Source organism: Elgaria multicarinata, chromosome 4 (assembly GCF_023053635.1).
Source record: "Elgaria multicarinata webbii isolate HBS135686 ecotype San Diego chromosome 4, rElgMul1.1.pri, whole genome shotgun sequence".
Taxonomy (NCBI): Eukaryota; Metazoa; Chordata; class Lepidosauria; order Squamata; family Anguidae; genus Elgaria; species Elgaria multicarinata.
In genome coordinates this window covers 49,723,944-49,845,152 of record NC_086174.1, presented here as the reverse complement: position 1 = coordinate 49,845,152, position 121,209 = coordinate 49,723,944, and the positions used below count along the sequence as shown (strand labels likewise).

Here is a 121,209-nt window from a genome sequence, read left to right as displayed (position 1 = left end):
AGTTCTTCATGTCCAAGGCATTTGTTTGGGTTAGCATTCCTCAAACAGCAGCAGCTCCCTGAGCCATGCAACAAATGGCTTTTGAAACAGAGGTGTTTCAAAGTGGTTTGTAATAGGGCAGTCGTTCTCTCATTCAAGGCGGAAAAGTAAGAACAGCAACAAAACAGTTCATTGGGCAAGCACAAGCGCTTGGCTGCACCTCAGAGTAGCTCTTTGGATCCCAGCCAATGAATTTCAGCTGATAGCAAAGAACTGTTTGGTTTCTTAATTCGAGATGTATATCTTGTCTTGTGCCTAACTAGGAGGCAGTCTTATGACTTGAAAGATGGAATTGCAAAGGCAGCTAAACAATACAAAGAGTCAGGGCCACCCTCAAACTATGACTAGTGTTATGGGAGGTGTGCCATTCCTGGCCGAATCATTTGACGAACATGGTTATGCTAACAGACTGGACGATGCCGTTTTGTACCCTGATTTATTCGTGAGTCACCGATGCTTTGTTTGGCATTGTTGGTCTGTTGCAATATACACCTGATTGCAAAGGAAGAAACATGCAGGCACTGCCTGACCCATCCTAGTGGAGCATAGGCATGTTTAGTCTGCTGTTAGAAAGGCAGCACAATGGGCTACATCTGAGTGTTTGTACTTTTGGCAGTGAAATGCTGTCGTAGGTAGGGTCACCTGTGGGGGGACTGTGCTGCTGCTTAAGGCCTGCTCTTGTGAGGCACCATGAATGCAACAAAGTTTGAGGCAGCCTATCGCTTGTCCTTTTGGGATGACCAGCGCCCACGTTTGCCTTCTGAGGCAATCTTAGGTTGAAAGGCTTATCATGAAATCATGAAGATTGAACAGGTGAGTAAGGGGAGACTTGATAGAGGTGTACAACATTATGTATGGTGTAGAAAAAGTAGATAAGGAGATGTTCTTCTCCCTCTTTCACAATATTAGAACCTGGAGTCATCCCATGAAGCTGATTGGTGGGAGATTCAGGACAGATAAAAGGAAGGACTTCTTCACACAGCTCATAGTTAAACTATGGTATTTGCTACCACAAGATGTAGTGATGACCACCAATTTGGATGGCCTGGAGGAGAAGGCTATCAATGGCTACTAGTCCTGATAGCCATGTGCTATGTCCAGTATCAGAGGCAGTAAGCCGATGTACACCAGTTGCTGGGGCACATTGGTGGAACGTGCTGTTGCACTCATGTCCTGCTTGTGGATTCCTGGTCGACAATTGGTTGGTCACTGTGTGAACAGAATGCTAGACTAGATGGACCCTTGGTCTGATCCAGCTTGGTTCTTCTTATGTTCTTATCCAGGATGCAGTGTCTTCTGAAAGGGAAAGGTACATGTGGCATTGCCAGAACAGCAGGGCAGGTGTTTTGACAGTAGATTAACCATCCACAGGGGGCAGATATAGTGTCTATCATGACACCAGCTCAATAGTAGGAGCGCCTTTATCTGTTGCATAATTGTCTGTCACGGATTGTGTAAGAGTGCTGAAGCTTTCCTGGAAAAAGTAGGACAGCAATCCCATAGAGTATTAGCTGGGATCATCCTGGTCGCTACTGCTGGTCACAGGGTGGGCCTCTCTCTTGATCTGCATGGAACAGGCATGGCATAGATCCTGCATCTGTGGGAGATGAGCCTGTGTAGAGCAAGAGGAGAGAGAGAGAGAGAGAGAGAGAGTGTGTGTGTGTGTGTGTGTGTGTGTGTGTGAGAGAGAGAGAGAGAGAGAGAGAGAGAGAGAGAGAGAGAGAGAGAGAGAGAGAGAGAGAGCAAATGACACACAGGGGATCCCGGGACCTGGTGCCCTCCCCTTTGGGCCCGCTTTTTACCGTGGAACGTGTGGCCTGTTGCTGTGGTTTGACCCAGCTCTGTGTGATTCCTCGCTGGGAGCCACACATGGGGCGCAGCGCTCCTGAGGAGCGCTGCGCCCATCATGGGTAGGGTGAGCAGAGCAGGGAAATTACGTTAAATTAAAAAATAAGACCTACCTTAAGCGCACAAGCATTCATGCACTGCTTCTCCTTTAAAAATAAAAAATGGGCGCAACAACTCTCTTCCTGAGGTCGTCGCGCCTCACGTGTAAACAGAGGAGGGATCTCGCATTAATCCTCCATCCTGGATTATCAGGTAGGTCTAGCTAAGGCCAGAGAAATAAGCAATAGGCATAGTTCTGCTGATCAGATCAAAGGTCTGTCTAGTCTAGTATCCTGTTCCTCACACCAGACATCTCTGGAATAGTTCTCCTCTCTATTGTTGCTCCCCGGTGGCTGGGATCCACTTGTATGCTGCCGCCAAAACTAGATGTTGCATAGCCACTGTGACAAGTAGCCATTGATATCAGCATCCTCCACGAATTTGTCAAATCCCCCTTTGAAGCTGAATTAGCAAGTAATTATCACCATGTCTTGTAGCAATGACTTCCATTCATTAGCTACAGCAATCTTCTCTGACCTGGTGCCCTCCAGATGTGTTGGACTACAACTCCCAGCATTCTGCAGCCAGCCCTGCTGGAGAGCTGGATGGGGAATGCACCTTTCTGCACTTTCCCCCAAGGTTGCATAAAACAGAATTACTTGCTGTACGAAAAACATCCTGTCTTTTGCCTTTCCTACCAATGAGTTTAATTGGATTAACCCCACGGCATATGTTACGCCAGGTACAGCTAGTAATTTTATAAAAAAATATTCTTAGTTGCTTTTATTCTAGAACACCAAACGAAACATTGCAGCTTTCTACATGAAGCATATATTGCACATTCATGGTAGTTTGTGGGTTCTTTATGTGACATCTTCCTCCAAGGCCTTTCCCTTGCTTTGCAACCGTTATCATGAGGTTTTTTTTCTTTTAGTGAGGAAAGTCTGGCATATCTTGAATGGTGCCGAAACCTTCCATGTAATTGTGCAATTCTGCTGTACCACAACACCATTTAGTAGCTGTATAAAAAAAAATATAGAAAGACAACCCCCAGAAAAAAGCACATCGTAAAGGACCCATTCTTAATCCCACAAAGAAGCTTCAGATAAAAGCCTCATGTAGAAATGTCCATTGTAACTTTTCCTCATAGGGAGGATGTTCAGTCCCTGGATCATAGTGTGGTTGTATCCCATGTTAGTCCTACTTAACAGCAGTCTGGGACTTAAGTCAGACTAATAATGGATACAAGTCTTTGGATACAGCCCTTTACGCAGAATCCACACCCCCACCCACGGCAAGCCTTGATTAAATTTTGAATACGTTTGTGTGCTTTTGCAGTATTAAAGCATTTTAGCTATTTTACATATTTGTGTTTGTTTGTTGATTAAAGGGGGGGAGTCCTCAGGTAGCCTTCCCAGACGAGTCTAAAAGCTTTTCTACATTGTAGCTGCTTCCAGTTTTGTTGCAGAATTAAGACCCAAGCACTATGTGACAAACATTTCCTTTATTGCTTTTGCACTATATAACCTGTAGATGGCACTATGGTATAGCAGAATAGCATAAATATGCAAGTGTAAAAAAAGCATTTTCTTTCGGTTTTACACTAAATGCTGCATTTTCCTTGATCTAAAAAAAGTTGCCGAAAGTGTTTTTTAGACACAGCAGCGAAACTGAAGGGTCACAACGTCATGAGTAGGGAATGACAAGGGCATAATAAATGCCTCATTTAGAAATGCCCTAAATCAGACCTGCTTACTTTCAACAATGCTGCAGCATTATGTGCTCTTGGGTCATTTTCTCAGAATGTGCTGCATGCCAGCACTGGTATATGACACAACACTAATGGGGGTAGAGAAGAAACAAAGCCTCCTTCTGCCTGCGTGCAAAGTCCAATCTTCCATTCTGAGTGATGGGAGGCCAAGATGTGCCAGACTTGCTTCATAGTATGGGGTTGGGAAGGATTTGGAGCCTACTAGTAAGGAGGGCTTTGATGAGCAGGCAAAGAGAACCATGCTGTAGCTGAAGAGTGCAAAGCGCTGCTGCTAATCCATAGCCACTCTGGATGCAGAAGGTGTTTTTATGCTGCAGCTGGCAATGGTAGTCTAACGATTAACACGTCAAAATGGCAAAAGGGCTTGCTATGAAAGGTCACAATATTCTTCTCTTCCAGAGTGGTGGAAAAGATTTCTCAGTGACTTCCATACATAAATGTCTTATGATGCTAGGTTACGGGTCGGAATGGGAATAATAGGAGGGACGTGGGAATAAAAGGGCCTTTCTTCTAAGTTTCTGACATTATTTATGTGGTATTTTAATCACGTTGCACTTGATGAACTGTGGGAGCCACCTGACTTAGGAGACGACACAAGCTCTTTTTCCATGTTAACTGGGCAGTCTGGTAATATATTAAACCTCTTTTCCACTTAAAACCAAGCCCTTACACTATGTGGTATTGCTTAGAAAATCCTTCAGAATGAGGATTAAATCAGATGGGAGCAAGTCACAAGACTACGGGGGTCGGGGCGGTATGTGTTTTGTATGTGTCTTTGTGATGCTGAACGCTTCTCATATGTGACCCAGTAGGGATGCCATTCCAAGCCGGAGGGCCTGTGTGTGCTTTGTATTACCCAATCACAGCTTGAAATGTTTATGGATAGCACAGAGACAAGCCATAGGGTAGTAGGGGAGGCAGAGGCTTCATTTGAGATTTCATGGGGGCAGGCGGACAAAGAGATTTCAACCAGATTGGTCAGATGCTTGAAAAGTGCATCTCTTCCCTTAATGTTTGGAGATCTCTCTCTCTCTCTCTCTCTCTCTCTCTCTCTCTCTCTGTGTGTGTGTGTGTGTGTATGTGTGGAGAGAGAGAGAGAGATTATTCAACATTAAATTGCAAAAAGCAGAGTACTTTAAGAATGTGTTGTTGTAGTTACTGTTTTCATATCTTGCAGTAACCAGATATAAATGTTCCTGAGGAACACTTCCATGGAGCCTGAAACATCAAGGTGAATGGAGGGAGGGAGCATCCCCCATCCTCCACAAATGGCATATAAGAAGCTGGTTCACATGAAACAAGTTGCCATGCAGAGATCCTTTTGTGTTTTAATGGTTTTAAATAGATTTAATTGTATTTTATGATTGTATTTAATGTAGGTAAGCCTCTTGAAGGTGCCTTTTTGCATCAGAGAGGGGGATAAATAAATAAATAATCCATGCACAAGCAGCTTTCTCAGGGTAACCCCATCACAAGCAGCAATCTTAAATAATGCCGAATCTTGGCCTATACTGTGTTCACCCTAACTGATTCTGCATGAGTTCATTTCAGAATCACTAGCTTTTCATTTCTGCTTGTTGGTTTGTTTTTTTCTCTAGCCACACTGTAGAATATACTGGATTGTATCTCAGTAGTGGAATCTTCCCAGGTAGAAGAGAATTATGGAACACTGAATCCTCGTGGCTCTGATATCAGTGGGGTGGTGAATCTGCTCCGGGTTTCAATCAGAATTAGAACCCTAAAAGACCTGTCTAAGGTGCAAAGCTTCTTTAGAGTTCTGACTGAAACCTGGAGCACATTCACTGCCCTATTGGCATTAGAGACACCAGCCTCTACAGAGTTGGAGGGCAACTCAGAGACAATCTAGTCCAACCCCCTGCTCAATCCAAGCTCTGTACTGCAGGGTTCAGCTGCAGCATCACTGATGCTGTAGAGTGGTAAAGACCTCTGCTTAAGAGACCCTGATGAGTCCATCAAAGTTGACATTACCTGAATGAAACCCTAAGATCCACAATCAACCTGTGCACAAATTGGTCTCTCTCCATTCGTCCCCTCCCCCCACACCCTTTCTTATGTCTCTGATAACTCTTTGCTTATGCCGAACAAGTTATCCAGCACATTTGTATGAGCATATACTGAAACTTGCCAGATTACTGCATCTGTCTCCAAAGACTGGATTCGCACAACACACTAACCCACACTCACTGGTTGACTGTGGGTTGTTGAACTGTGGGGTAGCGTATTGTTTGAACTGGAGGTAACAGCATTGTCTGAAGAATCTGTTAACAACACTGAGAATGAAGAGCACAGAATAAATACCTCGTGTAGGACATTGGTGAATGCAGTAGTTCTACTAGCATAGGCTTCCTAGAGCTAAAGCAATCTGGGAGGGAACAAACTCCTACTGGAGCTTTCAGGACATTAGAATACTTACAATATTACAACATTGGACATGCTGTAGTAGGACCAAGGACATTCCCAAGTCTGAACAGAGCACTGAAAGCAATCTAGGATCTTCTTCATTTAATAGACGAAAAGTGGTCAGTGGATTGAGCAATTTAGCCAGCCTGTCAAATGGCCTGTCAAGTGGCCTGTCTTCCAAAAGAGATTTTCAATTTTAATTTCAAAATCTGATATTCTTTATGGACCAATATGACTTCATCACATCAAGTTGTTGTTCTGCTATTTATGTACGGTTTACTGCACATCACACTACCATCATGTTAAAAATGCTCACTATCCATTGCTGCACTAATGTGCGAGAGCCAGTTTCCCAGTTTCTGCTGTACAAAACTTCTGGAGGGCCCCAGGTTAGGGAAGGATGCCTTAGAGTAAATGCCTTTGTTTTGTAGAGTTCACACTTGATCATCACACACAGCATTCAATGCTACTAGACATTCCATGGTGACTGAGCTGACTGCCCCAGGCTGCCATATCTGTAGACAGTTCTACTTTCCATCATGCCCTCCAGATGCCTTTAAGCTCAGCCACTTAATGTGAGAGCTGCTGGTTTATTTATAGCTGGCATTTTAATCACGCTTGGATATTTTTAAAACGTCCTGCCTGGTGATACTGGAGTTGCTTTCACTAACTCCATAGCATTATGGCCTTTTGCTTGTTCAATAATATCAGGGCTGGAGAGGTAGAACAGCAAATCTGGGTGCAGCTTTTCCACATGAGGCATTTATTGTATGCTTCTGTTTTTAAGAGTGCTTTCCTGGGGGTGGGGAAGGTTTAGAGTGGGGAAATGGGGTGTTATTTGTGAAAGTGAAAGAAAATGTATTTTCACGTAATTTTTGATGTTCTGCTACAACACAGCACCACCTAGAGGTTGTGTTTCAGAAAAGCAGAGACAGAAAAGTTCATTGTGTAAAGCTCAGGTCTCAGTTCTACAACTAAACCAAAAGCAGATACAGCAGATTCTCAGCCTCGTGCAGAAAAGTTCTTAGAACCAATATACTATGAAAACAGTAAAACCCAACGGGATGAGAGTAGAGTACAGGAGTTCCAAAAAGACAGCCTTCTCCAACCCAGTGCCCTTCAGATGTGTTGGAGTACAGCTCCCACCATTCGAGGCCAGCAAGGCCCGATCCATAGGGGCATTCTCTGGTGCAAGCTGCACTGATATGGATAAATAGTTGTGCTTTTGCACAGTTTCCATTCTTTTCAGAGGATGTCCCAGTGGACTCTGTTCAAAAACACTGAAGTTTTTGCTTGGCTTCTTTCTTCAGTCAAAGAAGAATAAGTAAGTCAACGATAAACCCTTGAACACAAGACACAGGAAACATCCACAACAAGTGGCCCTCTTTGGTGGAATGGAAGTTACACAAGTTCACCAAAATGCACCATCATTCTGATGATGTTGGACAAGGAGCTGTCTTCATGAAATTATCACACTTTTGTCATGAAATTCTCATTTATTTCAAGGGTTTGGACAAGAAAAATTGCTGGACGATCATGTCCCTTAACTCCCTGGTACATATGAATAAGTATGAATAAATATGTCATGTTGTAGATACAGTATTTTAAAACTTTTAAGAAAATAACCTATTTCTATTGATTTAAAAGATTGGTGGGTTATTTGTATCTCTTCGATGAACAAGTGGCATGAAAAATTATTTTAATTGCTTTGGCCAACCAGCAGTTTGGATGCACAACTCTGGCACAAGGGTATAGGCCCACTCAGAAGACACCTTAAACCACAGCTTTAACCACGGTGAATAAGGCTTTTTGCTTAAATCCATGGTTTAAGGTGTCTTCTGAACAGGGCCTTTGTGTAGAATTGCCCCCTCTGTTGAAATAAATGGGAAAGACAACTTAAGCCTGATGCGTCATAGGCTTCATGTCAAAGCATTCGCAGAGCTCTGAATTAAGAGCTTTGAATGTGGGACTCATAGTGAGTAATGGCACGGATCCTATGTAGGTGGAGGCTGGTGACACCGATGTCAGTGGGGCAGTGAATCTGCTGGAGTTTCAGTCACAGCCTGTCAGAACTCTAGAAGAGCTATCCAAAGCGATGGACCTTATGGTTCAGCACTTTGGATAGTTCCTTTAGAGATTCTGATTGGTACTGACTGAAACCCAGAGAGGATGCACTGCCCCACTGACATCGGAACCACCAGCCTCCACTGATCCTACATTACAGTAACCTAAAGGAAGTTGACTAAAGAAAAGTTCCCTGTTCCATCCTCTGCCCTGCAGCTCCCTGTGCCCCCAAAGAAGCCTGGGTCCAGAGGCCCTTCAGAACAATGTAGGATGTGGTGAGGGGGGTCCTGGGAAGGAGGGAATTACCCTAAATGACCAGCTGTGATTTTATTGCATTTTGTTTCTTTTAAAAATGTATTTTTAATTGTGTTTTTATTCAGGTTTTTATTCTTTTGTTCAATTTGTCCACTGCTCCAAAATTCTTGAATGGGGAAAGAAGGAAAGGAACCTCTTGTGCAAGCACTGAATCATCACCGACTCTTGGAGGGATGCCAGCTTCCACTGATGTTTTCTTAGTCAGTGGTTTGCCGTTGCCTTCCCCAGCCGTTATTACCTTTCCCCCAGCTAACTGGGTACTCATTTTACCAACCTCGGGAGGATGGAAGGCTGAGTCGACCCGAGCCGGCTGCCTGAAACCAGCTTCCGCTGGGATTGAACTCAGGCCGTGGGGAGAGTTTCAGCTGCAGAAACTGCTGCTTTACCACTCTGTGCCACACGAGGCTCTTTATTTATAAATATTGCAAATAAATACAATAAATAAATAAATAAATAGGGCTTGGATCCTAAGGTAAACTGCCCAGACCCCATCCCTCATTGATCAGAAGGATCCTCTAACCTTCTGGAGAGGACTTTTGGCTACAGGGCGGAGAAGGGGAATATTTCCTTCGATAAACATCCATAAATTAGCATCTTAGGATCTCAGCCCACATCTATATAGTGCTCTTTAAGTATACTGTTATAACTGTAGTCCCTATACAGGACTTTTAAAAATAAAAGTCAAATAGAGCCATTTGCTCTAGAGACTTTCTGAGACATTCCAGCTCAAACCACTTCAACTAAAGGTGCTAAAAGGTTAGTGAGACTGCTTCAAGCACTTTAAAAGGGCACTATTTCAGATATCTGGGGATATTATGGGTGTGGGGAGGGGTGCCATTTCAAGAAAGGCAAGGTTCAACAAGGTCCAAGATGCACTCACATACAGTCAAGGTTAAATTGCAAAACAAGACAAAACGCCAGACTTTCTTACCTCGTATAGTAATTCTTTCAACACAGAACAGTTGACCCATGTCCCCTCTCCCATTTAAAGGCAAAGAAAGTTTGCATTTGGCTTGTATAACTTGTATATAACCCCATTCATATTTTTTAAATAGCAGTCACTGTCCATGTTTTCACATCATGCTGATACCATAATTTAGTGTCACATGGACAAACTGCGGTGAGCTTCTGGCTCACACACTCTCCCCTCCCGTCTCCTCCTCCTGCACAGCTACAGGAAGGAATTTGGAAGTTTCCGTTTCCATTTAACCACAGCTTTGTCATGTTGTCTGGATCAACAAACTGTGGTTAACATTAGCTGTGGATTGTTTAAAGCAAGCCAAATTTAAACTGTGGTTTATGATGTTCTGTTTACACTGACTATGGTTAAGATTAACCACAGTTCCATGTCTGGACCACCCGACAGGCTGTGGTTAATTAAAAGCAAAGCAAAAACTCCTGAACTTCTCCTCTTGGCTTTGTGGGAGGAGTAAGTCCAAGGCTCACTGTGGCTCAGACACATTGCATTACACCATAGTGTAGTGTGACGTTTGAATGCAGCCAGTCAGTGTATGGGACTAATAGGCTAAACAGAAGATTGAGTGCCCCTGAGAAATAATCACAATGTCTAAAATAGAGGGATGAAGTAATTGTCCCTCCCCAAATGGCCTGACTGGACTCTACTGGAAATCTGACTCTGGTGGAAAGCAGTTTGGTTAGACTCTACTGAAAGTCTCTGTCTCTAAAGATGGGGATGTTTCATACTTGCAGGGATCTATTTGCATGGCGTAGTGTGCTGAAAGTACTTTCTGTGCCCTTTTTGAACAGAGATTTTGCACGCCATTCTGCCACGCAAACCTTTATAGCATTATAATTGGAGGTGCTACAAAAACTGACAGTCACATTAACGTTTTGGCTTGCCTCATTATAAAAGGAAACTCTTTGGGGTTCAAAATATGCAATGATGTTTACCTGATGCCATTCCTGAAATCAAATGGTATAGGTAGAAGAACTTTAACTATCCAAAACTCCTGATTATCTAAAGTCATTATGCTTCTTTAGTACACTGCCATGTCAGTATCACTCTGTGTAAATGCCTCACCCATCATTCTGAACTGTTGTTTGTTCAAACATTCGCCATTAACTCCAACAACCCAATTCAAATAATAGGTGCCTCACTGTATATATTTGGATATTGGCTATTTTTGAATGAAAACAATGATGCAAAGAAGTCTCATTGCAACGGTCTCTTTTCAACAACATAGTTTCATTGTGTGAGCTTGAGTAGACTTAGGCTTGTAAGGAATGTGTACTTATAATCTTTATCAGGTGACATCTAGCCTAAACAGATATCTTCAAGAAATAGGCAGCTAGAGAAGGGTACAATATTAGAGAAACAGGTGATAAGAACATAGATCAGAGACATTCCAATTTGGGGTTCATTCAGACAGCTGCTTCTCATGCACCAGAGAGCACAACTGAGACCACTGTGGCAATGCCCCAGGGATGCAATTCCTATTTTGCTAACCCTGGCTCAGAAAGCCTTTCTTCCAGCCTTTTGGCAAACCTAATGAGACTGTGCTGCCCTCTGCAGCTTGAGTGAGTCCAGGGGCCAATCTACACAGGTGATTTAGTGTGGAGTGAGAGCACACCAGGGTCATTCATGACACATGACGTTGTCACCACTCTACGGCAACCATGCGGCTTTCCTCTCAAAATGCACATTTTCACAAAGTCATTTTAGTGCATCTTTTTTCCTTAAATGCAGCTCCCACACAATTCCACTGCAGTGTGCCCAGTCCCCCCCGAATTAAATGCTATGTATTGGCCGTTCCTAGGTCTGTGTCTGTGACCTGGCTGTGACCTACTCAAAGGGTGTTTTCCTGGTGCATCATCATCATGTGTGGGCTGTCCTTTTCCCCCCCTCTCCATTCCCCCCCCCCCCCATTTGGAGTACTGTGCTATGGACACAGGGTTCCTTTCCCATTTCACTTAGCACTATTTTGCAGTAGTGTAGTTTTGCTCTTTAGTATAGTTTTGCTCTTTATGCCAACTGCACCCCTTCCTAGAGTTGGAAGACCTAAAGACGGTAGTGCATGCAAAAACTTTGAGGCTCAACTTCTGCAATGCGCTGTACATAGGGCTACCTTTGTGCCTAGTCCAGAAACTTCAACTAGTTCAAAATATGGCAGTCAGGTTGGTCACCAGTACATCTAGGAGTGAGCATATTACCCCAACATTAAAATCACTCCCCTGGCTGCCAATTAGTTTCCAGGCAAAGTACAAAGTGTTGGTCATTACCTTTAAAGCCCTACATGGTTTGGGTCCAGGTTACCTGTGGGATCGCCTTCTCCCATACAATCCCCCCCGCACACTCAGGTCCTCTGGGAAGGGTTTACTCCAGTCAGCCACAACTAGGCTGGCAACTGTTACCCAGAGGACCTTTTCTTCTGCCACCCCCAGACTGGAATGGCCTGCCGGAGGAGATCCATCAGCTTAAAGCATTCTCTGAGTTTAAGACAGCCGTAAAGACTAGTCTCTAACGGCAGGCCTACCCAGATGAATTTTAAACCTAAGAATTTTAAGAGGCTGTGATTGTTATTTTAATATTGTATTGGTTTTATATGCTCTTTTAACTAATTTTATGTATTATATTGTGTTTGGTGTTGTTCCCCGCCTCAATCCAGAGGGAGAGGCGGATAATAAATATATTATTATTATGGTTGTTGTTGTTGCACAATTTCGCAGTTGTACAATTGTGCAGTTATGCAACTGTACAGTTGTCTCAGGGAGGTTAGAGCATTCCCCATTCACCAAGTTGTGTACTTTTAGTTTAGGGGCTTAAGAAGTTTTTGTGCCACACATTTGCAGCTACTTCACTGCTACTTACAATGGCAGTAGCAGAGTCACTCAGCAACTGACTTGGGATCCATTTTAGAGGGATAAGTGCACACATAACCCTGATCTCAGCAGAGTTCTGCGCATGTGCACCTCGGGGAATTTGGTTCACCTGGGGAGGGTTACTTTACTAAAGTAACTGATACTTGATTTACACCAGCTCTTTGATCACGGTTTTTGCCAGGTTTTTTTTTCTTACCGCATTTTCAGTGATTTTCAAAATGGCAGAACAAACCTAAAAAATGACCAGAGGCACTCGAAGTTGACAACATCCTGAAAAGGTCCCACGAACTTCCATGAGTGAACAATCACATGTATGATAAATGTAAAAATGTCCTAGGTGACATCCAAGAACAAGACTTTTTCCAGCTTTACATGTGGCTGACATTAATTAAATTTTCAAATTGCAAATTTATATGTTTACTTAAATCTTTTAGTTGTGTATCCACAGAAGGCACAAAGCCTGGAGAGTCTGTGTACTTTGTGCTTGGCCTGACCTTGCAAATATTTATTTCTGCTCTAGGCTGTGAACTCCAAGGCAGTCAAGGTAGTCCCCAAGGTAAAATGTACCATAAAGTTACCCATGCACGGTAGCAATTAAACTCAAAATGTAGTGGACCTTCTGAAATGGTAACCTTAGGAGCTGCCTGCCTGGAAGCACCCTTAGAACCATTCTTTGGGGTTCTTTCGTATATCTGGGTCTCAGCTATAACTAGTATAGTTTTGGATGAAAAGTTGATGATATCGTAAGGGGGCAGCCAAGAGCCCACCCCAAAATTGAGTGGCGTTTCTAGTAGTGAAAATGAAAAAAAAACCTCTGCCCCTTTTTCAACTCTTATTTGTATTATTATATATATTGAAAGTTTGAAATAATGATATCTTCATTATTCCATTCCCTATTACAGTAACCAGAACCAAAATAGTACTCAAAACGGTGACTTGCTGACCTCTCCCCCAATTAAAGTTTGTCTGTTTCTACATGAGCCATTTTTCATGTACTAGTGATTGTTCACTCAAAGAAGTTTGTGGGTCCTTTATTTATTTATTTATTTTATTTATTTATCATACTTATACCCCGCTCCTCAGCCAAAAAAGGCTCTCGGAGTGGCTTACACTTAGCAAAAAAGACAGTCCCTGCCCTCAGGCTTACAGTCTAATAAAGACATGACACACAAGGAAAAGGAATCCAGGAGGGAGGGAGGGAGGAGAGAGAGAGAGAGAGAGAGAGAGAGAGAGAGAGAGAGAGAGTCCAAGAGGAGCAGGCCCCGATGTTACTTCTGCCTGCTCCTGTCCCTCGGTCTTTCTTCTTCCCCACAGGGCCTTTACATGATGTCGTCAACCTGTGGTGCATCTCCCATCGTTTTTAAGCTTTATTCCACCATTTTATAAATCGCCAAAAATGAAGTAATAAATATAAATCACCATCAAAGAGATTGTGTACTACCAGACTTGTGCAATATTGCAGCACCATCTACTGGCTGTATAAATGAAACATATGGAACTTGATCACAAAGAAAATAGGATGGAAAGTGGGGAAGCAGCACATGTATTAGCCTTGCTACAGTTGTCCATGCTCTTATACCCTCTCGTTCGGATTACTGCAATGCGTTATACGTGGGGCTGCCTTTGAAAATGGTCCAGAAACTTCAACTGGTACAAAACAGGGCAGCACGTTTACTAACAGGGACTGGCCAACAAGACCACATCACGCCAGTCCTCTTCCAGCTTCATTGGCTGCCAGTCCAGGTCCGGGCCTGATTCAAAGTGCTGGTATTAACATTTAAAGCCCTAAATGGCTTGGGGACAGACTATCTGAAGGAATGCCTCCTCCCATATGTACATGCCCAGACCCTAAGGTCATACTCAGGGGTCCTTCTCCGTGAGCCCCTGCCAAATGAAGTGAGGCAGGTGGCTACCAGGAGGAGGGTCTTCTCTGCTGTGGCCCCGGCTGTGGAATGAGCTCCCTAAGGAGGTTCACCTGGCACCTACAATATATTCTTTCAGCTGCCAGGTGAAGACCTTTTTATTCTCTCAATATTTTAACAGTTTATAAATTTAATTTTAAGTTTGCTGTTTTAAATTTGAATTTTAAAATTGTATTTCTGCACTGCTGCTGATTTTATCCTGGTTGTGTTTTTATATAGTATTTTATATCATGTTTTTATAGTATTTGTTTTATATTTTGAATGGTTTTAATTTGTGTGAACTGCCCAGAGAGCTTCAGCTATTGGGCGGTATAAAAATGCAATAAATAAATAAATTATGCTGATCAGTAACCTGCAAAGACTCTGGAAGACAATGCCCCCATAAGGATTTTTTGCTTCAATGTAGAGAAGGTCTGCATCTAAATTGATGAATCTGTTGATCTGACGAATTAATCCTTGCAGCTCTAATAATAATCTGTGTTCTATCGTCCACTTTCATATTTTTGAGATTTAAGGACACACCAAATCAGTCTTCCATGCCTACTGGGGATGACGGTAGAGGTGTAGTCCAGTACACCTCAAGGGCACCAGGACATTGGGGAAAGTTGCACTAAGTGGGCAGAGGTATTTCCTGTGGACATGCTTGCATAGAGATTTTTTTGAATCTGATAAGGGAGGGGCCATAGCTTGGTGGCAGAGCAGGCCCTTTGCTTGCCAAAGGTCCCACATTCAGTCTCCAGTATCTCGACTGAAAGAATCTCAGGAAGAACCTAGAGACACTGTCAGTCAGGATAGAGACCGTGGTAGGCAACCTGGTACCTTCCAGATGTTTCAGATTACACCTCCTATCATCCCCAGCTAGGCTGGCTAATGGCCAGGGATTATGGAAGGCAGGCATGAATGCTGGTCTGTTGGGTTGGGTGCTGTTTTTATTTTGTATTTGTTTTATGATGGTTTAAACCAAGTTTTATTTTTATCAATGTGCCATTTTCTTAGTAGAAAGGCAGGGTACAAATCAAATAAATAAATAAAACAACTGCAGGGTACCAGGTTACTTTTACCCATGGAATTTAGACAATGCTAGGCTAAGGGCACAATCCTATGCATGATTAGACAGGAAAAAAAGTCGTACAACTCCCAGCATTCCCCAGCCAGCATGCTTGGGAGTTGCAGGACTTTTTTCTGTCTAAACATGCATAGGATGCACCCTAAATGGACCAGCACTCTGACTCAGTATCAGAGCTCTTCTTCTGATCATCTGCCAATGCCCCCTGCTGCAAATCATCATCGCTTATGCATAACTTTCACAGACTCCTTTCCTGCCCACACTGTAGACCAGAGAAAACATGAGCAGTGATGGGTTGCACTGTGGCTATGCAAAGTACCCACAATTCCCCGCCCCCAGGTACTGCTTCCACATTTTCAGTTTGGCCATCAAGCAAGGAACAGGAAATACAGAACCTTCCTATGCAGAGACATATTTTGTACGTTCCCCTGTGGAGATAAGGAGCCCAAATCTCACTTCGATGCACCTTCACTGAAAACAGTGGAGCTGACTGGTCATGCAGAGAGAGAACGCCGGAGCGCCTGATTCATGGCCATGAGGTTGCTGCCAAATCCAGCTTCGCAGAACGCAACACCGGCAAAGGCAGCATGTGACCAAGTCCTATTCCAAAAGGTGGGGACCACCCACCTGGTAAGGCCCTCCTGGAATCTGGTAACCAGCCAGCCAGTGATGCAAGAATACTGTAATACCTGATGGGGGGAAAACAAAAGTTGCAGGTCAATCTATTAGTGGTAGAATGTTTAACTTTCCATCCTTGCAGCTCCTGCCCTCTGAGGAGGCTTATCTGTTTTTACTTTATAGTTTTTGATGGGTGATTTAATATCACAGTTGTGTTCCACTTGAATGTTTCAGCTGAGGCTGATGTTGAGACAAGAACAATGTTTTTGTGTTGTTTTAAAAATTGGGGGTGCAGAGGGGGCAGAAAGAATAATGATCTTCGAAGTCTGACCTCTTGGCACAACAGAGAGATTTATCAGAGGGGGCATGTGACTTGTTAAGTAAGACACACAACCCCGGCTTGAAGGAAACAGCTGCTCATTTATGCTTTAGCACTTGGCAGCTGGACAAAGAAGGGAGATGTTTGTGTTGAATACCTCTGCAGAACCAAGTACAGTAAGTGATTTTCCCTGTTGTCTTCGGGCTGTGTGTGTGCATGCGTGCGTTGCTTTATTTAAGCACGAAGGCTTCCTAGTTTCTCTTCAGGCTTCTGGCAAAATCCCCTTAACAGCTAAAAAGCAGTTTGCCACCACAGGACTTCTTCCTTGTAGAACAGAAATAAAATGGGGACCTTGTCGTGTTTTGCTTCAATGAGGAAAAAGTAAAATGGAATAACTAGTTGACTCTCAAAGTCCTTTATGGTTTGGCTTATCAGGTTCAGTACAGAACAGAGATCCTGTGTCTTTAAGAGCTAAGGAAGAAAGAATTTTGGCAGCTACAACTGCTCCCAGCTATAGTGTTGCAGCTGAGAAGTTCTCCCCTCTGCAAAACAATTCAAGTACAGAAACCCTGTTTTACTTTGGAACCGGGCAGCCCTGTTTATGATCTGATGGTTTGGTTTCCTTGTAATGTCATGAACCAGGTAGCAATATAATGCCAGCGTTGCATTTCAGTTTAACCTTACCACTGTAGTTTACGAGAAGCTCATTCAAAAAACAGCACAACCAGTCTCAGGAGTTATTATTTGTGGTGTGGCTGCAGGCAAATAGAAGAACACAGATTTTTGGTTTATACAAATGAAACAGACCGATGCCATCTTTCATAAGTAGTGCTGAAGAATCCTTCTGATAGCATTATTCCTGTTTACATAACTGTTGTTCGTAGGGAGTCTTGTAAACACCTGTGTTGTAACAGGCAGTATGTTTTGCTGATATAACTGGCCTTTACCAATTGTTTGTATTTTTGATGGATGTCTTGTTTGGACAAACAACCTTGCTCCAGGTATCAGTGGCTATAAAGTTGTGGTGGCAGGGAGGAGGAGTGTGGTGGCAGCACTCGTGTCTTGCTTGCCGACTTCCTGGGGGCATCTGATTGCCTCTTGTGGCAAACATAATGCTTGACGAGATGGATCATTGATCTTATATTCTTAGGTTCCCTTAACTAGTCTTATCTGAATAGTACTCCAAAGAGTACTAGAATCATGGCAGAATACAAATGAGTGTATTCAGTGTGTCCAGGTTTATTTATTTTTTATATATCGCAGTCAGGTGCTTGTACTTTGGATAAAACAACAGAAACCACATGGGCATAAATTACAATTTATTAGGTATGTGTAGTTTGGGTCACATTCATGGGAATTAAGATCGCAGAATGATAAGACTTTGGAGGACAGGGAAGTCTTCGAGTCTGATGCGTCATAGCATTCACCTCCGTTTTCCAGGATCTGTCCACACAATTAATGTCAGGTGATGACACCTCTTGTGAACAACCCAGGTCATGTCCCAACAAAACATGCATCTGTTGCAGGAGAATTATGTTTCTGCATCACTGAAACTGCAATAGTTAATTGCTGAGAAAATACTTTCCCCCCAATCTAAGTGAGAGGTCCTTTTGCTGTCAGTAGCCTAGATTACACTGTGGTTCTGGAGGTTTCACAGGCAGGTACCTATTGGCTAGTGTCTGTAACTTTGCATGTAACAAGTGATACACTGTTCCCCTTATATGTCTGCATCACTTCAAAATATTTTTTTAAAGTTCCTTTTTTTGTTTTGGTACTACATTTTTAATTTTTAGTTTTAATAGCTGGTACTCCTCAGAGTCTTATTGTGGCAACAGGACTACTCATCTGCCCCTTTAAAACCTGAAGAACACCAACATCTGTACCCTCTGTGATAGCCAGTGATCCACAAATAAATTATTTTAAACTAAAGCCTTTATTATTTTTTTGTAGCTAGGTGCTCCGGATTGGGACTATGATGCCTCTGTGCCATTTTCTCATGAAAATTGCCCTACAAAGATACTATTTGCCCAGATAGGAAAACATTTGTGCACATAGGAAAAACATATTGGGGCAAACAGCTGCTTGGGGTGGGTGGGGACATGGAGAATGGCGCCGCCCCCTCTCATTTCGCCATTTCTAAAAAATACCATACTTTTTTTGTTGTGGGGGAAGAAGATATCGAGGTCTTGTAAAGCACTTGTAAACTACCGTGAGTGAGCAATCATGAGTTCACAATAAAAGGTTCTTGCATTCTGGGTTTACAAGTTCAAAGTCTCCTTCCCTTTTGCCAATGAGAGTTGAGATTCAAACATACCCCTCAAGGGAAGACTGCAACCCAACATACTAAATTGTGCAATGTCCATATCAGCTCTTATTCCCCCCCTGTATTTTTGGGCTTCACACCAGTGAATTTTTCCTTTATTTGATATTGTTTCTATAGTGCACACTCCCCTCAATGATAATGTGGATGTGTGTGTGTGTGTGTTTCTAACTGATTATATGGAATTCTTAGGAAGAGAGAGAATGAGCAACAGGGGGCCAGGAATGTGTGAAACGGCATCTCCCACTTAGGAGTGGCTAGAAAAATAAATGGATTTTCCATTCAGCTGGAAGCTGATAATGGCTTTGCTGTAAATGGGTAGGTGCATTTCAGTGTAGAAAGGAAACACTCTCAAGCACCCATAGCAAATCACTATCAGTGGAGGTCAGATATAAAGCAAAAGGACACAATCCTGCTAGATGGTTGCCGGATGTGCTGTGTCAGATGCAAAGTTGAGGCAAAAGTGGGGTCAGTCCAGCCCTCCTGCAGCTGATTCTGCTCGCCAGAGTACCCTTTCTTCCTTTGCATTTTCAAAAGCATTTTATAGTCAGGAGTGGCTGGTTGGGCTCATTTTATTATTTGTACGTTCAGATGAATTGCCCTTTTCCCACCCCCCACAACCAAGTGGAGTTTATTTGTTTAACATCAGTACATCAGAAACAAACGCCATTTTATTCCTGTAATCACTATAGTGTCGTGATTGAATTGAGTTTAAAAAGTGAAACTGTACATGCTCAGATTCAGAGACTGGGTTCGGACAACACGATGACCCACAATATGTTAACTAATCCACAGTGAGTTATTTAACCCACTGTGGGTTATTATGCATGGGGCAAGATTTTTTTAACCCACAGTGGTTTAGTTTGCCGAAATAATCCACGCAAATAACCAATGATGTGCAGAGTGGGTCATTTAAACCACCGTTGGTTATCATGTTGTATGGTGGGCACCGTTGGTTATTTTCGTTGGCTACAGAGCTGCTAGGCAAGAGCGGTCAAAGTGGCAACTTCCGCTCTACTTGAGCTGGCAGAACTCTGTTTTCGGCACTAAGGGATGATGGCATACAAGTGGGAGGACTGAAAGGACGAGGGAGGGGGGACGAGTTAGTCAACGCTCCATGGATTAATAATCAACTCACAATTGTTTATAACCAACTCACAGATGGTTATTTTTCTGGTTGTTTGGGGAGCAAGTGCAAAATAACGAATTGTGTGTTGACTATTAACCACCATTGATTATTGTGGAGTCTGAACACAGCCAGAATATTATTATTATTATTATTATTATTATTATTATTATTATTATTATTATTATTTCTCCTCCTCCTCCTCCCCCGAGTTGGACAAATAAGGTGTTTTTTTTGGGGGGGGGTACTCCAACGTATCAGGAACGCAAAAGCAGTTGTGAAGCACGGAATGGTGTTGGTGGAGAATAATACACATGGTTGTACCATTACGTCCAGGAACTAAAATTATCTAACTGCTTCACTGCACCCTCTCCCAAGAAGAACCAAGCCTTCTCCAAGCAGTTCCCAGTATCAGCATGAATCTGTGAGCTCCATTTGCTCCACAGCCTATAACTGGAAATTCACGGCTATTTATACACAGCCATGAGGTTGTCAATTTTTCTTCTGGCAGGGATCCCATGTTGTTAACATCTGCATGACAAGCAGAAATGTAGCAGGTAGAGCTTTTCCCACCTGTACACCAGGAACAGCTGCACTTGCTGAATTCCTGCTTCTCTCACCACAGACCTGCCAGAAAATAAATGTTGGCAACCCACACTGGATGGCGGAGTGCAGTTGTTTGAACCATGCGGACTAGTCCAGTTAAGCTGTATTTTATCTTTCCTATGGGCATTTTCATATATGAGACTTGCTTTGATTAGATTGTAATTGAAAGTAAAAGCTGCATCAGATGTTAATCTATATATCTATAAAATGAGACAGGCTGAAAGGTGATTTAAGCCCCACATGTGAAAACACAACTATCTTGTTAAGCATATAAGTTGTAACATCACCATATACTGGCACTTTCATAAGAACGCTCCACCATAAATGGCCAGCTCCATGGTGACTTTTTTACTCCAAAACTTCCCCATGAATTGGCATTGATTCCCATAGTTGATTCCTATACGTTGACATTGTTACATATTGCTTATATTGGCACTGACAATAGTTGAGCAACGATTGGGCGAAATCCAGTTGTTTGTGCAAGCTTGCCTTCCACTTGTGCAACAGATCCTTTCCTTCACCTGCTTCCCCCTCCAGCACCCCAAAAGGCTCTCCAAAGGGTTGGGGGGGGACTTACAGAACATTGTATGCTGGATCTTACGAAACAGCAGCGGGAGGGGGAATCACCCCCAAATGGAAGGGAGAATCTTCCACTTCTCATGCAAGATTCCCAATTTTGGGAATTCCCCTCTCCCACTGGAGCCCAATAAGATGCATTTTACAATGTTCTGTAGGTCTCCCCCAACCCTCTGGAGTGACTTTTGGGAGTGGGGTGTACAGGGGGCTGCTGTTGCTGGGGGGGGGGGGGAGGAAGGAAAGGGAAAGATGTTGTGGAAACTTGCCTTTCACTATCACAACATTGGATTTCACCCACCATCTCTACTGAAGAATCTGAAAAGAAAGATTGGAACCTAATACAAGAAAAATCTTGATGCTTCTTTATAGTGGAACTTCTTTGGCCTAGGTGATGAATTTTGATTTGCCATGATGTAAGGATATATGCAATACTGCACAAATGTACCTAGTCTCACAGATAGTCTTTGGAGGCCCTATAGTGTATTCCCTTAATGTGCTGTGCTATTTGAGACAGGGTCATCTTGGTGGTGGCACTGATAATGTGGGGTAGCACTGATATTGTGGAGCCCCCCCACTCCTCTATGGTTGTCTCCCTAATGGGATTAGGACCCTGCTATTTTAGAGGGAATTTGAGATAGGGGTTTTTTTGCCATTAAATCGTTATTCAGCCTTGTTGTGTTATTGCTACTATTTCTGTGTTGCAGTGCTCTTTTATGATGCTCTATATGGTTACTTTTTATATTGGTTAAATTATCAGCTCCTTTCAGATGGAAAAGCAGATTATCAATATTTCGAATAAATAAACATTAGTCCATCCTGCCTCCCACACAATCAGTTGTGCTTTCAAACTAAATTGAATCTCTGTCGTTAATCCAGGGCTTTTCTACATGAAGTTCTTAACCCACACCTTTACCAAGTCTTCTTCTTCCAGATTCTTTGCAGGATTAAAATGAGCTTATTTACATGTTTTTTTCCTGGGTTTTTTTTTCTCACTGCCTTTCTATATGTTTTACTATACAACCACTAGGTGGCACTGTGGTATAGCAGAATTGCACAATTCCACAAGATTTCTAGGGCATTATAAAGGCCACTCAGAAGAAGTATCATACTTTCCTCATTAGGAAAAAAAACCGTGATCATGGTTGCAAAGTGCAGGAGATACCCTAAAGGATGGCAACATCATGTAAAGGACCCACAAACTTCCGTGAGCGCACAATAAAGTTCTCATGAGCTGGAGAAGTGTACCTTTTCCTCTCTGGTACTTGCATTCCAGCTGGTTTCTTTCATTGAACAACTGGGATGAACAATGTAAAAGTAGTGATGGTGGGAAATCTCTTTTTAGAACGATGAACTCAACTGTAATGATTTAGCCCAGATGCAAACTGTACTCTCACTCTCTTCCTTCCCACTCTTCCCCCTTCCCCCACAGTTTTCTGGTGAAGTGCAGCAGAGAATGCGACTGACAGTCATCTAATGGGGGCCCTCCTGCTCTGCTTCGGTGTGCTGAAAGCACGTTTACTCTTTTGACAATGGGGTCCAATACGCTTGGGAAAGCTGCTACACTGAATGAACTATTAAGCACCTGCATTACAATGTTTGGTACGAATCTTCCATTTTTCCTAAGTCTGTCTAAATGTTCTTTTTTTTTTCTTTTTTACTGCACAGTATATTGAGTCAGTATTGTTGCAATTCTATTCATTCAATTGCAGCTTGTCCCTCGTGTCTTTGGACTAATCTGTCTAGTGTAAATATACTTTCTCCTATTAGGATCTTCTGCTAGATTTGGACAATGCTGGATTTGGACAATTTGCACATGTATAGCCATAATAACTTGGATGTCAGAGATGACAAAAGGAGGGGAAATCCGGAGATGGGATTAGGAGGTGGTTGAATCTGTGCAAAGTCAAAACAAGCCACAAACAAGAAATTAGCGGAAGATATTTACAAGATGGGTGTGGCTGGGTGTGAATGGTTTAACTATGCAAAATCAGCCAAGTATTTGTTGTTGTAGTTTTAAGGGAAAGGATTCTGATAATAAATAAGGACAGGTAAGATGATGATTAGTCAAGACTAATCACGGAAGATATGTAGAACACATTATATACTTCACACATTATATACTTCCTGCATGAAGGAAATGTCTCTGTAAGGGAAAGGAATGCACTCCATACCAATTGAAATGTTGCTATTGTTTCATGTTTGCTGAGAAAAGTACTGGTATGAACACTTGCCCAGTGTAGGGCAAGGTAGTCTCACCTCACTTGAAATCATGGCAGGTACACTGTTCCTTACATGGAGATTATGTAGGGGAAATGTAGTGCGTGAAGCAGCCCTAAAGAAATGGAGCTCTAATCAGGGCCAAAGTCTGGATTTCAGATTGCTCCTCATGATAAAATGACAAAGGGGCCTAAGACAGATCTATCCCTCAAAAAACAGCTGGTGTACACACACCTGTACATTGACATGATAAGTGACTTATCCTGTCTTTTGTAATGTGCTCATCTCACTGCTAATATTCAATATATTTAATGTAAGCTATATTTTTACCTTTGCAAATACCACTTTAGAGATATTTGTGTGTGTATGTTTGTGTGATATTCAGCTGGCTTTAATATGAATCTTCAGTAATGTGCATTCTTCGGTTTTGATTGTCATATCTACGTTTTTGCAGATCACAAAGGGGAACTGAGTAACAACAATTTGCCAAGAACCTTCCTTTTAATGCACCGCTGGTATCTAACATCCACAGAACTGGCAGGCAAACTTCTCTCCCTATATCCTTTCAGAAAGTTATATTGGTGGTACCAAGAATCTGTTTAGTCATCACCTGAGTGTTTTCAGTGCTTTTTTTAGCAATGAAATGGAATAATCTGGAATTTTGACCTTTGACACTGCGGAGAATCAGGGCTTGTATAAAGTCTGTACATTCTGTGAATTACAGTTTTGAAAATATTTGTTGGAGAGATGTTAATATCCATTCTTAGCAGGAGGGACAAATTATTTATCTTCTTGAATGTTAAACAATTCCTTGTTAATTTAAAATTATAAAATTGAATATACTTTTCAATAATAATAATAATAATAATTAGTAGTAGTAGTAGTGGTGGTGTCTTATTTAGGAATTAATTTTAATGAATGCATATCCTGCCTCTCCAAAAATATTTGAGATCGCTTACATGGGAGAAGCATAAAATAAACCTAACAACCAGGGTACAATTCTGTGCATGTTTAGACAGAAAAAAGTCCTAAAATGTCTAGCATCCCCCTAGCCAGAAAGGCTGGTTGGGAGTGCCGAAACTTGTAGGATTTATTTCTGTCTAAACACGCATAGGATTGCACCCTCAATGAGGTAAAATCAAATTAACTAAAGTGGCCAAAAGACTAGCACAGCACAACAGTAACTGATAAAATATGTCTGTTTTTGAATCAAACCACAAAACCGTACCTTACAAAAATTATTGAAACTGAGAGACAAAAAGTTTTATTATTTATTTTATTTGTTTATTACATTTTTATACTACCCAATAGCTGAGGCTCTCCAGGCAGTGCACAACTGAAACCATAAAAATACAATAAGTATACAATAAATTTAAAACTTTGAAAGTTTTCTTTAACTAAGCTACATATAGAAATGCCAACGGGGAAAACTGCAATGAAATCCGCTTAAAAATCTGCTACTTCATGAGGTAAATGGGATTTTGTTCCATAAGGAAGTATATGTCTGTATATTTATTTATTTATTTATTTATCTATCTATTTAAAACAGTTGTATCCCTCCCTATATCATTAAGATCTCAGGGCGGCATATTCTTGGCACTTAAAAGATGGAGGCTGCCTTGTCCACTCTGGAGACAGTGGAGGCACCATATGGAGAGTCAAATGTTACATGAGATCACTGATCAGATCTCCTGAATTCTTTTTCTTTTCTTCAAAGCACCCTCACCATTGGGATTGGATCGGGGCTGTGGGGAAGGGAGGTTAACCCTTTCCCCCTGTGCCATTTTCATAGCTTAATTCCCCCCTCCTTGAAGCTGCTAGTAGCTTTATAGTGGGGGCGGGGAGTGAAGCATCCATACGTTACCTGTCCCCTGGAGAGCGAATATCAGCTTCTGGGGGTGGCCAAGTTCAACTGGGGAAATTATAATAAGGAAGGGCCATAGCTCCATGTTGCACATAGAACTGAGATCTCCAATGCGGTGCCCACAGGCCGCAATGTGCCCAGAGACACTTCTCTTGGCTTCCACCTGGCTGCCTGCCTCTCCTGATTTATATTTTATTTTTAAAGGTGTTTTTTTAATTGAAAAAAAAAATAACTGGGAGTCTGGTATGCTGCAAAGGAAAGTTGCCAGCCTTCAATACTGTCTTTATTTCCATGAATGCCTTTTGGACCCACATCTCCGAGTTTCAACTGTTTGCATTCTGTGAAATGAGAGCTGAAGAAGAAAGCTGTGGGTTCAAAAGAGTGGTTTTGGGTTTTGGAACTCAGACCACCCCTCTGCCTAGTACTCAGGTTTTTGGGCAAGTTACTTTTCTTTTACTCTCATTTGTAAAATTTCGTTCTGGGAAACTGGTGTTTTGTGATGAGCCATATCCACCTTGGCAACCATTTTGTGCCTACACTCGACATTCCAAATGTGCCCATTGACTCAAAATATTTGGGGACCCCTGACGGAGAAGGTTTCAAGTTCAGTTCCCCATAACTCCATGTAAAGTGTCCACACAAAAAGGGAAATCCAGCAGGGCTGGAAGGGCCTCTGCCTGAATCCCCTACAATACTGTTGCCAGTCAGAGTATGGGGCTAGCTGAACCAGTGGTGGTTCTGTATATAGCAGATGCATGTGTTTATGAACCAGCCTGCCTGATTGGTAATATTTCCCCATAGTCTTTGAGAGTTACAGAGCAGACCCTCTAGTTTACAAATTTCAATATAATGTTTGTAAGGTCTTTACCAATAATAATAATAATAATAATAATAATAATAATAATAATAATTGCCCTTTGTTACAATGGGTGCCATTTTGGAATGGAGTGTTATGCTTTTATAAAGTGGGCTTCAATATTTGCATGGCAGGAAAAGATTAAATGGTTGGGCTCCAGAGTGATGGAAGAGCCCATGGTCAAAGCATGTCTCCTGCCAAGGCTATTGATTAAAGGCACAAAGTTCTCCAACTGAGAATATTTTAATGAAGGACCATTTCCCAAATGCTAAGCAAGTTACGCTATTTTCATAGGTAAAAAATTGAATGAAAAGATATATGAATAACTTTTCTGTCATGATTTCAGATACTGGATTTTGGAATTTCCAGCAGAATTTAATCTAGACCTTGGTTTGGTTCGTCTCACAGAGGAATTTCAAGAATTAGCCAGCCGCCTAGGTTACGAAGAGCATATCCACCTTATTGATATCTCTAGCATGTAAGGATTATCATCTGTACCAAAGATTGATTAACCAGCCAGGGTTCCATAAACCTCCCTTTGGCAGCTGTAACATACAAGGAAATTTGCAAGGCAAGACTACATCTATAGGACAGCCGAATGTGTTTTTGTGCGCACTTTCAAAGCACCAATTTATTTATTCATTTAATAGGTCCTTCCAAAATGCTGTTGAGCATTGGGGCAGGGGCTGTCACTGGCGAGGGGGCTGGAGGCCACACTGGTGAGATGGCAAAGAGCAGCACAGTCGTTTTTGCTCACTTGGCTCCTGCCAAGTGGCTCTGTAGCTGCTTCAGTCGAGCTATGGTGCTGGGTTCGGATATCACGATAAGCCACCCTGAGAACAAGCTATCCACAACAATCCTGCTATAAGCCATGGGTTCTCAGGGTGGCTTGTTCAGGAAAAACAACCCACGTTGAATCCCTGCACTGGATTTGTATGTCACGGTAAGCCACACTGATATTAACATGGCTCACAACCCATCATGGTGTGCGAACCCAAGCTTTGTTTCCTATACTCCCAATTCTGGGTTGGATCCAGATTTCCGTTTGATTAACGGTGCTGATGGAAGTGGATTTCTCCACCCTTTCCTTCCCACAGCAGCCCCTCCAATTCCCTGAAAATGCTGCATAGATAGTTAGCAGACCCTGCTGAATGGAGTGAGCTGTGATGTGGGAGGGAGGAATCCCCAGAAATCAAGCAGAAGGACTTTCCATGAACAAAGCCCTTCTTCTCACCCAAGGTATCTTCCTCTCGCAGAAGGCAAATCCTGGATCCAACCCTCTCTCTTTTAGAAATGTAAAAAGAAAGTGTTGACCAAAACTCCTTAGGTTGGAGCACAATACAGGTGTAGCTCATGACTCACCAGTCTAAAGACTGTTGCCTTAAGGGTTGTTCTACAGGTCTAAATCCAAGCACTGGATAAATTCAGCCTCCTCTCCAACATTCAACAGGCCTCTTCCTGTGTTTAATTATTGTACGCATTGTGAAACTGATAATCAGACATGACAGGCTGATCTAAAAAAAATTCATAACAGACAACTTTTTTGACAGCACATACTGGTTCAAATTAACTAGTTGCTTGCGTCACACATAGCTGCTCCACCTTGGAAAGTATCTTCTTTCTCTCAGCTGGCCCTGAAGAAACGTGACTTTTATTTTTTTAGAACAATTGCCTAGTTCCAAAAGATTAGACTTCCTGTGATTATCAATTGTACGAATTCTGTGAAATATCCTTCTATATATGGAATATAACAAAGATAACGATGGAACTTCCTGTTTCATAGGCAGTATACCTCTGAATACAGGTTTCTGGGGTCAAACAACAAAGAGAGGATTGTTGCCTTGGTCCTAAAATCTAGGATGTGCACAGGTAGCCATGAAGGCCAAGAATACTAGCATGTTGCAGCTTAAAGCTCCTTCTGCCAGTAACTAAAGACATTTAAACCTTTTATACTGGGGGGGGGGGGGATGCACAAAAGCCGGGGAGTGCTAAACTTTCAGTGGTTGCAGGAGAGGGAAGGAGCCAGGTGAAGGAGGCGGGGCCATCTGGGGAATCCCAGAAAGCCAGAATGGAACCCCAGGTGGGCTGGATTTGTCCCACAGGCCTGAGGTTTCTCCACCCACCCATGTCCTAGAGGCATCTGGCTGACTACTGTTGGAAACAGAGATGTTAGACTCCATGGATGCTTGGGCTGACCCTTAGAGACCCTCAAAGCAGCTCTCTGTTTCGCTGAGAGATATCAAACCCAGCCCCCTTTTGCAATGGGTGAAGATATCTCAGCTAAACGAGAACCCTATCTGATTTAACAAAATCCAAAATGCACAGTTTTGTCACTGTATGCCTTGCTAGGTACTATTGCCATTCTTGCACTTGGGTACTAGGTCCTGGGAGCTGTCCTTTTTTCTCTCTTTTACAGTCCTTCTTACGACTGGATGAGAAGAGTCACGCAAAGGAAAAAAACTTCCAAGAAGGGAAAAGCTTGCTTGCTGTTTGATCACCTGGAACCCATTGAGCTTGCTGAGCATCTCACCTTTTTGGAGCATAAATCTTTTAGAAGGATCTCTGTAAGAAATTTACAATTTCATATGCCACTTAGACTTTATGGCCAATATTACCCATGTTTATGAATCTGGCCATATGATGACAGATTCCATTCAATGGTACATCATGTCTCTGTGCTGGTTCACACATGCATGCTCATCTCTCATTGACTGTAACATCAAAAGATAACCTGCTTACTTGCATATGTGAATTAGCAATAATGGTATATTAATCACATTAAATAGAAGCCTTATATCACTCAACTTTATATCACAATAAACACTTATGTGAGTTTAAGCTGATAGGGGGTTGATACGTGACATCCGAACCCGGAGATTATACATTAATTGTAGGTGAAGTGTGGATTGTTCAACCCACAATTACCCTATAATGTCTAAGTTCAGGCATTGTGTAGCTTGAATATTAAAAATGGCTGCGGAATGCACATGGCATGCACTGCCGTTACGTGTGAACTGGGTCAATAACTTCTCTCCACTTAGGGACATGGGGAGCATGTAATAATGGAAACAGTTCTCACACCCAGTTGAGAGTCATTAGGTTTTGAATAATCAAGTGATGAAAGAGCAAGCAGTGTACATGCAGGTGTGAACCAGCTCTCAGGATAGCCTGTTATTTAAAAATGTTGATGTAGCATATATATTTATGCGATTTTAGAAATGCTACATAACAATGAAACTATTGTCTTTGTCTAGTTCACAGATTATCAGAGCTATGTGATCCATGGCTGCCTGGAGAACAACCCGACCCTGGAAAGATCAATCGCTTTATTTAATGGCATCTCTAAGTGGGTCCAGTTGATGGTCCTTAGCAAACCAACCCCTCAGCAAAGGGCAGAAGTCATCACAAAATTCATTAATGTTGCACAGGTAATACTGGCCATGGAGCCTCTTTTAGTCCAGTGGAATGAAATATCAGGAAATGCAGACCCAAAGACAGAGGGTCAGTGAGTGAGTTTACTGTCTTTAACTTTGTAGGGTAATATGACTCCATAGACTCTGGGGAAAAGAATTGAGGAAGGGCATGAAAGGGCTGAGTATAAATTTTGTGCTGGGCCTTCTTCATGGCCCTGATTAAAAGTGTTGGCAGAACTCAATACAAGGCCAGATAAGCATTTGTCAGGATGGATAGCAATGTACCTATGCTAGTTGCATCTCCCCGGTCAGCCAGTTCAGATATCCTACCATCTTCCACCATGTAGCTTTCCCTAAGATGGTGCCCTCCAGAAGGATTGTATTACAACTCCCATTATCCCGAGCCAGCACATCCATTGGGCATGCTGGAAGTTATTGCACAATGCATTTTGAGGGCACCAGGTTGGGGAAGGCTGCATTAGCGCTGACAAAGAAATAGGACTCCAAAACTGGCATTTCTATTATGATTGTCAATTCAGGTTCCTAGTTGAAAATTCAAATAAACTAAAACAAACTCACAGACTTCAGTACACATTGTACAATTCTCTCTCTCTCTCTCTCTCTCTCTCTCTCTCTCTCTGCAAAAGCTACAATTGCAGGCTTGGAAGTAATAGACTAATTCCAAAGAAATATGTTTAGGTTGAAATGAAAGATAGCTGCTTTAAGGCACAATCCTATGCATATTTAGACAGGAAAAAAAGCATACAACTCCCAAAATGCCCCAGCCAGCATGGCTGGCCAGGGCATTCTGCAAGCTGTAGGCCTTTGTCCTGTCTAAACATGCGTAGGATTGTGCCCTTATTTTATTTTATTGTCTTTGATAGACATCTTTTCAAAAACATTTTAGTCTAGCCATTTATTGATTTCTTTGCTAGCCTTTTTTGAATTTCAGTTTTGAAATGTTGTGTCTCAATTTCACACACATCTTTCTACCTTTCAGTTTTAAAATGATTTTCATCCATCAGTCCCAGTGGCCAAGATCCATTATTCTTTGTCTTGGGAATAAGGATGTGTAATTACCCAACTCAATACTAATTATCCTTTGGATTGTCTGTTCCTAAACCACACACTTAGCCTGCACGGACAATGAAACCACAGGCCGTATATTCTCTCTAGTTACAGTCATATACCTAATTTCTCCACAGAAACTTCTTCATCTGCAAAATTTCAATACCCTGATGGCTGTTGTCGGTGGACTAAGCCACAGTTCTATTTCACGTCTCAAAGAAACTCATTCTCATCTTTCTCCAGAGGTTACTAAGGTATGGGAGTATCTTGATTTTTTTACTCATGGACCAGTATGGCTGTATTTGTTTTTTACATCCTACAATGGACTCGCAGTTGTATAAATTCTCTATAGAGGAGCATATACAATGTAAATGTGATTTTCCACTACTCCACTGGAGTAAGGGAGAACAAAAGCAAACACTGCTTATGCAGCTGTCTCATACTGAGACAGCCAATAGTCCAGCCTTCCTCAACCTGGGGCGCTCCAGATGTGTTGGACTACAACTCCCAGAATGCCCCAGCCAGCTGGCTGGGGCATTCTAGGAGATGCAGTCCAACACATCTGGAGCGCCCCAGGTTGAGGAAGGCTGCAATAGTCCATCTAGGTTGATTGGCAACATCTCTCCGAGGTCTCAGGTTTTTCTCAAGCCCATGTCTGTTTGAAGTGGAGATTGTAGGACTTGAGTCTGGACCCTCTGCATGCTGACCATGTGTTCCACCACTGAGCTATAGCCCTTCACCAAAAATGTGGAAGAAAATCATCTGAGTTACTTTTGCTATTGGATCATGGGTCCCCCCCAAAAAAACAAAATTAGGTTTCCAGTCTTCCAATAGGATTCTCCTCTTTAAGGTTGATCAAAGCAATGCTAAGAATGCCTTTGCGGAGTCTTGCTTCTTCTATGCCTTGTTTGCAGGATTGGAATGAAATGACCGAACTAGTCTCCTCCAGTGGAAACTACTGCAACTACCGCAAAGCTTTTGCTGACTGTGTTGGCTTCAAAATCCCCATCTTAGGCGTCCACTTGAAGGACCTGATAGCAGTTCATGTCATCTTTCCAGACTGGATCGATGAGAACAAAGTCAACATAGTGAAAATGCAGCAGCTTTCGGTCACCTTGAGCGAGCTGGTTTCCCTGCAGTCTGCTTCTCACCATCTCGAGCCAAACATGGACTTAATTAACCTGCTAACGGTAAGTTCCGTGAAAATTTGGTTTTGGAAATCTTCCTCCTCATCCTATTAGCATCACATAAGAACAGTCATTCTAAATCAGACCAAGGGCCTATTTAGTCCAGGATTCTGTTTGCCACAGTGGCCAAACAGATGGCTGCCCACAAGCAGGATATTAATGTGATAGCACCTTCCCACTTGTGTTCCCCAGTAACTGGCCTTCCCTGATACTGGAGGTAAAACGTAGTCATGATGGCCACGTAGTCATGATGGCCATAGTGACTACTAGTCACTGATAGCCTCACAGAGCAATCCTATGCTCACTTACCTGAGAATAAACCTCATTGAATTCTATCGGACTTACTTCTGAGTAGTCACTACACTTTAGAAAAAAAACCTTTGCTCCACTAATGAGCGCAAATCTGCAAAGGCCCATGGGATATTTGCCGGGAGCGGGTGGAAGGATTAAGGTGGAAACAAGCCATGGCAAGCCATGAAGCATCTGAACGTCTATTGGAAGTAATGTGGGTTAGCAAGTGTAGGTTATTTTCAGGATGGCTTATCTTGACATGCAGTGTCACCCAATGTCTAAAAAAGAACCTCCTAAACTTTTAATACCTGGGTCTGTGGGGGTTTTTTAAAGTAGAATTGGAGGCACACTTCACTCTTACATTCAAAGGGATACATATCTGTTTCTTTTTATCAGCTCCAATACAATGGCCAAGCTTCTTTATTGCATCTATGGGATACTCTAGGAACTAGAGTCTAGTTATTATTACCTTTGGGAACCTCACCCACTTGTTTGTCTAGTCATGGAGTAGGCAACATGGTGCCCACAGGCGCCACTGCCCCCCTCCCCCGACACCTTTCTTGACACAGGCCACGTTGACCTACCTCTTGCACTTAAAAAAAATGAACTAACACATTTTCATACCAGCAGCTGAGATCACTGTAAAATAGGTTTCTGTTCTTGCTGACAACTGTGGGTTCAAAGGAGCTGTTTAGTGTGTTGGAGCTCAGACTGCCCCTCTGCCTTTTACTCAGAGTTTTGTGTCTTTTGTGACACCTACCATGGCAGCCATTTTGTGGTAGTGCCCAGGGGGCTGTCCAAATGCTTGGAAAGCCCCGGGGTGGTGGGGATGGTGTCAATTATACAATGCTGCTGCAAACACGCATCTGCTCCAGGGCTTTCCGCCGAAGCTGCAGAGAAAAAAGAGTTGGGGACTTATCCCAACTTTTTTCTCTGGAGCAAGGCAAGGGCATGCAAAATGGTGTCAAGCCTGCCCCGCCTCACCTCACCTCAGAATTGCAGCAGAGGCGTGGCCAGGTAGTGTCTGGTGGAAAGCGACCTGCGATTAGTCGCCTTCCACCAGGAACAGGGCAGGGGTGGATGGCCACCCAGAAACCCCGTGCTCCCTTCTCAGCATTGGGATTACCTGACACCACCCCGGGGGAGGGAAAGCATGGGTTTGAAAGGGAGGCAGCACCAACCCAGCACCATGAAGACACCCCCCAGGACAGTTCCTCAAATTCTCAAATGTGCCCACAGGCCCCCGAAGGTTTCCCCACCCCTGGCCTTGTCAGTCAGAGTGCAGGGATGGGTTTCTGTTTTCATGGCAGTGGAACAGAAATTGGTATGTTGAAAATTTAGAGATGTAGATGTTTCTGAAAGAAAATTTGAAACACCTGTCAGCTATAACACAGGCTGTGTTAGGGAATCCTGGCATGTGCATCTTGGCCATAGAGTGCTGGATAATCTAATGCGGGAAGCTCCAATCCAGAAAAGCCCTCAGACGAGACAAATAACAACATCTGGACTAAACTATTGCAATACGCTCTATGTAGAGCTGCCTTTTAAAATTCTTTAGAAACGTCAACTGATGCAAAATTACAGCTGCCCTTAAATTGGTGATGACCAGGTGGTTGGAATATGTATTACAGGCAGGATTGGAGCATGTGCACCTTAGAAATGCCGCACCCATTCACCAGAGCAGACATTTGTTAATTATTCAGCAATATTTTATTTTCTCAAAACATGCTATAATGATGATGATGATAGTTGTTGGTTGTTGTTGTTCTAGTGATGCTTAGACAGGTATTCTAAAGGTAGGATCCAGCAGTGCCCTGACACTGGTGGCGAGTACCACTGGTTTCTGGAGTGCGGCTGTGGCTGGCCCCGGCAGTGGCAATATAGCGCTTTCGGGGGCAAGCCCCCAAACAACTGGAAACAGAAGTTTCTGGAAGGGGCTGGTGACACCTTCCAGAAACATCCATTTCCAGTCGTTTGGGGGCTTGCACTCAGAAGTTCTGCATTCCTGCTGGTGGTAGGGGCCATGTGCACGCTGCCGGGGGCAGCTATGCACACTGGGTGCAGGAGGTGCTCACTGATAGCAGTAGGGCACTGTTGGATCCTATCCTTAGAGAGAGCAAAAATAAAGTGATTCATATTATTGCAAAAGTGTGCTTGGAAAGTGTTCATGTGCCTTGTCCACACATGCGCACACACGAACAGTGGCACTTCTGTCTGGTCTGTATCTGCTTGTCACAGTTGTTTTAACGTATATTTCTCATTGTCATGGTCACAGGGGGAAAAATCTTGAAAAAGAAATAGTGAGAGAATACAGATCTCTGGTCTCTGTTTTCTCTCTTTAGAATTATTTTTTGGTAGGCAGACTTTTTCACTGCTGCGCTGCAGTAAATGTTAATTGAATACTTGACTTGCTGAATCAGGCCAATGTCTCACCATTCACATTCTCATTCTTTCTCCAACAATAGGATACCCAGCAAGATTCACAAGCATACCAGGATTGTGAAATCTTTTTCACATTGTTAGTTCTCATCATTGGGTGGTGAGAGATATGTGGCCTTTGAACATGGTGGTTTCCTCTCTTTTTTTGGCCTATAGTACCTAGAAGCCACCTAGCATATTTTAATCTTCTTTATGAAGCCATTTATGTTCAACATCTGATCAGTGGCTGCTAAATGAACAGCTGATCATCTTCAGAATGTTACCACTTCTATTTTGACATTATTGGACACTATAAATGACATCACATGCGAAGTAGACGGAATGGTGTTAATTCAGATTTGAAATAGTGCAATATTTTATACTCCAGCTTCCACTGTGATCTTTGGGGCTGAACGGCTTTTATATCTGTCATTTGGTAATCTGTCATTCTCTGTTATTTGGACAAAAAACGAAAACCCTCTGTAACTGATCCTTTTTCCACATTATAGATTTGGCCAAAGTGGAGTAACTAACAACAAGCCTATTGTAGGGGGAAGTGGACTGAAAGAAGATTGCATGCAATTCAGGTCACTGCAGCAGTCTGAACATTGGCAGCAGCTGTTAATGTTGACGTGTGCTTTGCTAAATTTTATATAATTCACTTTGTACAGGGAACAGGAATGGAAAATGGGATCCTTTCAGCATTGTTAAAGTTTTAACAAGCAAGAGAGAGGAGCTAGTGTCTCTAGCCTTCTCCTGTGGCAAAATACGAAGATTGAAATGTTTCTCCATGGATTCTGCCCCTCTTAATTTGAAACTCTTGCTATTACCATTTTCAGGATGTAGTTTTTTATTATAATTTAAAAGACAAAGTAGACTATCGTACACAACCATATAATGAAGCATGACTAAAAATAAAACAATCACTGAGGCATTTTGAGAAAGCAAAGTAATTAACACTGGATGGTTAAAATGTGCTTTGGTCAGGGTTATACTCCCCATGGAGGATCAGGTTCACAGCTTGGGGGTCTTGATAGATCCAGCTTTCTCATTGGAAGTCTGCGTGGCTATAATGGCATGCAGTGCCTTTCACCAGCTAAGGCTGTGACTCTTCCTGGCCAGATATAGCCTGATTAGTTCTCTGGGTGCTGGTAATTTCTAGGCTGGACTAATGCAATCCATTGTACATGGGGCTGTCTCTGATGACATCTCGGGAACTTCTGTTATGAAAAAACACAGCCGCTAAGTTACTAACTGAGATCAGCTGTACAGACCAACAGCTGGTCTGTTACAGCTACACTGTTGGACTGGCACAATTCAAAGTGTTGGCCATTACCCATAAAGATCTAAGCAGCTTGGGACGTGCTAACTGAATGACTGATTTTAACTACATGTATCTGCCTGAAAACTATGGGCATAATTAGAGGTGGGTGGCAAGAGGGCTTTCTTTGTGGTGATGCATCATATTGGCAATGCTCTGCAGAGACCCTTGCTTGGTGCCAGCTGGTGTGCCTTTCCAGCACCAAGTGAAGACTGTTTTATGTGCCCAGGCATTTTAGCATGTTGTATAGCTGTTTTTGTCCTTTTTTCTTTTCTTTTGCATAGAATCATAGAATAGTAGAGTTGGAAGGGGGTGTCTATAAGGCCTTCGAGTCCAACCCCCTGCCAAATGCAGGAATTTGCGTTAAAGCATCCCTGACAGATGGCTGTCCAGCTGCGTCTTGAAGGCCTCTAGTGTGGGAGAGCACACAACCTCCCTAGGTAACTGGTTCCATTGTTGTACTGCTGTAACAGTCAGGAAGTTTTTCTTGATGTCCAGCCGAAATCTGTCTTCCTGTAACTTGAACCCATTAATCCGTGTCCTGCACTCTGGGATGATTAAGAAGAGATCCTGGCCCTCCTCTGTGTGACAACCTTTCAAGGATTTGAAGAGTGCTATCATGTCTCCCCTCAATCTTCTCTTATCCAGGCTAAACATGCCCAGTTGTTTCAGTCTCTCCTCATAGGGCTTTGTTTCTAGACCCCTGATCATCCTTGTTGCTCAACTCTGAACATGCTCCAGCTTGTCTGCATCCTTCTTGAAAGGGTGGTATCAGGGGTTATTTCATCTGTTACTAGCTGTTGCTGCTGCAATTTTATAAATTTTCCATCTGTATTGCAATCTGTTTGTTTTTCATATTTTGTTTGTATGCCACCCTAGGAGCTTTAGGCTAAAGAGCAGGTAACACATATTCTAAGGCTGCAGTCTTGTAAACACTTATCTGGGACTAAGTTCCATGGAACCCAAAGGGCCTTACTTCTGAATAGACTTGTACAGCTTTGAACTATAAATTAAATGAAACAAAATAACGAGGAGTAACTTTGGCTGTAGCACAATGTGGATGGGATTGCATAGGTTGATGGCGGACAGCTGGTTGATTGATGGCCATGTCTTGGGGATGGAATTGGGTGAGATAGTCTTTGGTCCACACATAGGCATGTGTAGTCATCAGCTTTGCTCTTAGCTATAATGCTAAACCAAAAGTGTAGGATGGGTGGAGGTTCTACGTGAAAGAGGCACCAGTGACTGCTGATGGTTCATGCAAGAACTTTTGCTATTCATGTTGAACCTGCTAAGTTCTAGTCTGCCATTTGGTGTACCAGCAATCAGTATGGTGGGCAGTATCAGCAACTTGTAAGCATCAGTCCCATTGAACCAGTTCACCTAATATATAAATGTGCATAACAATTATGCTGATTTAAAGAAGACCTAAAAGTACATTTGCAGCACAAACTAGCAGGCTGAATGTCATGTTCATTCAGTAAGGTGATGCTCAGTCTGTTCTGATCAATGTAAAAAAAATGAAATCACACATTGGTCAATGACAGATATTTTACTGTGGCCTGTTGCAGACGCAAGCTTGTACGAAATCATTATTGAACAACATTAAACTCAAATTACTCAAAAAGTTTTCAGGGAAAAAAACCTATTGAGGAAAACAATTCTACTGTGTAAACACTCAAGGCCATTTGGTCAAAGATTCATGAAAGAATTGCCTTTTCCCTACTCTTAGTTTTCTTTGTTAATATTTTTATTAGATTTTCTCTTCTTTTCTTTTATACAATACAAATAAAATAGGGGTTGGGGTTGGGAAAAAGTTGGAACACATTCAAAGACATATATAAGCTCTCTTTGTTTCTCAAGCATCCATATCAGTATCTGATGATATGCAAACATGTGTCTAGAGACCGCTATCTGTAATAAGCTGCATGTTCAAATATACAAAAGGCAGTAAGGTCTTCAGTTTATTGACGAATCAGTGGTGTAGACTTCGACTTTCATTGGCCAACTGATAGGTTCCAGCACACAGGAATATAATTCCAAAGCACATGAACATCAGTAAATTTCAGAATTTTTCTAATGCAAAATTAATATGTAAAAGTACCTCCATCCAAAAAGGAGACACCATAGGACATTCCCACATTATGTGGGAAAGTGATGTGAAATCCATACCACAATGCTAACTCTTGTATACATGTTTGTCCTAAAAAGACAATGAGGTGCCTAATATGTATGGAAAAACAATTTCTGTCGTATTGGTGTTTGATTTCTGTGTCTGGAACACGCAGAAGGCCAAGGGTAACCATCCATGGTCACTCACTTATGGGATGTTGCAGTTCCTTGTTCCACTCCTCTCTAATGACCTGAGTATCAAACTTAATTACGTCTAGTAATTGTTTATGCAGCCAGATGGTAGCCTTGTTAATGGGTGGTAAGGAAATCAATTCTTCTAGTATTTGAGGGGTTGCAGAAGTACTAAAAGCTGCTGAACGAAAAATAGATGTTAAAATGTGTTTTAATTGCAAATATTGCCAGTGGGCTGAGACTTGTAAGTTTTTGGCATTTGTTTTGTGATCCAGAGATTTCACATCCAGCACTTTGATGTAACGTGCAGCATCCACATAATGACTAGTCTTGTTTATTTCAAGCTGTGTCCATGGGATTGTAGGTTCAGATCTGCCTGTTCCATAGGCTGGCAGGGTTCTGTCCTTTTTGGAGGATATACTCAGCCATAAGCACTTGTGTGCCCAAAACATGAACCACTTCAAAGTTTAAAATACTTAAAGGCATGGGGATCCAAAGAGATACCTCAGGGTAAGCCAGGGGCTTGCACAAGCCCAGTGGAAGCATTGATTTCAGTGGAAGCTGGTGGATCCGATGTCAGTGGGACAGTGAATCCGCTCTGGGGTTCAGTCAAAACTCTAAAGGAGCTATCCAAGATGCTTGTCCATTGAAACCAACATGACTTTCATTGATGTACAAGCGCTTTGGCTCTGCTTAGTATTCCCTCCTCACCCCTTTGCTCAGTTAGATTATGCTGTATCATTTCTTTAGAGGCAGCAATTCGAAGTAAAAATGATTACTAGGCAATTAATAGCTACAGACGTGCAGTCCCTTGGACTTAAATGAAAAGCATGGGATGTAATTATGTTTTTTCTCACATTCATCCCTTGTTCTCCTTGTCTCTTTTATCCCTCCGTTCCCTTGTTGCCTCCCCAATGTCAAACTTTAGATGGTAAGATCCTTGGGGGGGGGGGCTTTTCTTTTTCTTTTTGCTTATGCTGTGATGGCACCGTATAACTAATAAATGTATTAGCAGATGATGAAGATGATGATGATGATTGGAAAGACTATAGAGAGAACCTCTGTAGTGAAGAAAGATGAAGCACTGGATGATAGTTTAGGTGCTGTTCCTTGTTTGCAACTTTTAACAAACCAATTCTGAAACTATGCAAATATCTGGAAAGCCCCAGACATTTTTACAGTCTAGTGAAAGTGTGACAGAGGCTATCTTTGAAAAAGCATCAGACTGAAACTTGCTCAGAGGTATTTTTAAATGCAAAATGTAAAAGAAGAGGGAAGAAGTTAACTAGCCATAATCCAAAGCTCTAGGGCTCAGATGGACACGAACTACTGAGCTTCTCCACGCAGGGACTTGGATCTGGTAGAAGAGAGAGAATCAGTGGGATACAGTGGGATATAAAATCTAAAGAAAGGAATATTAGGGGCGGTGCAGCTCTTCATGTCAAAGAATCTAGTAAACCTGAAGAGAAGAGGCAGTCTTCATCAGAGCCACAGAAATGCGAGATTCAAAAAGCAATATAGTTCTTGGGAAACATATCCTTTTTTCCTCTGACCGAAACTCTGAGCGTAATCTTGAGATAGAGAAAGAAATCCTAAGAGCAGCCAGAGGAAAAATATTGTAATAATAGGTGGCTACAACAAGCCTCACACTGATAAATGCATTTAATGAAATTTGTTAGACTTTAAGGTGCCACAGGACTCTTTGTTGTAACAACTAATTAACTCATAGAATTGATTTTAGGGGTGGCCTAATCCTTAACAGTGCCCACACTCTAGTAGGCAATGTGAGGGTTGAAGCACATAAGAATAATGGGATGGACTCAGGAAAAGTCTCTTACAAGTGGGAAGACTCCATCCATCACCAGATAGCTTTTGATCCAGCAGAGCTTTTATGGGGAAGGAGTGATCTTTGCCAGTCCCCCCTCCCCCTGCAGTCCCCTGTGTCCCCAAAACTCTGCTCCAGAGTAGTATTGGGGGACTCTGGATCAGCGGGGGCAGGAGGAGAGGCAAAAAAGGGAGCGGCTGGTGGGGAAACCACCCACTTCTCCCCCGCCCTTTCCACCAGCAGGTACGTTCTGCGTGGAACTCCACTTCCGCTTGCAGAATAAAACTCTGGATTCCACCACTATGAAATCCAACATATATCACATGCCAGTGAAAAGTTGCCCAGAAAGTCTAACCATCTCAAACTAGAAGGGAATAGTTCAAAGGTAGTGGAAAGGGAGAACCAGGCCCACTCTTCATGAGCATGGGAGGAGCACACATTGTTGTTATTCTCCACATTATGCAGAAATCGGCTCTGCTCCATCAGTAATACAGGGCAGAGACAGCTGTCCCTAAAACCCGGCTTTACAGTGCCGAAAAAAACATACTTCTGGGTAGAGATGGAGCAGAACCAATGTCATCAAGGAGAGAGGCTTGTTACCTACCCCTTTCCAGGTTTGCCTGCCACTACAGTTTTATGATGGGAATGGAGAGTAACAAAACCACAATACTGGCTACCCATGAGAGCACCCCACCGGCACGAATAAGCCCCACTCCAAAAACGATCACACCAGCCCCAGTTTTGGAGCTATGAATTAAATCTTCTGCCCTTCATAGTTGTGTGGAAAGGGGAATGTTGGAAGGTGCAGCTTTTCTCTCCCTTCTTCCCCCATGTCAAGTTGTACCTAGAATCATAGAATAGTAGAGTTGGTCTATAAGGCCATCAAGTCCAAGCCCCTGCTCCATGCAGGAATCCATTTTAAAGCATCCCTGACAGATAATAATAATAATAATGGCTGTCCAGCTGCCTCTTGAATGCCTCTAGTGTGGGAGAGCCCACGACCTCCCTAGGTAACTGGTTCTATTGTCGTACTGCTCTAACAGTCAGGAAGTTTTTCCTGATGTCCAGCCGGAATCTGGCTGCCTGTAACTTGGGCTGATTATTCCATGTCCTGCACCCTAGGATAATTGAGAAGAGATCCTGGCCCTCCTCTGTGTGACAACCTTTCAAGTATTTGAAGAGTGCATCATGTCCCCCCTCAATCTTCTCTTATTCTCTTACCTACCAAAATTGCTTCTGCTCAGACCTATCAAAGGTAGTAGAGTCCTCTTCTCCTTTCCATCCGGCCACCAGAATTATTTGTTTAGAATATTACCAAATACTGAAGCAAATGGGCCAGTTCCTGTTCTGCGTTTCCCTGTGTGCTCCTTTGAGTCCTTGCGTGAACAACATAAGTCATTGGATCAGCAGGAAATGTTGGTTGCAAATAATTACTGTACCCAGGAATTTCCCCACTCCTCTTTTTACCCATTATGAGTACCAGTACGTTAGTCGAGAATGCTCAGCTTTATATATTGTTTACTTCTTGTGCACAGTGGAGTTTAAAAAAAAAAATTGTTTATGATCATTGAGATTTCCTGGACAAAGAAGCATTTGTGTTGGAGCAGAAAGCATGCAGAAAACAAAGCGGCCTGCCTTGGACTCTGATCAGCAAGTGAGGCTACCGATCTTGGTGTTATCCCTCCCGAGGGATGTCTAAGAAATCTGCAATGGATTCAAATGAATCCGACCTGCGAATTCTTGGGGATTTTCCACATTGCGCGGATTGTGCAGACTTGCAGGCCATTTTTTAAAAAAAAACTGGGGGGGGCAGGATTTGTGCTCATGCACATTAGTGCTAATACGCGTTAGCACAAGCGGAACAAAATTCTTATAGATTCCTACCAAAAAAATCTGATTCCTTCAATGAGCAGACGATGGGATGGAAGAGCCCTGACAGTCTGTGAGGCACAGATGGAATGGATTTAACAAAACCCTGTACCTCCTCAATAAATATTGGGGCAATTAATGCAGTTTCTACACAAAACAGCCTCAGTTTCTTCTTGTACTTTTTAAAGAAGATTATTTATTTATTACATTATACTACCCATCAGCCGAAGCTCTCTGGGCAGTGCACAATTAAAACCATAAAACAAGTATAGATAAATTTAAAAACATTTTAAAAAACAATATAAAAACCAGCTAAGTTAAAAACCAGGAAAAGACTGTGCTTCCTCCCTGTGTATAATTGCATGCCTACTCTTTCAAGCATATATCTGTGGGCCATAAATAGTAATTTTTTAAAAAATCTGTATCTAGCAGCTACATGTTTCCCTACATTTTTACTCTGGAGTAGACACAGGGTCCCCAATCTAGATCAGGACTCTAGCGTGGGCTTGTAAGATCCCAGTCATGTTCCCTGCACCAACTCGAGAGTAGAAAAAGAAAAAAAAAGATGCAGGTGCCAGATGTAGATTTAAAGTAATGGCTTTTGGGCCCTGGAGGTCTTGGGAGATGGCAAGGGGTGGGTCGGCGGGGGGCAAGTGGCTACAGGAAGAACTGCAGCAAAAAGATCATGGATGTGGAGAGGGTTAAGCACTCTGGGGCCCTCCCCACAACTGTTTCTCTGATGAAAAATGTCATTTTCCAAAACAGATTTTCTGTAACCAGAGTGGCTGTTGGAGTTCTGTTACACTCATTTTGCTACTTCTTTACTTCAGCCTCAGAAATTAATATATGCTGTTTTCATTCCTTCTTAGCTTTCCCTGGATCTCTACCACACAGAAGACGATATCTACAAACTCTCACTGGTGCTGGAACCACGAACTTCTAAATCAGTATGTCGCCTTTTCTATTTAGGAGTAAATATATTCCCATTATGCTGTAGTATCAGTTCACAGTATCACTATGCTTGTTCCTAGTAATTTTTATTTGCTTATTTATCTAAGACATGCACATCTTGACTCGCCATTATAAAAACGCACAAAGCAGCTCATACCTTTTAACAAGCTGGTGCCTTTTAATCATTTGGGAATGATAAGATTACATGGCTAAAATCCACAACTTATTCCACAGAAGCCTTGTCTTGACGAAGGGTTTGCCTCATGGTGCATTCGCAGTAGCGGCAGGTCATCTAAGTGCCACAGCCTCCATTGCGAAGGCATCCGGGGGCAAAGCCCAGAAACTCCGCTGAAAGAAAGTCAGGCACTTACCCCGACGTTTTTGTCTGCGGAGGCGTGTCACAGCCAATGGCACCCCCTGATGGGTCGCCATTGGACAGGGAAGGGGGTGGACCTCCAGGAGCTCAGGGGAGCCCTGTGCATCCTGGTAAATAAATAAATAAATAAATAAATAAATAAATGGAGGGGGAGGAACAGGCCCACACGTCTGTAAATAAAAAAACCGGGAGGAGAGGAATGGGGCCCATTCCCCTCTCCCCGATTTTTAAAATATTTTTATCTGTATCTGCACAACTTCGCAGATACAGATAATTTTTTAAAAAAGCCAGTGGAGTAAGAAACAGGCAGCCAGAGGGAGGTCAGAGGGAGGAGAGGTGGTCCGGGTGCCCTGCGTCCCTCTCCTCATCCTCCTCTGGCTGCCTCATTCCTCCCCCATCCCTCGCAGTGCTCAGCACAGCGGCAGTGGTGGTGGCAACTCCACACTTGCATTCCTTCCCACGCAGATGCCAGGAGGGAGCGCAAATGCAGGAGCCAGAGGCCTCGTGGCCCCAATGAACCGCTATCAAGACCGGGGCCAGAACTGATCCCTCAGTGTAATTTCCTTATGGTATATAGTTTGTCAACTCAGTCTACAGTTGCATATAGTTGCCTTTTTTCTACTAGAGCTTGTGAGCCTCTAACACAGGGCCAATCCCACTCTCCTGGCTCCCACAAACTGGCCCTCTGCTCGTAAAAGGACCATTTAATGTAGAGGGTAGTTTAGCCCTTGGGTAGGGGGAAGGGACCTTTGAGGCACAGACTGCGGGGCATAAGAGTAACAGGTCCCCATGAGTGACTTTTAATTGCTCGTACCCTCCCATCCCTGCGTTAGCCATGATTGGGCCCAAGCCATGCTGGAAGACATTCATTCCGCAGATCCATTCTGTTCACCTGTAGTTTGCACTTCGCCTGCCCGCAAGGGCTTCCTTTCGTAGATTTTTGCAGCCACAAGAGCTTTATGTAAGGAGCTTTGGTCAAAAGGAGATTTAAAAAAAAAAAAATGTTGGAAAGCATCAGACAACATGCAGTTGAAAAACAAAGTGCTCCCTGCTTCAGGAACCTGCCATTTCTTGTTTGTTGATATGTTTTATCGACACATAACTCTTGTGGTTTTTAAGGCATGATTTATTTTGTTTATTTTTTAAAAAAGAATCCCATCTACTTTAACAATGTGACTGCCTTCTAGCCAGTCCCTTTGTACATCGGCCATTGCTGCAACGGCAAAATTATACATCAACATGCCTGTGACCTTTAAGGAAGCCATCCATTGTCTGGCAATCAATGAATAATCAGTGACATTCTACTCCAATAGCAGAGCAGTAGGCATAGGTGAATAAGCAGAACCCTCCTACACTTCAACAGTTCCCCTGCCGAAGATAAAGATATAGATATAGATATATAGGTATAGATATACACACACACATACACACACATGCATACACACTGTCATTTCAGGCCGCATTACACTGGCCTTTTGTTGTTGCTGTTTTGCTTTTTTTGATCCTGGCATGAATCTTAAGTGACTGGGAGAATAACTAGCATCGTATCTTTCTAAAGCTAGGACCCTTGTCAGCCCAAAAAGCCAAAGAAGAGCTCAGTACGACCATAGCCCAAAGCTTGCTTCACATAACCTAGAGCGACTTCACTCATTCAGCTAATAGCTTCCTCTGAGCTTCTCCCTCTCTCTCTCTCACCCACCGGTTTTGGAATGATGTTACTGAGGAATGATGTTACTGAGGAAGAGAATGCAGAAGAGAAACCCAAATGCTCACTGCAGTAAATTGGAGTGGATACAGCTTCTTTCCCACTGGTGGGAGCCCTTCCCTTCGCGGAGTTCCGCTCAGAACGCTCCCACTGGGGGAAGCAGGGGAAGGCGGCCTTGGTGGATTCCTCCTTTCCTCCGCAGCTGCCAGTGATGGCAGCTCCCCACTGTTCCAGAGAATCCCCCAACCTAGAGCAGTTTTGTAGTAGGGGACAAAATACAACGGGATTGGAGAGAGAGGGAGGCAACCGAGCCCCAGGGCAAATGTTGGGCACAGGTGGGCGTAGCCTGGGGGGGCTGCAGGGAGAGTGGGGAGTTAACAAAGATTGCTGCCGCCTCCACCTTGCCAGTGCTGAGGAAAGCGCCACCTGTTGATTTTCTGCCTGTCATGTAGAATCTCTCCCAAGGAAAAGTCTGACATCGTCACTGAAGGCAATTTAACTGCTCTTACAGATCATCAAGGCCAATGTATACACCAAGCAGGATATTGCACTATGAAAGCGGTATATAAAATGCAGGAGCCGCACCAAGCAGGATATAGCAGTATGAAAGTGGTATATGGTATGTGTCAATGGGCCCCAACAGTGGTCGGTGCACTTCAATACTGCTATAAAGTAGTAGTGTGGCTCCTGCCTTTTATACGCCGCTTTCATAGTGCAATATCCTGCTTGGTGTAGATTAGGCCTAAGTCCTGGGCACTTGCAGTGAATGTCTGTGGTGGTGCAACCATTCCATTTTTTGCCCACTTTTTGCAAACACAGAGTGGCAGCCACCCCTGTGGAAATGGGCTGCCCCAAGAGAACCAATTTGTGCTGGGAAGTTCCACAGCCTGAAAATATTTGGGAGAAATAGTTTGCTTGCATTAGGACCTGACATTTTTTTTAACACATGTGTCAAAACAAGGCGTTTACATTTCAGAAAACATAGCCAAGTAAGGAAAGGTTCTGGAGTCACAATGGCTTGCTTCATTGCCATGTCTTGGGGGTATCACACAGTTGCCTTAAGTGACCTCTGAATCTAATAATAATTTCAAATGATACATTGCAATGTGGTTCTCTTTTACGGTGCCAAAACCCCTTGCTGTTTCAAAACTGTAAATACATAAGGCAGCAGGATCAACAGTGCACAACACCATTCAAAACCCTGTGCGCAGCTTCGGGGTATTTTCATACAGAGAGAAAGTGCTGTGGTCACTTTTTAAATTTCTCCTGTCTCTGTTGTGATATCACAACAACCATGCACATTCCCCTTTCTTCTGTGCAGGATCCTACATCTGGCCAGATATTTAAAAACAAAACCAATAGGCAGTGGTGCTGCTGTCCCCCTGCAGCGAGGAAATCCCACCCTCTGCTGCATCCATCCTGTAAGGATTGCATATTGTACTATTATAATGGGAAAGGACTTGGCAGGGGCAGGGTGGGAGGCAGAGATCATGCAAAAATTTAAATGTACCTTTTGACCAATAGTTCAGAAAGCTCTAATCTTTCAAGAAGTCAAATATTGCATTTCATTCACAGTGAGACCTACAAATGCTTTTTCTGATTTATTTCTCAGCAGCCTACCTCTCCAACAACTCCTAATAAGCCAGTGGTGCCTCTGGAGTGGGCATCTGGAATAATACCAAAACCAGATCCGAGTATCATCAACAAACACATCCAAAAACTAGTTGATGTAAGTATTCGAGAGAGTGCAACAAATGGTAGATGCTTGCCAAATTTCGGCTAGGAAGGAACCCAGAATGGGGCCTCCGAAGTTGAAGTGTCCAGGGTGCGCGTGGCTCTTTTCAGTTGGTAGCTAGTTGAATCTGGCTCAGTTCTATTAATGAATGATATGAATCAGTCCTTAGTTATAAAAACCTAGCTTCTGCCTTGAGGCACTCCTGCTCCGAGTACTATGCTGTGGAACATTCTTCCATGTGCTATTTATTTATTACATTTATATCCTACCACCCAAGGCGGCGTACATAATCCTCCTCTCCATTTTACCCTCACAATAACAACAACCCTGTGAGGTAGGCTGGGCTGAGAGTCTGTGACTGGCCCAAAGTCACCCAGTGAGCCTCCATAGCCAAGTGGGGACTAGAACCCAGCTCTCCTGCCTCTCCTTTCGACACTCTTATCTGCTACACCACACTGGCTCTCAGTGGGCAGATGTACCTGAACTAGTGCAACATTCTGCCTTTAGCTCAGAAGTGCAGAAGCTCAACCTTGGGGCAGCTCAGTTTCTTCCTGTGAAACTGCGCCGCCCCTCCAGGGTTCTGCCACCACCTTTTCCCCGACCACCAATCATTTAGTGTTTTCCTGACTTTTCTGCAGTTTTTCCCTTATTCTAAAAAGTTGAAATGCCTCTCCTAAAGGGCTTAGTTACTGGCAGTACAAGCTTTAAGCTAAAATATGCTGGCTGTTTTTGGCCCCCCCTCTTTTGCCTTTAACCCATCCCATCACTGGAATGTGGCTCCTGAGAGCTTCTCCGAAAAGGAACTCAGCCCTCAGGCAGAAAGAGGCACAAGGTCTCCTCTGCCCCCATCCGTGTTGATCCTGGACTTTGGCTTTAAGAGTGTTTCTCTTCTGCTGTTTTCATAACAGTTTTGCCTTTGTCTTTTCACTGTATTCTTCCCTTGAATTTTTTCAGTCTGTTTTTAGGAACTATGATCATGACCACGATGGCTATATCTCTCAAGAAGACTTTGAAAGCATAGCAGCTAATTTTCCTTTCCTGGACTCGTTCTGTGTATTAGACAAAGATCAGTAAGTCGTCTTGTTCATATTTTAGTTTGACAGTGCGATCCTACAGATGTTTACTCAGACATAAGTCCCACTGTGTTCTGTAGGGTTTACTCTGACATGTGTGCACAGAGGATTTTAGCCTTAATTTATAAATGCAGAAAAACTAACAGCAACGACTTTCCATTTATGCCCTGCCTTATCCGTAGTGGTCAAGTTGGGCGTGGCCTTCCCCTTCTTTCAGTCCTCATCTCAACACCGCATGGAATGATTAAACCTTCCCCCTACCTGTTTTCCCCTCACAAAGTCACACACACACCACCACAGGAATGAGGGTGTACAAAAAAAGTCTCCATTGGAATAGTAATGAACATAGTTAGACAAAAATGACCAAGGGATTGTGGTTACATAGGTAGATTTTTTCATAAACATTAAGCATCTGCAAGAGCAGATTGTTTGGGGAATGGATGGGGGTGATACCATAAAGAAATACATGGCATGCCAGTTACCAGGCACGTTTTTAGTGTTACACTGACTTTTTCATAAAACTCTGCATCATACATAAGTCTTTCAGGGAACTGATCACTCATTAGTTAATGGCTATAGAGGACTGCAAAGGAGACAGATGGTCACACACATAAATCACTGAGGGGCTTTAAAAGTTTGGGAAGCGCTTGTAATGGAAAAATCGGAACATCATGTCAGCATCTTGCCTGGCAGATCTATAAATATGCTTAATCATTTTGGTGGAGGTTTTTGCACTATACCAAAAATACTTCACTTTTCTCTCTACACTGGAAATATTCAATTTTATATAATGAACAATATTAATTTAGATTATAGTGTTCTATTGTCCAATATTGTTTTAAAGGATAGTTTAGAGTTGAACTACATGTTCAGATATATCATCTGGTACAGCTATTTTTAGTCTGTAGCACTTCAAAATTGCATGTGTGAAATTATTCCTGCACATAGAAAGTTAGTGTATCAAGGAGAAGACTAGTTTAAGATGCACACACCCAGCGCATGCACATGTATGCATGCACACACAAACACAGAGAGAGAGAGAGAACTTTAACACTTTGGTAAGAGGTAGCACTCCCAGCTTCTAGGCCTCTGCTATCTATCACACTTACCTGCAGAACAATTTTTTTTTTTTTTTTGGAATTGTGCCTTTTGAAGGACTGCGCCTAGCATTTTCTAAAACAGGAGGCTCCATGCTTCCAAGGAGAAGAGCCAGATGGCAATGTTTCTTCATGGCAGCCTTCCCCAACCTGTTGACATGCAAATGTGTGGAGCTACAACTTCCATAATTCCCATTGGTCATGCTGATTATGGATGATGGGACATGTGGTTGAACTCACCTGGGTAGCACCAGATTGTGGAAGGCTGCTCAATGGCATGGCAATAACCTTCCTCCCTGCTTTGCCCCCTTCCCCCCCCCTTTTTTTTTTTAAAAAAAAAAACAGGGACGGTCTTATCAGCAAAGGAGAAATGATGGCTTATTTTCTGAGGGCCAAATCGCAGCTGCAGTGTAAGATGGGACCTGGTTTCATACATAACTTCCAGGAGATGACCTATCTTAAACCAACTTTCTGTGAGCACTGTGCTGGATTTGTAAGTATACGTCAGTGCAATTTTGATGCACAAATGAGACTAAAGATGTATAGGTTTTGATGCACAAATTTTTGATGCACAAATTTTGATGCACAAATGAGACTAAAGATGTATAGGTTTTGATGCACAAATTTTTGATGCACAAATTTTGATGCACAAATGAAACTAAAGATGTATAGGTTTTGATGCACAAATTTTTGATGCACAAATTTTGATGCACAAATGAGACTAATGATGTATAGGTTTACTTACCTGAATTTTTATCCTGCCCTACTTTGAAGACTTGAGGGAATGTTAAAAACAACAGCAACACTTGGTTGGGGAAATGTTGTTCAACAGCATTTCCAGATGGATAAGTAATAAGAAAATGGCATTAAATGACGAGACAAAGGGTAGTATCCAATGTTAGTCCTATATAGAGCAGACCTATTGAAATGAATTCATTCCAGTGGGTCTACTCTGTGTAGGCCCACTAACATTGGATACTACCCAGTGAACTCCTGGGTCTGTAGTGGAAGGCAAGAAACTCAAATGGAATCCAACAATCCGATCCTATACATGTTTGCTCAGAGGAGTAAGACCCATTTAGAGGATTGCAGCCTTTTAAAAAAAACATCGCAGTGTTATTTTATCCTAATAAGCCAAAATTCCATGATGCGTCTAGGTACTGGGAAAATCAGAACTACATCGGCTTTTAAAAGCCAAGCATGCTTATGCTGATTCATTCCAACTGAAAAAACAGTAACCTGTTGAATCACTTCTGTGCAGCTTCATTTGTAAGTTGTGGAAATGGTGAGGGCCTGGGAGGTGCCTTGAGCTTCACAGATGAATGGATAGCTCTTTGTAACAGGAAGGGTGTTGAGAGCAGTAATTTCCTGTTTGTGCTTTTGTAGCCATTGTTTCTACCTTTGTAATGAAGTTGTTTTCCTTCTGGCTTTCTTTTTTATTCCTTTTATCTTTAATTACAGCTCTGGGGTATAATCAAGCAAGGCTACAAATGCAAAGGTACTGTAAATCACACATGGCTGCTAATTCCAAGCCATAGAGTTCCAGTTTTTACCTTAAATAATTGCTTAATTGCTGGTAAAAGAACACTCTTGCCCTCAGATTGACCTGAAGAGTTATGTGCAATTCAGTTCTATGCATGCTTGCTGAGAGAAGGCCTCATGCGTTCAGTGAGTTTAGGTCACGTTAAAAGTGTGCACAGGATTGCAGCCTTAATCCCTTGTAGACCAAGAAACTACTCTAATATTTCAATTCCTTCATTCATTTGTAATGCTTAGCTTCATTTAAAAATAACAATTCAAATTACCTCTGGCTATGCATCTGTTTTTACTACTGATCATCACTCTCTATAATAATGGACTCAGGTGGTCAGTGCCGACTGCTGTGTAGCCGAAATGGGGCCACCACGAATCAAAATGAAGATACAGCATGCTCAGGGTATGCCAAGGTTTGGGAAAGTACAGAAATATTTTAAAAAAACAATTCTAAGAGGCCAAAACATCCTCAAAGAACAACCCAGTGGAGACTGAGTATGTTCAGTAGCCACAGAATATCTAGCATCGAGAAAAACGAAACTAAATACTGGGTGGGGCCTTGGGGGTGTGGCTGGAACCATTTTGTTGGAGGTCCCATTGGTTAGGAGTTAATGGCATGAGAGTCAGCTACATGTAACCTCCTCCCATTACAATAAATGGACTTAAAACTTTGGCTGGATTGTACCTTGGTTATCATCTTCCTACAGTGCTATATATTCTGTATACATTGTTACACTGAAAATGAACTAATCCTAACAGACTGGAAAGATGTTTGGTTATGTGAAAGCAACTAACGCTCTCAGGAGGTCTTTTGTGACATTGTTAAGCAATGAATAAGTCTTAAGAGTAGAACCACTGCATTTCTTAGGAAAGCCTACTCCTGGATGGAGAATTGGAATATAAAGGAGTAGGGGAGAGGGGGATGCTTAATCCCTTCCTTCTCCACCTGATGCTTCTCCAGTCCAAATCAGATGCCCGTAAGCCACTTTCTTCCTATGAGGTTCCAGACATGTTATCTGGAGAGACTTTCTCTCCACAGCAATATTTGCAAGTTTAGCAGCATACCAATACTGATCAGGGTTGGTGTCATAGAAGTGGTAAGGAGCAAGGAATCACTTCCATTGCTCCATAGAAATAGTAATTCATACACAGCCCTGGTATCTCATTCATGATTACCATGAATTTATATTTATATTGTATTTTATATTATGGTTTTATACTGTTGTTTTATACTTTGAATGGTTTTAATTTTTGTGAACCGCCCAGAGAGCTCCGGCTATTGGGCGGTATAGAAATGTAATAAATAAATAAATAAATAAAATGATTAGCTAACATCCACTTTATGGCAATTAACTAGAAGTATCTCAGGTGGACTTTTTTTCTGAATATTTTGCAGATTTGAGATTTTGGAAAGAGTAGTTTGCCGAAATTATTTTTTCTTTGTTTTGGCAATTTATTTCAGATTGTGGTGCCAACTGTCATAAACAGTGCAGAGATCTGCTAGTTCTAGCCTGCAGGAAGTTTGCCAGAGGAACATCACTGAGTAGCAATCACGATTCTCTGCCAAATAGTCCATCATTGCCAGCAGGTAAGAAAACCCCCGATGTCACATTGATGATTAATTGAACAATGACTTTTATTGCCCAACAGTCCATGAGGTGAGTTATCTAGAATGCAAGTAACCATTGCTTTGATAAAAGAGGAAGCGTATTATATTCCCAACAATGTCCATATTAGCCTAGCTCACAATAATTCCTACAAAGGTCTAGAGAGATTTTGATAGAATACCCTCTCCAATGAGATGCATATGCCCCACTTTGCATGGCTGAACCACAACCCCACTTTGATGTGGTTGGGGGCAGGGCCACTTCCCAGAGTGGTGACCTATGCATGTGGCTACCACACGCATTGCTTGTTTAGATGACATGGTAATTTCCCACATCCGTGTTGCACCCTGATCTGGGATATCTGGCAACAATGTGGGAAGTAACCACACAGTCTGGGTGACCCACATGGTTGTTGTGCGCATATGCAACAAAGAACCCCAGCCTTATGAAAAAAAAAGTTTTTGGTTTTGTTTTGGAGGCAGCCATGTCACAACAATAATTTATAATCTCTGGGGCTGTCTACACACAGGAATAGCCCCACAGTGACTGAATTTGTGCCCTTCGATTAGACGGCGTGGGCGCAGGATCGCAGCCACTGCAGGGCTTCCCTGTGATGATGCATTTTGAAAAAGTCAGGGAATTATCTTGACTTTTTCAAAGGGAGTGACGTCAACAAGGGGCTTCTGCTGTGCAACGTCACTCCACGACCATTCCTGGGCCAATCGGGAGCCTGGTGGAAGACGACCAATGATTGGTTGCCTTCTACCAGGAAGAAGGTGGGGGCAGCTCTGGGACCTGGCAGAAACCCTGCACTCCCTCCTTGGCATCAGGATTACCCGCCGTCACCCCAGCAGAGGGAAAGCGTGGGGTTGAGGAGAGAGGCAGCGCCAACCCAGTGCCATGAAGACAACCCCTGTGTCTATAATGGAGCAAGGTTAGGTCACCCTGGATTGGCTTCTGTCAGAGATGCCTGGTTTGCAGGTTATAATTTAAAAAGGCATTGCAATGTGCTTTCCATACTATTATGCAATTTCAGATTAGCGGGATTTCAAACACTCACAGACATACTGCAGCCTTTCCCAACCTGGTGTCTTCCAGATGTGTTGGACCACAACTCCCATCATCCCCAAGTTGGGGAAGGCGATGTTACAGCCAGCTAATACCATTCTTGCGCCTTTCTGGAGTTTCCATTGCCACCATTCCCCCACCCCCTCAACACACACACTCACCCTTTATGAGACAAGACAGCAGACAGTGGGCATTGAGAATGGGATACTGAAATTTCTCTGTTTCAGGCTCCAACTGCATATTATAGCAGAAGATGCATTTGAATCTGCCCCATTCATTAAAAAGTAAGAGTGTGGGGTTCCAATTTTTAGAACTAGAGGTTGAGCCCTCCCTATGGTTACTATTTATCTCCCCCTCTGCCATAGCCTCTCAGAGATGGGTTCCCTTCAAATATATGAACCCAGCTAGTGACAGTAGAAGAATTTAATATCTCCACCTGGAAAATAAGTTCTACCCATGTGGCTCTTTTACTCTAAAAAATCCCCCCTCCCATCTGCCAATTAAGATGTGATTGGGACACCCAGGTTCAAACAAATAGGTCTGCTACCATTTACCTAATTTGAACTTCATTCACAGTATCCTGAGTGGGCTGGCCAGATGGAAAAGAGGACAGGGTTCCTGCACCTTTTATAGTTGTGTAGAAGAGGGAATTTCAGGAGGTGAAGCTTATGGGACAAGCTACATTTCCTGAACTTCCCCCTTCTGTTAAAGACACCGGATCCTTGTCCTCTTTTACGCATAGCTACCCTAGTCTGGTGACCCCTGACATGCCCCGACCTTCCCCATTTTTGGCTCCATTGTTGGTGGAGGACCACCAGGCGGACAGCCATGCCAGCGTAAAGTTGCACCACCATCCAAGGAGGAGCTCTGAAGGTGGGCAGGGGGGGTCCACAGCAGCAGCCCACTCAGGCAGCATAGGACTGCTCCCTTCATGTTGTTGTTTTCCCTTCTATTTAAAAAATAATAAAAAGACCAGAAAGTGATCTATTAAAGTATTGGGTGGATCTTGTTCTTATAAATATAAAATGACTTATAAATATTTAAATAAACAAATGAATAAACATAAATAAAATAATCATAACGGCTTCATCTCTAAGAGACTTGGGTTTAGATCTTGTCAGCTGGGGAAAATCAGCCAAATTAGAATATAAAATAAGGGCTGTATCGTAATACATTGTTCCAGTTATGGAAGGTATTAACTCCTTAACCTTTCCTGCTATTTGTTTCATTTTCATCATCATCATCATCATCATCATCATTCCATTTCATGTAGTTGAAAACTATTTGTGTTGAAAGTGCCATTTTGCATTCATGGTCCTACAGCTTCAAATGATGCCCATTCAGTATCTAGAACAGGGGCGTGAACTTCAGGCAGGGGCGGTGAACCTCAGGTCTGGGGGTGGGGGGGCGGTATCCAGCCCTCTGGCTTTCCCCAGAAGACCACCCCTTCCCCAAGCTCCACTGCAGTTCCCTGGACATGATGGTTTGGTAGTTTTCTGGCTTTTCTGCCATTTTCCTCATTTTAAAAGGTTAGTTAGTTACTGGGAGTAAGAGCTTTAAGCTAAAATAAGTTGGTATTTTTTCTTATTTTGGCTCCACCCCCTTTGCCTCCAACCTCTGCTATCACTAGAATGCACCCACCCCACCCCCAAGAGCTCCTTCAAAATAGAACTTGGCCCTCAGGCTGAAAGAGATTCTGTACCCCTGATCTACAATGACATTGCTAAGAGATAACGCAAGAGCAAGGTGATACGGCTGAATCTTTAGAAGTTTGTCACTACTGACTGTGTTGCCCCTTTATGCTTTGCCAAGAAAGAAATTGTTTGGAGAGTTAACTCAGGGTAGTGGAGCTGGAAGATAGTGCTACAATTACTTGTTAACTTTCTGACAGTGATATGCTTAGCATAGCCAGGCAATATGTCCAGGCTCAAAAATGTAGAAAGATTTCGTGAATTGTTTAAGTGGTTGATCGTTAAGCTGATGATCTGTACTAGCATTTTATGTTGTACTGAGCATTACGTTTTAAAATGTTGGTAGGTGTAGTAATTTAAAAAACCTATTTGATTGACCAGTAAACTGAATTGAACTGATATTATTAAATCATTAAAATCAGTGAGGCAGAAAACATTTCCAGTCAGTTTATGCAACTGCTTGATTTCAGACAATGACCTAGAGTACCAGTTTTTGTAAACCACAAATGCAGTATACCAGACTTTTGGCACGGTCCTTCCTAGCTCAAAGCAATGTTTTATCTGTACACACTGGGTACCTGTGTTATTAGTAAATGAATGCATATTTTCATCTCCTGCTTTGTAGTGCAAGATGAAGTCTTCAATTTTCCCAGCGTAGCTCCACGAAACCAGGATCTAGACAGCCGAGCAATCACACTTGTGACTGGCTCTTCTCAGAAGATTTCGGTGCATCTGCAACGGGTGACCACCAGCCAAGCCACTCAGACAGAGCCACTGTGGCATGAGCCTGGTTGGGGTGATTCAGGATCTCACACATTCCCCAAAATGAAGTCCAAGTTCCATGGCAAATCAGGAAAGAACAAAGGCTTTGCAAAATGGGAGAATAATGAAAAACCCAACATTCAAGCCAATATGATCAAAGCAGTAGCAAGTATAGCAGATGTGTTGGACCAGAATGGAACAGAAACTCTCCTAGAACAGCAGGAAATGGAGGTAGGTTAGAGAACATCATGAAGCTATCTTAGGCCTGTGTTCTTTCTCTAAATCATGCCATTCATAGGAATCTTTAATGTGGTGTTTTTACAGTCATTGATTATATACTTCCTTTCCTTTCCCATTTAATCGTATTAGACAGGAAAAATGCTCACCAGTCAAGTCCATGGTAGGCCTTGGGGAGCTTTATGTCCATTAGCCTTAAAGCGCAATCCTATGCATGTTTAGACAGATATAAAATCCTACAACTCCCAGCATTCTCCAGCTGGCCTTACTGGCTCAAGAATGCTGGGAGTTGTAGGTCTTTTTTTTCTGTGTAGACATGCATAGGACTGTGACCTTAACTGACTTGTGTGTGGAATCTTTCAGCACCATGACAACTTAACTTGGATTGTTCATTCTGTTACATGTGCTATGCATATTTTTTATGTTTATCTTCTGAGCCAAATACTACCTTGAGATAATCTATCTAAGCCTTGGCAATTGAAGTACAAGCTTAAGAGTTACACCGGGATAGACAACATGATACCCTCAATACGTTTTCAACTTCAACTCCCATAAGCCCCAGCTAGGGATTCTGGAAATTAAAGTCCAAAACAACTGAAAGGTACCAGGTCGCGTACCCGAGTTAAGCTATATAATAAGACTTGCATGGCTTACTTCTTACCATTTCAGATTGCATGTTTGCAATGCCCACTTATATAAAGAGCTTCCTGCTCATAATAAACTAGCATGGGAGGAGGGGGAGTCGTAGCTTAGCCTTTTCCTAACTTGAGAGCTGTACAACTGGTGCATATAGGCGGTAAGCATGTGTACACCAGTTGCTGGGGGACATGGGTGCTGCTGCACTTGTGTCCTGGTCGTGGGTTCCTGGTCAGCAGCTGGGTGGCCACTGTGTGAACAGAATGTTGGACTAGATGGACCCGTGGTGTGATCTAGCACGGTTCTTATGAGAGCTTTCTGCAGGCAGGGGCCCCATAATATGGGGACGCATTTAAACATGCAATCCCTGCTGTGTGAAGTGGTATGATCCAGCCATGTGATATAGCTGATTGTGTAGCTAGGCCCTTAGAATATGTATGCCTGTCTCTGTTATAAAATAAACCATGCCTTATGATTTGTTACAGGCCAGCTGATCTAAGTCTGCCCCTGTGACAAAAGATGGAAGTTACTTCAAGAAAGCACAATGTGATCTTCTATAGATTGCCAAATTGGTTGAATTTTGTACAACTGATAATATTCCATAGATTTTTCTTTTATCCCATGACAGAAATGTAACAACGGAGTACATTATTTATTTTCTCACATAGGTTAAGTAACTTGATAAATCTTGCACAGACAGAAAACAAAGGAGGGTTATAGCTCCGGGGTGTCAATGATGGTTGCTATTTCTCAGGCAAGAAATTTCACCACTACCAAAGACTCACTGATTCCTAGAAGTATCACAATTACCACAGTAGTGGGGAACAGACTTGTGTGTGGCAAATGTTGTTCGTTAATGTTGTACATTCTGATGTGCACAGTGTTCTTGCCTCTGTTCTCCTTTTGTGTTTGAAAGACTGCATTCTTTATCTGGCGCTGACAGCAAGATCGGTGGCCTTTGAAAATTCACATATCTCAGCGTTTCTCGCATCACACAGAGTCCCTCTGCACTCCCAGTTTAATGTTTTCCATAGGCAGGGTTTTCTTTTTCTTTTTTTCCAACAAAATTGAAAGATGTTTACATTTTTCCATTAAATGTGTGACAAACTACTGATGTATGTAGGAGTAACTTCAACATTCCCAGCACTGAGTAATTAGATGAAGTAATTCTAAACATACACTGGGTGTGGAAAGGCTTGTGGAATTCCGGTAGTTTCATTTAGTCATGTGGCTGGTGAAGGAATTGGAGGAAAAGGGTCTCACCATTGCTGGTCCTTAGGCTGAAGTAATGAAATCATGTAGCTAGTTTCATGGTTATTGCATTTTGTTTTGTTTTTCACACGTTTCAACCACCTGGAAATTAAATAAAGCAACTCTGGATTTCATAAAGAGCAAAGACTTCTTAGTATGGAATGTTTGATGAAAACCAAGATTGTACAGAAGCTGCATACCCTCCTCCCACAGATATTTCCTAGATCAGTCTTCCCGAAACCTGGCGCCCTTCAGGTGTGTTGAACTACCACTCCCATTGTGCTGGCTAGGGATGCTGGGAGTTGTGCCCATCAGATGTGTTCCTGTCTTGCAACAGTGCTCTACTCAGTACACTGTAGGTCAGCTACTTAACAGTGCATGACACCCTTGAACAGATGCACAACATTAGTAGTGGCCCAATGGCCCATGATATTCTTAAGCCCGTAAAGCCATCTAATCCTTTTCTGACACCAAGTAGGAATCTAACCACTATCTTGACAATGGGTTCTTAAGGTCCATCATGGGCTGCATATTTTAATCTACTAGCTGAGGTGATTCCAATTCCGATGTGGTAGGATAAAGAAAAGCTCTCAACTGAATAAAAAATAACAAACAACCTCTACCTTTTAATATTTTGCATTCCAATGGGAGAAATGGTGTTTAAGGGTTTTGATTTGTAAACTTAAGTTATGAAAAGGAAGTCCCAACAGCTGCCCAGCTAATTACATCTATACAAAATCTTAGTGTTCTTCACATCTTAATACTTACTGCTAAGTGCTTGTACCCCATAGTTTTCTAGTACTCAGTTTTGAATTCACAAGAATTTATGCTAAATTTTATCATGAACTGTCAGGCATGCTTCATATGCAACACCTCTTTATACTTCATACTTCTTTAGGGACCTCTTCTCTAGGATCCTCTCTATCTCATGTCACAGACATAAGAGCCAGAGTATCCGAAGGAAATATTTATAGACAGGCATGATGCACACATCCTTATTCATGAAACCACATTCTATGAACAGACACCACAGCCTTGTAGCTAAGCTTATCTGTTTATGAAACCAATGTTTGCTCTTGGAAAGAGACACTTTTTTCCTACAATTTCACATTCTATTTTCCACCCAGATACTTGTTCAGAGGGCCCATGTGTATTACTACAGTACTAAAGATCAGAGAGAGCTAGGAAATTGACAGAGGTGTATAAAATGAGGAATTCTATTTGAGAAATGGTTTTTATATTTACACATTGCTAATACCTGCCAAGGTACTCTCTAGTTAACATCCATTTTTTGAATATATGTGTTTCGTCCACACAGCTCCTCAACCATCTTTGGAACGATCCTTGGATATAACAATAATAACTGGCTATTAAGGAAGGTTTGCACAGACCTTTGTGCTGAGAGTGCTCCTAAACTATTGAGGCCACGGAAATAACCTGCAATATTAATTAAGTTCTGTCAGAACCAAAACACTGGGTGTTTATTGCATTTACAACGCACCCCATTTTCCAAAGAGCACAAGACAGTGCGCACACATGAGCATACACACATACTCTCATACATACACAGACATGCCAGCTGATATCGGTAAAAATGAGGGTCGGGGAAAACCATGCCTGAGGCCTTGCAAAGTGTCCTTTATCACGTTGCTTCAGCAATGTATCAGACAGGTCCCCGTGTTGAGAGCCCAGATCCTGTGGTATATTGGAATTCTGTGCGCACACATCCTCTGACATAAGTCTTTGCCACCCAATTGTCACTCCCCAAATAGGCAACGATCAGTGCAGGGGTAATATGGAATGACAGCCTACAGTTCAACAACAACCCAGGAGTCAACAGCATACTCCACGTTGTTATGTGCAAACCAGTCTATAAGTTCACGCATAGTTCAATGAGCACTACTACTTCACTTAATGCAGAAATGCAAGCTTGATACGGTTGGCTTCCATGCGACACTCATATTTCTGTGTGCAGTCTGTGACATGTTCATGTCATCCCAAAAATACATCTCATGACCCATCTGAAGCATTCCCGGTACCTTGCATACCTTAACATGGAACTGAGAGTTACCAAGTAACTTGAAATCCAATGCTTGCTGAAGCCAGAATCCATCTGCATGCAATAATTTTAACTAGATCTCCATGACAGGGTTAGTTCAAGCATTATGCCTCCACAAGACATTTCAAGTATTGCAGGGGGAGGCAGACAGCCCTGCCTTCTCTGCTCCCCACCTTCCTGCATTGAGCAGGACGATCTGAAAGGGGCTTCTAGGCAACCGAATGTACTTAGGGAAGCTTCTTAAGCAGTTTTCCCAATAGCAGGGAGACTTCGAAGCACGCTCAGCCAAAAATGTGCAGAAGCCCCACTTAGTCCATCATGCTCAATGTGGGAAGGTCAGCATGAACACAAGAATCCACATCCACTGATTGGTAGGAACTGAAAAAGTCCTGGTTGCTTAGTTAATGTAAACTTGTGGATCAGGAGCACCACCTAGTGGTGATAAAAAGCTTGATACTTTTAGATGAACGGTGGTTGTGCAGCAAAAATTACATGAGGTTTAAGCAGCCATCTTTGCAGACTCAGAATTACTTCCTTTTCCAGAATGCTGTGGCCACAGTTTTAACACAGAATAAGACCATTGATTTCAAAGGTATCACACCTAATAAATGGGTTGAACTGTGGTTTAGAAATTATCTATGATTTATAAAAAGCAGAAGTACACACATAAAATTAAAATAATGTCCACCTAATCCAAGTTTAAGTTCAATTGTATGCACAGCTTGCTTCCAAAATTCAGGATTATGAAGAATTTAGTGTGCTCTTTTTGGTCAAGGACAGAAGTGACAGAAGACAAGGAGAATACAAGACTAGGGAAACTAGGAATAAATAACCTCTAAGATTGGGGCAAGAATAAGAACAATCCCTCCCTCCCTTAAAAACAAAACAAAAAACACCCTCATTTTATCAAGGCATTTTCTACACCTGTGAGAATGAGAAACTTGTTTAGTATTTTTTCTGCCGGGGGGGGGGGGGAGCACCACACATTTTTTTGCGCAGAAAACATTCATATTTGGTTAACCAAGAAACAAAATGCATATATGTGAAGGCTCTAAATCTTTAATATAGCCATCTTGATGTCAAAACTTGTTTTGGATGTCTACAATGTGGCCCAATACAGTTGGAGCAGGGAACATAGGAAGCTGCCTTCTACGGAGTAAGACCCTTGGTCCATCTAGACTAGTATTGTTGACACTGACTGGCAGCAACTCCCCAGGGTTTCAGCCAGGATTCTTTCCTAGCCCTACCTGGAGATGCTGGTGATCGAACGTGGGACCTTGTTACATGCAAAACCTGTGCTCACCGCTGAGCCACAGCCTCCTCTTTCCATTCTCCTGCTCCCACCTCTGCCTACATTTGCTTCAGGCCGCAGGGGAATTAAGCGCCGCTGATAAAGCAAACGTCACCATTCCTACAGCTGCAGAAATACTGTCTCCTCTCAGCACAGCTGCATTTTCCTGCCACCACCAGCTGTTCTATTTGTTACAGTGAGCAGAAAGACAGGCCCGTGGGACGCCCTCCAAATTCCTATTTGTAGGGTCTCAAAAGCTGGCTTGCAAGCAGCAAGGTGCTTCTTAGCCTCTTGTTGGAACCATTTCATATCTAATTAAAAGTTAAAGAGAAACCAACAAATAGGAGAACAGATACTTTTATTGCTCACCTTTTATACAATAGCACACCTTCGGCCATTTTCTTTCACAGCTTGACAATGTTTCTGTACACACGCACGCGCACGCACACACACACACTCACAACAAACCCAGGCAAGGCGCACTGATGCAACTTTTAGTAACGAAAAGTGTAACGAACCCAGCTCAAAGGCATTTTGTCTTAAGTTAAATGCCAAAATGAAATCATCCTGCATTTGCTGATCAGTGGTATTAACTCGTGCATAAAACAAGTTTCAGATTGCCATTACTGCTAGCTAATTTCAAGTAAAAATTAGGCCGGTCAGGGGAATCAACTATTTTCTGATGAATGAAAAGTGAGTTTGAATTATGCTGAAGCACAGGGCTACACATGTTATCTGTTCACAACTTAGCTTGGTTTGATATATGACCTTTGCATGACATGACAGTGGTTAGGGTCTCCGGTGTGTTCAGGGGATAGTGTTTTCGATCAGTGAGAGATAAGGCTACTGAACAAGTTGTCAGCAGTAGAGCTCATATAATAGACACAGGCCTGGTGGCTGCAATTCTGTGCACAGTTACAAATGCATAACTCCAACTGACTTCAATGGGACTTACGCACAATTAACTACACACTTATCCGCAGCTTTACAATATAGGTTTTGCAGTGAGCTTGTTGCCTAGAGAAAGTTAGAGTGAAAAGCAAGAATCAAAATGGCTTGAACAGCGGAAGATTTTAAAAGAAAAAAACAAGCCCATGTGAAAATGACAGACATACTGGGTTTCATATGAACAGACATGTACTCCAAGCCTCAAGATTCCTTTAGCACATAGAACCACAGTTTGAAAATTCTGAGAGTCCTGGAGAAGAAGAGCTGCAATCAGATTTTAGGCAGCATCGGATTTATCTGTACCTTCACAAATGCTCAAAAGCAAAGATAATTTTCCAAAAACAACCTGACATACGTGGCATCGTTCTAATTCCAAAAGAAAATCGTAAACAGACTTCTATTACATGAGCTCTGCCAAAAAGGAAGCTTATGTAGCCTCAGCTTGTGAAGTGTCTTCCTTGTCCAAATCCAGATTGATTGTATTGATAACCCCCATGCTGGAAGTGCTGCTCAAATTGCCCCCCTTGATTAAAGTTCTGTGCACCTCTTCCTCCCCAGCCACCTCCTTGCCCACCTCGGCCACCACGACCTCCACGTCCGCCTCGCCCTCCACGTCCTCCACCTCGATCGCTGGAGTGCCCATCTTGATATCTGTTGTCTTGTTGGTAGTTGCCACCGCCACCTTGATATCCACTTCCTGAATATGAAGATTGGTAACCACCATAGCCACCTCCTTGGTAACCGCCACCGCCACCGCCATGGTACCCACCAGTTTGAAAGCCCGTGTCTCTGTAATTACTATCTCTATAGTTGCCATCTTGATAGCCACTTCCTCCATCGGTCCAGCCTCCTTGAGGTTTGCCTCCTCTTCCTCCCCCTCTGCCTCCATGTTCATAACCACCACGTCCTCGCCCTCCTCGTTCATGACCCCCATGTTCATGACCTCCTCGACTTCCATATGATGAGTCATACCCTCCTCGGCTTCCTCTATCATAACCTCCTTGGTCATATCCTCCTCGGCCTCCTCTGTCATGTCCTCCTTGTTCATAACCTCCACGACCTCCATATGATGATTCATAGCCACCTCTTCCACCTCTGCCTCCACCACTTTGTTGCTGAGGACCGTCTTGCCTTTTTTGCCATGGTGGCATCTCAGGAGGTGGTGGCTCAATCTCATTGGGTCTACCACCTCTGTCAGGCACTCGGCCCATTAACACCTATAAGTAAAAGAAACCAATGTATTGGAAGAGTGAACAAATTAAAACCTTAATAACCTGGCAACATTTTTTTAAAAATCCATACAAGAACAACTTTGAATCCATGTAGGGAAAAAAAGGAAAGGAAAAAGAATTGTAATGGAAATGCACAGAGGTAATTCACCAGTGAAGAAAATGTTAAGCCTTGAAGTGATCACTATTCTTTCACATAGAGAATAGCACTATGAATATGACTCTCTCAAAGGCCATTCAATAAATACATGTTTGAGATGGAATTTACATTCACATCTCTCTAGTCCTACATGTTCTCCTCTGGGTTTCATCAGGAGTATTTGCCAGGAGTAGCATTCCTAATAAACAACATGTGAATACTGCTTGGCAACATGGTCCTGAGGTAAGCACAGCTATGATGAAGCATCTACATAACTACAAGTGTACCTTGTATGAATCATCTTGCTACCTTTTAATACTGCAGGCAAGTATGACCATCATGCTATACTGTATGCAAATTCCAATCCTACTCCAAAAGATTACTAACATGTATCAGTATAATATTGCAAAACACTAGCTAAAATCTCCTGGCAAGTCATTTGCAGTCAAAGACGTGGCTGTTCAAAGCTCAGAGATTCTCATTCTCTTTGCTTTTTCAGCCTGATTTCATAGAAGAGTTTACAATTAACGTGCCATGTATTACACTGAACAGTTGTCATTGCTACGTATTCCTGATTTATTTATTTTTAATCTTGGCAAAAGGAACAGCGGGGTGTGTGTGGGAGAAGTAGTTTGTGCATGCATGTGTTAAAAGCAGTGTTACTCCATCACATCTACAAGATTTTCTCTAGTGGACTTAATATTCACAGCACCTTAGGCACTAAGTTATATCAATGGAACAACATAGCTACCTTATTAATGGCACACGCGGTCTTTTCTCGGATAGACCCACTGCTGGTCCTCATAATCTTTGACAAGTCTTGCCGAGCAGCCAAGAGGTGAGCAACGGATATAGCGCCTTTGGTAGATAACGTGGCACGCTTGGGCTGATAGACTTTAGCCAATTTCTCCGTTTGGCTCTGTTACACACACACAAATGAGGGAGAATGAATGCGAGTCAACAGTTGGCAGTGATCTCCTACTGAAACATCCTGCTAAACCATTCATTCCCCAGCGTTTAAACCACAGCCACCCCAACAACAGATTAAGGCCCAGATAATAGTTTTCATAACAAATACTGTGTGCACTCATGGAACAATACATAACGAACCAATGACATTCTAGCCAATAGGGCTATCTGGCAGTGGAGCCTTCTCCTAATATTATCATAAATTTGTTTTCTACCTGTTCGTAATGACAGTGTTCAACGTCTGTTTCTTATTCTCCACTTTTGAAACTTTGTTAAGTAGGCTAGTCCAGTGAGCTATGAATTGTGCCATTTTTTTTTCTTCAAACGAATGCATTTTTTACAGGGATAGGAAGCCCAAAATATACAAATTATCTAATCGTACATGTCTCTATTTGCCAGGAGTAGCTTTCCTAATAAACAACTTGTGAATGTTTAAATCACATCTCTCTCAGGCAAGTCTGAGTTAAAGTTCCTCTCCTGATTTAGCAATTTTAAACTTTATATATAATCTCTTCCTCTTTTTCTTTTTTGCCAATGACCTTTTTGGTTAAAGTCTTGTTTCCAATACATTCAGCAGTTCCTGTTTCCTGCATTTAATGGGAACTAGAATAGCTGAAGACAAGGAAACACAAGGGGAAAAAAACTATCTTGCTGGAAGAGCTAACAAGGAAGTAGATAACTGTGAAGAAATAGATCCTGTTACTTCTTCCTTCTCCTGTAACTTCCCATGCCTTACCTCCTATTTAACATCACTGTTTGATCTCTCACTTCCTGAACTATATTCATGATAGGACATTAAAAACAGACCAAAAACAAACAAACCAAAAAAACAGGTCACATGATTAAAAGTTTTTCTACTTCACTCCCTAAGCTTGTCATCAGTAGTGAGCCTGGGCAGGATTGAACGAGGGATGTAAAGAGGGCTATAACAAACAAATGGAACCGTCTTGCACTGACTTATACCATCAGCCCCTCTAGCCCAGCACGGTCTACCCTCACTACCGAAAGCCTTGGAAGATCATAGTCTGAAGTGCTTCTGAGCTCTGTGACTCGAGATCTTGTTGATCACAAAGCTGGGGGTCAATCCATGGCATGTCTAGCATATGTGTGTTCTACCAATGAAGCATAGTTCCACGCCCCAGAAGAACTGGGAAAGGAAAGCTTCATAGCCAGGGAGATATAAGCTGAAGGCAGAGCTATTGAAAGTGGGCAGTTCTAAGACATGAGCTGAATTGGAAGGGCCATCCGTAGCTTGATGGTAGAGCACATGCTTTGCATGCAAAAAGCCCCATGCTCAATGCCTGGCCTCTGCAGGAAGGGCTGGGAAAGGCTCATGTCTAATATCCTGGAGAGCCACTGCCAGTCACTGGGCTAGATGAACCAAGGGTCTGGCTTGAGATCAGGCAGCTTCCTACATTCCTGTGAAAGGATCATGACTCCCGAGTCAAAACCTGCAGCCTTTAATGCCACCAGATTGCATTTAGAACCTTTGGTTTCCCTATTTACAGCTCTACTGAAAAGCAGGAAGCAGAGCTACTAAAGAAACAATGGTCAGGCACCAAGTAGAGTAGCAATTATATTTGCTTACATTTCGGGAACCAGATAATTAGCAGTTTCCATTTGAAAAAGAGGAAAGGTGCGTTGAATTGAAAGATTGCACAACCATGCCATTCAATATCAATACCAATGATTCCTTTGTGACCAAGGAATTAAAAAACCCAAGAAAACTGGTGCATTAAATGCAAACTGCTAATATGTAGCAAGCTGAATGGATGCTTCCATTTGTCCCTGGCAGTAGTACATGACTGATGAGTAAATCTGTTTCCAAGTCACAAAAAAAGAGTAACTCAAGTGTTGCTTATGACGCTGAAACAGCACTGCCCATGCACAAGAGGGAGTATCAGCAGGTTTGTGGGAACCCCAAGTTTTGCAGAAATCCAAAAATCTGCAGGGAAAATGCCTTAGGAGGGTACCCAAAAAGCAGCCCAATGAGGACTGAGCATACTCAGTGGCCAAAGAATGCTGATTTTGGGGGACTGAGGACAGGGGAGGGACTGGACTGGAATCTTGAATGGGAGCATTCCACACGGCAATTTTTTGTTACTGGTCCACTTGTCAGCATTAGTTCTAACCAAAAGCTCTTAGCATGTTTAAAGACAGTGTCAACTAAACTATGGGATTCCCCAACCCACATGAACTAGTACAGACAGATTTCTATCAATAGACAGCAAAAGGTCTTTGCAGGGATAATGCCTGCTTATGGAAAGCAGACTGTACCTTTGCTCGATCTGACCAGCCAAATGACTGGACAGTTACATCCAGACGCTTCACTAATAATTTCCTCCGAACTTCATATTCGTTGGCTATGGCTTGATTAATAGCTTCAATTTTTTCCTGAAATGAAAATGCACAAAATCTGCTGAAATCTAAGAAACAAAATTATATTAAAACTGTTTGCCCAACTAACTCTGCAGAGCAACATATTGGATTGACTCAGACATAAGGACAGGAAAGAGTATCGAGTTCACACGCTCCCTCCTCATGCACAAGTTTAGGGATTTTATTAGATTTAGCAGTATAAAAATATCACAAATGAATAAATAAGGGAAAATGGTTTCAAGGATTCAATCCTGATCTTTCTAACCATTCCCATTTTCACATATCATGGGGAACTATGGCTTAACATTAGTTTCCAACCAGGATTTTAAGCCATGGTTTGATTCTGGTTTAAGATCCTAGTTTGTATACCAACATTAAACCACAGCTTCTCTATTTTGGATGTAATAGAAAACTGGTTTAAAGAGACCAGGATTGAAGCACTGAAGGTGGTGCATGAGAGGAGACTGGAGGATGCGAGGAGGAACACATGGGCCTGACATTTGCTCCTGCTTAATAAACTATGAATACATATGTAAAAGTCACAAATTGTCACATCTCAACTGGCCCTAGGTGATACACAATAAAATGATGATTACTCAATATTTGATTCCGTTAACTGCATGTCAAACAGAAGCATGAATTCAATCTCACTAGGAGAAGAAACCATCTCAAAGAGGCTTACTCTGTCCTAATAGCCACCCGCATCATTTTTCCAAGCATCATGTTCTTGGCAACTGCAAATTTGATTTCTCTGACATCTCCCAAATAAATAATGAAAAAGTTAGGCTCTCTCTAATGGTTGTGTAATTTGTCTTGACACAAAAAAGCACAATCATGCTATGAAGACTCAATATGCTTTAAATCTGAATTGATACTGTAACTGCTGATATAAGTAAACTTACAAGAAAAGCAATAATATCAATACTCTGGAGGACCAGAATAAGATCAGTGCGCCCATTAGCATTGCGACTGCAACAGAGGGCGGATATATATTTTCTATTGAATAAAATAAACACACAATTAAACCGAGTGGGTTGGATCCAGATGTAGGTGCTTGCAGCTGGGCTGGTGGAAGAACACTTCCCTATTCCCCCCACATAGGCCCCTCCAATCCCCCCAAATGCTGAATTGTGCAGCAGAGAAAGGAGAATTCTGAAAATTGGGCAGAGGCACCTTCTGTAAGCAGAGCTTCCTGCAGACTGAAGTAGTGCCTCCTTCTACAGAAAGCACCTTCTGGATCAAACCCATAAAGAACAAAAGCCAGCAAGAGGAACATCAGTTGAAATGGTCAGAGCAATCAGCTGCAGAACAAGAAAAAGAACACCTCAGTGGCTTTATATTAGAGAAACCACATCCTGCTTGAAACATTGCTGGAGGTGCCAAGGCTAATTTCAGAAGGACGGGCTGTCGGTCCCATGAAAGCAATGGCTCAAGGACGCTGGAGACTTGGAACTCTCAACCTTCTCCATATCAGGCCATTTCTAGAGATCCATACCATTTGCATCCAAGACACCCTTTTAACTCTATATTGGCATATAGATGTCACGCCTCCAGGTGTTGCTAAAGCTGTAATGAAGTGGCATCATGGAAAAGTGCCCAATTTAAAGCCCTATAGACTCTTACTAAGCTGAACTGGCGCTCATTACCCCCTCTTACTGTTACAGTCTGTCTGCAGATTACCAGAAGCGAATCATCAACCTGAAAGTCACATTTCCAAATTTCTCCGTAGCCTTATTAAAAGCATGCCTAGCATCTTCTGCTCATTATTTCCCAGCAAGTCTCTATGACTAGATCAACACTTTCCCATTTAGAAACAAAACAATTGTGTTTACATTTTGCTAAGAGGCTGATTTCACACAAGAATCTTCTGGAACATACTCCTTTAGCAGCAATGACTAAAAAGCAAGCACTTTTTAACAATGACTATGATGTCTATTCTACAATTTAAGAGGTCTTACAGTTATGGTATATTATTCTCCAGAAGCACTGAGTTCCTTGTCTCACCTTCCTCAAGGGTATTGGGAAACTATAATCAGAAATTGGGTGCTCAGTTGGGTTAAACTTCTTTTTGGAGAACCAAGAACATTTTTTTCTCAAATGCGTTTTGCTTCATTCTATCAGTAAAACAGAGAATTACACCTCTCCCACACACACATTGGTCGGAATAGCAACCTGGTGCCCTCCAGACAGGTTGCCTCAAAATTCCATCATCCGCAGCCAGCACAACCAATGCTCATGCAGTCTGGGGATGATAGGAGTTCTAGTCCAGCCCAAATGAAGAGCACCAGGTCAGAGAAGTCTGAGCTAGATCTTGATAAAAGATTTTTGGTTTCCATTTTGAGCAGCCTGACTCATTTCTTTGAGCCAGCTGGGGTATCTGTGTTATTGCATATTGCCTGCAGACATTCTGGTGTGGTATACTTCTGTCACTCCTCCTTTCTCAGTGTGGCATACTACAATCTGAATAACACAAGCTAATTTTTTGAAGAACTTATTTTCATAAAGAACTCTGCTGAGTATCTTCAGGAAAACGAATTCTGTGATTGTCAATTTACTTCATATAATTTATACTATGCTTGACAAGGATGGTAAGTGAATTACCATTAAAAGTGTACTCAGTTTTTGAATATGCATGAATGAACACAAAAAAATCAATGAAAAAGTAACTAAGGATAGAAGGTATGAGTTTGGTAGACAAATGACTTACCCAATGAACAGGACCCAGTGGTTTTGACAATAGAGGTTTTCCTACGTGATTTGGAGGAACCTTTGCTAGTGTTTCTTTTAACTGTAACAAAATATACTGTGTTAATATATCTTATGGAAGGCTGACTTCCTCCTCACCAGAAAAACATAGTATTGGAAGTGAAGTCTGAGTTCTACACATAATAAATCTAGAACACAGTTTTAACATTTTCAGACCCAATACAGGAATCTGGCCAGTTTAAAATAAAGTTCATCTGCTATATTTTCGTAATAAAATTATGCCATCAGTAAAGTAAAATACTTTTATTAAGATGGAAAGGAAACACACATTTTCTTTCCAACCTTTGGTGAAACACAGAGATTTCTTGATAGGTGGCAAAAAGAAGTAAAGAGAAAGTAGACTAGATGGCGAAAGATTTTATGTTTAACAGCTGGATTTTATGTTTTCAAAATGAGGGATCAACTATTGTATGTCTCCTTATCCTGGTAGTCCTAGGTACATCTTGAAACCTGCATAGCACATAGTAGAGCCTAATTTAATTGTCTGCTAACTCCTCCACATTCAATCCTAAAACTATGACTAACTGAAGACTATTTCAACATAAACCGATTCCTCTGTTCCCCCCATCACTTTGTTTAACATCTAGCCTCACGAAGAGTTCTAGAGAATTCAAAGTGCTCAGTACTTTGTGTCATTTTGGTTGGCTTATTTATTTCTATTTCTACACTACCCAATACTATGGATTTTGGTAGTTTTTCTTGTGGGACAGCAGTCACCTTTGCTTTTTAAAGTATCAAAAGAATAATCTAGGACCTAAGACTTGGGGAAAAAAACACCCTCAATTCAAGAATGTCCTTGATAATTTTTCAATAGTGGGGGTGACTGGAATCTTATAGAAGGGAAATGCTTTAGGCTAGTTTCGGGTCACAGCTTCTGGTCTGCAGAACCCGAAGGACAATTTTTTACAAAATACTCCTCTGGGTGTCCTCACCTACCAAGGTGCAGTGGGTGGTGTTTAGAGAAAAGGGTCTTCTCAGTGGTGGTGCCACGCTTATGAAAGTTCTCCCCAAAGAAGCTTGCCTAGTGCCTACTCCAAGGTCTTTCAGCACCAGACAAAGACCTTTTCAATTTCCCAGACTTTTTACTCTCAGTTTTACCCTTTACTGTTTTATGCTGCTTTATCTACTGTATTTTGAGTATTTATTGGTTTGGAGTTTAAAATGTTTTAACGTTTTAAACTTTAAACAATGCATTTTATTGTTTTATTTCTAAGCCTCCCTGAAGATATTTTTATTGAGAACAGCATGCAAATTCATTAAAGAAGTATAATTCAGAAGTCTGATGAATAAGAGTTTGGATTGAATGGCCTGCATGCTGTATTCTGCGCGCACACAAACGTTAGGGCAGAGCTTTGCAAACTTTTCGTGTTGGTGACACACTTTTTAGACATGCATCATTTCGCGACACAGTAATTCAGGTTTACTAGCAAATCAAAGGTTAAACTAACCCCTTATAAGAGATACAGACACATACATAAATTGTAATAACGAAATGTATGGGGACACAACATATCTCATGAAAACCTTTCATTTATATTTTTAAAAATATATGATTTGCAAGATAATAACATACATTTCCAAGACTTTTCACATTGAACCAATTTCGTTGAGCTGCGATCGAGCGGCGGTTGAGACGGTGTTCTATCAAAAAACTGGACCCATGGAATTTCTCGTATGCGTCACTTCAGGTGCAGCCGTGTCACCGGAAGTGACACGGAATCAGCTGTTTCGACCTGATTATGCATACTGCATATGCGCAGTACCTGTATGATCCCTTGACCGTGGTGTGCATACACGGATACGACGGAAGGGGAATATACTAGTGCACCATACTAATCGGCACCTTTGCTGCATAAAAATGCATGCAAGTTGCTATTGCTTATTTCACATAGAGGTTCCTTGTTACGTTTGCATGACACACCTACACACTGCAGCTGACACACTAATGTGTTGCGACACACAGTTTGGAAAGCTCTGCATTAGGGGTTGCCCAACCACCCATTCTTACTGTAGCCCATCATGACACCTGAAAAGCCTCTCCTCAGGTCCAGGTGGAAGTTCTCTACAGAGTGGCACCCCACAGTGGTGGGATGGAGTTGTGCATTGCTACTTTACAACTGTTTATGCGCAAGGAACTTTGAATCCAAGCCATGGTAACTCAAAATCAGTTACCTTTTTTTCTATTCCACTGAAGAATTGGAACATGGTTATGTTGGCTGGAGGCTTGGACATGCCTAAAGCAATACATATGCCTTTTAGCTCCTGAAAGACTTCACTGCCGCTGCCTTCCTGGGCCTTTTTCGGAGGAGCATTTACACACAGCATTCTGGCAGCTTCCAATTCTGAGATGAGGTATGCTGAAGGAAGAAAAGTTATCGATCAGCACAATCTAGCCAAACTCTCAATACAATCAGGCTGAACTTTACAACCAAAATTGAAAATGTTTACCTTAATTAGTCAAGAACAACCTACAGGAACCTGGTTCTGTACACCATAATATGTTCATATTAAGTGAATGAGGGAATAAGTTTAGAAAGGACAAGAGTCTAAAGACAAACTTTTCACTAAGTAGCAGATCTGCCCAGGGTCCAAAAGAAACAATGTTCGAGTCTGCAAGTAGCATCATTCACAGGCATGCCTTTGTAGAACGTGAGAACACAAAGATGTGTGTCATGCAACAGAAGAAAGACATATTTCTCCTGTTTGTTTTCTGTGAAATTTCTTTCAACTTACTGAGCAGCAGAAGGCAGTTTTTCTGATTGAGAAGGCGCTTGGTGACGTCTCCTGAAGTTAGCATTGTATACGGGCAGTTCATTTCACCCAGTAATCCACTCATTTCAAGCTGGAACTCATCAGCTTCGCTTGGACCTTAAGACACAGATTATCTTAGTTTAAAAGCTTCAACAGTTAAAGGCCCCAATTCTCATTAACATGAGTTAAAATAAAACAAATGGTCAAAATTCAAGGCGAAAGTTTAAAATAGACTTATTTTCTTTATAAAAAAAGAAAGAGGAGAGTAAAGGTTTTTAACAAAACTACAAATGCAGGAGCAGTTATGAAAAGGAGCAGTTATGAGAAAGTAAATTCTTCAATAGAAAAATGCTATTTTTTATTACTTGCTCTTAGAAAATGTATGTATATATGCTTTGATCCCATGGGAGTGCTGATAATGACAGGATGTGGCATGGGGGGGCAGTATTTGGTTTCCTGAGAAGCTCAGCTTTAATTTTTTTAAAAGAGTATGTTTTTAGAGCTTCTGACTACAAAGATATGCATGGGAGTGAGTGAGTAGGCTGTGCATGTTGAAATCTCAGAAGTGGGGCTCATTCCAATTTCCAATAATACATGCATTTGGGGTCGCATCAGTGCTGTGCCTGGCCCCTTGCTCCTTCCCATTATCAAATGATGTAGAAGAAGCTATACATTATAAGGTAAATTATGCATGCAAGCTTACTTCTATAATTCATAAAGACTGCAAAATTCGGGGGGGGAGGGGGGCAGTTGGCACAGAATTTGAATTGCCTAAATATAAAAATTGTATTTTCCCCCCTCAGTACAGAGTATACCTGAAGATCCCCAAACCTGCTATCATGCTAGTACTTCTGGTTTTTAAATGCTGCAGGGGATCACGTCCTATGTTACGTAGACAATAAGCCTGAAAGCTTAATCCAGCTATGGCAGCAAATGAATAGCTACACTTATAACCAACATATGTTAATTTCTGTGAACCGCCCAGAGAGCTTCGGCTATTGGGCGGTATAAAAATGTAATAAATAAATAAATATGAAGGGGGTGGGGGGGAACCTGTGTTGGAAGCAGATATTCCAGCACAATTTTTCAGGGTTAGCATAAAACACACAAATGCACCAATTATGTCATAGTCATGGTTACTCACTGTTAGTTGCTTGTACATTTTCCTCTAGTTTACAAAATAACCGTAACTCTGTTACTAGCCAAGCGCAGAGTTTTGTATACTCAGGAGAACTGGCTCCACCAGAAGCTGCCTGGGTTAGAGCTCCATCTTCTAACAATGGGCCTTTGTAACTGGCAAAGGAAGAGAACAACAACAAAAATAAGAACACGCGCTCACGCTATTAAAAGTCATGGTGCAATTTATGGGGTACACATAGGATAACCACTAACACTTCAACCCTAAGCACAATTACTTAGAAGATAAAACTTATTTAAGAAGATTTCAAGGGAACTTCCTGCCAAATAAGTTTGCTTAGAATTGAAGCCTATATCCTCATCCCTACCAGAAACAATGTTTAATTATTTGTAACTTCATTTTTTGCTCGCATTCTTCCCTCGTTAACATTGTCTCTTCCAGTCCTCCCTCTCTCTGCAGTTTGATATCCTTGCCCACTCCCTTTTCTTTCTTCTGCTGCTGTCCTTGCACCCAGAATTGACCGTTTACCTGGTAAGGTCCTTGAGGTGAGGACATATCTGGGTCGTGAGGTTGTTTTGAGGCGGGTTTTTTTTAATTTATGGTGCTCTGTAAAGCCCATGTATACTGGTGATACAATATACATAAAAATAAAAGCAGTGACTGTGTATAAGATGAAAATAATAGAAAAATACATCTTCACTGTAAGTTTCATTTTTATTGACATGTGAAGAACTAACCAAGGTTTGGATTCAAAGTGTGCTGGGACAATGGCTCATGCAGCCAGTGCTGCAATTATTTTTTCACAACAATGGCAAATAAATAAATAAATAAAGAGACGAGCCCCTGTTCAGTTTTAAAACCAATTTCAGAGAAGCATATTGTATCTTAAAAGCTCTTACTGCCAGTAACGAAGCCTTAGGAGAAGCATTTCAATTTTTTAGAATGGAGATAAATAGCACAAAAGCCAGGAACAATTAGTGGTTGTGGGGGAAGGGGGCATGGCCATTTGGGAACCCCTGGAGGGTCAGGTTTGGCCCTCAAGCCTGAGTTTCCCACCCCTGACATATAGTCAGCACTTCTTTGGATTCACTCTTGTGAATCCTAGTTAGAAAACACACATGGCCACATTTCTCACTGCTCATATCTTATTATTTATTAGTGCCAGTTACAGAAATGATGAACGATTTGCAGTAGGTAAAACTGCCTGTTACAGTCATTTTTATATACTTACTAATTTATTAACTCTTCTTTCGGATGCTCAAGGAAAATCAAAACAAAAACTATTGCTTCAGTTTATGAAAAAGCTAGAGAATGTCTCTTCAACAACAAGAACCTTTTGCACAGTAAGTCTGCAAACCGATCAATGGTATCTGTATCTCATCTATCCATATGCTTTCTTTCGAGAGGCTGTCCTGTTTTCCCAACACTCAAACTGTACTATTTTGGACTTGGAAAAATGTAGTTCTTCCCCCATTAATGTATTCCCACTGTGTTAGCTGTGGGCACTGTAGCCGCATAAGTGTCATGTATGGCTGCTAAATATTGTTTGCATGTGATTAACAATGCCTCCCCACTGTTTTGTAAACTTCTTCAGATATTCAAATTGTTTTAGAAAGTTATTTAAAGGCTCTTCAGCCACTACTGTTCAATGACGGAGGATTCAGATAACCATTTTTGTAAGTAGCAATAAGCATCAACAAAGGTACTTGTTCTCACTCCTGCTCATTGTAATATCTTGTCACCTCTTTCAAACTTTGGTGGTAGTAGTTCTTGTGTGCGCCCCCCTCTCCTGCACTGAAATGCACATATAACAAATTTTTAAAAAGAAAAAAAGAGGAAAGCAACATGGCTAGTCTCTCCACAATACATGGATGGAATGTTACACACACATCACTGAAAAGGCCAAAATATAGTTAACAGAGCAATCCTATATTGGCTTACTCAGGAGTATGTCCCACTCTGTAAATTGAGCTTACTCCCTTGTAAGTGTAAACTTGCAGCTAGAGAAATACTTTTGACTGATTATACTAGAATACCCTGAGGAAAGGATAAATGGCAACTGATTCATATTGCAGAATATATTTAGAGTGAATAAAATTAAAAGATTGCTAAAAAGAAGGACCACTGAGCAAAAAAGAAAAGAAATAAGCTACTACAACACCCCCACTCTGCAAGCCATGCTGGCTGAGGCATGCTGGGAGTTGCAGTCCAATACATCTGGAAGGAACCAGGTTGGGGAAGGCTGTCTTCAAGGGTGGTGACAGAGATGGAGAAGGGTCAATCTTTTTGCTTTAAAAGCAAGAACATTTTGTTATACTTCCCCCCCTCCCCCTCCACATTAAGCTCCCAGCTATCTCCCATGCAGATTAGCTTCAGGGAAGCATCAGGTAATCTAAGACCATTAAGTGGCCTGGAGGGAGTGGATCTTTATATAGTCTGGATGTTAGCTTGTTAAGAACAAACTGAAAATGTTTTCTTTTTCTAATGCAAAGAGACCACTAACCCTTTCCCTCTCACTTAAAACATGAAAGAATCAGCAGTGTAGTGAACCAAATTATTTTTTATTAATTATTTCATTTCTATACTGCCCAATATCCGAAGCTCTCTGGGCAGTTTACAACAATTCTATATCGCTTCATAGTTGAAGCTTTCTGGGTGGTTTACATGCGTCACAGTGGCACAATAGATAAAATAATATAATAAAAGATTTTAAAAACAAAGCAATCAAAAGTGTTTAGTCATATTTTCTCTCGCACGTACCCTAGGTCCTCGAGCGACTCTAGAATATCATTCTCCATGAGTTCAAACTCCATCCTGGGGCTTCAGAATGAACACAAAAGAAAAGAGGGGAAAGAAACTGGAACCTGCAATGAACAAAACCCAGTTAGCCATGACTGAGAGACGCAAGTGGTCGTTCTCATCCAGACTGGGCCGGGCTGGAGTGAACGCCCCCGATCCACCCACCCACCCCCAACCCCCATAAGGTCTACTGCCCTCTACTATCTGTGGGACTGGGGTGGGTCCGAGTTTGTCCCACGCACAGACCTGCCCTCGCGCCATTAGGAGGCGCCCCATGGCCTCCCGACCCACACCCTCCCTCCCCCTCTAAACCGACCCAGAAGTGGGAAGCCATTAAGTCGGTTCACCTCCCCACAACCTCCCTCCTGTCTGCAGTCATAAGAACCTCTCTTTTCCTTCCTTCCCCTCCCGGGGGGCCCACCCCACACAGCAGCGCCCCAGATCTCCCACTCCCACCATCACCCCCCTACCTTTTGCGCAGCTGCTACGCCGCCGACTGCTAGGTTGGCATGTCAGAAGGGGGGGAAGGGCGAGGAGCGAAGGAAAGGCCCCCTTTGCCTGACCTCTCACCCCGCCTCTGGGGAGCCGCCCAAAATCACGCCTGACTAAAAACGCTCCTCTCTGCGCGTTTTAAGCCCGCCGGCTTCTTCTTTCTCTTTAACAGACCATCTCTTCCTAAGAGATTCTCTTTTCCTTAATGCGAGGCACTATAGTTTAACGCGCAATAAATATTTCCTGTCAGGCACAGCGGAGGACAGCCCTAGCAGGACTTTCTCGCTTTCCTTTTTCTATAGCTTTGGGGGAACCACGTTGGAAAGCGCAGGGCCTGAAAGGGGAAGCGCTGACGTAGCGGGAGAAGGGACAAACTAGTTCAGGCGTTTCCGTTTTGCGAAAGTGCAAGCTCCCGCGTGCCATAGCTCAGCTTTCTCTGCTGCCTTAGCGATGCAAAGCGTTTGTTGAGGTCGAATTTCGATTCTCTTTTGCGATCTTTCGAGATACCAATCCTGGAGTGTTGGTGAAACATGTTGACATTTGTATAAGGTGAAAACTCTCCATTAGATCAGATTAGTAATAGCAGCACTATGGATATAAAATATGGCACAGGACCTAGGCGGTCTATTTCACCCATAAAGCACATGAGGTGGGAGGGTGACCACGCAACATCAAAATGAGAAGAGGGCACCAATTTGCATAATGTTTGCATATGGTAATTTCTATGAAAAGATGCTAATTTAGAAATAATTACCGTCATTTAGATATAAATGCAATACATCCCACCATAGTGAAGAAGACTGTGAGGAGGTGATTTGTGGCTCTGCTCAGTCTGCTGTCTAGTGGTAAACTGTTCGTGGGAACTTCAAGTCCCCTGCTCTTCCTTCTTACGGGTCTATCTTTAATAGGTTCTTGGACTGGATAACCTTCAAATAGAGCACTGTCCTTTGTAAAGTAGGACACATGGCCACTCTATGAGGAGATAAAAGTGCTCCTGGACTAGGGCCAGCCCTATCATTAGGCAGAGCGAGGCAGTCGGCTCAGGCAACAGATGATGGGTGATATGGTGGAGTGGCAGCAGCAGTTACCCCACACACACACTTGTCCTCTACTGGAGGACAGCTGTGTGCACCTCATGGCTGTAAGTTAGCCTGCTACCTTCAGGTGAGGTTAGGGATGCTGTCCTATAACTAGTGTTGAAGTAAGATTCCACTGCCAATCTGATTAGCTTTTGTAGGGGGAATGGGGAAAATCACTGTGTCGCCCTTCTCCTTGGGCAGCAAAATGTATTTGGCTGACCTTGCCTAGGCTGTACCAAGTCAGTGTGCAGGTGTGGAATTGGTTGCGGGGGCAGGCACTTTCTACTGACATCCCTAGCCCAATGCTACTCAGGGCTGTCTCCATGGCGCTGGGTTTGCACCACCTCCCTCTGAAACCCTGTGGTTTCCCTCTCCCGGGGTGGCGTTGGGTAATCCCGACGCCGAGGAGGGAGTGCAGGGGTTCCTGCAGCCATCCGGGCACTGGAGCCACCCCCACCCTCTTCCTAGTGGAAGGCAATCAATCGCCAGTTGAAAAAGTTGGGATAAGTCCCTGACTTTTTCAGTCCACAGCTTCGCGGGAATGGCTGCAAAGCTGCACCTGTGTCGTATAACTGACACAGTGCAGATCCTCAGCTTTCCCTCCTTATAGACAGCCCCTCAGTCTTCCATGCACAGAGAGACAAGAGGAAGGAGCGCCAGTAAGGGCCCCTTCTGTTGGCCTGCTTCAGTCTCTTGTATTTTATAGTTATTTTGTTACTCATCTTTTCTGATAGAAAAGTGGAATGTAAATATAATAGCTAGATCAATGTTAAGGAGAAGAACTTAAGTCTAGCCATTTATAGGTTGTATGGATGGGTTTTTCCCTTCCCAGGGAAGGATTCAGATGGACTGGCATAGTCCAGGAGCAGTTTTGGTGCTACTACTATTCCACCCCCACCCCCCACCAAAATTCCTGTCTTATTTGTAAAGGGTAATGTGGGGCTGTTTACATGGTTGTTTTACATGCGTGTGCTAAATTACATAGATTGTGGCAGTAGGGCAGTAAAACAATTGCCTCTCCAAGACAAAATAAAAGACACAGGGTTTGCCCAGCAAAGCCCCTTAGACCCAGATTAGCATATCAAAGGAAGGGGAGGAAGGGAATCAATGCGTTACCACAGCATTTTTATGAGGCTATTGGTTTCCAGTTCCCAGGACCTTATTCTAGTGCTCAGATGTTTTTGAAACAGGACTGAATGAGAAGCCTCAGTAAGAAACTGATATTTAGGTGGCCCAAAACAAGATAATAGAATCATAGAATCATAGAATAGTGCAGTTGGAAGGGGCCTAGAAGGCCGTCAAGTCCAACTCCCTGCTCAATGCAGGAATCCACCTTAAAGGAAAGCAAAAAAAGCTTGCTTAAACGTATTAGGACCAGCACTGACATAAGTAACAAATCACAGAAAATTCATAGTTAGCCAGGATGGTCCATTCAAGGGGAGGGGGGAATAATCCAAAAGGTAACACCAAGTAAAATTGTCACAAACTTCTGAGCACACTTTTGTGCTTCTAGAACTTTTCTTCAGGCTGGATTTTAGGCAAAACGTAGTGCAAAGGTGTGGGGGAAGAATTATTATTTTGAATCACAACAGCCTGCAGTTTCTAATAGCCTTACAGGCACCCAGCCTTCTAGGTTACACTAACTGGAGCAAGATAGCGGGGTGGATACTGCTTTCAGACTAGTCTCTTCCCCACGTCCTCTGTCCTCACTCCCCAATTTCATCCTCCCTTCTTGGCATGTAGTGATAAGCAAGGAAAACTTCAATTAACCGTTGTTGTTGTTGTTATGTCTGAACAGGAAAACATGCTTACTAGGTTGGGAATAAGCCAGGATCTTAAATAATGGTTCTATTTATTACCCTTTTAAACTGCCCAATAACAAAAATTCTTTGAGTTGTGTACAAATAAATTAAACATGTATAATGCAAAACAATAAAACAATGATAATATAACAGCCCATAATAAAACCAGCAGCATGGGGTAAAACAAGTGCAACAACAACCATAAAATACCACTTATATATTTTAAAATACCTCTAAGTAATTGACAAGATAATTTAAATACATTGTAATGTACATTAAAGTAGAAATAAACTATATAACATTGCTAAAACATTGATATAAAACATTGATAAAAATATTAAAACTAGTACAACACCATAAATAAACTGCACACTCATTCAGGGAAGGCCTAGGTGGAGAGATGGGTCTTTAATTGGTGCCTAAACCATGCTACAGTTGGTGCCTCCCAAACACCAAGAGGGAGGTAATTCCATAAGGGCACCACCACTGAGAAGGGCCTTTTCCATGTTGTTGCAAGATGGCAATCTGCAGGTCATGGTGCAACCAGCAAGACCTCCTTTGGTGATCTTAATGAACTCGCCTCTTGGGCAAGGTCATGTCAGGTAACCTGGTCCCAAGCTATTTAGGACTTGATATGCATATAGGTATATTTGATGTTTATTTGTGAACTTTGTATAATTTTGTTATGACCCGTGGTTTAAACAAACCAACTTACTAAAGATACCTTCATAAATATATCATAGGTACTCTTCACTAGATTTACATGCCTTCTATAATGGGATATGAGTCCCAAAACAGTTTGGGAGTTGGAGGGTGATGTAGTTTGAAACAGTTAATTGAATCCTCTGAAACATGTATGCTGTATCATATGGATCAATGTTGAAAGATTCCTCTGGAATAAATGTTGGAGCACTGTCACAATAACCCAGCGAGTTATAAACTGGGCATAAACTGCATAAACCGGGCATTTCTATTCTCCCTTACAAGTATATGGGGTGCTTCTGGATTGAGAGCTCCTAATGCTAGCAAAGAGTAGAAAATGACAGCGATTCTTTTCTTTTCCCTAAACAGATTTTTGGCAGTCAGAAAAATGATGGAAGTGGTGGTGGGAGAAATGAGGTTATGAGTGGAAGATAGCATAATCTGGACCTCTCCCCCATCCCACATAAAATTCTGTGAATACAGCAGGATGATGGTGCAATAAAAGCCTTGTCTGGAAGTATCCATGGTCATAGTTGTCATCATCACAGATACCAAGTTGTCTTTCTAACTGATGTCTCCAAGTTATTAATAGGGTTAGGGGTTCAGGGAAAGAAGTGAACATTCTAACAACTTGTAAGCTTGCAAGAGAGGGGTGTATTATATTGAACACCATTTAGTCATTTATAAGGGCTATATAAGCAATACATTGCTGGATGAAAATTTAACAATTAATGCTTCATCATAAAGCTATCTTTGCTCTAGATCTGCCTTCCCCAACCTAGTGCTATCTAGATATTTCAGACTACAATTCCCAGCATTCTTGACCTTTGGCCGTTGGAATTAAGGTTCAAATCATCTCTGCAACATCCAGGGAACCACAAACAGCATCCCATTTTCAGAAGAGGGGCTTCCTATTTTCTTCCTGCTGCAGCCCCTTGTACCCTGAAGAAGCCATTCCTGTGGACTGGGAGTGGTGGTGGTATAAGATATGACACAGAAGACTACAACAGGGGCAGAGTACAATTGGTGGAAATCAGAAACTCCCTTTGAGCTTGAGAAAGTACCTCTTGCTTGTGCAAAGCACTCAGGATGTTACCCAGAGCTCCAAGTTTTCTTCTTGCTTTAGCATCAATATTCATGTGCATGCCATGTGCTAAGTTCATGAGGGCATGACTGAAAGGGGCTCACAGTTTTGTCTAAAGACTTTCCTGATGGGAGCCAAGCACTTGACAAAAATGCAAACTAAAACCTGTAGCACTGCCTCTGAAACTTCTTTCTGATCATAACAGGGAAACACATAAGACATTTTTTTAAAAAAAGTTTTTTATTGTAAATTTCAACTAAAGCAAAACAAGCAAACAAAAACAACAAAAGGGATCAAGAACTAAAATATATATAGCGTAACTACATGCTTTAAAAATCTCCGTTTCAATTATTACAGCATTTTAGAAACAGTGGATTATGCATAAACACAAAGCAGACCAAATATCCATATATAAGTCCATTGGTGAGTGGCGCCTATATACTGTACCACTTTTTTGAATGTTGCTAATGCAGTGCTCTCTTCTCCAAAGCAGACTAAAGCCTGTAGCACTGCCTCTGAAATTTCTCTCTGATCATAATAGGGATACACATAAGACTGGATTTTTAAAAATAATAAGTTTGGGGGCCCTTCCAACTCTGCTGTTCTGTGATTCTATGTCATTAGGTCATCCGTCCATTGCATTATAGAAGGTGAGCGTTTATCCTTCAAGTTTTGTAGACTGGGCTTTAAGCAACATGGTAGTGCCTTGTTTTAAAGGAAAATAGCCCCTCTTTTGTTACCGTCCTATTTCCTGTTGTGCTAGCAGGCATGATTGACATTGCACAAGCATCACCTTAGACTGGCACAATGTCAATTGTACTAGTACATGGACACAATTGGAACCTTCCTATATAATCCTTTAGTAAATATGATCAAAGCCTGACAAATTTGTACCTCATATAAAGCCTTGGGAGTAAACCAGTTCTTCAGATATATAGCTTCTTAGTTGGTTGCAATCCCCGTTTACTCAAGAGTTGCCCCAGGCATGTAACCATTTTGTGACATAATTCCCATTTTCCTTGGGTTCAGTTTCAAACTGACATTTTTCAGTTCATCACAGAACATTTGCAGATGTGCTGGTTCCTGTTCAAATGTTTCTGCATATAACAGAATTTCTAGACGTAGAAAGCAGGTAGCTCATTTCAATTATGTTTACTGGGGCCAAACTAGGTATTTTTTTATTACAATTATTCATACACCACCTTCCAGGATACAAATTCTACCAAGGTGTTTTCTGTGTCTTTCCCAGTACAGCAAAACTGTTACATGGGTAAGATGAGAAAAGAAGGCCATGCAAATAAATACCAACCTTGATCAAGTTAGATTCCATCAATTCAAATAGTCTCAGGAAACATCAGAATTGCTTCAGTGAAAATAACTAGAAACAAGAGGGAGAATTTTCAGCAATAAAATACAGATGGTTACCTCAGATACTGTGTTTTATGTACACCGCTTGTGAAGCCAAGATCCTTCTCCTTTTGCCCTGTCACCTTATTTCCTAGCAATACTGAAGGCTTCTGATATGCATCCCTTTCTAAGGGCTCTTCTAAAATAGATTGCCGACGTCTGCTGCAATAGTGATGGGTCAAAATAAGCTAATTATTCTACTTCCTCCATATTTATTTCACCCACCCATATCCAATCTCTCTCTCTCTCTCTCTCTCTCTCTCTCTCTCTCACACACACACACACACACACACCCCAAGCAAGGAAGATATAAATAACATAACAGTCCAGACAAAAAGACTGGAATACATGCATAGCTGCCTTGCAATTGTGCTTTTAAAAACAGCTGCCCGAGACAAAGAAATTAAACAGGTTTAATTTTTCCAGGCATCAATATAAATGAATGGGAAAGATTTGAACAGATTGCTTACTTCATGTCAGGCAGAACAAAGATAAAAAGGTAGCAATAGTTAGGGACAAGTTAAACATGTCAGAGATCTCCGATTAGATATCTCAAAAGCTTTTGCAAAAAGCAGCAGTGGGGAGCAAAAGGTGACTCCAAACATGGTGTAGGAAGGTCAGTTAATTGTTCCCTATGATTCCTATATTCAACTGCTAACTTTTCAACTGAATGTTAAACAAGTGTGAGAGGATTTCCTTCCAGCTTGAAGATGACAAAATGTTAGTGAATACCTTCAGGGTTAGCAGTGCAACTTGTTTAATGGGTTATCTGCCCAGATGGTGGTGGTGGGTAGAAGCATTACTTTTGTGTATGGGGGTTGCCAGTTACACAAGTCTTTGTTTTGTAAAAAAATATGCTGGGTTGGACACAGATTCAGTCGTATTTAATTAGAACCATATAAAATAACTAGAAATTTAGGGATGACTAAATCCCATTGATTTCAATGGATCTACTCCAGATATCACCAAGCCTGGACCCAACCCATTAACTTTGTAAATGTGCTTAAATAGTAGATAGGGTAAGGACATTGAAATAAAAAAAAGTGGTGGGGAGGTGAAAATATACCCAAACAGAGGAGGGCAATAAAGCAGAAGGGGTAGCCTTTATTTTGCAGGATCTACTGTTTATAAAAGTCAGGCAACTGATCCAACTAGAGTTGTGCAGCGTGGAAGGGGGGGATGCAAAGTCTCTATCCAGGAAAGGAAATGACCTTTTCTGTCTCCAAAGTGACAAACATCAGGGTTGGATCAACTGCACTGAAAGAAGTGGATTTCCCCACTCCCTCCTTCTCATGGCAGCCTCCCGAAAATACTACACAGGAAGTCAGGAGACCCTACTGGAGCAAACAGTGATGTGATGTCAAAAGGAACTGACCAAAAGACTCTCAAGCAGTTGAATTCCAGATGGCAGATGGAGTGGCAACAGGAAAGGGGGAAATCACACTAATCCAGCAGCTTGAGGGGAAGATACTCAATAGGTTGCAGAACTGTCATCAGGATCTCACACAGAGATCACTCACTGTAATTTGAACAAATGCTTGTCGGAAAAGGCCTTACAGATTAGGAACAAAATCCTTTACTTTAGGAACAAACTTGCAGATTAGGAACAAAATCCTTTACTTTAAAACAAACAAAAAGTAATATTTGCACCTTAACTTTTAAATTACTATTTACAACTTGAAATGTATTTGTCTCAGTATTTCTTTATCTATTCCCTAGTATTGGAAAACCAATGTGCTGCTTATGTACTTCCGCACTACAGTTGTGCCACTTCTATCCCCAGCTAAAGCTGCAACTCCATAATGGGAAGAATCACAAATCTGCAGCAGGGACAGAAAAAAAGCAGACAGCTGGATGAGCGCCTGTTAATTTCACACAGATTTACTTGGAATTTCCAGAGTTTAATTGAACTTACCTCAACATAAACATGAAGCCCTATCATCTACTTCTAAGAAATCTGGTTGACGTACAAGATTATTTTGTCTCAAGGTTGGACTAGGTGATCCTCATATTTTCAAAGATTGTGATCCTTATGAAAAAGTATCTTCAGTCCCATGCATTAAAACTTAACTTCCACACGATTAGCAAAAAAAGTCACTTATTAGAAGCCATTAATTTTTCATATATTCTTGAAAGTACATATACAAAATTATTCTGATATATTTTGTACTTTTATGTCAGAAAGCTTTAAAACAATACTTAACTTGACACAGTACTTTCAAAAAATACTTAACTTGACACAATTCAGATATTGGAACCCCTCAGCACTCCACTAAGGGTGATACAGTGCCTCACTTAAGTATTCACACACACACACCTTGATTTGTCCACATTTTGTTGTGTTACAATTTGGAATCAAAATGGAGTTAATTGGTATGTTTACCATACTGTACAGCACTAACTACATTGTTGGTGCTATATAAATATTAATAATTTGATTTATTGGACTTGATGGCCTTATAGGCCCCTTCCAACTCTACTATTCTATGATTCTATGATTTATGCAACATACTTAACACTTTGAAGGTGCAAAGTATTTTTTATTGGGGCACAAAAGTTAACTAAACAAAAACAAACTGGCATTTGTTGGTTGCCTAAGTATTCACCACCCCAAATCAATACTTGGTAGAAGCCCCTTTAGCAGCAATTACAGCTGTTGAGTCTTTTGGGGTAAGTTTCTACCAGCTTTGCTCGTCTGGATCCAGCAATGTTTGCCCATTCTTCTTGGCAAAATTGCTCAAGCTCTATCAGCTTGGATGCAGACCGATGGTGAACAGCAATTTTCAAGACTTGCCACAGATTCTCAATCGGATTCAGGTCTGGGCTTTCACTGGGTCATTCTTAAGACATTCAGGTTCTTGTTTTTAAACCACTCCAGTGTAACTTTAGATGTGTGCTTAGGGTCATTGTCCTACTGTAAGGTGAACCTCTGCCATAGTTCTAGGTCCCTTGAAGCCTGAAACAAGTTTCCCTCTAAAACTGCCCTGTATTTGACACCCTCAATCCTGACCAGCTTCCTCGTCCCTGCCGATGAAGAACATCCCCATAACATAATACTGTTATCACACTTCAACATGGGGATGATGTTCAGGCTGAGGAGCACTGCTGGCTTTTTGCCACACATAGCATATTGTGCTAAGGCCCAAAAGTTCAATTTTGAGCTCATCAGAACCATTTCCAACATGTTTGCTTTGTCTTCCAAATGCCTTTGATATGTTTTTCCCCCACCAATGGTTTTCTTCTTGCCACTCTTCCATAAAGCCCAGCTTCGTGGAACATCCAGGTGATAGTTATCCCATGGATGGTTTCTCCCTTCTCAGCTGTGGAACTCTCCAGCTCCTTCAGTTACCATTGACCTCTTGGTTGCTTTTCTGACCAATGTCCTTAGTGAGTTTTGGTAAACAGCTTTCTCTAGACAGTCACAGTTGTACGATATTCTTTCCATTTTGTAATAATGGATTTAACAGTGCTCTAGGGGACGTTCATAGTTTGGGATTTGGTGCTTCTCCAGAACCTAATCCTGTCCTTGTTTTGATAGCTCCTTGGTCTTCATGATGCGGTTTGTTTAGATATTCTCTCCAACAAATCTGGGGCCTTCCAGAAACAGGTGTATTTTACCTGAGATCACGTGACATTTGAATTGCACACAGGTAGATTCCATTCAACTAATTACGTGACTTCTGAAGGCAGTTGGTTCCACCAGAGCTTATTTAGGTATCACAACAAAGGGGGTGATTACTTACTTATGCAATCAAGACCTCTCAATTTTGTATTTGTAAATCATTTTGTTAAACATGTAGATTCTTTCTCCACTTTGACATTATGGACTATTTTGTGTAGTTCAGTGAGAAGTTCTAATTAGCTCCATTTTAATTTCAAGTTGTAACACGTCAAAACATGGAAGGGATGGCACTCTATGTTACGCCTCAGCTAGATGACGGGGGTCGGAGGGAGGCGATCTCACGATTTTATGATCACGAGATCGTTGCCCTGGTTTACACACAGTGTGCGACATCGCACCCGCCATTTTGGTTTTTTAAAAAGGAGCACACGAGCGCTCATGCGTAAATAGTATTTTTTAAAAAATAACTAAATTTCCCTGCTCCCCCCACCCCACATGAGCTCTGTGCCCCATGCCCAGCTCCTCGCAGTTACTCGCAAGGAGCCAGGACAAACTGTGACGCGCGCCCACGTTTCACCGTCTCAGGATCATCCCGAGGCCACGGAAAAAGCGGGCTAGAACTGTAGGACGATATCCCGGGGCAAGGGAGGGATCATCCCTCCCTGCTCCCGGGATGCCCTGTGCGTCATTTGGACACACAGGGACGATCCTGGGGCGATCACTGGGATATTGCCCTGTCTAGCTATGGCCTTAGAAGTTCTAATTCTGCCTATTTCTCTGAATCAAAATAAAAAGCTCAAGTACTGTACTGCTTCAGGGAAGTTCCACTAAACTAAAACTGCACACACCGTAATTGGTCAGAGAAATAAACAGTCTGAGCTTAAGTTTACATAATTGAGAAGGGAGGAAATTACCAGATTATTTCCTCACTTAAGGTGAAATATTTTTTTGTTCCTGGTGTAGCACCTTCATATTTCAGAAAAACAATAAATCATTTTTCAGAGCCTATTTAAATACAAACCACCATTATTCTTGAGTTATACAATTCCACCTACTTTCATGTGTACAAATAAGCTTACAATTATTATTCAGTATCCTCTTCTACATTAAATGTAGAGTTGTCACAAAAATCTGAACTCGTCACAACTTATCCTAATTAACATCAATTAACTTAGGTTACCTCTTACACATTTTAACCACTATCCTGTCAACACAACCAAGGCATGAAGCATAAAAAAGGTTTTTCCCCTCTCCTCTTTTGAAGCATGCTTATGTAAGAGTAGGAATTATAATCAGTTTGTGAGGAAATAACCTCACAATTAATGTTAATATGAATTAAATTGATATGAATTAAGTGTGATTTAGTTAGTGCAGGGATGGACAGACGGCAGATTTCCAGATGTTTTGGACATCATCTCCCAGCATTCTTGACCAACTGCTATGCTGGCAAGGTCTTATGGAAGTTGAAGTGCAAAACAGCTGGAGATTTACCTTCTGTCTACCCTTAGTGTAGTAGAAACAGTGCTGGACACAGACTGGGGAGACCACTCTCTTAGCCTAACTTACTTAACAGAGCTATAGTGAGGAGAAAATGGAGGGAGGAGAAAAAGTATGCGTGCTACCCTGAATTCCTTGGAGCTAAGGCAGGATAAAAGTGGAATACATCTCAGTGCAATGCAGTACTTACTAGATTTTATTGGTAGAACTGATGAAAGGCAACAGTGCTTACTAAACCTATTTATTTTATCAAAACTCAATCTATAGATGTATGCATCTGCAACAGCACAGAATGACTTGCACCAACATACTAATTGGTATCTCATACTTAACAAGTATGTGATACCTGCATTCCCGTTTATATAAAATTACTACCAAGCACTAAGTCTATAGAACTGTGCCAACAGAGGTGGCTTTGTAGTTGTCAGGACCAGTAGATGCAGATAGGCAAATCAACTCCAACTACACCTGTCTTTGTGCAAGGCATTGGCGATGGCTGCCACCAATTCCTACTCTTGCACAAGTGCAGAATAGTAGATTGAATGACAGACACAGCACAAGTTAACTGTAACTTCATAATAAACACTTATTTCCCCAATGCAGCAATTTACTTCCATCTTAAGTTGACACAAATTCTTTTCTTGTGCTTAATAGCTCATTTACCATTTCCCTCACCCCACTAACCTTATTTGAGGAGCACAGATCCTTAGAAAGCTCCATGAAAAACACCCAGGAGTCTTCCCAAGTATTCCAGGCATAGAGTTTTCTTTTAATATGGAATGTATATAGATCCCCCACCATGTTTAACCTGAGAAATAGTTTAATTAATGTTCTATTAATGCTGTATATTTCAAGGATTGATTATGCACCCAATGTAGCTGGAATGGAAAGAGGGTCAGAACCTTTCCACAGAAAGTGAACTGAGGAACTGTTGCACTAGTTCTATCTCCACCTACAGAATTAAAAAGCTAGATACGGAAGTGCTTATTAAAAAAAAGACAGGAAAAAAATGACCACATCTTAGTTTATCGTGAGTTTATTTAAGATTTACAGATGAAACTTTAGATAAGTCCATGCAAAGATTTAATGCATATCTTGACAAACTGTATAAGTGAAAACCTTCACACAACAGTTATTTTGTGGCTCAAGGTACCATTCAGGCATGTAATATCTGGATATATGAAGTGAATCCAATCCTGAGAGCAAAGTTCAGATCTTCTATTTCTTCTGAGTTGGGAAGCTGCTAAACAATTTAACACAAACAGTTACTGTATCACAATACAATGAAAGAAAATGTGATTTCAAATCATGTAAGTGACCTCAATATGCAGAATCCAGGAGTCGGGTCACAGCCTTACCAAATAGGTTTCTTCTCCAAAATTGAGTTGGCAGATTTTTCTCCTTTGTTCAATGAGATGGTATCCACAGAGGGTTTTATACAATATGACATTGCAGTCTTGATTACAGGCGCAATTCAACAATGTAATTACAAGTCAAACAATGCAGAACAATCTTCTGCATCATGAAAAATGCAGAACAATCTCCATGCATTTTACATTTTGCACAACAAAATATGCATAACGTTTCAAAGAAACTTTCTGCTTAAATGATTCAGCAAGAGCCTTCATTTTCCTGAAGTTCTGAACAGGTGTCCTTGCGCTTGCAGGGTTGCACTTGGAATGTTACTTACAAAAGCTGTGTAAATCAGAAATCATTAAAAGTCAAAGTAAAATGCAAAAGGAAGACACACACCCCAACAATAACAAAAACAAAAGTCCAGAGCCCAAACCATGCACATTATAAATGAGAAATTCCATTTTAATGGCAGGAAATGGAAACCTAATAGTCAAAGATTGACATGAAAACTTTACGCAATGTAGTATATGTACAACAGAGTCTAGTTTTTTGGGTATGGAAGCTTAGGCTTTAGCCAACGTCTACTGTGAGCTACAAGATGTCCAACATAATAAACTCAAAACAGAATATTTACAAAATCTCAACAATTGCTACTCAAACATTCGGACCCATTTTGTCAGAACTTACCAGGTGCTTTGTAGAGTTGTCAGTAACTTCTAAAGTCAACTTACTGTGAACCTCAGATCTATTGTCATCATTTTCCTCTTCCATCTTGGTTATCTCCCCTCCAGATGTCTGCATCTCACTGTACAATTCACTATTGCCCGAGCCCCCCACTTCTACAGATGTTTTATTGCGATCTGGATGGAGGGGTTCCATACATGCAGCTGCTTGATTTTCCACATTTTTTCCAACACAACTCAATGATGACATATCAGAAGTGCCACCTTGGCTAACATCTAATTGAAAAACCCCAGAAACTGAAGGCATACCCTGCATTTCAATGAGTGACATGCTTGGTTCTGCAGTGTCACTATTTGGTGCAGGAGATCCCATATGTGAAACTATTGCATCAGAAACCAAGGAGCAAAATTTGTCCTCTTGATCACCAGAGGCTGATACAACAAAATCAATCATTTCTGGTTCAACTGCAGGTTGGTCAATGCCCAACTCACTAGTCTTGCTAGACTTTAAACAAATAGATGTAATAGTTTCTAACTTGGGGCTTTCTACAGTATCTTCATTTAGAATTTCAGATGGTAGGATACTCAAGTGTTCACGTTCCACTTCAATATCCCCTAGACTGAAATGAATAGTTTCTAATTCCAAACCTGGTTTTAGTTCAGATGGATCAGTAGGCTTTATTTCATCAGACTTCAGAGAATCTCTCTCATTTTCTACTTTTAAATTCAGAGTAAGGGTTGTAGTCTGGTTAAAGCTAAGTTCTGAATAAGTTGAGTTCAAGTCAAAATCATCAGCTGCTGAGGTATTCAAGACCCCCGTGTTCATGGCTGTGAAGGTAAGGGCCTCTTCTCCAAGATGTCCAACACTGATTTCTGTTGGAAGAGCATCTAATGGTTCTTGCACCATCTCTGGCTGAATACTGGAAAAAATAGCATTTTTTGTTTCGATTAAAGGTGTCTCTTCCATGTAACTTAACTTCATATGAGATTCAGAAGATCTCTGTGTATCATTTTGTAGGAACATTAATTCTACACTGGAACTAGTTTCGGCATCAGTTGTAGAAGAGATACTGTCCAAAGCTTTAGTTCCCTCTACTTCAAGATCCTTAACTTCACAGCTTAATGGTTGTTGATTAATTTGTTCATATTCCCCTACTGTGCTGCTTACCATGGTTATGTTAGCAAGGCACTCATTTGGCATCTCTCCTGAACTTGGAGCATTGACTACATTAAAAGCCTCATTGTCCCTTGGAGGAAAATTAACCAACAAGTCTTGTTCACTGTTAGTATGGAAAGAGTCCAATTCACCTTTATTTAAAGGCTTCAATTCTGGATCTATGTTCAGGACCTCTGACGTTTGAGGACTTTCATCAATGACTGCTGGCTCGAGCCTTTCAATTCCCACAGGACCCAGTTTTAGACCCAATGATGATTCTTTAGAAAAACTCTGTTCTCTCACTACTATTTGAGGACTTTTCTCACTCACTTTGGACGATAAGTCGATTGGCTCCCAAGCCACTTGACTCTGAACACAGATATCAGAAACCCATGTAGAAACCCATGTTGTTTGCTCAGAGCTGTCATCAATTTGCTTCTCTTCTGTTATAATTGGTCCTTCCCCCTTAGGGGTTTCTATTTGTATTTCAAATAACTGAGACTTGTCTCCCTGACTAACTGCAAAGTTATGGTCTGCTGATTCCAAACGTTCTCTTCCCACATCTCTCTCACCTAAACTTGTCACATATGCTTTTACTTCCAAATCACTGTTAATTTCTTCTAACTTGGATTGATCACAAACCTCTGTATTCTGTTGGTCTTGCAGCTTCTCATCGATGTCTTCACAACTAGTCACACCAACATGCCTCATTATTACAGGCTCCTTACTAAGACCAGCCTCCTTTTCTGGCAAGTGCATTGCTAACTCTGTATCATCCGGAGATTTAAATTCTGTTCCCTCGATCTCCGATGGATTCTTGTGAAGTTCTTCCAAAGGAGGAGCATTACTTTCTGAAAACTGAATGGCCAATTCTGCTCTGTCACGTTTGAATGGGTTCTTGCTAAAATCTTCTAAAGAAGCAGTGGTGTATTCTAATGATTGCATCATTAATTCTTTATCATCAGGAGATTTAATTTCTGTTGTCCCAAGCTCTGATGACTTCTTGCTAAGATCTTCTAAAGGAGCAGTGGTGTATTCTAACGATTGCATTGTTAATTCTTTATCATCAAGAGATTTAAATTCTGCTGCCCCAGTCTCCGATGGATTTTTGTGAAGTTCTTCTAAAGAAGGAGCACTGATTTCTGGCAACTGCGTAACTAATTCTGCTCTGTCACGTTTGAATGGGTTCTTGCTAAAATCTTCTAAAGAAGCAGTGGTGTATTCTAATGATTGCATCATTAATTCTTTATCATCAGGAGATTTAATTTCTGTTGTCCCAAGCTCTGATGACTTCTTGCTAAGATCTTCTAAAGGAGCAGTGGTGTATTCTAACGATTGCATTGTTAATTCTTTATCATCAAGAGATTTAAATTCTGCTGCCCCAGTCTCCGATGGATTTTTGTGAAGTTCTTCTAAAGAAGGAGCACTGATTTCTGGCAACTGCGTAACTAATTCTGCTCTGTCACGTTTGAATGGGTTCTTGCTAAAATCTTCTAAAGAAGCAGTGGTGTATTCTAATGATTGCATCATTAATTCTTTATCATCAGGAGATTTAATTTCTGTTGTCCCAAGCTCTGATGACTTCTTGCTAAGATCTTCTAAAGGAGCAGTGGTGTATTCTAACGATTGCATTGTTAATTCTTTATCATCAAGAGATTTAAATTCTGCTGCCCCAGTCTCCGATGGATTTTTGTGAAGTTCTTCTAAAGAAGGAGCACTGATTTCTGGCAACTGCGTAACTAATTCTGCTCTGTCACGTTTGAATGGGTTCTTGCTAAAATCTTCTAAAGAAGCAGTGGTGTATTCTAATGATTGCATCATTAATTCTTTATCATCAGGAGATTTAATTTCTGTTGTCCCAAGCTCTGATGACTTCTTGCTAAGATCTTCTAAAGGAGCAGTGGTGTATTCTAACAATTGCATTGTTAATTCTTTATCATGAGGAGATTCAAACTCTGCTGTCCCAAGTTCTGATGGCTTCTTGCTATCATCTTCCAAAAGAGGAGCATTGCCTTCTAGCAACTGCATAGCTAATTCTGCTGTCTTGAGCTCCAATGGGTTCTTGCTAACATCTCCTAAAGGAGAGACACTGTTTTCTGAAAACTTTACAGTCAATTTGTTATCATCAGAAGATTTAAACTCTGCTGTCTCAAATTCTGATGGATTCTTGCTGTCATTTTTGAAAGCGGGAGCACTCCTTTGTGGCAATTGCCTGGCTAATTCTGCTTTTTCAAGATTGGGTAATTTCTTGATAAATTCAGTTGCAGTAGGAGTTCCTATTTCTACCTCATTCTGAAAGGGAACAGAGGCACTTGGAAGATTGTAAGATTCTGCGTCTTCTAATAATTGTAGGTCTGTGGATTTCTTACTAAAGTCATCCAAAGGAAGAGGACTTCTTTTTGGTATTTGTATGTCTAGCTCTGCTCTTACAAGTTCTGGTGATTTCTTGCTAAATTCAATTGGAGCAGGAGTTCCCATTTCTTCTTCATTCTGAAAGGCAACAGAGGCACTTGTTGCAAGGTTGTTAGATTCTAATACTTCCTTATACTTGAATGTAGACAGCGTATTCGAAATGGAGATTTTCTCTGATCCCCCCTCATCCTCAGTTTTGAGATCAATGTTTTCTTCACAGGCTGCCTTTTTCTCAGCTTTTACTTCCTCTGGTTCTGCAGTCCCATCACCTGAGGGGATTTTGCTAACATCAGAAGAACTGCATTCTTGTGCAAAGGAGTTGTTGCTTGGTTTAGAATTTACCAAAAGGTCTGTGTTTCTCTCTCTCTCAATAGGATTTATTTTTCCTTTATCTGAAGTTGCAGAATTCATGAGCTTGCTGTCAGCTGGACTCCTGCCACTGTTATTGTAGAAGATGTCGTATAGATCTTTAGCATTACCTGCAGCCAAGGAAGAGTTCTTTTTTTCTAATTTATTAACATGGTCTCTAAAAATAGTTGGAGGTGGCAAAGGATGGGGACACATGGGCACTGCCAGTATGTTTTTATCATCCTCAGACACACCAGGAGCCATGTCATCTGCCAAGATAATTGTTTCTTTCGGTGGCATCAGGGGTGGAGGTGGGAATAATATTGCTGGTGGTCGTGGTAGTGGTACTGCTAGCGTCAGTGGTGGTCCTGGAGGCAATGGTAGTAGAGGAGGACGGCGATGTGATCTTTCAAAAATCATGGATTGGTCATTTATCTTTGCCCCTCTTGTAACTTCTTGTTCCTTTGCCATAGCTGCAAGCTCCCGTGCCTTTGCTTGTGCTTTTGCCATAACACTGGCCTGCTCCTGAACCTTTGCTGCATTTGCCTTTGCATGTTCCAGGGCTCTTGCATGTTCTAGGGCCTTTGACACACTTTCATGCTCCTTTTCCTCTGGTTGTTCTGGTGCCTTTGTTTTATCCTGTGAGTTCTTTAAAACGACTACTTCTCCTCCAAATGCTTTTGAAATAATATCTGGAGCTAGAACAAGTTCTGGATTACCCTCTTTAACTACAGGAAGTGGCTTGGTAGTGGCACCAGAAGATTTTATAGACAGGAAAGTATTTAAAGGTGCTGGCTTGCTTACTGTTGTAGTTGCAGACTTCCTGAGAACCATCATGGGAATTGGTAAATTAGGTCTGATTTTTGCTTGTGATGAAGTTGAAACAACTGGGGTCCAGGGGCTGGTGTGTGGAATAACCGTTTTTCCAGACAACTTAATTGCAATGGGCTTTGAATTTGGTTTTCCAGACTGGGGCTTACTTTCTTTATCTTTGCTTTCCTCAGCACTCTCCTCCCTAAAGACATCTTTGTCTTGATTTTTTTCCTCTCTCTCAGTCTTCCTCCAGCTGAACTTTCCAAAAGATGACAATCTTGACTCCTTTGGGGATTCCTCTTTTTTCCCTTCCTTCTTCTCAACCTCTTTGTCATCTTTCTTCAATTTAAGCTTAATCTCACATTTTTGGCCATTAGGAACTTCTTTCCTTTTACTAGTCTCATGTTCATTATCCCCATCACCCAGTTCTTTGGTACTCTTTGGTTCCTCTTTTCTTGACACTTTTGCTGTCTTTTCATCTTTCTCCTCTTTTTGCTTTTCACACTGTTTCCGTTTCAGCCTGCGTTCTGTTTCTTGAATCACAGACAATCCTGCTTGACGGTCCAGGTTCCTCCTCTCTTCATAGAGTGGATTCTCATCTACATGTTTCTGTGGGAAGAAGAGAAAATTCTCAACACTGTTACACAATACACAATTTCATTCATGGATCAGGTTTGGCTTCCCTACTAATTCCTCTTTCTCAACCCTCTCCCCACAGTATTAATTGTACTTGCTGGGAAAAGGGGGTTGGAGACATTTTTGTACAACCTTAATATTTAGAATCTCAATACCAGGAAAACATTAAAATCATTCTGTACTTCTACCAAATAAATAAAGTAATATTTGAGATAAAGCTTCATTTGAATGTGATGATGAAAAAAACCCAGCATCTATTTAAGAATATGGTACTGTAAAACTTATTACTCAAAACCTACCAGACCAATTTTGGTGATTTTTGTTTGAAACTGAAGCTTTTGGAAGTTTGAGAAAGCTCAAAGCTCAAGCTTTAATAGCATTAATTTCCTCCTTGCCAACAGGCAGAGCAGCCCCTCTGCCAGCAGGATGACAGAGAGCCCTGCTTGGCCAATCAGTGTGGTGTGAAGGTGGGACTCATGCACAGCCGCTGGGTGAGGTGGTGGCTGCCAGCAGAGAGGGGGATAGGGACGGAGGCACCCAATTTGGGCGCGCAAAGCAGGGGGATTTGGAGGGGGGGAATTCACTATGCATGCACCATATTTGCATTATTCATGAGCCCTTCTGTGGTGAAGGGACTGAGGGGCAAAAAAGCAGGAAAGGACCTGGACTACTAGCACCTACGGTGATGTGGACCAATAAAAAATAAATGTAGTGCAGTGAAAATTCAGTAATACACAAAGTATCAGACAGGACTATAAGAAGCTGTCTTATACTGAGTCAGACCATTGGTCCATCAAATACTGTCTACACTTACTGCCAGTGGCTCTGTAAGGTCAGACAAGGCTCTTTCTCAGGCCTATCTGGGGAATGAATCCAGAACCTTCGGCATGCAAAGCATATGCTCACTCACTGAGCCCTGACCTCTCCTCCCTATTACTGCACAAGTTAAGATCAAGAACGTGACTTTTAAAAAGGGGTTTAGAAGGTTATGGTATGCACCCAAGGAATTATTCACCACGAATACTCTGGGTACTGACCTTATATTTCTCATTATGTGGATGACTTTTCACATGTTGCTCTGCTGATATCTGGTCTCCAAAAAATTCGTGGCAGAGCTGACAGTAATATCCAGTGACTGGGATAAGGAATTCAGAACCTAAAATGCCCCCCACAAAAGAATCCGTCACATAAATAGATCAGAAGTATACAAATAATAATAATAATAATAATAATAATAATAATAATAATAATAATAATCTAAGTACAACAGCAACAAAAACAGCTAAAAGAATGATTTAGCTACCGATTCCCCTTATGAATCCTAAGATTGGAATAACTTGTCAGAACATTGTGAGGAGGGAATCCTACTCTTGCTCAACACTCCTTACCACAGTAATACTGCAACATAGTTTACACTTCAAATATGAATTGTTTTCAATCCTCACCTCATTCTGAACCAGAGAAATTCAGACAAAATACTTATTGGAAGCTCAGTTAGAAATAGTATGAAATACTAACAATCTGGCCCAACTGTTATTTGCTACCTATCATCACAAGAAATCATCTTCAGTTAGTATGCTTTGAGCAGCTACAAGTAGGAACAGCAACATACCTTTGGCAGGAACAGGTATTTTGTCAATGCGTTTTGTGACTTCTTGCTTTGTTTCTCTTTCAGTTTTTGAAGCCCAGGGTCTGTTATACGGATCCAGGGTCTATTTGCAGAGTGACAAAAGCATATAGACGGATATATTCCTTTATCCACTATAACTTACTACAAAAAAAAAAACTTTTTGGAGTGTTAAAAATAAACCAAGAAGCCATGTATTCTACGCTCTCACACATTGGTAATAAAACCAAAATAAAGCTGTCATTCAAATAGTTGACCTCAGACAGGAGACAAACAATCAAATATGTGACAACCACACCTTAAAATTAGAAATGAGCACTTGATTAACATGGAGATCCTTGCCACAGGAAAGTATATTTTACAGCTTGTATAACAAATGAACACTACTTAATGGGAAATTGATGACTGGGCACATACCTGCCTATGCTTCTTATTATGCATATGTGTGAAGAAATCGAACATGGTCCCACATGTGGTATTGCAATCCTTGCACCAATGGTTCCCTGTGTCATAATAGTCATAAATATTGGCGGCTTGGATTTGCTGTTTGGATGGCTGTGATGATTCTGTAGGCTTGGGGCTCTTACCCTTGGGCTTGTCATTAATAGGTTTAGATTCCTAAATTAAATAAAAAGAAGTATTTTTAAGCTATAGAATGACAGTAAGTGCCTCAGATCCAGCCTCTAGTAGAGACCACACAAAATATAAATGTAACAATATATCACCTGTTTGTCAATGCCCAGGATCATTCCACCGTTTCAGTGAGCTAGCATTGTCGACTCAGATGTTGTTCAGTCAACAGGAAAGAGCTTCCAATTAGGCTCAAGTATGTTGGCTGGATGGCAAGTACGTAAGTAATCAACGTATTAAACGTACATCACATGGAATACATGTTGAGAGGGGTGTATGTGTGTAAATATGGATGTGTGTAGACATTTAGGTACTATAGGTTCTTGTTTACATCTTTGGTTCCATAAAAGCATAACACATGTGGTGCAGACATCCTGTAACAGTTGTAGGGAAAGCATGAACTGCTCCTCAATCTCTTCTGACCAACAGTAAGAAGTGACTGGATCAGGGGATAGAAGTAGCAATGTAAGACCCCAATTTATCAGTATACAGAGAGAGACTTTCTGCCAACAGTGTTTGAGGCCAGACAGTGAAGAAAGGGCCATGTGTGTGCTGTATGCTCATATCTCTGTGGTTCTTCTACTTGAGAACCTTAAAGAACACTACAACATTATACAGTCATCCTCCTCTTCTTCTATTAGTCTGCTTGTTTCCATGAATAATCGACAGTGAGCCCTAACAACTAAGTAGCCTTTAGTTGTCCTTAATTTATTTGGAGAGGCTTCCTATCGTTTATTTATTTATAATGGGTTGGATCCAGTGTTGCCTTTTCACAAATGGAAGAATTCCTTCTCTTTGCAGAAGAGACCAAGATCCAGCAGAGACTCCCACTGGAGGAATAAGGGCTGATTTTCGCTGATTGACCCTGTACCCTCCATTGCCATCTTCCATGCTTTTCCAGAGTGTCCCTCAGCCCTCTGGAGAAGACCTTTAGGGGACATAGGGGCCTATCTGGAGGGGAAGGAAAAAGTGGAGACCACTTCCCCCACTTCCTCTCCAGCAAGAACATTCTGTGAGTAGAACTTCAGACTCAGGAAATCTAAATCTAACCCAAGATTTATATCCTGCCTTTCTCTGCAAAGCAAACATAAGGTAACACATGTCCAACCTTTCCATAATGTCTCAGTTTAAGAAGTTCCAGGAAATATTAATCTCAGAATAGACGATTTCCATGATACATTGCGGGGAAAATATCCATCCCAATGTGAGCATACTGCTGTGTTGCTTGGTTATTAGTTTTGAAAGGCAATCTAAACTAGAACCTCACTTCCACTGTAGTTTTATGCATTCTCTGTCATGTTTATAGACTGTGCCACCGCATATTTGGGATCATCAAAAAGGAACACATGTAGCTTGTTTCATACTAGAACAATTATCAGAAACTTTATGTCAAATCAGAAAATGCCACAACAATTCCTTCCCTTCAGTTTTTTTTTTTTTATTAAAAACATCAAAGTGAAATGATCCTGCACTTGTAGTATTTTGCAGATGAATGTCAAGATCCTGATACTGGCACCTACCTAAGGCAGAGAATTCCAAGACAAAAGGAAACCATAGCATTGTTTAAGACAGAATACAAACAACAAAAAAGTAAGACTGGAATGCATCATATTCTATGCTTCACCCATAGGATTTCTTTTTTAGAAGCACTTCCTTCAGGTAAAGGGGGAAAATATCCGGCTACACTAAGTAATTTCTATTACTCAATTTATTTAAGTTTTCCAGAAGTGGACCAGACATAAAATAATTCCGAAACAAAAAAATACAATCTCCACACGAAATCTTAACTGCGATATTCATGGTCCTTTAGGAACTATTTGACATCTGATCTATGTACATGTTCTGACCCTTTTCTACTCCCTGGAAAGCAGTCAGCTTATTCCAAAATGAGTCAGTGCTTAAAGCGCAGAGAACTCCTTGGAAGAGCATGTTTCTTAAAGCCGTCTGCATTAATGATATCAAGTATTAATAATAGCTTAACGTCTTGTATTCAATATCTAAGAAATAGGTGGCAAATGCCTCCTAAAATCCTTCTTTTTCCTGTAGTGCACAAATCTGTTCGCATCAGCACTTAGAATTTTACCTTGATTGAGTTGGAAGTTCTCTCCTGACTTTTTGCGATTTCTGACTTGTTTTTTTCTGAGGGGTCTTTATTTTCTGAAGATAGTTTCCGGGATTTCTCAAAAATATTAATCCCCAGGATCTGAGCTACCTTGTCAAGCTCAGATTGTTTCTTTTCTGCAGCATCAGCATTTATCTTCAGTTGAGCAATCTCCTTCACAATGTTCTCTTGTAGTCGGTTTACTTCCACTAACAAGGGGTCTTTGTGCCCGTCCTTTTCTCTACGTTTCTTCCTCAGCATCTCCCCTGAGCCAGTCAAAGTGGTGAAGTGGGAAGCACAAGAAAATCATGTTAATATGTGCAAAATTATTTTAATTAATTAAACTTATCGGATATAATAGCTTGCCCAAATGCCAGGAGCTGCATGTGCATTTCTGAATACAGAAAATATGTCTCCTTCAGTGATATGCACCATATTTAGTTCCCTGTTTAGGATAATACCCTGGGATGCCTAGGATAGAAAAGAGGCAAACATAATCCCACTCTTTCTAGCAGAATATGCAATACCAAGCATCATCACTAAAGAGCATCCCAGGGGAAAAGGACACATGAAATAAGACTAAGCAGTACCTTGCTGTTTTGAAAGCCTGTTTAACTCAGTCCTCAAATAGTGCAGTTTCTTCTGTCGTGCTTCTTGTTCAGCCTTCAACTTCTCTCTTTCCTCTATTACCTGGAGAGGTTATGAAGGAAAGAACAGGATGAAAATGCCCCCTTTAATTGACCAAAGCCAAAGCAACACTGCAAGGGCCACTGTGATAACTCCTAATGCATCTTCTTGAAACCATGCAATTTCAATAATCCTTTTTAAACAGTCCTTTGAATTAGGATCTGGTGCAAATTTAGCTCATCAGAGAGGGAAGCACATTCCTTATATGCTGTATCTGTGTTTATTCCTCAATCAAAATGAAAGTATCATAACAAAACCCAAACATTATATGATATTTTTATGGTAAGTGGAATGGTCTATACGGAACTTACTGAAATTTTATGATTCAGATCAGAAGGAGCAGGAGACAAGCAGGTCACAATACAACACAGAGACTGCGTTCAGACAACACATTAGTCAACAGTGGTTTAAATATTCAACTATGGCTTAAACAGTCAACGGTTGGTTATTGTGTTGTCTGACGGGACTTTGTCATACCACAGTTGGTTATTCAGCTGAAATAACCAATGCAAATAACCAACAGTGTGCAAAATTATTTGAACAACTGTTGGTTATCGTGTCATCTGTCAAGCACTGTTGACTATTTCATTGCACACGGTTGGTTATTTTCGAAGACTAGAGTCCCCTGGCAAGAGTGACCAATGTGGCGGGTGCCGCTCTAGTCCAGCCAGCAGAACTTGCAATGGCTGATGGGATACCAGCGGGAGGACTGAGGGGGGAAGAGAGAGCAGAAGACGTGTCAAACAAACATGTAACCATATTGGACTGTGATCATAATCTACTGCAAAGTAATAAAATGATCTTTAAGCATTATTAAGATGGGGGGAAGTCCTGTTTCCCTCATAAATTTAATTTTTTTACAATCTCATTTATTAAGTTTTCTTCACTCTTGAATGAAGATACCACATGCACAAAAATGCAACAGAAATATAAAGGCAATACGGAGTAGATGTTCATCTCAACCTTGCTAATTAGTGTGATTCACAAAAGTGTGGTCTATTTCACTTTGTTTCTAGAATACTAAATGCTTCTAAAAAGACATTAAAAAACCTTTAAAAGTCTACAGTGTTGTTTAAATAGACTGTGTCCTTTAAGATCTGTTTAAGAATGTATAATGCATTTGTTGCATTGAGTAATAGTCCATAAGACATTAGAGAAACATCCTATTCCAAAAAACTATATCAAACGCAAGAAAAAACCCCATGTTAAAATAAAAGTGGAAATGCTCTAAATTGTTGTAAACTGGCAATATTCTATATCAATGAATGTAATCTGAAATAAGGAATCAGTTTTGCACCTATCATTATGGGTCAGGTATATATGTGGAAGAGCAAATGCATTATATATATTTAAACAAACGCCTATAAGGAAAAAATACAATTATCCATGTCTCACTAACAACAAGTACATTACAGGCATGAGTTCCGATAAGGTGAAAAGAAGATTGAAAAATAAACACAGATATTCAGCACTCCTATACCTTTAGATTATGTGCTGTATGCAAATATCTGTCAAAGCAAGTTTAAAATACTCACCTTTTGCTTCTGAGAAGCCCGATTTCTTTCATCAGATATTCTTTCCTTGAGAGAGGGTTGAGAGAACTGTGGGATGGAGTAAGGAGCACCACTAGGGATTTGCACAAGAACAGACTCATCCCTCTTGATATCAGGAGTCCCTTTGCCTGTGGAAACTGTCTCAATAACTCTGAGGTTGGGTCGTGTAGGATTTGGTGGTACTGTCAGCGTGACAAGCCCATGTACGTCTGAAAGCGCAGGGTCAGCCTGCTGAGCATACATGGGCCAGCCAGAAGCTGCATAAGCCATGTAGTGCCCGTAAGCGTTATAGCCAGGAGGGGCCATTGTGGGAGGTGGATAGTTTTGTGGCAGTTGAGTTGCAGGGAATGGTGGAAAGCGTGAAACTCTATACTGAGAAACAGATGTAGGAGGAGACAAATTAGGATGAGAAGGTGGAGCGGATGGGATCAGAGATATCGGGGGAACAGAACGCTCAGGTGTGCCAGCAGGATTATCCTGCCCTATGCTTTTGCTTTTATTGTACTCAGAGTTGGAAACAGAGGACATATCTTTAGATGGTGGGAAAGAACCAGAAGGTGAGAGAGAGCGCTTCTGGCTTGATTCTGGAGAATGAGTGTTGCTTCGACTGTGCCGTCTCTCCCGAGATTCTGGTTTATGAGAAGCCACCAAATGACGATCTGGAGAACGAGATGGTTTTTTCCCATGGAGTCGTTCCTGAGTGCGGGCAGCAAGCTTACCAATTTCAGCCACCCCAATGTCAAGACCAATAGTTTTGAGCAAGTCATGGATCTTCTCATACTCTGGCCTGGACTCTTCTGATGTGTCTGGTTTTACAGGTGGACTTGGAGGAGGTGGAGAACTTACTTTCTGGTTCACAGGTTCTCTCTCACCACTCAGTATTAGCTTTTGAGTAGAAGGTGAGTCAACGTTAGAGCCATCCTCATCATCGCCATAAAGAAATTTCTCTTCATCCTCAATGTCATCAGGGAAGCTGCGCCTTCTCTTCTCTTGAGCACTGGTAGAATCTGCCATCATGCCCAGAATGCGTGAAAAGCCACTCCCATCCTGGCTGACTCTTTCATGAGGAAGCAAGAAGTCACTGTGCCTGTCGGCAGGCTCAGATGTTGACTCATGGGGCTCTTTCTGTTTTAAAAAACTCCCAGAGTTCTGTTCAAAGGGGAAAGTGTTTTGTTGTACGCCCGAATATGGTCTCCAATCATGAACATTGCCTTGAGACTCCTTGTTGGTAGACTCTGCAACTGCATTTTTGTTGAACCGTTTGAGGAAATTCTCTACCTCCAATGAAAAAGGAGCAACACTGCTACGCTGCGGCAAAGGAGGATTATTTGAAAGATGCAGCGGCTCTTTGACAGAAGTAGAACTGCTAGAAAATACTTCGGGCTAAAAAATAAAGAGAATTGTCATTAGTTACTACATTCCATAATGAGACTAACCAATATCCCAATCCATAAGACAGAAAACATTTTCATATATTGGACATTACCAGAAAATCCTAAAAAGAGAAAGATGAGAGTAGATCTTGCAGTTCAAAAATACCACTTATTTTGGCATACTATGGACATTTTATGAGTAGGGCTGGGCAAAACCTTCACTACCCACAAATAATGCCTCTGCTTGACAACGTTTCACCAGATGCTAAAAAAGGGGGTGGATATCTGAGGAAGTGAAAAAGTGCCCCATGATTGAAAAGCCCAGCCTGGTACTTTCTTGCCACATTGTGCTAATGAGCAACAAAACTGCCAATACAGCATATCAGTCAAATTGCTTGGAAATAGATGTATATTACTCTGTATATTACGAAGTGTGAGAAATAAGAGGACTTGGTTTGCTCTCAGTAACACTGCCATGCAGCCAAATTAGCTACATGGCACCATCATGTTCATTTCATGATTCCTGGTTGACTGCGATCACTCTGCACAGGTGAAGGAAAACAGGAAAATCATGTCAAGACAATAGCAGAGGAGGTAGCGTTTTGTATTCCTCAAAAATGTTTTTGAAACAGTATGTTCATAAACACATATTTTGCACAGGTCTAGTTATGGCAGCTGCATGAAGAAGCACATTGTTACCATTTCCAGAAATCAGCTGATGTTTAGCAGACAGCAATTTTTTTAAAATGCAATTTGTACTACTTGTATCAGGCTCCTCAATTTCAAGCTGAGAAACATTCTTCACAAGATGATCCTAAATTTACTGGATAAAATGCCAATTTGTCCATTCCATCCTCCATACAAATGTAAATAGCGTTACTTCATCTACATTTCATCCAGTGTAACCAAGTTGAAATAAGCCTTTGCAAGTCAGTACAAATTCCAAAGACACAGTTCTAATAAAAACCATTGTTGATCAAACTACGCTGTTATTATATAGTGGTCTGATTCACACATAACACTAGTCCATGGTTTATTTAACCCATGGTTTGTTGTCCTACCAAGGGTTTGTCTGGCAGACAATTGAACAAACCATGGTTTGTTTTCTCAATCCATGGGTTATTTCCCTCTTCCTCTGCCTGCAACTTCCCTATGTCCTGTATCCCAAATGCCTTAGTGGTGCTGTAGTAATGGCATTTAGCAAAACAAACCATGAATAACCCAACCCATGGTTTCAAGAATCCAGAGTTCACAACTCAACAACAAACCATGGTTCTCTTTCTGGATTGTTCGTGGTTAACAAACCATGGTTTGTTAGCATTGCTGAGTTCACACATCACAACAACCCAGAATTCAACAACCCATACCAAGGGTTAACATTATGTGTTCAACATTACTAGCATCTTCTCATTTCTGTGAAGGACAGATTTTGAAGGCATATGTAGAAAAAGCCAAACTAAACATCCATTAGAAGTTATTGCATTTTGTTCTAAATTTTAGACCATTATATGACACTAAAACTTCTCTGGGACAACTCTGTCTCACACAATGACTTTTTTGTGAACCGCCCAGAGAGCTCCGGCTATTGGGCGGTATAGAAATGTAATAAATAAATAAATAAATAAATAAATGAGAGAACCAATCAAGAAGTTTGGTGTTTGATCCTCATCCTGAGCCAAATAGGATGCAAGATGCTGATTATACAATGATTCATACTAAATAAACTCCCCAACAAATAAACTCCTATGGAATTCCCTGCCTCTGGAGGTCAGGCAGGCGCCAACTTTGTATTCCTTTTGGTGCCTCCTGAAAACGTCATTGTTCCAGGAAGCCTTTCCTTAATGACCAGCCATGGTTCAAGTTTCGCTTTTAATTTTGCTTCTTTTTGCTTCTTTTAAAAATCTATTTTAAGGTGTTTTATTCTGTTTTTATGTTATTTTATCATGTATACCACTCCGAAATTTTGAATGGGTAGCAGTATATAAATATTGCAAATAAATAAATAAACAGTGAGTGCAGCCTAGATAGTGTTCTGCAGGTATTGGTTTCAGAGATTAACAGAGATGAAGTTAAATATTAAGATTTAAGATTAAATAAAAAGCAGCAAAGTGTAACTGACAAAGAGGGGCAAGAATACAGCTCAAACCTGTACAGAAAAATCTTCTACACGTTTCTTCAATATAGATTTTTTGGGCATCGCTGGTGCATCATCAGGTCTATAAAGGTACCGAGGTTCAGAAGACGGTACTGGGTTAGTTGAGCCAGGCATCATGTAGCCACTGCCAGGCAGTTCTCGACTCAGATTTCTGGTCTGCTCTTCCTCTTCTCTTTTTCTCCTAGCACTTTCAAGTTCACGGAAATCCTCTTCCAGGTATGTTGGGCTTGGGCTTCTACTAAGACTTCGCTTACGATAGTTTCGTGTTGCTGGCATGAAACCCTGAGGCTCTATGCTCATATCAAGTACTCTGGCATCTCTGTCGTACCGAGAGCGTTTTGGCTCTCTCCCTCTATCCTCTGATGTATATAGAGATTTCCTAAGTAGTTCGCCACCCCTATCACTTTCTCTTGGTTGATCATGTAGATGGTCATAGGTCACGCTATAGTCCGACTGGTGGACGAAAACATCCCTGCTGCGATAATCATCATCATGTCTCATACGGAAAGGGCTAGAAGGAGTTGCCTCACGAGAAGGGTATCGATCAAGGCTTCGAGGATGTGAGAGGCCTCTGCTAAATATTGGACCATCAGCCAAGTCATCCCTGATGAGAGAGGCATATATGAGTTACAACATCTGCAAGTTGGTATGACACCCCCTGAACTATACCTTAATTATTTTGCTATGATTTTGATCTACATTTAGATTTTTTGTTCTTGGCCGGATGTAAAATGTGCACATATGGTCTGATTGTCTAAGGATGCACAACATCTATCAAGATGACAAACAGAAACAGCATTTTTACCTTTAAATATTTTTACAGTACAGGCAATAGCGTGATTCCCTCTTTTGTCAGAAGTATTCTGGCAACATTTTGAAGACATTATGAAGCAAAATATCCAGGTAAGAAACATTTTTTATCAGTCCAAAGATTTTTTGTGAAGGTACAATATGTAGTCATTTAATTTGTAATTGAGGGAGCAATCCTATGGCCCCTAGTCATTGACTAGAGGGCCATAAGAGATTTCAACTTTCTGGATCTGAAGTTGGAGACAACATTCCGACCTCAGATGCAGACATCCATAGTCTTTGCCTCCTCCCCCTCGCAAATGCGACCTCGGAGAGGCGATAGAGGTGATTGCAGGGGATAGGGAGGGGAGGGAACTAGAGAGGCCGGCTTATGAAATATGCCCAAGCCTCCCCAGCCTCCTTCCTTTCCCTTCTGAAAAACCCCATCTAGTGAAAAGGCAGAGTGGGAGGAGAATGACAGAAAAAAATCACCTCCACCTTCCCTCCCAATTAGCATTGGAAGCCCATAAGCCTCAGAGTTCAGAAACTTACAAGCATCGGGATAGGACTGCGCCCTAAATTTACTGATTTCTTATGGCCTGATACAGCATACAGACCTCGAACAACACAGCAATGCCACTTTGATAAGAGCCGATGAACAAAGTGGTATTCTGAGGGTCTTTACCAACTGTTTAATCCTAATACTTTGTACAACAGGATATTTAAAACTATTTTTAAGAAAACACTATTTTCTTCAAAATTAATCCATTTAATGCAAATAATGAATTCTTTTAAAGTACTAGGTTAATATTAATAATCTAAATATCAGTTTGTTTAATATTACATAATTTTAATAAATAAGGGTAGATAACATATTTTTAAAATCCAAAACTTTTAAAATTTAAATGGGATCTTAATTTTTAAAAATATAAATTCCAAGTTTCTTTGATACAATAACTAGGTTAATATTAAATAATATGAACAGCAACATGTTAAATCAGTGTCTCTACAAGACACAGGAAGTTCTTCTATATAAATGAAGAACCAATTTGATAATCTTTCTGATATGAGTTCTTAATCTCCTTTCCAAACACGAGCATTTCATTTTCACCTGATGAAAAACAACAACACTCTAGTCCGCCCAGTAACTATCAGACCTTGCTTTGATCCAATCGTCATGTGCATTTAATTTTTGTTTGCTCATTTGTTTTTGTGAGGATGTAGTTCGGCCAAGGCAAAGTAAAGCACAAAGGAGCAAAACTGGTAAGAGAAAAGAATACTGTCCAGTGTATAGGCTCCAATAATACCATAGTTAAGCTCACAAACTATCATGGGTGCAGGTTTTAAGAAATATCCCATATGGAACGATTTTAAAGTAATTATCTTTATAGGTAAATAAAGAAAGCATGTAACTTTTATAAAGTGCAAGAGAAAATGCAAGACTTTGTTGTAACAACATTGTAAATAATACTTGTATTTAATTGTAAAGTAACTTGAATAGTGGTCAGATCTGCACCACTATTTAGGAAATACACATAGTAGTGTCAATGGGAAACTGGATTTAAGTCAATAATTTAAACTGGCCATTTTCTTGCTGATTAAAACCATGATTTAAAATCACGTTGATTTAAATCAATCTATCCTTGCAATCATAAAATGGCCTGGAGAATATGGCAAGAAATGGCAAATGGGATTTCAACTGGACAACTCTATCCCATCTTATCAACAAAGGACATTAGTTTAGCTATAGCAATGAAAACCATTATAGGTCCTACTACTATAGAGTTAAAACAGGTTCACAGGATCAGCCTATCAGTTGGAAAAGGCTTGAAATTTGACTCTCTTTTCATCACCGAGATCATGATTTCCTTCAAAGTGATGTAACTCAAAGAGTGGACAGTGATTTGCATCCACCTGTATCATCTCGCTAACACAAAGATTCAACCACTTGCAGAAACTCCATTTTAATCCTTGTGCAACTGAGCCATCGTTTGTTCCCCTATCCCTGTTTTGACCCAGTTTGCACAATCACCATGCCTTAAACAAGTTACAGTAGCTTGTTGAGAGCTGTAGCACCTGCCAGGCATGATTTATATAATCACTGCTGCATTACAGCTTATTGTTTCATCCAAACCTGGGTGGCAGGCTTGTTGGAGGGGGAAACAACCCTCAAATAACCCTACAACAGTCCACTGTGATCGAGCAAAACAGCTCTTTTTTCATGATGTATTAGACAAACATGATTTGTTTCCTCAATCCCTGAGTTGTTTCTTCCTCTTTTGCCACTCCCTACCTATATTCTAAATGTCTTGGCTGCACTGCAGTACCAGCATGTAGAGCAGCTAGTTTTTTTCACCACTCTTGCCTACCACTTCAGTAGCTTGGCCCAACAACCCATGAACATGTCACGGTTCTGGCTTCTCACAAAATGTCAAATTCACAACCCAACAACAATCCATAGGTTCTCTTTCTGGGTTGTCTACAGTTAATAGACCATGGTTTGTTAACATGGCTGTGTTCACACATGATGATAATCTAGGACCAATTCACATGTAATGACAGCCCATGGGTCAAACAAATGGGAGATGAGTGTGGGTATGGTGCCTACAGCACACCAGCCACTTCTGCTTTTAATCAACCATTGGTGTGTCATGCAAACCCAGACTGCTGGGTTATTTTGGGGCTGAAACCATGGATTAACTACTGGGTTGTTTAATCTCTGCATAACCCAGTGCATCCTTTTCACATTTCACACTGACAGATCATAAATTGTTGATTAAAAGTGGAAGTGACAGGCACATGGGAGGCAGCAAGTCTGCTTTCACTCACTTGTGCACAATAACCCATAGGTTGTATAAACCATGGGCTGTCATTACATGCAAACCAGGTCCCAGAATTCAATAACCTATGGATTAAATAAACCACAGGTTAGCATTAAGAATAAATTATATTGGAATACTTAAATTTAAAAACAACAGAATGTGCTTCCATTATATTATTTAAATTTAAGGGGGGGGGGGAAACAAGGTTTTTAGGGAATGAGCTCCCTAAGGAGGTTCGCTTGGCACCTACATTATATGCTTTTAGACGCCAGGTGAAGACCTTTTTATTCTCCCAGCATTTTAACAGTCTATAAATAAATTTTAACTTGGTGTTTTAAATTTGTAATTTTGCATTGCTGCTGTTTTTATCTGGTTGAGCTTTTATATTGTATTTTATAGTATGGTTTTATACTGTTGTTTTATACTTTGAACGGTTTTAATTTTTGTGAACCGCCCAGAGAGCTCCAGCTATTGGGCGGTATAGAAATGTAATAAATAAATAAATAAATAAAAATAATGCTGGAAACCATTGACACACTAATAAATTTTTAGCAACCCAAATAACTGTATGATATGTTGACCACCTCTCATCTATTTCAATTTTTATAACTCGAAAATTCATTATAAACCATTCCATAATCATTCCTGATATACTGTCTGTCATTTTTATTACCCCCACCCCTGCACATACAAGTCAATAATATATACATAACACACACACACACAGATACTCCCGAATATTTGCTAGGGATATCAGCTGAAAAACATTAATTGCAACTTTGAAACTGCTAAGCTTGCCTATCATTGCATTTGCAATTGGCATCCATTCATCGTTACTAATGAACTTATAAAAGGGATTTTTTCAGCAGAAAAATAAAGCACTGGAGAATTTTCTTAAATATTTTCTGTATTGGAAATGTTTTCTACCCCACATTGCTGTTTTCCCATTTCATGACGACTTAATGAGGCTAGGTGTTATTTGCGCTAGTTGCTGTTAGCAATTGTGCAACCAGGTAACAGTGGTTGTGCCGCAAATACATCAGCGGGCATTCTCAGTAGTGGTACCCACCCTCTGGAACACACTAACATTATTATTATTATTATTATTATTATTTATTTATTTATTTATACAGCACCATCAATGTACATGGTGTAACATGTGTGTTTCAGGAAGCAGAAATTGTGATAAGTTTCAAATATCTCTTGAAAACATACTTACTCACGCAAGCTTTTCCTAACTTGTAATGGATTATGTCACTGTGGATTTTATTATCATTTTTCTTACAATGTATTTAATTATTCATTTTATATAGCTTTTAAAAATTGTATTATTTATACATGTTAATGTGAAACACTAAGGTAGTTCTTTAAATGCTAAGCAGTGTCGAAGTACTATAAATAAGTAAATAAATAAATACAATGCTAGCAGAACAGCGCTATTCCTGTAAGTTTTCCACGAGCAAAATGCTGGATGTAATCCATAAGAATTCTAAATACTAGAGCAAACTGAATTCTCGTACTGTGGATCCTACCCCTATAAAAGAGGAAGACATCAGTAGGTGTGGGGACACCCAAAGTTTACAGAAGTATAAAACCAGGAGCACATCACACTAAACTGGAGGATAGCACACTGCAATATTTTGATGCAGTTTCCAATTGTGTCTTCCTTATACTTAGTCTGGTATTGCTGTTACTTTTCATGTTTCACAAACACACTCTCACTTCTCCTTTTGCACCTTCAAATAACAAAACTATCAGAAAAACAAAATTAAAGTGGTTTTGGTCTCAAAGTGACAATTCCCTCAGGAACAAGGTACTTTCAATACTGAAATATGCCCAATGATGTGTGTTTATACGGCTTCTAACCACACAGTATTGACTGAAGATAACCAAGCAACTTTCACTGTAGTACTAGAAGTTTTAAAGTTTCACTGTTCAAGGGAGAAATATTTCACAACTCTCCATTAATTCATGTTATTCCTATAGAGTTTGCGTTAAACCCTTTACATGCCTATTTTTTCATGTATATAACCCTATTCTAAATAGAGAACTGCTGTGATTGATGGTAATCTGCAGATGAAACATTGTCCTAAAACTGGATGACAAAAACAGGACGTTTGAGCTACCCAAGTAAATTAGAATTCAAATCTTTACATGGTTTTCTGCACCTGCAGGAACATGAGAGTCTTAAACAACTGCTAAACTTTCACCAAGGGACAGGAAATTAACTAAAAGGGCGTTTCATTTTTTTTTCAACAGGCTTTAATTTTTTGAAAACAAAAATGATTCAGTCCCACACTTGTTGTTACTTACTCCTTATAATCCAGAAAACACTGAATATAAAATGAAAAGAAAAAATCAAAATAGTACTGTACGTTGAAAAATACAGACTGATGATTTCAACCAAGAAAAAAGGATTCAAAACCTAACTTTGCACTTTTTGTGCATCTCCTATCTGTTCTTATTTATGAACGATTATGCAAAATTATCTGTGCATTCAAATGCAGGCCTACTTTCAATAGCTCCCTTTAAATCCTACCATTGATGCTAGTACAAGATATACTGCTGCCAATCTATTGTTTCCCACTCTGTGGGTCCTTAATGTATGCATCCTATGTGAGTGGGACTGTGGTAGTTTTTCCTGGGCACTTAATATGATCCAGAGCTTAGACACATAAGGTAGCATCCAAGTACTCCTCCTGCTGACAGAACTTCCATTTTGGTCAGAAGGGAGTGATTCCCCCTTCCCTCCTTCAAAATCTGCTCCAGAGGGTTGGGAGACCTTTGGATCAAATTTGGGAGAGAAGGCACGGGGCACTGCAGTGGGGAGGAAAGGAGTAGCAAGTCCCAATGGATGAGTTGAATTCCACTCACTCAATGCTGGATTTCGCCTATATTCATGTTCAGCACAAGAGAGGACAGACTCTATGGGAACAATCTACACATGTACACATATAAAGTAGTAGGCCACAATTTACACTCAGCGTCCTCTATATGTATGAAGTGCATGAGCCCAAGTCTCATGCACCCACCTTTTATAGGACTGTGTGCAAACCAGCCAGCACTTCTACTTCCTCACTGCTTACTATAATTCAATTGAATGGTAAATGGTCCATTCTCCGTGCAATGCATACCAACAATTTCTGGAATCACAGCAAGTTTAGTTTTGCCATTATTGTCAACATTGCTAAAAGATTAGACAATGACCTGGTTTGCATGACACAACAGCCCACTGAGGGTTAATTTATCCTCAAGGAGCTGTGCCGCATGCCAGCTGACATTACAAGTAGGCAACCCTTGACCGGGGATCGTCATCCTGCAAACCCAACCGGTGGGAGTTATATGAGGCCTAAATTATTCTTTGCTTTTCTTGAAAAATACTCTCCTGTGTATTTATCCTCTGACTGAAATATGCAAGCACCCTACTGCTTCAAATCACACTTACAGTAGAGGAGACCACTTTCCCTAGCATTTAGAACTATATTAGAAATGTTGCCATTCTGTGTTCAAACTTAACGCTCCAGTCAAAAGGGTGAAAGCAAAACAAACAAAAACCCAGATTCTCAGGATTCTAACAAGAGAACATGGAATTCAAAAAGGAGTCTTTGGAACCAAATGCTCATTACAAGTAGCCATCGATTTACTCATTTTAAGCCTGGTTTGTACTATATAATTTTATCTTTGCTTTTAAGAGGACACATTTAGGCTCGGGCTGCATTCCTATAAACCAAGGGAGGGTAACTTGTGGCCCTTCAGATGCTGTTGGGCTGCATCTCTCATCATCCCTCATGATCAGCTATGCTGGACAGGGCTGATAGGAGTTGCAGTTCACAGCAACAATAGCAATATATTTTCTACACCATCTTGCAGCAAGCTCATAGCGTTTTATATCATCCATGAGATAATAATCACAAAATATATATTTTTGAGATACTGGTCTTCAGAGAATCATACCTGTCCACATCACTCAGGCTATCAACAGGTGAGCCTAGTCTATCTGATAATCTCTTTCTTTCAGGTGTATCAATGCCATAACGGTCATTGCCAACTGTGATCCGCAAGCTTTGTTCCACTGAAGATTCAGAGTGTCGACTTGGGGAGCGCCGGCCTGGTGAACATGAATGCCGGGCTGGAGAGCGCCGACCCGGAGAACTTGAATGCCGGGTTGGAGAGCGTCGTCCTGGAGAACGTGAGCGTCGTCCTGGAGAACGTGAGCGTGGAGAACGTGAACGCCGGCGTGGAGAACATGAGCGTGGAGATCGTGAGCGCCGGCCTGGAGAACGTCTCTGCAATTGAAGAAAAACGCAATTCCATCATACCAACTATTCTTTTATCAGCAACAGGAATCGGAATTCTCCCAACAGAGCCAAATAAATTACAACTGAAGAACCTGGTGTACACATTGGATGCTACTGAAAAAGGATGGGTCTATTCATGAATGTATAGGATAGGGCACATTGGGCGAAAATCCTGCTCACACTGCACCTTATATGCTCAGCATGCTGTTTCACATCCTCCCCCCATGTAACGTAAGTGCATCGCAAGCAGGATTCTAAACACTGCAGCTGGATGCTTTTGTCTAACCCAGAAGTGGTTTATCTTATGCCCCTTCTCACGTAGGCTACCTCTAATCTGACATTGACTCTCCAATCATCACCCTATTTTTCAGAACATTTGGGAAGCAGACAATCAGTCTGCAACTTCAGGTCCCTATGGGTACTATCAGTTTTCAGGACCCCTGTGTCTTTAGGTTAAGGATATGTATTATACAATTAATCTGTGGTTCAGGTCAGTGATCTTCATCTGGAGATAGAGAAGAAAAAAATCTACTTTATTTTTCTGATACCATGACTCTTTAGGGAAGGCACCTGCTCACTTGGTTGAGCTGATCACAAGCTCATTCCTAGCCAGGAGATCCCAAAGGACCATTGCCAGGTGCTCGTTTATCATCCTGGGAGCTTCCTTGAAGGGTCCCAACAAGTACTGTTCAATATGTAAATAGTTTTTCCTGATCTCGAGCAGTATCCAACCCTTCCCGCATGCTAACAGGACCCAACGCTAGCGCAATGAAAAGCTAACATTTCCAGGAGAAGACAGAAACAAGAGACAACATTCATCCGAAATGGGGCAGGTTAGCTGAGCTTACAGAAGGAAACTCTGCTGATCTTTCCTGATCCTGAAACAAGTGCTTCCACTTATTTTTGGAGTTTTTAAACTGATGGGTTGTCATTATCTGCAAGGCAGATCACTGAGTTAATCATGAAATAAATAATCTACAGCTAACCTACAATTAGTTGCTCGGCTAACTGTGTATGGTTTACCCTATGATTAACCAATATCAGAGTTTAAACATCACAGAGCAAACTTTGATCAGAGGCCAAATATTTAAAATCATGGCAGCATGCACCACGGCAAATTGTTAATTATCTCACAATTGCCATGGTTGCATGCGAACAAGACCTGGTTCGAATGTAATAAGAACCCAAAATATAGGTTAAGGGCTGAATTGAATTGTGGGTTGTTGTTACATGTGAACCCTACACTATGGTTTAACAACCGCAAACAACCCAGAAAGAGAACCCATTGTTTAGTGTTGGGTTGTGAACTCTGGTGTGTGTACTTTTGTGGTTAGTAACCCAGTGTAGCGTTCACATGCAAGGACAACCCCACGATTCAACAACCCAAACTTAGGACTGTTGGTACTTGCAAACCAGGCCATTGTGTTATTCTATGCATGTTTACTCAAAATAACTCCCCATATATTCAATAGGGATTACAGCTTTAGACATGGAAAATCACTTACACTGCAATTCTATACACACACAGAAGCAAGACCCATTAAGTTCAATTGGAATTACTCCCAGGTAAGCATGCATAGGACTGCAGTTACATACTTCTCATTCCTGTATGTATTTGTCTGTTTTGAAGATCTTTATTCTTTTATTCATACATATGTGAAAACCACATTATGCACTTTCCCAAGGGCTAATCTACTTTAATAGATTTTCTGTTCGAATAAACATGGTTAGGATCAAAAGCCCTATTCTGTCTACCTCTCAAACTCATTCAAATGTCCACAAATCTGTAGTGAAGTAACAAAGTTGCCTTATTCCACAAGCAAGATCTACAGACAAGGGCTGCAAGTTGTCTACAGCTTTATCAAGCAGCTTTTTATATGAAAAGAACTAGCTGACCACTTTGTGTAAAAATTAGGGATGTGCTCCGCTTCTCCTCGATCCGGAGAAGCAGGAGTGGAGCAGGGACCTTTGCCTACCCTTAAGGCGGAGGCGAAGAGGATTGGGGGGCCGGCGGAGCGTGGCGGAGAGGATCGAGGTGAAGGCGGATCCTTCGCCTCGATATGGAGCTCCGCCAGAAAGGTAAGTGGGGTTTACCGGGCCCTGCCGCTGTCGCCCATGCGGCGACAGCGGCAGGGCCCGGTAACCCCCCCTCCCTCCTCTCCCTTACCTGCGTCCGTCCGCGGTCCCTCGGCTTCTTCAATTGAGCCTGCGGCTCAACCAGGAAGTCTAGGCCACACTTGCGGCCCAGACTTCCTGGTTGAGCCACGGGCTCAATTGAAGAAGCCGAGGGACCGCGGACGGAGGCCGGTAAGGCCCCCCTCCCCCTTGGTCCCTTACCGGGCTCTGCCGCCGTCGCTGCACGGGCATCGACGGCGGCAGGGCCCGGTAAACCCCCTCCCTCCTCTCCCTTACCTGCATCCGTCCGAGGTCCCTTGGCTTCTTCAATTGAGCCTGCGGCTCAACCAGGAAGTCTAGGCAGCACTTGCGGCCCAGACTTCCTGGTTGAGCCACGGGCTCAATTGAAGAAGCCTCCCCCTTGGTCTCTGCAGGTAAGGGAGAGGGAGGGAGGGGGGCCTTACCTGGCGCCACTCCCCTCCACTGCGAAGCTCCGATTCGGAACTGGAGCTCTGCGGTGAAGAGGAGCGGAGCAGGCCGATCCGAAATTTTCGGATCGGCCGGCGGGGCGGAGCGGGGGGTCCGTGCACACCCCTAGTAAAAATGAATGCATGTTCACAGAAACAAATCAAAATGCAGCCCAAACTTATAAATGTTTATTCAGAAATAAGCCCTACTAAATTAAATGGGCCTTACTCCCCGGAAATACCTACATTATATTACATCTTTACCAACGTTTCCCTCCTCTACTTTGTGGCCAATTGCCAGTCTCCCACCATCAGGCCCTTCAGCATTGGTTAAAACGGCGTACCATTTATTATTATTATTATTATTATTATTATTATTTATATAGCACCATCAATGTACATGGTGGTGTACAGAGTATGTAAGTACTCAAAACTACCTTTTTAAGGAAGTATTTGGATTTTGCACCGGTAAATTATCAAGACTGTTTATACAGATGCCACTATTTGCTCGGCATTAACCCAGAGAGTGGGCTTAGCAGAGCTTTCGGAGTGGGAGGGGGCATCTTTCATGGGATCTACATGGAAATGGGGTGACTTGAGAACTACCAACTCAATCACTGCTTTTAAAACTCAGCTAAAAACTTTTCTTTTCCCTATAGCCTTCAAATATTGAGTTTGTTCTGACTCTATACTGTTTAGCTTCACCCTACCTGTTTACACTTCCCTGTGCCTGTTCGCATTCTCCTTCCCTCTTTATTGTTTACTACAACTTATTAGACTGTAAGCTTACGCGGCAGGGTCCTGCTATTTATTGTGTTATCTGTACAGCACCATGTACATTGATGGTGCTATATAAATAAATAAATAAATAAATAATAATAATAATAATAATAATAATAATAATAATAATAATGTGACGGAAAGGAGAGAGCGCTCCATTTACGAGCACTTGGGAGGCGAGTGGGCGGCCAGCCGTTACCACGGACGTAGGAAAGAAAGGGGAAGGCGGAGTGCATTCCCCGAGGCCGGGTCCTCAAAAGGTCGTTACCCGGGTAAGGCTGTTGTCCCGTTGCTCAGAACCGATGCAGCTCCAGCTGCCCCCTGACGGAGAGCGTATCCGACTACTGCGGCGCGGGGACGGCGAACGGCGAGAAGAGCGGCTGCTGGACGGCGAGCGGTGGCGGCGGCCCCGAGGAGAGGGTGAGCGCGAGCGGCGCGGGCTCCGGCCTCGCGTCGAGCCGGACGTGGAGGCTCCGGACCGAGAACTACGGGAGCCCGAGCTACTGCTCTCTTTGGAGCGACTGGAGGACGACACGCTCGAGCGGCCGCTACTGGCACGGTACATGGTGGTGACGGCGGTGGCGGCGGCGTAGAGGGCCCGGGAGGCCGCCCGCCCGCATTCACTCATTCACTCTCTTTCGAGCCCACTCCTCTCTCCTGGCCGCCCACCGACCGCCACACTCCATGCGCATGCGCACCGGACGCAAGTGGACCGGCTGAGGAGATTTCTTCCTTCGAGCGTCCATGTAAGATGGCGGAGATGGATTTCAAGTCACGTGGTGAGAAAGAGGCTGGCGGGGTTGAACGGAAGGAGGCGTCGCGAGACCAGCAGACAAAACGCGCAGAGTTAGACAAAACCGTGGAGGGCGGGGCTCGAGTCACGTGGCAGATGATCGACGGGACTGAGAAAAAGAAGCGCCTCGGGAGGCGATTTCTGTGAAAGAAAGCGTGCCCGCGCCTCGCCCACTCCGTTGTTGTTAATGTAGTATTGCTGCTTCCAGGGCACCAGTAGGAAGCCCACCCACCAAGGCTTCCCTACATTTAAATGTTAGTATGGAGGGTAAAAGCTTGGTACATCTTAATACATTAGACATGTTTTGCTTCCTCAGGCTGCAAATGGCGCCTACTCACCCAATCAGCCAAATCAAGGTGCATAGTCCACAAAGCCAGCTAAATTACTTTGTCACACAAGGCAGGAAAGTTCCACAAGCACTTCTCCTAATCCCTGACAGTAAATATACAATAATAACACATCAAATAACAATTTGCTGCGTTTTTATGACACCCCAAAACCTACTGCCTGAGGTGGTTGCCTTACTGCCTTGAAGGGAACCTTACCTGCCACCATGTGTGGAGGGAAAATAGCAACTGTCAAATCCATACTTGTTCATAGGGGCTGTGATTTCAATGCGCAGGGGAAGGGCTCTTGCTACTGTAGAAGCAACATTACTATATTGTGCTCTTGACCTTCAAGTGTTCATCCTGACTGACTGCTTCTGCAATAGTAAGTGCTGCTGAGTTCAGGCACACTTACTCCTAAAGAAGTGTTCAGAGGATTGCAGCTGTAAAGGGTTGACATTTGTTGACTTTTAAACTGCAAATAACTCATAAGATCCCACAGACTATACAACATGGTATCTAAACATAGAAGTGTAACTTGGGACTATGCCCTGGGTGCTGTTCAGGACTGGTAACTCAAGCCTGGTGAAGAACTTCTAAACACTTAATGGAAATATATCTGGAGATGTTAGTTCGTACTTGACTTGGACTGTGTTGTGGGAATTTAGAATGTACTCCTAGAGACACCAGGGAAAGAATCTCATTGAATTCAGTAAGAGGATATGAAAAAGGACCTACTCCTGTATGAAAATGGTCTGTGGACCGAGATTGTCCAAACCTTCTGAGGTTAGCGCCACCAAGATGGGACCTTCTCTGTCATTGGGACCAAATTTATGGGTTGCTGCCCCAAACTTATTTGCCAGGTGCCCACCCTTCTATCCTTTAGGTACTAGGTGAAAGCTGTCATATTTGTCCACATTTTTCACAGAATGTAATTGAAGATTGGTTTATGGTGTTTAAGTGTTATTAATGCTGATGCAGTTTTCTTTGATGATTTTAGTTTGCTTTATTTTATTTTATTTTTTTATTCCTGAATTTTAACTTTGTATGTAAGTTGCCTTGAATACCTCTGGTGAACAAGTGAGGTATACATACCATATTTCTTCGATTCTAAGATGCCATCGATTATAAGATTCACACTAATTTCAGTACCACCAACAGAAAAAAAGCTTTGATTCTAAGAAATAATAAACACACCCACGATTCTAAGACGCACCCCATTTTTAGAGATGTTTATATGGGGGGAAAGTGTGTCTTAGAATCGAAGAAATACAGTAATTTAAATAAATATTGTAAAATGCTTTGTAATAAACATTTTTAGAATTGCACTGCTTATAGAGAATGTTTGATCCTCCATAAAACATTTTCCGTATCAGTAACGTAGCAAAAATTAGATAAAAGCAGGACAAAGTCTAATGTGAAAGGAGGTTCATAATTCAAAGGCTGGAAACATTCAAATAGGAAGTCAGTGGTCAATGGTAAATTACTTGTGGTATTTAGTTCTCGGTTTGGGGTTTCATAGAGCTTTGAAGTACAACGAAGATCTTGGGTAGGTGTCAGTTATTTCTTCTTACGTATGAATTTGTTATTTCAGGCATTTACATCTTTCATCAGACACTAGAAGAGAGTGGGGAATGTCAGTCAAGTTTCTGATCCTCATCCCAAATTGGCTTGTTGGCTACTTCTCTACACCACTCTTTTGTCTCTGAGCTGGCAAGCGGATTGGCAAATGGGTAAATTTGGCCAGGATTTACCAGTTGCTGAAACCTACTAGACATCCAGTATTTTGCAGCTTTTGCAGTGTAAGCCACAGTTAATAGAAAAGCGAGCTGCAGAAAGGGTAAAGATCTTCAGGTTCAGAGAATAGAACAATGACCACATGTTGCAGTGTGGGGGTGCTCCTGTTCAGTGTCCAGCAGCCAGACCCTCTTTCAGAATCTGTATATCCTGGTGCCCTCCAGATGTTTTAGACTACAACTACCAGGATTCCTGACCATTGGCCATTCTGGTTGGGGATGATGGAGGGCACCAGGTTGGGGAAGGCTGCTCTATTCTATTTCCCCCTCCATTTTTCCATTCCCTGTCTGCCCCAACACTCAGTCAACATTCTATGCCTACTGAGCATGCTCAGTTGGCACTGAGCTGTTTGGGGACTTTTTCCCCCCATACATTTTTTTCTAAAGTTGTTTTTGTACTGCTGTAAACTTTGTTCCCCACCGCCCAGCCCTGTCTGCTGACACATCAAAGCTCTTGTGCATGAATGGTGTCAGTGTGGCTACATAAAGATCTACTCTCAGAAAATGAATTCAGTTTTATTTTAGTATATACTATAACATGAAGATTTGCATTCCTGTTCCAAGAGCACACCTCCTTCTCTCATGTATTATGTTGTGCAGCCTGGTGGCTCCAATGTCAGTGGGGCGGTTAATCCACTCCAGGTTTCAATGAGAACCACTCAGAGCTTTAAAGGCCTATTGAAGGCGTTGAACCCATTTTGGGGCTAGAGTTCTGGACTGGGCATAGCTCCTTTAGAATTCTGACTGGTTCTGACTGAAACTCAGAGTAGATTCACTGCTCTACTGATATCAGAGCCACCAGCCTCCACTGATGTAGTGGTAGCACAAAAATTGTAGTTAAGCCTAGATATTGATGTGGTTCGCATGTAACAACTCAGAGCATGTGTTGAGTATGGGTGGTCAAATCCTGAGTTGTCATTTCATGCAAACCCAGAACAATGGGTTGTTAACAACCCAGGAAGAGAATTCATGGGCTGAATTCTGACGACACGCTAAGCAAAAGGGGCAATAGGAACAGAATGGGAAACAACCGTTGATTAGTGTGTCGTCCGAACTCAGCCATGGTTTGTTGTTAGGTTGTGAACTCTGGATTGTTTTAACCATGCATTGTTACATGTGAACCCAGAACCACTGGTTATTCATGGGTTGTTTCGCAACATGTACACTACTTCCAGGTCATAGTCCCCAAGCACCAATTTATATAATCAGCAGAATCAAATGGTAAAGTTTTTGGAGGGATGAATTACTTCAGGTTCTTTGAATACTCTCCCACATAACATGTGTTGCCCAGTCACAGCTAAAATTTTATTTCTATGGGGACCTCTCAAATTGGGGGTTGGTGTAGAGTCAAAATCAGTAGCCTGCCCTGTGGTTAAGCCGATGATTGCTTCATCCAGTCCTTGCCCGCTAGCTGCTGTAAAGTATCCTCCCTCACACTAGAGGGCGCAAGGCGGAGAGAAAAGTTGATTCCAGCTGAGGAAAACAGAGCCCATAGAGAAAAACTGTAGAGCAACATGCTTCTCGTTTCCTGATCTACTTGAGACCTCCGTTTTCCACTAAAAACTCTGCATCCAAAGAAGCAGTGTTGTGTGGGGAGGGTCTTTTGAGAAGGCCATGCAGGTGGCCCTTTAACTACATTTCCCTTTGTGGTGACGTGAGTTGTGTTTGTATGGGTACCCTTTTGCTATACGGCCTTTCTTCAACACAACCAGGAGATGGTTATTGCTGACTTAGAACACGGGCACTCCATAACCGATTGGTTGTAAGGCACAACACACTCAACGTCCTCATCACCCACAACCCGCCATAGGGGGCCGATAACACCGGACTACGATGCAGAGTTGCTGTAACCCACTCTCGGCCTGCCCCTCCCCGCCCAATCTGCATAAGAAGGGTAGCAATAAACTATGACCAACCCATGATGCAGGCATAATAAAGCTCAGACTCCCCATTTCCCTTCCCCCTCAAATTAACCTCCCCCATCTGTCATTCACTGATATACACACACCGGGGGGGGGGGGGGGGGTATTTAGTTTTTTTTTTGCACGTCCTGCTTGTGAATCTTGGTTTGTTTTGTTTTTTTAGTCTTGAGTCT

At 41.8% G+C, this 121,209-nt stretch overlaps 3 protein-coding genes across 4 annotated transcripts; 1 reads left to right on the top strand and 2 right to left on the bottom strand.

Moving 5' to 3' along the window:
• The first annotated feature begins 16,262 nt into the window (after positions 1–16,262).
• On the top strand, positions 16,263–57,390 carry RASGRP3 (RAS guanyl releasing protein 3). The gene is made up of 17 exons (XM_063124232.1): positions 16,263–16,438; positions 22,320–22,489; positions 23,562–23,664; positions 24,514–24,576; positions 26,174–26,305; positions 28,244–28,391; positions 29,082–29,255; positions 30,446–30,562; positions 31,223–31,498; positions 42,393–42,470; positions 46,168–46,284; positions 47,245–47,360; positions 48,806–48,953; positions 49,922–49,958; positions 51,456–51,581; positions 54,985–55,352; positions 56,480–57,390. The coding sequence occupies exons 2-17, from the start codon at positions 22,420–22,422 to the stop codon at positions 56,486–56,488; spliced, it is 2,082 nt and encodes a 693-aa protein (XP_062980302.1). The 5' UTR covers positions 16,263–16,438; positions 22,320–22,419; the 3' UTR covers positions 56,489–57,390.
• Positions 57,391–60,936: 3,546 nt separating this feature from the next.
• Positions 60,937–76,243, bottom strand: FAM98A (family with sequence similarity 98 member A). Its single transcript, XM_063124231.1, has 9 exons — positions 76,184–76,243; positions 75,675–75,778; positions 72,921–73,069; positions 71,759–71,893; positions 71,198–71,382; positions 68,967–69,047; positions 66,158–66,274; positions 63,663–63,830; positions 60,937–62,760 (listed from the first exon to the last, which is right to left on the bottom strand). Exons 2-9 carry the CDS (start codon positions 75,725–75,727, stop codon positions 61,981–61,983), a joined length of 1,668 nt encoding a protein of 555 aa, XP_062980301.1. The 5' UTR covers positions 75,728–75,778; positions 76,184–76,243; the 3' UTR covers positions 60,937–61,980.
• A 12,175-nt stretch (positions 76,244–88,418) lies between these two features.
• Positions 88,419–117,009, bottom strand: LOC134397511 (zinc finger protein 318-like). 2 transcript variants are annotated; one of them, XM_063124234.1, is made up of 11 exons: positions 116,468–117,009; positions 112,494–112,825; positions 104,920–105,532; positions 101,383–102,783; positions 99,751–99,850; positions 99,143–99,426; positions 96,847–97,047; positions 96,415–96,514; positions 95,840–95,958; positions 89,442–94,775; positions 88,419–89,093 (listed from the first exon to the last, which is right to left on the bottom strand). In XM_063124234.1, exons 1-11 carry the CDS (start codon positions 116,825–116,827, stop codon positions 89,085–89,087), a joined length of 8,853 nt encoding a protein of 2,950 aa, XP_062980304.1. In that variant the 5' UTR covers positions 116,828–117,009; the 3' UTR covers positions 88,419–89,084. The 2 variants fall into 2 exon arrangements, with proteins under 2 accessions (XP_062980304.1, XP_062980303.1); XM_063124233.1 differs by having other exon boundaries at positions 88,419–94,775; positions 116,468–117,008.
• Positions 117,010–121,209: the final 4,200 nt, after the last annotated feature.

Excerpts from the sequence above, each read along its gene's own strand:
- RASGRP3 (XM_063124232.1), top strand. The coding sequence starts at position 22,420 with ATGGGGTCCAATACGCTTGGGAAAGCTGCTACACTGAATGAACTATTA. Across the intron at positions 30,563-31,222 it reads TTTCTCCAGAGGTTACTAAG|GATTGGAATGAAATGACCGA; the intron begins GTATGGGAGTAT and ends CCTTGTTTGCAG. Across the intron at positions 49,959-51,455 it reads GCAAGGCTACAAATGCAAAG|ATTGTGGTGCCAACTGTCAT; the intron begins GTACTGTAAATC and ends AATTTATTTCAG.
- FAM98A (XM_063124231.1), bottom strand. The coding sequence starts at position 75,727 with ATGGAGTTTGAACTCATGGAGAATGATATTCTAGAGTCGCTCGAGGAC. Across the intron at positions 71,894-72,920 it reads AAATGTACAAGCAACTAACA|GTCCAAGCGAAGCTGATGAG; the intron begins GTGAGTAACCAT and ends CTGTGTCTTAAG. Across the intron at positions 66,275-68,966 it reads CACTGGGTCCTGTTCATTGG|GAAAAAATTGAAGCTATTAA; the intron begins GTAAGTCATTTG and ends TTTTCATTTCAG.
- LOC134397511 (XM_063124233.1), bottom strand. The coding sequence starts at position 116,827 with ATGAGTGAATGCGGGCGGGCGGCCTCCCGGGCCCTCTACGCCGCCGCC. Across the intron at positions 99,427-99,750 it reads CAGGCTTTCAAAACAGCAAG|GGGAGATGCTGAGGAAGAAA; the intron begins GTACTGCTTAGT and ends TGACTGGCTCAG. Across the intron at positions 94,776-95,839 it reads CACATAATGAGAAATATAAG|AAACATGTAGATGAGAATCC; the intron begins GTCAGTACCCAG and ends TTCTTCCCACAG.